Raw genomic sequence first — 144,179 nt, 5'->3', positions numbered from 1 at the left:
TCTTGGATAAGGAGTGAGTAAAGAATGTTGTATAGGGTCCTAAGCCATTTGTCCAAGGATATACAGCAAGCCTGAGTGACAGTTGAGATTTGAACTCTGGCGTTCCTGGGACCATGCCACTCATGCTACCCTGTCATAATAGCTAAACTGTAAAATTCAGTAACATTTGTACTTTCACTGTAAAATATATGATAATTTTCAAAATATTTTTATACTAACTAGGTAATGTATCAAAATATCTTCTTTTAAAAACTTGTTTCTATAGCATATTAAACTTCTGTTTAGATAATGACACAGTTCTCACATATTACACTACAGCTTTTGTAATACAGTAACATTTTCTTTGGCTTCAAAGGGAACATAATCAGAGTTTTAGCCAACCATCAGGGGAGGAGTTCTTTGGTACTAATCATGAAGTTGTAAGAGCTGTATTATGGGCTTGATAAATATGGAGTTACCCCCAGATCCTCACACATATTTAGACAGCTAATTCCCCCATTGAAACGGATGGAAGTTAGATGCCTAGATACTTTTGAAGGTCTGTGCCTTACTTCTTATCCATCTCATTTCAATATACTTAATACTTCAGTCAGTAACAAATTAATTTTTAGATGTCAGTTTGGGGGGAAATAGGAAAACACAGGGAGAGAATAATTGGGTAATGACTGCCGGGTTGGGCGAATGGAAAAAGGAAGCCCAGGGTGCCTTTTGCTAGCAAAAAACTAAAATGGAAATCAAACTTTCTCCAGACTTTTCAGCAAAAAAATAAATCTCTTTTAGGTTTTCCACTACAACTGACATTTTTTTCCCCACCTTTTTGACAGTTCTCTCAGTTGTAGTTATTCCTTCCTGTTACAAACTCATATTTGGGGTGAACTTCTGGTTCCATTGAAGTCAATGGTCAAACTCCCAATGACTTCAATGAGGCCAGAATTTCACCCTCTGTCAGACTGTAGAAATAGCAAGGGTGACTTTCATGTTCTTAGGATGTTGCTTGTAATCTGTCATTAATTAATACATTATAATAGACAACAAGCATAGCTCCTAAATGTAGCTAGTGATTTTGAATAGTGCAACTATAAATCTAAGACAATGATGCTTTACCAGAGCCTCTACAAATATGAGGCTGATTAACACTGGTTATGAGCAGACCTATGAAACATGGTAAATGAATAATTAATGGTATTTGAACTCAATATTTATTATCTATGCACACATATATTCATGTTTAACACAGATGCCACTAAACTTTTTAATCTGCCCCACTCCATCCTACCCTGCATGTGAATGATTTAGACATTGATTTGCTGTAAAATAATTAACACTAAATGATAGAGTTATTATAATTGGATTGAATTTTTTTTCTCCATTTGTGGTTTAGGCAGAATGTGTGCATTGCTGTCATTTGGAGGGGCTATGTAATATGGTTTGGCATGTTAAAGTATGAAGAGCTCTTTGCTACTTAGGTAGGAATTAGTTTATTAGTAGTGAAACTGCAATATTTAAATGAGGAGGGTTTGGGGGGGAGGCAGTGGGGATTGTTTTATTTCTAAATAATTAGATGCATTTGAAAAACATACCCATCACCATTTAAAATGCATTTATGATCTTTTTGCTGTTCAGAATTGTTGCGCAACAGACATTTCACTGTGTGCGTGAGCGAAGTAAACAAATGCATTGCTACTGTAGTTGCAGGGCAAGTAAACACTGATGTCACTGCTGCTATAATCACATTAGTAGGATCTGTTAACGGTAATGTCCAGACAGATCCACTACCCAGATCAGGAGATATTTGAGAAGCAATTTCAATTTGATCACAATTGAAAATGAGAAACAAATCTACTTTAAAATAGGATCTTTGCAACAGATTGCCTTTCAAATAAGAATTCTGTTGTAAGAGTATGGTGTCCCTAGCCTCTGTTTGCCAGAAGCTGGGAATGAGCGACAGGGGATGGATCACTTGATGATTACCTGTTCTGTTCATTCCTTCTGAAGCACTTGGCACTAGCCACTGTCGGAAGACAGGATACTGGGCTAGATGGACCATTGGTCTGACCCAGTAGGGCTATTTTTATGTTGTTATGTTCTTAAGAGTAATCTTGCCATCACAGACATACAGCGTCAAGTCACCTTGAATTGCACAGTTGCATTTAACTACACTTATGTATCTTTTCTTTAAGAACAAATTCAGTTTTCTCTTACTCCCCAGCACACACAGACATAGATACACACAGAGTCTGACTATATCCCAGTCAGAGGGAATACATACTGTAGTTAGCAGTGTATTCACATTCCTCAACGCTATTTGGTCAAGGACAGAAACATCACAGTCTGAACGTTTAGTACCCTTTTCATTTCTAAAGGGCTTCTCATTTTTAAAGATAATGTATCTATGCCTTTAAATATGCTGATACCCCAGTATGATAGCACCCTGTAGCAAAACAAAATACAACAATAATAGCAATAGCAATCACTGGATGAAAATCATTCAGGTGTGGATAATAACAGCGCAGGATATGTTTCCTGGAGTGTTCTCCGTGCACCTCAAATATACACTCACCGATTCTGCAATTACACACTTTATCAACATATGCTGAGACTGCTGGGTTTGCTTGGTTTTTAACCCTTAGCCATTGACCCTCTTGCACAGGGTAACGTGGGGAAACCAAATCAAATGCTTTTGCCATTCAGAATTTACAGTGCACATTTTTTCTTTTAGTAAATCTATTACAAAAGGAAAAAAGAAGGAAAAAATAAAGAAAAAAAGAGAGGAAAAAAACCTTGTTTTCGCCATGAAACGTGTGTACTTTTGCCTTGTGAATAATATATATGTTCTCTCTAATTTTCAATTACTTCCTTGATTTTCTCCTTCAAATTGATGAAGCGTTTGCTTTTCTATCGCATGGACTCACCTTTATGGTTTGTTTAGCACTGCAGCTACCTCCTGCATACCAATGTGGGGCTGCAAAAGGCACCACCACATCAGTCTCACTTTCCTTCCAGCCCTTTCCCTACTACCAACAACCAGACGCATTTTTTAAAGTAGTTCTCGCAGCAAATATAAAGACATGGATCCCATTATAGTTCGGTACTATTGTATTTATCTACAGTGCCCCACGATCAAACAGAAACGGGGGACCTAGCAAGAGCAGGCTGAGCGGAAAGACCCCGCGAAGAAAAAATGTTCTCTGTATAAAAATGACAGAAAACACGGTCCGCACAAGCAGGAAAAACCAAAGGGACAATTTCTTTTTGGTAACTATACCCACCCACGGAACAGCTGTGGAAGGCAGTCCAGGCAATCTGACATTGCAGTACTTTCTGAGATCAGAAGTGCAGCTGGAAGGTTTTGTTGTACAATCATTGCTTAATTAAGCACCAGAAGTTCTCTCTTCTCTCCCTCCCGCCCCCCGCCCGCGTTTGTACACAAGATCTGTGGAGACTCACCGGGTCACCCTGATCTCTGAAGGTCAATCTCAGGTTGTGCCTCGGCTGTGGCTCTCTCCCCTGGGCTCTTTTGGCTGGCTTCGATTTTGGTTTGGCTTGTGTGTCTGTCACTTGCTATGTTAAGCCGCTGCCCAGCATCCCAGCTCAGATTCCGTGATCGCAATCCACGTCTCGGCAGATGTACCAGAGAATCACATAGAGGATCAGGAGGATGGCAAAGATGAACAAAGCTACCAGAATAGCCTTGGTCACAGGAGAAATGAGGGACTGCATGTCACCCAGCAGGAGCCGCAGCCGGAGGAGAGGAGTTAGTAATTGCAACGATCCTGATGGTCTCTGGCAGAAGCCCCCCCACCCCCACCCACCCACCCTGCCAGGCAAGCAGTAGCCCCCACTAAAACCGGTGGTGCATCTGCATTGGTTCGTGCCGAGTTGCCAGCGCTTTAGCAACGGGCTCCTTCTTCTTCTTCTTGTGTGCGTGTGAGTGTGGCGAAGGAGACACTCACTCCACGGGGCACAGTGAGGCGCTCACATGCCCCCGCTGCGGCTCTCCGGCAGGGAAGATCAGCGCTCCGCTGGGAACAAGAGGGGCCAGAGCGGGCGAATGGAGCGACGCTGATCATCCTGCCATGGGCGCCGCCGGGGCTCCAGCTGCGCTCGCCTCTTTCTTCAAGCCCGCGCGGAGGAGGAGGAGGCGGCGGGAGCGCGGCACCCGGGGCGTTCAAACTTAGGCGCGGAGACAGCCCGGAGGCGGGGGCAGGGGTGAAAAGCCCGGCTCCTGGGAAGGTCTCTAACGAAAGCCATCAAAGGGCAGTGGGGAAGGGAGGCAAGGGCGGGGGGGGGGGGAAGAGGCGAGCCTGGGGGTGCAAGTGACGGGAGCCCTGTCTGCCTGCCGGGAGCACGGTGCTTTCCCCCGGCGCGGTGCGTGTGAGAGCCGGAGCTCGCGGTGTGTGTGTGTGTGTGTGTGTCTGCAGCGCCGGCCGCGGAGCTGCTGCAGACTGGGAACCCGGCTGATTAGTATTCCGCCCAGCAGCGCCTTCCCGCCCCTCGCTCCCTCCTCCTGCTCTCGCCTGCGCCCCTGCTCCCCAAGGGAAACCTCGGCCGCGGCTGTGCCTGTAATGAGAGGGTGGCGTGCAGTGGGATTCCCCCCCGCCACACACACACACACCCTCCTCCCTTTAATTGACGTCCCCGCCGCCCTTATGCTTCATTGGCGACCTGCTGCTGTGACTAGCGGAGGGGCTGGCGCAGGGTTGCCCCTGCTGCTCGCCACCGAACAGGGCAGGGCCGGGAAGGGAAGCTGGGTGGCCGGGAGGGGTTGTGGCAAAGACCCCGCACCGCAGCCCCGGCGGTAATAAGGCGGGAAGCTGAACATCAGGTGAGGCGGATGGACCCTCTTCGCCGGCCCGCGTCAAATGACCCCCGACTTGTGGGGAGGGGAGGGCTCGCGCTGGGGTGTGAAGCGAGGGAGGGGTATTAGGTGCTGCTCAGCGGCTGAACGGAGCCAAGGGGCCCCTGTGGATCCCTTTGGCTATGCCGTGGGACCGTGTCTCTTGGGGGATTTGTCAGAGAAAGAAAAACGCCCCCACCAAAACGGGGAGCAGACAAGCGCGCCCTGCCTCAGCCCGTCTGCTGACCAGCCAAGGGTGATGCACACACACACACACACACACAGTGTTTTCCGACTCAACATCCACACAGGAATGCGGTTGCCCTCTGCGGCCATCCAGCGAGGTCAGAACCGGAAGGGATTAGCAGTTGTCCAGTTCTGTCCACCACAGGTTGGTATTAGAAACATCCTGCCAACGGGGAGGCATTCACAGAAGAACACCACAAGTTAGCAAGGGGGGAGAAGGGAAACTTAGAAACCAAATGTGTGTAATTTGGGTAAAGGAAAAACTGGGGAGACATCAGAACACTCTGCAAATATTTGATGGGTGCAAACAGCAAGGCACCAGAGGAATTCCTTAATGTGATGCCTGGGGGAGGGAGGATATAGAAGAGCAATGGGACACAACAAAGGGGAATTTTAGACTGTATATAGGAAAACCTCTCTGATAGTGAAATATCTAATGGCTGTGGAATAATCTCCCAAAGGAAGTGGTGGATACTTGGAATTTTTAAAACTTCCCTGTTTTTATCTAGGAAGGATGGTTTTGTGAGTGAGGCACCTGACCGAGACTCAGGCCATCTGGGAATACCCACAATTCCTGCCTCTGCCATATAGTTCCTGTGTCACCTGGAGCAAGTCACTTAATTTGTCCGTGCCTCAGTTCCCCACCTGCAACATGTGGATGACAATAATACTTCCTTTCTCCCATTCTCAGTCTTGTCTCTTCAGAGTGTAAACTTTTCAGGGTAGAGATTGTATGTTCATAAAGTTCTTTGCAAAATGAACTGCTTGGCACTTCCAGGTCTGACTGGGATACAAATAATAAATGTGTTCATGAAATCCAGCACAGACTCCATGCTCACCATGACTCATTACTTTATCACAGATAAGTCTGGTAGTAGATGCTATTTCAAAAACAGGCATATTCTACAGATTTAGGACATATAGCTATTAATACCAACGAAGCATCTTTAAAACTCATCTTGGCCTTGTAATAGTTTGGTTAGTGGAAGATTCAACTATAAGAAGAAAATTCGTTGTTCCATAGAATGGCTGTTTTTCACAGTCTGGCATTCAGCACTTTTTCTATGTTGTCCTTAGAGAAGCCTTTCTTAACTTGACAGCATTCCAGCAAGTAATACCAAACTTAGCAGCATTTGACATAGTAGTAACAAGAAAGTTTGTTTAATACTACAGAACTTGTCAGAGGGGGAACCAGAGTAGTGCATATAGTTTTAAAAGGGACACCATCACCCTGTTTATCCTCCAAATGTAACTTGAACAGTCTGGGGAGGAATAGCTTTTGAATTCTGATGTTCGTCCATCGTTTTCGAAGAAGACCTTAACATCTATCAGGTTGTGAGCTGTCCACAATGCGTCCGCAAATGGCTGGTAAGGCCAATACGGGCACGGAATGTTCTGCCACATGTCGGGCAGACATGCGTGGGCACCACTGTTACAACATTTGCAGCTCTGGCTTTACGGAGTGCTCGCTTCTCTTGTGCTAGTGTTATCCTTCTAGCTTCAGATGTCTGGCAGCCTTGGTGGATCAGCGTACGCCATGTCGATCGGTCTTGTGCCAGGGTTTCCCAGGAGGTGACGTCGATATCCAGGGACTTAAGAGAGGCTTTCAGCGTATCTTTGTATCGCTTCTTTTGTCCCCCGTGCGATCGCTTTCCTTGAGACAGCTCACCATAGAAGAGCTGTTTGGGGATGCGGTGGTCTGGCATCCTCACAACATGGCCTGCCCAGCGTGTCTGGGCTTTCATAAGCAGAGTGTAAACTGATGGCAGGCCTGCTCTGGAAAGGACTTCTGTGTCAGGCACCTTATCCTGCCACCGAATCCTCAGAAGTCTGCGGAGGCAAGTCGTGTGGAAGTGGTTCAATTGCCTAGCGTGCCTCCTGTATACAGTCCAGGTCTCACTGGCATACATCAAGGTAGTTAGCACTACTGCTCGGTAGACTTTAAGCTTTGTAGCAAGGCTTATTCCACGGCGGTCCCACACGTTGGTCAGCAGTCCGCCAAATGCAGAGCTTGCCTTGGCGATTCTGCAGTTGACCTCGATGTCAATTGTCACTGCACGGGAGAGGGTGCTGCCAAGGTATGTAAATTGGTCCACTGCTTGCAGCTTTTGCCCCTTCACTGTGATGATGGGCTCTTGGTGTTGGGCTTTCGGAGCTGGCTGGTGCATCACTTCGGTTTTCTTTATGTTGATAAGAAGGCCAAAGTTATCGCATGCTGCTGCGAATTTGTCCATGCTGGCTTGCATTTCCTGCTCTGATCCAGCATTCAGGGCACAATCGTCAGCAAAAAGGAGGTCTCGTAGCACAGTCTCCTTTATCTTGGTGACAGCCTGGAGTCTTCGCAGGTTGAACAGTTTCCCATCAGTCCTGTATCTCAGGCTGACTCCCAAGGAACTGTTCTGAAAGGCGTCTGACAGCATGGCTGAAAACATCATGCTGAACAGGGTCGGTGCCAACACACACCCTTGCTTGACGCCATTTGTGACGAGAAAGGCCTCTGAAGCTTCTCCGTCGTCCAGAACACGAGCCGTCATGCCGTCGTGGAACTGACGTACCATCAGGATGAATCTATCAGGGCACCCAAACTTCGACATGATACGCCACAGACCTTCACGACTGACAGTGTCAAAAGCCTTAGTGAGATCCACAAAGATGGTGTACAGTTCACGATTCTGCTCTTGACACTTCTCTTGGAGCTGTCGGACTGCGAAGATCATGTCCACAGTGCCACGCTCTTTACGAAAGCCGCACTGTGTCTCGGGTAATAGACCCTGTTCCAGGTGGTCAATCAGGCGATTCAGCAACACTCGTGCAAGGATCTTGCCTGCGCTGGAAAGCAATGATATTCCTCTATGATTGTCGCAGACTTTTCGATTTCCTTTCCTCTTGTAGAGGTGTACGATGGATGCATCTTTCAATTCCTGAGGAATAGACCCTTGATTCCAGAAGGACTGAAACAGTTGAGTGAGTTTGTCAACAAGCACTGCACCACCATCCTTATAAACTTCTGCTGGGATCGCATCAGATCCTGAGGCCTTGCCACTGGACAGCTGGCTGATGGCCTGTAGGATTTCAGACTCTGATGGTGGAACGTCCAGACTGTGGTTGATATCCGCCTGGGGCATTCTATCAATCGCCTCGTTATTAATGGAAGATGGGCGGTTCAGTACAGATTGAAAATGCTCAGCCCAACGCTGTAGAATCAGAGTCTTCTCAGTAATGAGAGTTACACCATCTAAATCCAGTAAAGGAGAGCTCCCTGAGGGCCGAGGTCCGTACAAGGATCTGAGGGCTTCGTAGAACCGTTTGGCATCGTTTCTATCAGCAAACATCTGGATTTCACCTGCCTTGGCACTCAACCAGGAGTCCTGCATCTTGCGAAGCTTGTTCTGTACGGTCCTGCGAGTGTTGTTAAAGGCATTTTTCTTAGCTGATGACGACGGGTCGTTCTGATGAGCACGGTAAAGGCGGTGCTTTTCAGCAAGTAAGGCCTTGATCTCTTCATCGTTTTCATCAAACCAGTCCTGCTGTTTCCTGTGTGAGGGTCCAAGAACCTTTAGTGCAGAAGAGTGCACAATATTCCGGAAGCGTTCCCAGTCCTTCTCAGCATTTTCCTCTAATTGCAGCTCTAAGAGTTGGTTGTCAAGATCTTCTGCTAGTAAAGCTGCTGTATTGGGGTTCCTCAGTTTACTGACGTTAATCTTTTTCACCACAGCTCTGTTTCCCTGCGGACGTCTCTTTGGCTTGATGTAAAGGCTTAATTTAGAGATGATGAGTCTATGATCAGTCCAACAGTCAGCACTCGGCATGGCCTTAGTCACCCTTACATCCTGTCTATCTTTCCTCCGCACGATGACATAATCAATGAGATGCCAGTGCTTGGAGCGTGGATGCATCCAGGACGTCTTTTTGCGAGTGGGCAGGCGGAAGATAGTATTGGTAATGATCAGATCATGAGCCACACATGTCTTCAGGAGTAGTAGGCCATTGCTGTTACATTTGCCGATTCCATTTTTTCCAATGACGCCATCCCAGGCAGAGTGATCAGAGCCTACTCTCGCGTTAAAATCGCCAAGTAGAATCAGCCTGTCGGTACGCTTCACGGATGAGAGTAGGGCATCAAGATCTTCATAAAACTTGTCCTTTACTTCATCCGGATTCGTCATTGTGGGTGCGTAAGCGCTGATTAGTATAGCTTGCTTTCCTCTCGGTAGTGGAAGATGCAGTGTCATGAGTCGGTCGTTCACACCCTTGGGAAGACTGGCAAATTTGCGGACAAGTTGATTCTTAACCGCAAAGCCAACTCCAGATTCACGACGTTCGTCACTGCTACGTCCACACCAGAAGAATGTGTAACCACCCCCTATTTCTGTGAGCTGACCTTCGTTGGCTAGACGAGTTTCACACAAGGCTGCAATATCGATGTTAAATCTTGCGAGCTCTCTAGCGACCAGGGCTGTTCTTCTTTCTGGTCGATCTGCTGAGGGGTTATCTTGAAGCGTGCGTACGTTCCATGTACCAATAATGAGTGGTGTCACCTTGCGGTTTGTTATTTGAAGTTTTGTTGTTCGACCGCATAAGATGGGATCCCCTCCAGCCGCGGTAAGCTGGCCAGGGTTCTGTGAAGCAAACAATGTTTAGGGCACCTTTTCTAGCCCCTTCCTCTTGCTACGGAGGTGAGCAGTGCGGTCCTAAAAAGGGCTGCTCAGTCACTCAGGTAGACGCCGAATCCAGCTGTTGCTTCGATCAGCAAGAAGACGACCATTAGACCTGAGCCGCCTGTGTGCAGGTCCACGGCTACAGCTCCCAGTGTATTCTACACATATAATGAAACACATCACTGAAAAATTAAAAATATAGCTTGTCTGTGTTTTGTGTGCTGTCATTGGTGGAGAGTGAGCAAATAGAGAAAGCACAAGTTGACTAACAAACCTGTTGCCCAAACTATCCTGATTTATGTTGACAAAGCTGGTTTACAAGTAAAGAAGTAAACAGAAAAGTCATCTCAGATCCCTTATAAGTAAGAGAAAGTGGTGAGGGAAATCAATATTTGCTCATTAGAAAAAGTCAACATTGATAGGAAAAGTTTTAATTTCCATCTTGTAAGATGATATTAAATTAAAGGGGAGTAGTGATGTAAACTATTGATCATTCTTCTTTTAATTTTCTCTTTTGTTATGTTTGAGAATGAGACTGAGCTACAGCAAATAAAAGTTTAGTTTATCCATACAAAAATGTGTGGATAAATCACACATGATGTGGTAGTGTTGGTAGCTTTAGGTGTGCTGAAATTAAATCCAAACACAATGTGCTTACACAAGACGGCCATTTGACATAGGCTTCTTGAAACATCTCTTGATGTCACAGTGAGTCCTAGCCAAAACAACACAATCCAAACTCTATTCCTGCTCTATCTCTACTACACTTCTTATCCAATGTTCTAAGGCGTAAATGGCATCAGTTACAAAAAACAAAACAAAAATATTTCTTGAGTGCGTGATAAAGCCAGTGGATCTAATACAAATCCGGGTTTTGCTGGTCTACATCACTACATTAAAGGATATATTCAGGTGGAAAGTACCTCCAAAGCACACGCAACCCCCTTTCTGCTGGGCGGCCTGAGTAACCCTCAAAATTGGGCTGTGCTGTGTCATGAAAGGTGTGGCCAATGTCTGCAGTCATTGTTTTAAAATAACATTCAAAGAGCCTGATTCCTCTGTTGCTTACAGAGTCTGCACATGTATAACTCCAGTGACATCAATGAAATTACCCGAATGAGAGGAAGATCAGGTCCAGGGAATCAAACACAAACTGATCACGTCCAATTTGCTTTGGTTACGGGTTCTCCATATATATAGTATCCACCTCAGTTATTTTCTGTTTTCCTTGGTTTCAATGAGATTGTGTGGAGAAGAAATATAACAGATATCTATTTTATTAAAATGATTTTGAGACTAACAGAACTCCACATAGGGTGTTATCACTTGTGTATTATAACCATGTCTAAGGTACTCAATGAACATACATGTCAGATGTTCCTATATTTCTTTTCATAACAACAATAAGACTAAGAGTAAAATCCTGGCCTCATTGAAATCAATGGGAGTTTTACCATTGACTTCAGCAGAGCCAGGATTTTACCCTATAACGCAGTAATGCACAGAAAACTCAGGGAAAAGTGAAATATTGTCTTGAAGATAATCCAATAAAAGATATAAATAACTGACTATGAAAAGGAAACAATGACAAAGTACCGGTAGATGGCTTAAAAGATTGGTAATGAGCTCTGGAACCTTTGACCACCACCCCATTGGTTAATATCAATCACAAACCAGTAGTGACCAAAAGATGTTAGTGAAGTTTAAAGAAGTGTAAGATAATACAATTAGGAAAGATTTATCCACAGGGCCTGGAAAACATGAATTAAATTTAGCAAGGTTAGAGGCTAAGGAAAGAGGAAGAGTGATGTTTTGCCAAGTTTATTTTAATGCTTTGGACTTCATACTTTTTGGCACAATGGATCAGAGGAGAGAGCAAAATTGCTTGAGTTAGGATGGAGATAAAGAGCCCTTCAGGTGGATTTCTATGCACCCAACTCTTCATCACCATTAGATTTCAAAAAGGAATTATTGTTAGCCTCTTCTCTCTCCTATTTGGCACAATTTTCAGAATGTGGCAACTCTAAATAAGAGAGAAATTTCTCTTTTGACTTTTAATATGCTAATCGGATTTTCCTCCTTTAGTGTAGGAAAGGGAAATCAAATAATGAGCTAATAAGGGTCCATTATTCATTTTTCGGAGGTATGGGGGATTGTTTGTTCATTTGTTTTAAGACAAAGAGCTTCTCACATTAGAGGAACCAAATAGTAAATTCACCCTAGATACAGACTCCTGAGTATCAGTACTTCCTGCTATTGGTACTTATGTTTATGAATTTTAGATCTACACTGAGTACTAGAGATTATTTGCCTAGACCATTCTTTTGGACAGAAAAATCTCTGTTGGAAGGAAACATCAGGGCTGAGCTGGTTTCTAAACTTTTTGGAGCCTCGTGGAGTACACAGGTGATAAATACAAGACAGGAGTGGAAGGAAAAAATGGTTATGGACCTGAATGCACAAGATAATTCTCCAAGGAAGGCAGATTCTTACAAGATTGTACATTACTGATTAGGATCCTGCATAGCACAGTTCAATTCCTTCTTTTCTACAGAAAGTATAATCTGTGTTTTCCAACTCAATGCTAGAAGGGATGTGAGTGAGAAGTGTTCTCATTTTTGTGTGTTGGGAATGTCCCCAGCACAGCATTTGAGATCAGATTTTGGATATTGTGGACATCAACACAGGCCCCATTCAACTGAAGGTATTTTTTTTCCTTTAGACACCAATCAAGTAATAGGTCTTTAGGGCTAACAGCTCCACTCACACACATATCTAGATAAACAACTGTGCTCTGATGGAAACTGGAATCAACAATCAAGCTGTCATTTAAACAGTTGAAAAAAATTCCTGCTAATGTACAAGGAAACTTTCAAGGTGAAGTGGCCCATTAATACCTCCCCAGTTATGTGGTCACAAGGGGAGAAACACTATTGCTATTGGGGCATTTGATGCACTGGATAAGATACAACACACCACATGTTGTGATAGGCATGTTTAGATCCTGAAAGATGTGTTTTGGGGTAGGGGATTGTTTATCATCATAGCAATGGTAATATGTCTACAGGTTTTGCTGCTGTTGTGCTGCTTTGTGTTGGTGTGTCCTGGTCTGTGGGGAGATTGTTGCTGATGATGGTGAGGTTGGGGGGTTGTCTGAAGGCCAGAAGAAGGGGTTAGGGAAAGATTTATTTCAGAATGTGGTCCCCATCAACTATGGGTTGTAATTGTTTGATGATACCCCATATAGGTTACAGTGTGAGGTGGTAGGTGATCACTGGGAGTGTGCGATTGGAGGGAGTTTTATTTCTGTATTGAAGCAGGTTATCTCAGGGTATTTGCGTGACCTGTTACATGTGTTCTACTTCTCCAGTGGAATGTCCTTGTTTGGTAAAGGCAGTTTTAAGTGTGTTAAGATGTATATCCAGGACTTTCTCCTTGGAGCATATTCTGTGGTATCTGTGGGCTTAGCTGTGAATAAAAGATTTCTTTGCATGTCTGTGGTGGTTACTGGATCTTTGAAGGTAGGTGTGGTGATCCATGGGGTTTTTTGTATGTAGTTGTTTGTAGGGTTCCATTGTTGAAGCTAATTCTGGTGTCCAGGAAGATGCTAGTATAATAGTGTTCTAGAAAGATTTTAATGGTTGGGTGGTGGTTGTTGAAGTTCTGGTGGAAATCGATGATGGAGTTTAAGTCATCTGTCCAGAGGATTAAAATATCATAAATGTATCTCATTTGATGATACCCCATTTGATGATACCCCAAAGGTAATAATTGATTTTGAGGTGCCTTTGTCTAGAAATTCTTCTTCAAGGTGGCCCAAGAAGATGGTGGCATATTGGTGAGGCATCCGAGTACCCATAGCTGTTCCAATGGTTTGGACAAAGTGTTTGTTGTTGAATGTAAGATTTTTATGGGTAAGGATGAAGTGGATGTGTCTGGGGATGTGATGGGTGGATATCTGAGTGTTGATATCTATGAATCATGATATTCCTTCAGTAACAGTGCCATGTCCAGATATGGTGGGTCTGCCTGGGTTCCCTTGTTTGTGTATTTTGGGAAGCATGTAGAAGGTCCCAGGGAGGGGTTCATATGGGATTAAGTTGTAGAGTTTCTCTTGGAGTTGTTTGGGAAAGGATTTGATTATATCCTTAAATTCATGGGTAAATAGTGGATTGGAGTCTTCTTTGTGTTCTTTATAGTTGGTGGTGTTGGAGAGCTGGCCTAATTAACTTAGTCATTACAGTTGAGAACTATAATGGTGCCTTCTTTGTCTGCTGGTTTGACCACTATCTGATGGTTAGATTTCAGGAACTATTTAGTTGTCCTCTTGGTGGTGGAGAGATTGTGATGGATGCAATGTTTGTTAAGGGTTTCATAGTCAATTTTTTTCCTGAACCAATCAATTTAATGATCATAAGTGTGGTTTTGTCCACTGTGGGATTATCCAGTCAGAAGCCTCTTTTTTCTTATGACTGTTGTTGGGGATGTCGTAATTGTTGGTTGTGTTGCCATTGTTGTGAAATGATTTCTTGAGATGGAGTTAGCAGAAGAATTCTTCTCATTCTCCACATGTTAGTATGGTATCAGGTTCTGTGGTGGACCAGAACTTCAGTCCCTAGGAAAGAATAGCTTATTCAGCTCTGGTTAGGAATAGTCCTGATAAATTGATGATGTTGGAGGTGTTGTGTAGTATCCACGTGGCGGATCCCAGTGCCATGGTTTCCCTAAAGGTGGTGTTCTGTGGGTGGTAGAATTGCTATAGTTGGTTACACTTTTTGTTTTTGTGTTGGATGGTTGTCATCAGGTTTTTTTGATAGTTGTTTTGGGTTTCTTGCATGATTTCTAGGTAAGTTTCCTAATATTTTTCTTTCAGTGTGTGGCAGCATGTGGTGATTTCTTGTTTGAGATGGCCCTTCTGGGGTATGTGAAGTGCAGTAAGTGGTTCCTCAGATTTTCTAAAGTCCTTCTGTAGATCTGATGTTTTTATTTATTTATTTTCTCCATTTCATGTTGTGTTTTTCTTGTGGGTCATGAGACCTTGTGTTCACCTTCTTTCCAAGCTCTTCCTGTTAGGAGTCTGCTCACTGCTGGTTTGATGCGAACTAGGAAAATATGGCTAAAAAGTTAGTGTACATACAGCAGTTAGATTTCCAAAACTTTACTATTTCTTTCCACTACACTGTGAAACAAGCAAAAAAACTGACAAGTTTCACCTGTTTTTCTTCACATCAAAGCTTTTCATCCACTTCTCATAAGCCTAGTCATGATAACTTGATGAATTTTAGTGAAAAATGTGGAAACTGAGGTAAAGGCTGGTTTTCTGTCTTTAAACCACCCTGTATTTTACCTAAATATTGCAGCTCATATAAAAGTGAAATTCATCCCATTCAGAAGGCCAACACAAGATGTACACACCACAAAAGCCACAAAATAAGACTTATGTGGAACTTCAAGGTGCATGGGCCCTGTGCTACTACTCTGCTCAGGGGTGAATTTCACACATAAGATAGTATGCAATACAAAGTGAATTCCCCATAAGAGGGTTATAGCAGCTGCAGTAGATAAAGAAGGATGGATTAAGACTGAGACATAACCTTCAGTTAATTTTTTGAGGCTTTCAAAGGACCTGTATTAATTCTGTGATGTTAACATGCATTAGAAAGGAAAGCTGATACAATAGTTAAGGTGAGTAATAGTTGAGATTAACAAAACCCAACTTTAGTTCTGTGCTCTGTCACAGACTTCCTGTGTGACCTTGGGCAAGGCATTTCACCTCTCAGTGCCTCAGCTCTCCATCTGTAAAATGGAGATAATCGCATTTCCCTACCTCACTGGGGTGTTGTGAGGATACATACATCAAAGATTAGTAACAGGGGCCATATAAGTACCTTGGGTATTATAATTGGGAAAGAGAAATGACTCTGGAGAAGGACATTTGAAAGGAAAACTGAGTACACAGCATAGTCACTGATATCATCCTGAGAATAACTCAGGTGGACACTATAGATCAGATTTAATTTGAAAATAGCTCTAGCTCCCATTGGCCTCAGTAGTCTAAACAGTGGGTGGAAGATGAAGTAGCAGTCTGCCATGTGACAAGAGTAAACCTGACTCATGCTCATATGAGCCAGGAAATAGAGCTCAGCCTTTACACTCTTGTCTGTCACACCCGTATTAGAACAGCAGGTAAGGAAGCGGCATTGCTAGGGATGAGCCTTTGGGGAAATTTAAAGCGGCTCTTGACCACAAAAAACTCTGAAGGAGGTTAGTAAAACAGATTGCTTGTTCCTAAGATGGGGGAAGGGAATTCCCCTTGCAGTGTCCCAGCCCCAACTGATGGAAGAAATTGTCATCTTCTCATTTTAATGAGGGCAAATCCAACCCTGTGTATAGATTGAAGTCCCCCTGGTAATAAGGGCAACTGATTTCAACACACACCCAAAATTGCCAGTTCTTGTGTCTCACAACTGCCGGATAAGTCTTCTCTTAACACAAAGCTTAAATAGTGTTTACTTTGGGTGCAAAGCAATGCAAACTAAAACCAAGGCTAAAAATGGAACAGGAATTTTGACTAAGTGTCTACAAAATGTGTTGTTGCAAAAACTGGAACAAGCCAGATTCTATTCATATAAATAACAATAATTCCAAACATCATAGACTTTAATGGTCATGAAATGATCAGATTTTCTTACCCAGGAGAAATTAAATTCTGACTAGTGGCTAAACTCCATTGAAAATGGTCCATTATGAAAGTGTTACATTTGCATAAGGCAAAGATAAAAATAATAGGCTTTCCTCACACTTGAAGTGATTAAATTAAGTTAGTCATTCCCCTTAAATAAGGTATGGAGTCTTCTAGGAACCAATGCAGATTTTTTTCTGCCATACATATCTGTACAATCTGCAAAGCACTCATTGACTCACTAGTCAACTATATATATTTGCCCCCTTAGTAGACTACAGCTATTTAGCTGATAAAAATACTGAAAACTACCTATTTATTGTAGAAAAATGAGTGATCAGTTTAACCACCAATAAGCTTCAAGATACAAAACATACACCGGTATAAAACAATACTTGTATTGTAAGCTCTTTGGGGTAGGGACAGTCTTTTTGGTCTGTGTTAGTACAGCGCTAGTACAATGGAATCCTGATCCATGACTAGAGCTCATAGGTGCTACTGCAGTACAAATAATACATCAAATAATACTTTGACTCAGTGGGTTTTCATGTTCAGTCATGTAGGAAGCTAGAATTTAAAAGCAGGAAATGTTCAGAGTTTTTTTTACTCATTTTCATTTTTGAAACATCTTATTTAAAATTGCTTTTATGGATAACTTGTTTAGGACCATGTTGGCATTACCCCTTTTCAGCCTGATCCTTCACTGTTAATGTCCATGGGACTTTGGCCATTAACTTCAATAGGAGCAAGATCATACCCTTACTGAGATTCTGTTGTTGTTTTTTTTTCTTCTCTTTAATTGTTTGTGTGCACTAGTTCTCTGTTTCTATGTCTATTTCTCTATCTGTCTAGGTACTTATAGCACCCCTATTGCTGGAGTATCTGAACACCTCAGTCTCAATAGTGTGTTAAGCTAATGAAAACTTAGCTGTACGGGAAGGTTAAAGAACAATAATAATTTCAGATGTATGTGATAAGCTTTTACTGGGATAAGAATGGACCATATCATAAGGAGAAAACTCTTAGCAGAGAAAAATATGTAAATAACACAGGACTAATATTTCCAAACAATGCCTGCTGTGCTGACTTTTACTCCATTTCCTCTTGTCTGATGGCTCCACCTAATGGGATTAAAAGGAATACATCTGCCCTTAAGGCTTTTCACCAACAGCCACTATGTACCTGTTTCTTTTTATTTTGGGTGATGTGTGTCATGGGGATGGTGTGGACAGAAGTGAATCCCTAGGCTTTTTTAATATAGAACAGCCACTACAGAGGTTTTCTGTATTATGACTCAGCTTCCTCTTATTTTATTACAGCCCCAAACAACATGAGTGCAATGTTATTTCACTAAGGCCTACTCGTGTTAGCTGCTCCATGAACGCTGAAGTGAACTAAATGTGAGATGTTTTACCCAATTTTACATTTGCATCCTCCTATTCACACTCAGTTTGTTTAAACTTCAAGTCCCTAGTCATCTTGCAAGCAGCTGTGCATGGGCGGACTATAAGGCTCTGCATAGGCACAGGGGTTTGCCCATATGGATCAGTTTACAGGATCAGGGACCACATTTTGGATAGGCTGTTCTTAAAGGAAGTCAAATTCCATGCAGCATCCCTGGACATGCAACTTCTTTATATAAGCAATGTGACTGTAGTGGGGTCAAGTTGCTTAATACTCTAGGCTGTGAGGGCAATGGAAGCAAAACGTTCCCAAAGGAGCAAATAACTCCTGAAATTATGCACTACCATGCATGAGACTGCACTATCATGCATGAGACTGGCTTTAAATTAATAGATCTGGGGTTCTTTTTAATTGCCATTTGGTATTTGAGTTGTTAGGGTGCACTCAGATCATGTTTTCAAGCTTTGCTATGCAACCTTGAAGGCGAGAAATGTACTTATTTTTCTAATGAAAGCTGAGATTCTTCCCTAATCCCAGACCTCCAACAGCTGAGGCTTTAAGAAAAAACATCAAACATCATAAGACTTGAAATAAAATGGCAAGAATTGGCAAAACTACTCTATGGAGTTTCTTTTTTAAATCTAAGAGAAATGTTTTAAACAGCTATGGTGCTCCAGACTGAATAGCATTTGTTTTATTAAAATCTGAGGATTGTTTTCTCTGCTCTCCTCCCCTTCCTCCCCCACCCCCAGTAGGGAAATCTCTTTCCCCTTGTCAGGAGCCATAATTAAGAGAGACTTGGTAGTCTCTGGAGCCTCTTCCATTGACGGGAACAGCTTTTCATAGTGGGAGAAGTTTTAAGTCCCGCGTGTAGTAGCAGCCTTTATGAGAGGAATTTTTTTTTTGTACTTGAGGTGAGTGTGAGTGCCTCTGCGCCCCTTTAGGAGGAGAAGTATTTGGGAAGTGAAAAGCTTCAAGGGCTTATGCAAACTCTGAGTCCTTTTCTGCCACCACCACCCCTAAAGTAGGAGCAGAGTCAGGTGAGAGGAAGAGAAGGATTAGGGACATTGCTTGGTATGGAGACATCCCAGTCACTACTGTGTGTCCCCACTAACTCTCATTTTGAAACCAGAGAAAGAAGGAGCTGCAGCTGATGTCACTTATCACAGTCACCCTCCAGCTTCCATAGTCAGCTCCAGTTTCTCTCTGTCTGTCTCTCTCTCATCCACACATGCACAAACATACCAACCAGTAGTAATGAAGACAGATATCAACTATTCTTAACAATATGGACTATTTCCTGAATAGTCATGCACCTCTGGTGATATAGGGCCAAAGTGTCAGTCTGGCTTTTATCTTGGCCTCTGGTTTCATCTGCAATGATTTGTGTGCAGAATTTCTGCTAATATTTTAGTACCTAATTGTCCCCACAAATAAAGTACACCTCTACCCCAATATAACGCTGTCCTTGGGAGCCAAAAAATCTTACCGTGTTATAGGTGAAACCGTGTTATATCGAACTTGCTTTGATCTGCCAGAGCGCGCAGCCCCGCCCCCCCGCCCCGCCCCGGAGCACTGCTTTACCACGTTATATTCTAATTCGTGTTATATCGGGTGACATTATATCAGGGTAGAGGTGTATTTAGACATCTAAGTGACATATATTGCAGGTATAAAATAAAGTCAGTATTTAAAAATTTGCTTCATAGTCTTAACCAATGGGAACTGTCAGAAAAATAACCATGGTAAAGACAAAATCTGTATTATATATAGTGTACATATTTTGTGTATTGTTTGACTCTTTAGCAGCTCAAGCATAACATTTAGCATCCATAAGTGATGCTTATAGGCCTAAACAGATTGCCATTGTCCCTTTAAATAGCTGATGGTAAAATGTAGTTGAAGTGCAATCTATATTGTCTATCCCATGATCTTATAGAATGTAGTATACTCTGGTCTGTCAAACAAAAAAAGGTGTCTATAAATAAATTTAATGTATGCTAGTATTTAATCCAATACTATTTAATCCACTCTAAAACACTCTTTCTACATAATATTCTATGTTTATTTTCCCAATTGGCTCTTATTCCCCCCACCCCTTCTAAAACTTCGGTTTAATATAGACTGAGGACTAATTCAGCTACACCCACATCTTTTTGGACAAAGAAATACTAATTTCTGGATTAATCTTTCTCTTTGAAGAACAAGGAATCTAAATTTAGACTGGCATATGCATTTAGAGGATTAATATTATTCAACATGATGACTACAGCTGCCGTCCTTACAATGCAGAATAAAAAAGAACTACAATTCTCTCTCTTGGGGAAAACAAATGAAAGCTAGCCTGGTGAAAGAAAAGGGAGCATGATCCTGTGAGATTCACCACAGAGTTTTCCTCAAATCATTCTGTTGGGGGCAGGATTTGACCCACATGGAACAAACAGAAGATCCTGCTTTCAAAGCCCACAGATTCTCCAAGACCCTCTGCAGTCCTAGGTTTGTCTGCATAGATTTCACGTTTCTGCACTTGCACTGGGGATTTCTGCCCCTGGAACTTCCTGTAAATGGGGGCTTTTAAGAAGAGGAGGTCTGTGGAAAAGTCAGCAAAGCTGAGGCTGCATTAAGGGTCTGATTCGATGCTCATTTGAAGGCAGTGGGAATCTTTCAATTGACTGAACCCACACCTCAACTTTTTACTTACTTACTGTCTGTGGCTGAGGAAATACATTTAGCTTTTCCTCTGCCTTGCCTCCATCCTTTCCTCCCCACACCAAATCTTGTACCTTCCTTCCCAGTGGTTTCTCTCAGACATGCTGTGCTCCCTCCCCATAGAGGCAGCACCTTCTCAATGCACTAAAATAGGATTAGATTTGTGCACTGATCTAGAGAGCACAATCTGGAGCTAGGCTGTGTCTGCTGCTTTGAAGCCATGCAGCCACAAAATGGATACATTAGAAAAGGAGGAGAATAATGTTTATTCTGATACTGTCTACTAAATTCCCTAGGAATTGAAATATTTTGTTTCCTGGAAAGAACCAATTAACCTCAGAGAGCTACCTCAAGGGAAGTACAGTACCTTTAAAAAAGAAATAAAAGCAGTAATTTTAGGATGTTTTTGTGTGTGCTGCAACCATCTTCTAATTCTATCTGCTATGTCTGCTGTGGTGCCTACAGCAGCCCCCTTTCCAGCTTTTCTGAATTTTACCATGTATTATGCCTTGCTTTTCATCCATTTTCCCTGCTGGGCTTTTTTCTCCTTATGCTTTGCTTAGTTTAGGTGTGTTGCAGCACCTGGCTGGTCTGTGTGCAGTTTGTGTGGTATCCTTTGGGGGCTGCATTAAAGCAGAGGCATGCAACTTTTGAATTCAGGTCAAATGAGAAGTGTGGGCCATTAAATCACAAATATGTAATTATAAGATTCAGTTTCTTGTACATCTTTGAACAAAGAACAGGCATGTTTTGGTGTACGGATCTTTGTGTGTGTTTGTTTACTATTAAGGCTCTAAAAACCATTTGGGTTGTAATACTGACCTAATGAAGATCAAATTAATTCAAGAGTGAAATAGATAAGACCAAATAAATTGCAGAGTAGTCTTGTTCCTTCATCTTCACACAAACTGTTCTTCTTGCACGATGTCTGTTTTAACTGCACTTTTGCCATTGAGCACCTGGTCCAGTGGCAGTTTTGCCAGAGTAACTGACTGCAGGATTAAGTGCTAAAATAGTAACCATTACTGCTGAGCAAGCACTGTGTGTGTGCGTGTGTGGCGGGAGGGGGGCAGTGTCTGCAAATATTTGTTGAAATTTGAAAGAAGGTTTCGATTCAACTGCATTCTTAATCCTTAAGATCATATTCTGCAAATTTTGGAAGGCTCAAGCTCTACCAGCCAGGTACTCACACTAACCACATTTTAACTTGAATGATCAAATACAAATTTTGAACTGTAGATTCAACTGTAAAATTCACAGTTCATGCTGTGTTGGTTAGTTACATAAATCATCCAGTTATAGAACAGAAACAATGCCACATAGTCTACATGAATTATGAATATTTGCAATGATCTGTTTTCATTTGCAGATTGTTCACAGAATTATTCATGGAAGAGGGTGGTGAATTTTGAATAATAAGAAATTTAAGAATTTTTTAACACTATAAAAAAAGCAGAATTCATTACATAAGTTATTTGTTGTGCATTATTTGTTCCTCTCTTGTAAGTAGTCATTTTCATGTGTGTTCATTGTGGATTAATATTGTACTAGATGATCTCTTTATTTGATGTGATAGCTACTGTGCTGAACTGAAGACAAAAACTTCCAGTGACGTGGAGCCAGATCATCTCATGTGGTTTTGTCCATGGAGGATTCCCTAATCTGGCAGATGTACAGATGAGTTGATGAGTGCTGTGCACCATCCCTCTTTCCTTGCTCCCTCTGAAGTCACTGGTTAGGCTCCATAGGGTTTTGGTAGTTAGTACCAGGGTCAGAAGGGCTGGAGCAGATGGCTAGCTGGTCTCCATGGCGCCATCTCCTGCAGACCAGATGGATTTCAATGGAGCTGTATTAATTAAGTCTGGATCTCCTCTCCAATAGCCACTATGCAGCTGTAAGGTGACTCGGCAGAAGCTATGCTACTAAGGAACAGAAGCAGCAGTGGAGCTGTACATAGGGACAGCCATCTACATGTGTGTCTCCTTACTCCACGGATCAGGTGGTGCTTCTCACTGTGGATCATTAAGACCCAGAGGATTGAAAGACCCTTTGCAAATTCCAGGGGCCCTAAAGCCCCTCCAGTGCTGTGCAGGCTACTCTACAGGGGGAGTTTTCCCTAATTTTCTCATGACCACTCTCATGGATTTCTCTGCCAGAGGCATGATCTATCCCTTGACATGGACCTGAGTGGTTCCTGAAACTGGTGTCCCTTCTCCAGAAGCTGCAACATATTCTGAAATACCATGCAGGGGTCAGATTTTACCATCAGTAAACTCAATGATAAAACTCGAATTGACTTCAGTGAAAGTCTGATCAGACATTGCTGCTCAATCCCATATTTTCTTGCCCAAGCAAGACTCTCATTGATATAAATGGAAAATTTTCCTGCTAATGGCTCATGGGATTGAACCAATTAAGATGATGCAAGAGTGTATTGTATCACCCTAATGAAAGCCACCTTGCAGAAATGATAGAATAGCTTTCCTCAGTTGTCATCTTTGAATATATTTCCTACACTACAATGGTGTAATGATTATAAATTACTTTTGGAAGTGCAGTTTAGCTTTAGTAACTCAGAAAACATGAAATGTAAGCATTTAAATCAGATTAGATTATTTACTCTAAATTAAAGACAATAATTGCCTAAGATTAAGATGCTACCATGACCTAAATACATCAGCAGTTTTGATGCAGATGTTTATTCTTTAAAGTAACAGAAATAAGTCCTATTTATTGTGCTAGGGATTAAATACCAGTTTCTGGATAATTCTAATATAACCTTCATAAGGCCATTTGTCCACCTCTTGGCTCTGGAATAGAAGATCATGGGTTCATATTCCACACCAGAGCATATGTTTTTACCTAATAATGACGCTACTGTGCAGCACTAAGGTGGTGCTGAACTATTAGAGCATTTCTGAAGAAGGTGCTAGATGGAGTTCCTATGTTCCCATCTCTGATCAAAGTTAAATAGTCCAGCACAATGTCATGACCCATAGGTCTTGAACCTGGGCCCACAGGAGCAGCTGTACTCCAATGGCTTACCTGGGACCCATGAAGCCCAGCCCCTCTTTGAGATTCTGTTCCTGAGGGCTAATTAGCAGAGTCCCTTTAGCCAACAGCAGGAACAGGAAATTATCTGAATAACTGGGTTCCACCCTGCTTTTGACTGTGTGCCTTGTGCTTCCTGCTCCTGCTGGATTTCCTGACATTCTGACCTAGCGTGACTCCTGGCATCTGGCTTGTGGTTCTGAGCTCCAGTTTGTCTCCTGCCTCTGACCCCATGGTATCATGCCCCAGCTGACTCCTATCTCATGACTGTGGACTCTGCCTCTAACTACTAGGTCTGACCACCCACAACCTGGCCATGACCGGCGTTTCTGATAGTGGCAGGATCCTAGTTGATATTTACTCTTCAAGTTAAAAAAGCTCTGAGTGTGAGATTCTCACAAGCGCTCAGCATCGGCCTAACTCTGCTTGTATGGAGCCAGTGGGAGTTTTATCACTGAATCCAACAGAAGCGGAATTAGGCCAATGCTGAGTATTTTTTAAAAGCCACCCCATGACCAAAACAGCCATCAGTGAACTGTTCTGCAGTGTAGAATGGCTGCTGCATTTGTTTATCTGCAATCACACCCATACTGGTATGCCACTCATTACTCTGGAATACCTTGACTATGAATTGTACTATTAGGGCCAATGTGGAATAAAGCCAGGACATTATTGATGCATCATGTGATGTCTATGAACACACAGAAATGTTGCTATTTCTAGATCTGCATTCCACTGTCACAGCTGTTCAACTACCAACAGGCTGGGCATTCCAATTTGAATGTAAAAGCACTGTGCATTCAATTAGGCTAAAATATTGAAAATCATTAACAACTTTAAGACCTCTAAATTAGATCTAGCCTAAGGGTGAAACTTACATTTTCACAGAGAAGGAATACCAGTTGCCATGATGTGTGCTTGCTAAGTTACTAATAGTAACTTCCTTTGACAAGAACAAAATTAACAAATTTGAGTGATTATATAAAACCAAAAATGGGGTTAGAATGGAAATTACAGTTACAAAGTGATAATTAAAGCAAAGATACCAGTGATTGCTAAAGTTAATTAGCAGAGGACACAATGAACACATCAGTTTTACACACAGGGTGAAATTCACTCTTGTACAGAGGCCAAGTGTGAGGCCTAATCATCACTTGAGACCCACTCAGATCAGGTATTAAGAGGTGCACAGGCTTTGTGCTAGAGCCCAGCACAGGGACAAATTCACATTCTCAGAGGGCAGCCAGACAGCTATTTTTCAGGGATGACAAATGTTAGGGATAGATATGAATATGAAGTTCTTCCATGTTGATCTTAGATTATCACAAGTAAAAACATGTTTTTGTAGCAATTCAGTGTGAGCTGATAAGGTGATATGATGATCTAGAGCTGCATAAGTGCATATACTATGATTTATAATGAAATTTGAATTCTTCCAATATAGACATGAGGCAAAACATATGTTATTTATCCTATAACTAGTGTTTAATATTGATCTCAGCCAGGAGCAACAGAAGCTTCTAAAAGTGGGGAGGCCACCAGTGCCTGAACTGTGGCCCCACCCCCATGCCAGCCTTTCCCCCCAAAATCCCCCTCTTGCACCACCCCTTCTCCCCAAAGTCCTGCTTTCACACTGCTCCTTCCCCTTGAGGCTCTGCCTTCGCACCGCTGCTTCCTCCCAGGGTCTTCCTCCCAAGACCCTGCTCATTCCTCTCTGCCCCCTCCTCCCCTTGTTGCTCGCCCTTATGGCCAGTAAAAAGTGATGGGGTCATGGCCCCTAATACCTCCTCTCCCGTTCCAGTGCCCCTGATCTCAGCTATGTCTATATCCAAAGATTACATGATAACCCTCCTTATGGTTCTCTCCATACATATGCATATGTAGACTTGTCTGCACTGAAAGGCATTGTTTTCTATATTGATCTTTTAGCTGTTGCTAGATCTGTTTTCTGTAAATAAGTTTTATCTGCTACATTTAAACTTAGAACAAAAATAAATATCTACAAAATAATTTTGTATCCCTGTATAAAAAACTATTCTTTATGCTGTTCATGTTCTTATAATTTAGATACTACGCAAAGGATAATAATTAGGATTACAGATTATTTGTTCATGTTTGTGATGTTCTTTAAGAAAATGGAAAATGTTGAATATCATTATTACTACCATTTTTGATCACTTAGGGTACGTCTACACTACCCGCCGGATTGGCAGGTAGCGATCGATCTATCGGGGATCGATTTATTGCATGTAGTGTAGACGCAATAAATCGATCCCCGATCACTCTCCCATTGACTGCTGAACTCCAGCTTGGCGAGAGGCGGAAGCAAAGTTGATGGGGGAACGGCAGCCGTCGATCCCGCGCCACAAAGATGCAAACTAAATGATTCTAAGTTGATCTAAAATACATCGACTTCAGCTACGCTATTCTCGTAGCTGAAGTTGGGTATCTTAGATCGATTCTCCACCCCCAGTATAGACCAGGCCTTAGATTACTAGTTTTAATAGAAGTTGCAGTGATCAGTGTAGTATGCTGGATGGCAATTATATTTCTTTGAAGTGAATCTGTTAGAGAAGCGGGAAATTAGGCAAAACCTATATATGAATTAGTGCCACTGGCTCCACTGAAGTTGATGGGCATTTTCCCATTGACTTCAATCAGGTCAGAATTTCTCCACTGAGCAAGTGCTTAAAGGATCACGTTCTTAGAAGGGATATTATCACTTTTTCATACAATTGAATTGGAAGACAATGAAAGGATTGAATGGAATGAATATACTAAATATCCACTGATGACAAAATACATTGCTGTTTAGAAACTGACTCTTAATTTCACCAGTCCACTGTTTTTTTCACTACTGCACACCTATCCAGTGTTTTCTTTTTAACATGTTATGCATCATAATCTATTCCCAGCACTCCCTTTATGATTCATTTTTACAAAAATAGGGAATTGACTGTTATCCTCTCTGTTGATGTTAGTGTTTTTTAAAGAGTAGAAAGTGATTTGTAAAGGCCGTGCTGGGAATACATACAAGTCACTGGATGACTGAGGTACTAATTTAAATTTCCAAGGCACTTTGATACATCTGCCAACACAATTTTGATTTCTGAAATGTGTTCCACTAGTACTTGCCATATAAAATATTAAGTGTACTGAAACCTAAAGCAACTATGTAGTACAGGAAAAAGAAAGGGCTTATTTTACTCCATATATAGGCAGCATAACACAGCATTGGTTTGTATTAGTTGTGTTGTCACAGAACATCACTCAGTGGCACATATTGTTCACTTCAAAGTCAGGGAACATGATGGTCTGCAAGTCCAGGAACAAGCAAAAAGCGAAATAAGGATAATAAGGCACTTATATACAAAAACTAATCATTATTTTATTAGTTTTTGTATATGGCAATTGTGTTGCTTATGGGAATAGTGGAACAATTCTATTTTAAAATCACCTTAATAAAATACATATATAATATATATGTGACTATATAATTATGAAGGAAAACATTATTCATTCTTAAAGATGGTAAAAGGATCACCAGTCTGAAACAATCTTACATGCACTTGCACATGTTCTTACCTTTAAACATATGCTTAGTCCCATTGGTCCAGAGGCAGCAGCTGTTAGTGGATTTATGCTATCAGGGGTGGTGTGAGGTGGGGGGTTATATGTGACAGTGCAGGAGCAGGCAGCCTTCATATGAAAGCCCCTTATCTTGAGAGGATCTCTCAAGGTTTGTGTGGCTCCAGGTGGATCGATGGGTTGGTGTCCCAGAATGTTATATCCTTGGGGCAGCCGGTGTAGGAAGCAATCATTTGAGGCCAGAGAGCAGGCAGCTAACCAAAACCTCCATTTTATTTACAGATATACAGAGAGCTCACTCAGCTGGTTGAAACCGGCTGAGCTAACCCATAATAATCTAACTCAGTTGCCATAGCAACAAAAACCATGACAACCAAATACACAACATATTCCTCCCCCCCTAATAAGAACATCCCCTAAATAAAACACACACTAGACTAGAGAAGGAGGGTAGACTGCCTCCATTCCCGGCTAAACCCTGGGGATTATTTTGCCCCATAACCGTGGGTTCGCCCTAGCTAAAGATCCAGCCGATGAGGAGGCCTTCTGTCTCTAGGTGGATTACGGCGAACTTCTGGTGTTATTGCACCTGAAAGCACTAGGGGCTCAGGGTCCGCAGCACGAACAGGTGAGGAGGTGGTATCAGCTCGTGCTGGGCAAAGGGGTATCTCAGCCGCCGGCAGTAATGGAGGAGAACAGTCAGAAACAGGTGACTCGTGATTCGGTCCCTCACCAGAAGAGGTGAAGTCAGACTCCTCAACTGCAGATGGGTCCTGAGGACTGGCATGACCTGGCAACAGCTGATCTACATGTCGCCGCCAGGTAAGATTCTCTGCAGTCCGGACTGTGTAGGAAACAGGTCCTGTTTGAGTGATGACTGTGGCCGGAACCCATTTAGCTCTGGAAGTATAATTCCGAGCCAAAACTGGCTGTCCCGGGCTAAAGGTTCGGTCTTTTGCTCTGGGTGCCCGTCTGATGACTTGATATTGCTGCTGATGTTGCACAATTTGTCGGGGTTCAGAAGGTTTCAGCAGATCAAAGCAAGTGCGCAGCTGTCGTCCCATCATTAGAAAGGCCGGAGATGCGTGGGTCGTAGCATGAGGTGTGTTTCTGTAGGAAAGTAAAAAGGTATCCAGACGCTTTTGAATGGAGTGTTGTCCCCTTGCTGATTTCAAAGCGTTTTTAATTGTCTGCACAAATCTTTCAGCTAATCCGTTGGTGGACGGATGATATGGTGCTGACGTGATATGGTGTAATCCCATTTGCCTTCATAAAATTTTGAAACTCCTGAGAAACGAACTGCGGTCCGTTGTCGCTCACAAGTTGTTCTGGCAGACCAAAACAACTAAAGAGTCCTCGTAGTTTTTGGATAGTACTCTCTGCAGAAGTGGACTGCATTATAGAGACTTCTGGCCATTTAGAATGGGCATCTATTGCCACCAAGAACATGCTTCCTTCAAGGGGGCCAGCAAAGTCAACGTGAATACGTTGCCACGGGTTTTCAGGCCAGTCCCATGGGTGTAGGGGTGCCCACTGGGGTGCATTCCTCACACCCTGACATGACATACAAGCTTTTGCCTTCTCTTCAATAGCGCTGTCCAGTCCAGGCCACCAAAAATAGCTTCGTGCAATTTCCTTCATGCGCACTATTCCACAGTGACCGGAATGTAGCTGTTCTAACATCTGTGATCTCAGTGGTGGTGGAATAATGACACGTCTCCCCCACAACAAACAACCAGATTGGACCGATAACTCCGTCTGCTTGGACATGTAGGGAACAAGGTCAGATGAGACCGGAGAGGTTTGTCGAGATTTTCCATGCATCACCAGGTCCATAACGTGGGAATACTGGGTCAAAGCGAGTTGCCTTCTTTATCTGAGTAGCAGTGATGGGTGTATTCTCTACCTGTTCAAAGTAGAAGATTTCCTTTTGGGCACTATCTTGGTGTTTGACCGGCAAAGGCAACCTTGAGAGGCCATTTGCATTGCCGTGCAGAGTGGATTTCCGATATTTGATTTCATATGTGTGTGCTGAAAGTAACAATGCCCAACGTTGCATGCGACTAGCAGCTAATGGGGGAATGCCTGTGTAGGGTCCAAAAATTGATGTCAGAGGTCGATGGTCGAAGAGTAAATTTTCGCCCAAACAGGTACTGATGAAACTTCCGAATTCCAAAAACAATTCCTAATGCCTCACGTTCGATTTGGGCGTAGTTAGTTTCTGCTTTGCTTAGAGTGCGGGAAGCAAAAGCAATAGGTCTCTCTTCTCCTGAAGGCAAAATATGTGACACGACTGCTCCCACTCCATAAGGGGAGGCATCGCAGGCCAATTGCAGTGGTAAGGATGGATCAAAGTGCGTTAGAACTTCAGAATTTAGCAATGCATCCTTAGCTTTGTTAAACGCAACATCACAGGCTTCAGTCCACTTCCAGGCCTTGTTCTGCCCAAGGAGCTCATGAAGTGGTTTTAGCAGTGTGGCTAACTGTGAGATGAACTTTCCATAATAGTTCAGGAGTCCTAGAAACGAGCGCAGCTGGCTTACATTTCGAGGTGGGGGAGCCTCCACAATAGCTTTAACTTTTGCAGGGGCCTTATGAAGACCTGCAGAATCAATGATGTGTCCCAAATATTCAACAGAGGGCTTGAAGAATTCACACTTGTCTTTGCGAACTCGTAGGCCATACTCTTCCAGTCTTTGTAGGGTAGCCTCTAAATTCTTTAAGTGATCCTCTTCATTTCTTCCAGTGACCAGGATATCATCCAGATAGCACTGAACTCCTGACAAGCCACACAAGATCTGGTCCATAGCCCTCTGGAACAGGGCGGGAGCAGATGTTATTCCGAAGGGTAGGCGACAGTATCGATAAAGCCCCTTATGAGTCACAATAGTCAACAGCTCTTGGGACTTTTCATCGACGTGCATCTGTAAATATGCTTGACTCAGATCAATCTTACTGAACTTTTGTCCCCCAGCCAGGCCTGCGAAGAGGTCATCGATGCGGGGAAGCGGGTATTGCTCTGCACACAACACTGGGTTGACAGTGACTTTAAAATCACCGCAAATCCGGAGAGAGCCATCTTTCTTCACTATTGGAACGATAGGAGTGGCCCATGAGCTATGGGTAACTGGTATTAGGACTCCATTGGTGACCAGGCGCTCCAGGTCTGCTTCAACTTTTGGCCTGATGGCATATGGCACAGTTCGGGCTTTCAGATATTTTGGTGGACTGTCAGGTTTAATGTTCAATGTCACAGTGATTCCCTTCATACTTCCCAAATCATCTCCAAAAACAGCAGCATGTTTCCTTAGAATAGGGGTTAGACTGGTTTCTTCTTTAGTCATCCGGTGCACTTCTGCCCAGTTCAGTTGAATCTTCCCAAGCCAAGACCTACCCATTAAGGCTGGGTAGTCACCTCTCACCACAAACAGTGGCAATTTAGCCGCCTGTCCATTGAGCTCCACCTTAACATCAATAGTGCCCAACATGGGCACAGCTTCACCTGTATACGTCTTCAGAACAGTTTTTGTTGCCTTAAGCGGAAGATGCTGTAGCTTTTCCTTATACACAGTCTCAGGAACCAGCAAGACAGCTGCACCGGTGTCTAGTTCCATGCGTATAGGTTTGCCCTCCAATAAGGGGGTTACCCAGTATTCATGTGAGCCCGCTGCCAAAGACAAAACATGCAGTGGCACTTCCTCTTGTGAGGAGGTGTCACCTTGATCATCCTGGGTCTGCTCTAGGGTATGCAAGGTTCCTCTTTTTGTCGGCCAGACCACAGGCCTCTTTTTCTTTTGTTTACAGGCATACTCAATGTGTCCCTTTTTGCCACAGTGTCGACACACCAGGTCCTTACACCAGCATTCTGATGCCTGGTGACCCAGCTTACCACAGCGGTAACATTCTTGACTCTGCACCGTTTTGTGGGTCAGTTCTTGTGACACTTTTTGCACCCTAGGGGATGCACCGATGTATTGTGCCTCCCTTGTAGCCAGTTCCATGGAGACAGCAATATCAACAGCCTTCTGTAATGTAAGCTGAGCCTCTGTCAGTAGGCGCTTCCGTATAGCTTCACTGCAGAGGCCACACACTAACCTGTCACGCAGGGCATCATTTAACATCTCTTTAAATTCACAGTGTTCTGCTAGCTTTTTTAAAATGGCTACAAATTGTACAACTGTTTCATCTTCCTTTTGGTCTCTTTTGTGGAACCTATATCTTTCAGCAATTACCAGTGGTTTTGGGGAGAAATGAGACCCCAGGATTTCCACAATGTCACTGTAAGATTTAGTCTCAGGCTTAACAGGGTGTAGTAAGCTGCGTAGCAGAGAGTAGGTTTTAGCCCCTACAACAGTTAAGAATATTGGCACCTTCTTCGCTTCTGTAATGTCATTTGCAATACCAAAAAGCTCAAAACGCTCAGTATACACATGCCACTGCTCTGTATTCTCATCAAAAGGCTCCAGGGGCCTGGTCAGAGTAGCCATGATTTTTAGTTTCACTTTCACAGTCAGTGCAAACAAGCAGCTTTTTTTGTTTGTTTGTTCTTTACCTTAACTTCTACTTCCTTCTGTTACTGGAGCAGCACCGAGTCTCACCCTCGTCGCCAGTGTTATATCCTTGGGGCAGCCGGTGTAGGAAGCAATCACTTGAGGCCAGAGAGCAGGCAGCTAACCAAAACCTCCATTTTATTTACAGATATACAGAGAGCTCACTCAGCTGGTTGAAACCGGCTGAGCTAACCCATAATAATCTAACTCAGTTGCCATAGCAACAAAAACCATGACAACCAAATACACAACACAGAATCTTTCATGAAGAGCAACAATTGATCTCACACTTCCACTCTCCCACCCTGCACACCCACACACACTTCCAGCGATGGGAGATTAAAGAGGAAACTCTGCAGTCTGGAGCTCCAGTATCCTCTCTGTGACATAACCCATGAAGCCTATAACAGGATGATTTGGATCTTTAGCAAGTTCGATAAGTGTCTGAAATCCAAACTTTTCAGGGGTCTTTGAGTGACTAAAGATTTTGGGTGACTCAAGTTTTGGGTAGCCCACTTCAGTACCTGGCCTCTGAAAATCAAGCCTGTTCAAGGTGTCTCAAGTAATAAGTGAAAAAAATATCAGATAGAAGTGGAGACCAGACCACCAAGACAAAAACTGGAATGGTGTCAACCAGACTTATACTGTACTCCAAAGGCCTCAGATATTTTTTCCAAGAATATTACATCTATTAGATGAGATCTATTATACCCATCAGAGGGTTAAAAGAAGAAAATTGTCTTAATGGATTTAGTCATCACATTTATGAGTTAGGATTCTGCAAACATGGATCATGTTTAAGTAATGAATCTTTAAAAAGTGTATGGGTTTTGTATGCATGGCCACCATAGATGTCACTTCCCTACACACCAGCATTCCTCACCATGACAGCATCGCTGCCTGCCTTGATTATCAGTGGACAATGCTCAGATATCTACCACAAACACATCGTCAAATGTATCCATTTCATCCTCACCAATAACAGATTTACATTCAACAACAAACACTTTTTCTAAACCATGGGAACAGCTACAGGTACTAGGATGGCTCCCCAATATGCAGCAAAGAGTCCTGTGGCACCTTATAGACTAACAGAAGTCTTGGAGCATGAGCTTTTGTGGGTGAATACCCACTTCGTCAGATGCATGTCAGTCTGCTGCTTTTACAGATCCAGACTAACACGGCTACCCCTCTGATACTTGTCCCCAATATGCCTATCTCTTCATGAGTCACCTTAAGAAAGAAATTCTGGAAAAATGCACCAATGGAACCAATTATTATATCTTAGATACCTCAATGATATTTTCATATTCTGGACAGATGACTAAACTGCCTCTTAGATTTCCACCACAATTTCAACAACTACCACCCTCCATCAACTCTCTCTGGGACACTCCCACTAGCATCAACTTCCTGGACACCATGATCAGCTTCAGCAAAGGAACCCCACACATCCCTAAATACAATAAAGTTCTAGATCATCACACCTACCTTCACAGGTTCAGTAACCACCCCAGATATACCAAGAATTCTGTTCTCTACAGCCAGGCACTCAGATACCACAGAATACGCTCCGAGGAGAAAGTCCTGGATATACACCTTAACACATTTAAAACCACCTTCACCAAACAAGGATACTCCACCAGAGAAGCAGATCTCCTCATAGAATGGGCCACTCAAATAACCCAGGAGAATCTGCTTCAAAACAAGGGGGAAAAAACCCACACCAACTTTATGACCCTAGTTGTCACCTACCACCCCACACTGGAACCCATATACAGTATAATCAAATAATTATAACCCATGCTTGATGGGGACCATATCCTGAAAGAAATCTTTCCTGAAACCCCTCTTCTGGCCCCCATCCTTGCCAAGCTCATTATCAAAAGCCAACTCACCACAGACCAGGACACATTAACTTAAAGCAGCACCAGACCCTTTCATAAGAACAGTGGCAAAACCTGCAGACATATCTCCATTGCTACGATGATCAACAGCCCCCACAATACACTTTTCAAGATCCATGGGTCCTATGTATGCCTATCACAACATGTGGTGTACCTCATCCAGTGCATCAAATGCCTCAACAAAAACTGTGTGGGCGAAGTCAGACAATCACTACATTCTAGCATGAACTCATACAGGAAAATGATAGAAGACAAAACACCCTATTTCTGGTGGGTGAACACTTTTCACAGAATGATCACTACATATCTGACCTCTCACTTCTCATCCTCAAAAGAAACCTGCACAACATCTTTAGAAGACAAGCAGGGGAGCTTAAATTCACAACATTGCTAGACACTAAAAATCACGGACTCAGAGACACTGGCTTTATGTCTTATTACAACATTCTATAACCCACTAACTCTCCTTTGTCTTATGACAGCAGAGGTATTAATTGCCCACTTCATCTTGAATGTGTCCCTTGCAGCATGTGTTAACCCCTGATGCTTAACAATCTGTTCCACCTTGTATTTAGCTGTGGCACTCTGATTACCTTTCCGAGACCTGATGAAGAGCTCTTTGTAGCTCAAAAGCTTGTCTCTTTTTCCAACTGAAGTTGATCCAATACAAGCTATCACCTCACCCACCTTGTCTCTTTTAAAATTCAAAAGTAAACACTAGAAGATTGTGGTTAGAGATTATTACATTTTATTATGGATTCTGGTCAGGAGCAGTGGAAGCTCCCTAAAAGTGAGGGTGCCACCAGTGCCTGAACTGTAGCCCTGTCCCCATGCCATCCTTTAGTCCCGAGGCCCCACCCTCGCACTGCCTATTTCCCTGAGCCTCCTCCATCACACCTCCCCTTCCCCCAAGGCCCTTCCTTGCCGCCTTCCCCCCCCAACCTTATCCCCTGCTCACTCCTCTCCGCCTTTCTTTCCCCCATTCGCCCTTATGGCTATGCCTTCTCACTTTTAAAAGTGATGAGGCCATGGACCCCTGACCCCCGCAGCCCCCATTCTGGCACCCTTGATTCCAGTCAAACTAATACTATGGTAAGATTGAGTTTGGCTGCAAATAGAAAGTGTTTATCTGAAGAAAGTGACCACTGTTTCTAAGAGTCTTCTGAAATCAGGTTACTACTACATTGTAGTGATCTTTTATTGATGGCAATACCAAGGACTGAGAAATTGTTCCTATTCCCACAGTTTTTCATGACACTCCCGTACTTCAAATTTGAATTATACTTGTTTATATAGCTAAGCATCTTGAAAGATCTTGAAGTGAATCCTCCAGTAGAGCTCTGTGTGAACTTAAAATCTTGTCTCTCTCAACAACAGAAGTTGGTCCAATAAAAAATATCACCTCACCCACCCACTTGTCTCTCTAATATCCTGAGCAACACAGCTACTACAACACTGCATAGACTCTTATCATAGTTATTCTAGTATTTAGTTCTTAGATTTAGATGCTTAGATGAACTATTCACTGAAATATGTAGCTTATTCAGTATCTCTTTTAAGATCAGCAGCATTTTATGGTGACATTTTCGGTTTCTAATGTTTTAAAAATAACTACAGCAGTTTCCAGCATTCTAAGCATTTCCCCAATAACCACTAGATGGCACTATACCGGGATGGAACTAAAACAAAATGATGTGTTAACAAATCCCTCTGCCCACAGGTTGTATGCAACCCATTTGTTTAATTCCTCCAGACCGCATGTAAGTTTAAGACTGAACTGCAGGTTGTTTCACTATTGAAAGCAGAAGCAATACTTTAGTCCTTTGCATACCAAGTTGGCTGGAAAGGAAAACTTAATGGAGCACCAAGATTCTGGCCCCTACTCTGGCTGTTCATGGTGCTCCACCAACGTAAAGCAACCGTTAAGCTGGAAAATTCCCTTTGCATAAGGGGAATCTCTAGGTGGTGTAGACCCTGGGTAGCAGTTCTAGGCTAGCCCCAAATATAGGGGATGTTGCTGGGAAAACAACTTCTGTGCTCTGGCTATTTCTGCCTGACAGAATGGAATCTTGTGGCCATGGGTAACAGGTGTAAGTTATAGCAGCCTTCCATGAAGAAATGCAGATGAGACTATGTACAGATGAGACTGGAGCTGTATTAATGCCTTCTGGGTCTCCTCCATGCAGAGGGGGGCCCAGCCAATGGCAGCATGAGGCAAGCTGGAACTTTGTTACCAATAAGGAAGGGTCATCATCAGAACTGCCCAAAAAAAGCCATCTCTTGTGGTTAAGGCACTGGAGTGGGACTCAGGAGATCTGGGTTCTCTCCTGGAGAGTCTCTGTATGACCTTGTACAAGTCACTTAATCTCTGTGTGCTTTAGTTCCCCCCTGTAAAATGATTGTGATGTTTTTATAGGGTTGTTGGGAGGATAAATACATAAATGGGTGAGATGCTTAAATACTACTGTGCTGTGACCCATATCAGTACCTGTGCAGACACGCGGGTTGGCTCCTGTGACGTTGTACCCCATAATGCTTTATGAGAATATGACATAACTGGAATATGTTTTATGCTACTGATGCCATATAACATATCTCTGTAAAGGTCACGGTCTACTGTATCTATTCATCTTATTTGTACATATATATAATTTTTGTACTTGAAGTTAAGAATATTGGCTGTATACTTGCTTGATTTCTAAGTAAGCTTTGTGAGACATTTGGTCAGCTTCTTCAGAAAGGAATTCACAAAGTTAAGTGCTCAATGAAGAAGCACTTAAGGAACAATGGATCTTGGAATGCTCCAATCCACATAAGAAGTCTCTTTGAGGACGTTCAAGGTAGCATGTGAACAATGGCTGCTACCTGTAGTTCTGAGACATGCATGGACATGTGGCTTGCCCATGTGACTCTAAAACTCCATCTTGGAGCTGGACTTTGATAGGAGGAGGGGGTCTCTCTCCACCCACAAGAGAAAGTCTATTTAAGCCCATGGGAGACCCCTCCGTTTTGTCTTGAGCTGGCTAAAGAGAGAGCCTCTCCACCCCCAAAGATACCTGAAAGAAACTGGAACAAAGGACAGTGACTGCAAGGAGTTTGAGTGATTGCTGGACCCAGACTAAAAGGAGACTAGTCTCTAAAAGGAAGCATTCTGGAACTGGTGAGGATTTTATCTGTGTTCAGTTGGTTTAGACAGACTGGTGTGTTTTATTTCACTTTGTTCTGTCTGTCACTACTTGGGACCACTTAAATCCTACTTTCTGTATTTAATAAAATCACTTTTTACTTATTAATTAACCCAGAGTATGTATTAATACCGGGGGGGGACAGCTGTGCATATCTATCAGTGTTATAGAGGGTAAACAATTTATAAGTTTACCCTGTATAAGGTTTATACAGGTGTAGCGCCCCTTTCCACCTGGTTACCTCCTTTAATGCCAATCCGCTTACAGGTTTTGATGTACAGGTCTGGGTTTTTTTGGATTCCGCCACCCACTTAGCAGGGTGTATGTTCCTTCTGATGGGGGACAAATGGTGCTGCTTCAGGGTTAAGTATTTGAGCTAGAGGAGGCCCAGATTCTCCCTCTTTAACAGTTTCTACCTTACATAACAGCTCATGAACCATAGGAGGCATTGGATAATAGCTCCCCACACAGCCAGTCCTGCCCTTGCCCTGGCTGACTCCAGACTGACTCCAAAATGGCTTCTCCCCTTTCCCGAACTCCCTGGGAGGGGCATGTCACTCCCTATTGGTTGCCGGGCAGACTCTGAGTTTGCCTTGGCTCCCCCTCCCTGAGCTGCCAGCAGACAAAGCTCCAGGAATCTAGGTAATCTCCATGGGGGTTACACAGGGTAAAATGGATTTATTTGGGGTTTAGACCCCATTGGGAGTTGGGCATCTGAGTGTTAAAGACAAGAACACTTCTATAAGCTGCTTTCAGTTAAGTCTGCAGCTGTGGGGCAAGTAATTCAGACCCTGGGTCTGCATTGGAGCAGACGGGCGTGTCTGGCTCAGCAAGACGAGGTGCTGGGGTCCCGAGCTGGCAGGGAAAGCAGGGGCAGTAGTCTTGGCACATCAGGTGGCAGCTCCCAAGGGGGTTTCTGTGATTCAACCCATCACAGCTCCTACCTCCAAGATTCTAGAGAGGTCCTGCTCCTGCAGGAGTTCAGAGGCTTCATCAGCGGCGAATCCTCCCTCTTGAGAGGATGCTATGCAGGAAACTCTGAGGTGAACTTCACGGTGCTTTCATTCTGCCCTTATCCCCTTTAAGGGTTTTTCCATGGAAGGGGCAATCTGGGATAAAGTAATGTTACATTCCGCAAAGAATGAATCTGAGAGCCCTGTTCTAATCTCTATATTGAGCAGTTTAAGGTTTGATTTCCAGAATCAGGGTGCAAGTTCAGCAAATGATCTAGTTAATCTCAGAGAATCACAGTTTACATCCCTTTTGTTGTCATCATTTATTTACAGCTGATGCCTTCTGAGTAACATCTTGCCACCAGCATAAATGTGCAATATTTATTGCTCAGTTGACCTTTCATTGCTGCTACTTTAATCAATCTAGCATGGTAAAGGAAAGCAACCTACTACTATTTAATCCTATTTTGTTTCCTTTTACTATTTTTCTGCCTCCCACAAAGTAATAATAATCAAAACCCATGTGTCCAGTCTTGTATTTCTGGTACTTTAGCCAACCCTGGGAAGTCGCTGTCAGATTTCTGAGAATCCTCTCCCTCATTTTTCTTTACCTTAAATATCTGACCTCAAAGTGTCATCATGGTCAACATCTTTCCAGCCGAAGAGGACAGAATGAGATTCTCCTCACAGCTCATTAATACCAGTCTTAATATAGCTGTAGATGCAGAGCTGAACAAAAGAATGTTTCTGTGTATGTATGCATACATATGCAAAATGTGAAAGCTATGCAGGTGCTAGACTCACTAAGCTTATTTTTAGTATCTGGTGCTATGAGTAAGAGACTAAACTGTTTCCTCCCAGCAATTTCCTATTCCATCTGTACACTATGTAGCACCAATATTCAATTAAAAAAAAATCATAGTTTCTAGGGAGCATCTGCCCATACTCTTTCCAGACACACCATTCTGGGGATTTGAAAGAACCAGCTTCTATATAAGTACCTAAGACAGACCTATGTATTGCCCCTGAACTGTGAGGGCCTTCGTTTTAATTTAGTCCTTGGGCTATCAGGTACATTTTTCAAATCTTATTGGGAGAGGGAAGGGGCACAAATGAGTAAATGTATTGACAAGAGAGAAGGTGAAATCCCAGCATCACTGAAGTCAATGGAAGTTCTGCCATTGACTTTAATGGGGCTAGGATGTCACCACAGGGGAAGTGGGGGACAGACAAAATATAAGAGAGGAGGTACAGAATGTAATTAAAATTGGAGAGATATAATGGGCAGAGGGAGAGAGAAGGGAAAGAGGGAAGAACAGACAGAAAATAAGGCAGGAAAAGATATACAATAACCTACAAAAAGAAAGAAAGGACTGAAAGAGTGGAGTGAAGTCAGAAAAGGAAAGAAAGTAAAACAAAAGCAAGATATAATAAATTACATTTTGAACATGCATTCAATAGAAAGCTGACCATGTGACAATATAATATTGCACAATAAGTAGTACTCAACTCTTTGTTCTTTTAAGGACAGGTGGTAGCCTAAACGGTGTGTCATGGGATAAGTCTCTTCTTAACTGGTAGGCTTAGTCCTGGGACCAGTAGGTGTTAGGTATGTCTTTCAAGCCTTGCTCTGGCAGACTCTACTGGTGCTGATTTTTCACTATTAAGTCTTCTCCTTATTTAGCAATGACAAAACTCTTCAATTTAGTAAGTAATTGCCAAGCTTCTGTTAAACACAATTGGCCCTTGCAGCATTCTCAGAATATGGAAGCATCCCATGCAATTCCCCATTAGTAATTCATTGTACCACTCAAATAATTATAAAAGAGCAAAAGATTGTTTTGTTAAAATGGATTGATTGGAGGTGAGGGTCAGCAGGGGACCAGACAAAATGTGTATGAGAAGACGGCTGATTCAAAAGGTTTGCACAATTATACATCCAAATCCAATGAAGTAATACAAGTGGAGATGAGAACTTGAACATTATACAATAATGCTATAAATCTGCCAAGCGTTAATCAAGTAAAAGACTGACCCTAACTCATTAAGAGCATAGCCATTGAAAGCTAAGAATAATTTAGTGACATGTTTTCTATAGATCTTAAATATGCTTAAATTATTGATGTCCCGTTTTGTCTATTACACTCAATAAGCAATTTAACTTTCTCTTTACAAGACACTGTCTGAATGCTGTCTCATTTAATACAGTGTCCCAAATCTAAACTCCTACATATGATAGTGCGATGGATCTGCAAAGCAGGGGACTGTAACTCCCATCAGCCCTCTCTCCAATGTACATCCCCTTCCTCTTGGCTAACCAGGGACTACATTTCCCGCTAGTGCCCTCTCCACAGCACTTCCTCTTGGCAGGTAAAGAGAAAGATCCTGAACCAGAAAGTAGCCAGGTTTTGTTTGGAAGCAGGAACTGCATGGTAGCAGGGAGTTGGAGAGAATCTCCAAGAATGGTGGATGGAGCTGTGTGTGGAACAGGCTGTGACTGCTGGACATCACTGCTGGTGCACGTATGTGTGGGACTTATGGGGAAGCAGCAGCAACTTGGCAGAAAACCAGAATAAAGGAGTCCCAGTAAGAGATACCAACTGAGTCTGGCTTGGTAACCCACAAAAGCTTATATGCTTGAAGAGTGAATGGACTGGAGAGGGCACCCCAACCACTAGGCCTGAAGAGCCCTGGCTTTTGATTGGACTGCCCCAGGGGCCCAAACAGGATTACTATTGCTCAGTTTGAACAGTAACTGTTTAAACCGCTGTATCCAAGGTATTTGCAGTCTTCCCACTTTGCTCCCAGTCCTAGCAAAAATCTTTTCCCTTAGCCATGTGTCTGAGTGGTTACTGGGAGCCACCAGAGCTAGTGCCGACAAGGCCTAGCCGCTGAATTACTTCAATGCTTGCCTCCAAGACATGATACACTGGGCAAAATATGAGCGGCTGTGTCCTCGTGAGAGTTGCCAATGTGACAGTGGAACCCCAAGTCACATACCGGGGTATGGGTGTTGATACCATCCATCCAGAGGTAACTGTGTATCAGAAATGTTGCCCGAAGTACTAGCAGTACAGCAGGGGGTTGGGAAAAAGAGGGAGTCATTGAGACAGACTGAACAAAGCAAAGCAGAAATACTACACAACTAAGAAAGAGCTGTGGGCAATGGTGACCTTCAAACATTTCCAGCACTTCCTCTTATAAAAAAAATAATTGGAGATATACCTATCTCCTAGAACTGGAAGGGACCTTGAAAGGTCATTGAGTCCAGTTCCCTACCAGGACCAAGTACTGATTTTTGCCCCAGATGGCCCCCCTCAAGGATTGAACTCCCAATGCTGGGTTTAACAAGCCAGTGCTCAAACCACTGAGCTATCCCTCCCCTCAGGGAAAGAATTCCTGTTAAGGACAGATCAACATTCACTCATAGCAGCTGCATAATTTCCATGAACCCCAAGGACAATTGGCCCCAAGGACAATTGACTCCAGAAGAAAGGATAAGTGACAATGAGGCAGAGGCTGTGATGCAAGATGAAGGAGTCACACCTTTGAAGGAGCCACAAGCAACAGACCCAATAGTTTTCCAGTAGTGGTGCTGGAAGAAAGAAAGGCTGTTAGATCTGCCAGAAGAGACAGGTATACGCCAATACAGAGAAGCCTGGCCTGACTTATACATAGAGCAAGGGCTATTGGTTAAACACTTAAAGGCAGTGGAGTACATGGGCCATTACACTACTATTACATTACACTAGTGGTCCCAAGGGGACCGGTCCCTGAGATTCTGAAGGTGTTATATAGAAGCAAAACTAGGGGACATCTGGGGGTAGAGAAGCTTACCCAAAGTGTTCAAAGTTGGTATTGCTGGCCTGGATGGGTAAAATCTGTTAAGGAGTGGGTAAAGTCTTGCTATACCTGTGGGGTGCATTAGACAGCTCATATTACACCCAGAGCACCTATGGTTACCACACAGACGAGCAGTCCTCTAGAGAGGTAGCTATGGATATTCTAGGACTCCTACCTGGCACTGAGAAAGGCACTCAGTACATCCTCATGACAGCAGACTACTTCTCTAAGTGGGCAGAGGCTCATCCACTGCCTGATAGAGAGGTGCAGATGATTGCTGAGGTTTGTTGAGCAGTTTATCTGCCAGTATGGCACACCTCATTCCTTGCACATTGACCAAGGGCAAAACTTGAGTCTCAGTTGATGTGTGACCTTGTAGTGGGGCAGACTGCCCCACTCCTGGAGAGAGTGGGCTACAACAGAACACGGCACCTGCGCAGACAGGGAGCCAATTAAAGAAGGGCTTATTGGTAGCCAATCAGGGCCCAGATTGGAGGGAGCCAATCAGGGCCAGGCTCAGCCCTATAAGATGGCTGCCCAGAGACTGGAGCAGTCAGTTGGTTCCAGGCCTTTGAGAGGAGAAGGTCTGTCTCCAAGAGTGGAGACTAGCACCATGGCCAGGCTCAGAGAGGCTAGAGAGCTTGAGCCCATAGCTGCCAGGCTGTAGGCCCTGAAGGGAAGGGCCTAGCGGGTCCAAGGGGCTGTAGGGGAAGCAGCCCAGGGAAGCAGACAGATGAGGGGAGAGAAGGAGGACAGTGAGGCTGCCGCCAGAGGGTCCCTGGGCTGAGACCCGAGTAGAGGGTGGGCCTGGGTCCCCCCCTTGCGGTACACCCAGCCATTGGCCATAGGGAATGGCCATTTTACTATGCCAGATCCCTGACAAGAGGGATTGGACTCAGAGGGTGGTTGGACATGGTGGCTGGGGTGTAGAACTGCTGATCACCGACCCCTGGAAGGGGGTGCAGATGGACTAAGGGGCACTGCCGGAGGGCAGTGGCCTCGAAGAGGCAGCCACCGAACAGGCAGCAATGCGGGTCCAGAGACAGCAACTGAGGGCAGAATGACGGACGGGACACCACCAGGAGGGGGCACTCCACTGGACAGAGCTAATTCCCAGAGTCACCGGCAGGAGGCACCAGTTGGTGAGTCCCACCCCGTTACAGACCTGCTTGAAATAAATAAGATCTGCACTACACCTTACCACATACAATAATATAGGCTGGTGGAATGTCTAAACCATATACTGACAGCTATGTTATCATTATCATAGATGAAAATCAACAGAACTGGGGCAGCTTGCTTCCCTATGTCATGATGGTCTACAGGACCACGGGTACACACCACATACAGTGATGTTTGGGCATAAGACTACCCTCCCGGTAGAATTGCTGGATGCGCAGATGTGATACAAGTGTATGCTAATCCCACAGAGTACCTAACACAGTTGGCAGGCATCCTCAGCACTGTGAGCCAAGCAGTACAGCAGACACCAGAGCAGGGCAACCCAGAGACAGAAGGAACACTATGATGTAAGAGTGTCTGCTCAGAAATACAGGAAGGGTGAGCTGGTTTGGGTCAAGGATCACAGGAGGAAGAGGAGTTTGAGTGCCATGTTACAACGGAAGTACCAGGGGATGTATAGGGTGGTCAGCTGGGTGTTAAAGATGCTTTATGAACTATCCACTGTCCTGGGTGGGACCAATTATGTCCTACACTTTAACAGGCTCAAACCCCACCTGGGTCCTGACCCAACTGAGGGTATGTCCAACATGCCACAGCAATGACAATGAACAATGATTGAGAAAACCCTAGTTGGCTAAGAGGTCAAGTCCCAGGGCAGTGGAGAGGACCAGACCAGGGTGAGCGCTGGTATGTGTCCTGTTGAGCATGGCCACACCTTGGTACAGCATATCCAGGTGTGCCTTTAGAAGAAAGATCTGAGTCAGATGATGAGACAGAACAACTGGGGTTCAACCCCAGCAACAGATCCTACCCCACAGATTGGAGGTGACTCTATCAGAGACTCACAGCTAAGGAGGAACCTGAAGCCACAGAGAGAGAGTGCAGAGTCCCCGCAGCACAAAGATTTCCACATGAACTAGTGCAGGATGTGAGGATACATCCTTTTTCAGAGTGGAGAGCAGTGTGAGGGATCTGCAAAACAGGGGATTACAACTTCCATCAGTCCCCTCCCTGCTGTACGTCACCTTCCCCTGAATAGGCAAGGGGAAAGGTCTTGAACCAGGAAGTGGCCAGGCTCTGTCCAGGAGTGCGAGCAGCATGGCAGCAGGGAATTGGAACTGTACAGAGCCACGTGTGAAACAGTCTGTGACTGCTGGACATCAGAGCTGGTTGCAGGGCTGTGTGGGACTTATGAGGGAGCAGCAGCGGCTGGGCAGGAAACCAGTGCAAAGGAGTCCCAGTGAGAAACACTGACTGAGCCTAAGCTTGGAAACCCGCAAATGCTTATTTGCTTGAACCGAGATTGGACTGGAGAGAGCACCCCAAGCACTAGGCCTGCAGAGCCCTGACTCTTGATTGGACTGCCCCAGGGACCTGAACAAAAGCTGCTATTGATCAGTTTAAACAGTAACTATTTAAACCTCTGTACACAGGATATTTGCAATCTTTCCCATTTCGTGCCAGCCCTAGTAAAAACATTTCCTTTAGCCTGAGTGATTATTGGGAGCCACCAGGGCTAGTGCCTACAAGGCTTAGCTACTGAAGCACCTATGGTGCTTGCCTTTGAGACATGGTACACTGGGCATGCTGCTGGTACCCTAGGTTTGGGGTACAGAGTAACTCTAATCATTACAATAGCTGTGATAATGATAAATGTGAGAGCCAGAGGCAGGATTGTATGGGCAAATGGGGCACAAGAGAGAGACCTCACAGCTTGATTCTCAGTTTTAAGATTGGTTCTCACTGCAACAGAACTAAAGCAAATTTCTATAAAAGTGGTAGGAAGGTTGTAATTTGTTTTTCATACATTATCTATTCTGTGCCATAACAGCTGACTGAGTCACTGAATGCACTGTTGAACAATGCAGTATTTTTACAAAGTATTACCACACTATCATAATCTTTACAAATGTAAGCAAGACATTGTGATTTTTAAATGTATACCAACTTAAAGACAGAATGATACCATCATATTCTCATCCTCAGCACAGGCACCAACTTTCAGCTTTCCCCAGGGGTGCTCCACCCCCACTCAGCCCTGAAGTGCTGCCCCCATTCTGTCCCTTCCCCAAGGCCCAACCTCGCCCCACCTCTTCCTGCTCCTCCCCTCCCCCTGAGGCTCTGCCTTCTCACCACCTCTTCCCACCCCAGCCCCCCAGTGCCTCCCACCCACCACCGAACAGCTGATCGTTAATGGGAAGGAGGCATTGGGGGGTAGGGGGAGGAACTGATCGGTAGAGCCCTCTGAACAGCTGATCGGTGTGTGGCTGCTGGCAGATGCTGAACACCCACTTTCTTTTTCTATGGGTGCTCCAACTTTTAAGTCCTTTACTTTGCAACCTTTAATTTTCTTTTGACAGTTTTTAAAATATATATAACAAGCATCATCAGCATGGAAGCATGTCCTCTGGAATGGTGGCCAAACAATGAAGGGGCACAGGAATGTTTAGTATATCTAGCATGTAAATACCTTGCAATGCTGGCTACAAAGTGCCATGCGAATGCCTGTTCTCACTTTCAGGTGACACTGCTGCCTGTTTCTTAGTTACAATATCTCCCATCAATGTAAACAAACTTGTTTGTCTTAGCAATTGGCTGAACAAGAAGTAGGACTGAGTGATCTTGTAGGCCAGGGGTCGGCAACCTGTGGCACGCGAGCCGATTTTTGATGGCACACGGGGCGAGCTGAGCCGCTCAGCCCACCACCGCTCTGGGGTTCCCGCTGCTGGCCCCTTGCCAGCTGGGGTTCCTCCCCTGCCACAGCCCCACTCAGCACCCGCTGCTGGCCTGGGGGAAGGAACCCCAGGCTGGCAGCGGGCGGAGACCCCAGCTGGCAGGAGCCAGTGGTGGAAACCCCAGAGTGGCGGCGGGCTGAGCGGCTCACCCCGCTGCTGCTCTGGGGTTCCCACTGCTGGCCCCTTGCCAGCCGGGGTCCCCTCTGCAGCCCCACTCACCTTGCTTCCAGTTGGAGTTCCAGTGCAGGCCCCCTGCCAGACAGGGTCCAGGCTTCCAGCCCTGCTCAGCCCTACCAGCCGCCAGCTCCACTCACCTCAGCTGCCGATCTGGGGTTCCAGCCACTGACCTCCTGCCAGCCGGTTATCAACTGATCATTCAGAAGCCTGTGTGCAGCTTAAAGTATCGAAATACATGCCAGACATTGGAAAAGACAGCAAGGAAAAGAAAGGGCAAGGATCACACTAAACTAATAAGATCTGCATTCTAATTTAATTTTAAATAAAACTTCTGAAACATTTTGAAAACCTTGTTTACTTTACATATAACAGTAGTTTGATTATATATTATAGACTTATTAGAGAGACCTTCTAAAAAACGTTCAAATGTATTACCTGCACTCGAAGCCTTAAATAAGAGTGTATACAGAAAGACTCGGCACACCACTGCTGGAAGGTTGCCAACCCCTGTTGTAGGCTCTAAAGTTTTACATCGTTTTGTTTTTTAGCACAGTTATGTAACCAAAAAAAAAATCTACATTTGTAAGTTACAATTTCACAATAAAGAGATTGCACTATAGTACTTGTATGAGGTGAATTGAAAAATACTATTTCTTTTATCATTTTTACAGCGCAAATATTTGTAATAACAAAGATAGTATAAAGTGAGCACTGTTCACTTTGTATTCTGTTTCAATAGAAATCAATATATTTGAAAATATAGAAAAACATCCAAAAATATTTAATAAATTTAAATTGGTATTCTATTGTTTAACAGTGTGATTAATCGTGATTAATTTTTTTAATCATGATTAATTTTAGTTAACCGTGTGAGTTAACTACAATTGACAGTCCTAATTTTATATATATAACACAAAAAGACTGCGCATTTTCCTCTTGAAACATAAATAAGATTAGTTTGATTAAAATAAGCTTTAAAACTTTCAGCTTAGATTATAAAGAGACAACATGGCAGTCTCATAGACTTTAAGTTCAGAAGCACCCACTATTTTTCTCCTGTGGGTGCTCCAGCCCTGTGCCTGCAAGTGATCTGTGCCCCATGCTGGAGAGGAAGGAGAAAACCCCCTAGGTTCTCTGCTAATCTCACTCAACTTCAAATATGGTGATCAGTTAGACCCTGAGCATGTGAGCAAGACCCACAATCCAGACACCTGGGAAAGAATTCTCTGTAGTAACTCAGAACCCTCCTCAACAAATGTCCCATCACCAGCCATTGGAGACGTTTGCTGCTAGCAGTCGTAAATCGGGCACATGCCATTGTAGGCAGTCTCAACATACCACAACCTCCATAACCTTATCAAGCTCAGTCTTGAAGCCAGTTAGGTTTTTTGCCCCCACTGCTCCCTTTGGAAGGCTGTCCACTGATCTAAAAATTCATGTTTTCCCTATCAGGGCTATGCTTCCAGTTATAGTCAGCACAGAGCTATTCAAGGCTTTTTATGTTCTGTCAATAGTCACAATTGCACTTTTGGGTCATTTCCAAAAGGAAATTAAGATCAGATGCACACTGATTAACTGGCTCCTGGCCCCTATCTGTGAGCATTCCCATGCTCAATGACAGAATGTCCTTTTTTGTCCTACATCTAGGACCATTAGGAGAAATTTGCTTATAAACAATTATTTACAGCATTTGGAGAGAAGTACCACCTATCAGGAAGAATAAAAGAAAAATACCTCTTTCATCCAAATATTTTGATTACTAATGAGATTATACTTTAATGTAATTAGTCATTTTATTATCCCATTTTATTATACTGCAGGGCGTATTGCAATTTGTAACTTGTTAATGGTGTAGTTATTGGAAAGTCATTCAGAACTTTGACATTGTGCCGAGTACCATCTTACCTTGAGTTCATACCTGAGCTATCTGAATGCAACAGATTTTGATGCCACTCACATAGTGTTATCATGCCATTTCACTTATAAATAAGGTCCTACCTAATTCGTGATATTGCAGAAAAGGTGGATTCCACAATATTAGGCTTCCGCTGCAATTTTGTCAGCCAGACAGCAGGATCCCTGGCTGCCAGCTGTCAGCCCTTGGCGGCTGGGGCTCCTGCCGTCAGCCCCACGCATTAATAACTGTAATACGGTTGCAGCAAAATGTCTGGTTATCAAAAAAATTAGCAGGCATAACATAATACTTGAGTGTTTATATTGTTCCAGCCAATTTTTCTTAAACAAATAGGTCTTCTCTGACTTTTCCAAATTACTGCAAATGATAAAGGACCATTATTACTTTTTTGCGATTTTGCATGTCTTGTCTGCAACTCAGTCACAATTATTTGACTATCATCCTGTGATTCAAGTATGGCCTCACTTACTAAGTGAATTTTCAAGTCAGGTTCTAAATTCAGTTCTCTATTAATATCAGATATGTTTCTATAGACAAAAATTCAGCCAAGCACAACACTTTTTTTCTAAACGTCCAGTTGTCAGAGGGAAATTACCAATGGAACAGCTGGGATTTTGAAAGGCCTGTAATGTTGTTATAATAATAGGAGATATACCAATCTCCTAGAACTGGAAGGGACCTTAAAAAGTCATTGAGTCCAGCCCCCTGCCTTAACTAGCAGGACCAAGTACTAACTTTTGCCCCAGTTCCTTAAGGATTGAACATACAACCCCCTTGAGGATTGAACTCATAACTCTGGGTTTAGCAAGCCAATGCTCAAACCACTGAGCTATTTCTTCCACCCTCCAAATGTTTACCTAGCCATACCAGATAGGCAGCAATTACCCACTAACTGGTGCCCAATGAAAAGTGAGAATCAGTTGTTTTTTATTCTTGAAACAACTCTTGGCCTCAAAAGTAATCTTTTTTAGATAGACATTGACTACCTCTGGATGATTGACTCTTAATCATTCATATACTCTTTTTCAGTGTGAAAGTGGGGTTTGTTAAGGAAGTAACAGTTAAGAATAGAAGCATTTCCAAAGTATCAACATCCAGACACAGTAGTTCACTAGGAACATCCTTGATTCATACTGTGGCATCTATTGGGTGTTCACATTAGTATATCCGTACAAAAAGGTTGAGATTTTAAAGCCAATTAATGGATTAAGCTACATATACTCCATTGAGTTTAATGTGAGTTTGTAGTTGAGTTTTTCAAAGCCAGTCACACAAGTATACTATTGGTAAAACTAGGGCAAGAAGCAACATACATGGCATATTTCCTTGTTTTTTTCTCTACAGTTTTCCACTGTGGTAAACATATTTCTGCTGGAAAAGGTACCTCTGCAAATGCTCTACTTCTGTTTTTGTCAGCATGAGAAGCATATCTTTCTCCTTTCTGGTCCTGTGGAATAAACTGACACAAACTCAGCTGGTGTTTATGTTAATGTTGACTTATTTGGTGATTTCCTGGATTTTTTTAAGTGATTGCCTTGACAGGAAATTTATTTGAGCAACTTTAATTCTAAAGTCTGGTCTACACTTAAAACTTATACTAGCACAGCTCTGTCTATCGGAGTGTGAAAAAACCTAACCCTCTAGCATCACAGCTATGCAGACAAACCCCCTAGTGTAGTTGCAGCTATGCTGACAGACGGGTGCATCTATCAGTTTAGTTAATGTCATTCTTTCCTGAGCTAGCAGAAAAACTCCTCCTGTTTGTGTGTACACTGTCTACAGGGGGCTACGCTGGCATGGCTCTGTCTGTGCTACAGAGCCTAGATCAATGTTGTTGGGGTTCTTTTTTGGGGAGGGAGGGAAATGAACTAATGTTGCATATATACAATAAACTTCTCTTTCAGCATACATATCTTGATTCATGTTACAGATGAGAGCGTAGGAGGTAATCTGGCAGTTACGATACTGCAGTTCAAAAAGGGGGGGATTTATTTGTTTGGAAGCAGTAAGTGAGAAATTGTCACCCAAGAGCCATTTCCTGAGTGAAAAAGGCTGTTGCTAAAGCTGTAAGGAAAAGGCGTGGGTATAAATTACCAGTCTGTAATTTGAATCATGCCTCTGTTGCTACTCAAGAAGGCTTAAGAGTATACTGCTACTGATGCAGTCTAGGGCCTTGTCTTCACTGAGTTAAGAACACGCCCTTTTTTACAAATTAGCTAACTCAAAATCCTAGTGAAGACAAGTCAATTTGTAGTTTCCCCATGAGTTCATAGGTCGAGTTAAAACCTATCTGAGAGGGAGAAACTTCTTTGTCTTCATTAGGATTTTAGCTTGAGTTAGCTAACTTGTATTAAGAGCACCTTGTTTTGCACTGAAGACAAAGACTAGAAGGTCTGGTAAGAGCCTGATACAATTTCCCTATAAACAATTTCCCTATAAACATAGACAGTTCTACTGAAGCATCTGCCCCATTTGGATAACCATGGGGGCAACTATTTGTCCTATATGGAGCTACAGACTCAAAGATGTATGTTCTATACATTGAGAACAGCTGGTTTCCAGCTGTACTACTGTGGTATGTGGTCTATCCATTGTTCTGTACTGTGGAACAGTAAAAAAAAAAAAAGTGGACTGTTAAATGCTTCTCTTGGCAATATACATTCATCATTGCCTTTCAGCAAGTGTACAAATTCCGAATGTAAGCACTCCTGCTCTTTCTGTACTCTCCAAGGAGTTGGGGTTAGTATTAATATGATGTCTCATTTTGGCAAATCTCTCCATAGTGGCTTTTTGAGGGTTCCACTATAGATGAAGACAGATAGGAGGAATTCTGTTATTAAGAGCTCGTTCTCCTATACTTTCTGGGAAAGACTGTATGTCGTCTATTGGATTCACAATGATTCAGTTCAATATAAAATAATTATACTGTTTTAATGTTCTCTGATTTGGAGGGGTTTGCCTCATACTAAGATTTTGCTGTATGAACTCTAACAGTTATTTCCTCCCTCTGTCACTTTGCTGGTGGTTTAAATCTTTCAGCATGGCATTTTGATCTAGGTCATTAAAACTATTTGTTGCAGATCCTTATAGAGCTGATCCTTGATATAGTTTTCCCCTTCAGCCAGTGGAGCTGGGATGACTCAGTGTAAAACAAAAAAACCCAAGATTATTTATAATTATTCTTTAGTGCATTCTGCAACCAGGTCTGAAAAATAAATACGTACACTACAGTCATTATTGGTGACTCAGAACCCTCATCAAAAACATGGGCCAGCCACTAGAGGGAGAAATATAAGTAGCAGGCTGTTAATCAGAGGGTCAGCCACTAGAAGGAGAAATGATCACATACATTAAGGCACTTAAAACAGGACATACATTTTAGGAGTGCTGCTTAGGGCTTCACCAATCCAGGAGGAAAGAGGAGAATCACACTAATAGATTTGCTCCTCTGCTTCCTTGTTTGGCAAGGGGAGAGTGAAGGCCTAAATCGCCATTAACCTGTACCTGGTACAGTTGTTTAAACTCACTTTGCACAGGTGTAAAGTGCTACTAGATCAGAATAGCAGTATTTTACCAGTACTTTGCATTGGTGTACATGACAACACCAGGTGCAGGGCAATGATGAATCAGGCCACAAGGGTCCAGCAGGGGCTGAGAGAGTTGCCTAATCACAGTCCTTCCTGCAGAAAGCTGCTTCAGCCCAGGAGTTGGAAAGAATCAGTTTTCCAGGCTGACCTCCTATCCATCTATCCACTCCCACAACAGCTGCTGAAGCAGCACACAGCCCTTTTTATTGTCATGGTGACCTTCAATGAAAACATAAACCAGTTCCTGGAGCTGGTTGTTCTCCTTTTTAAAAAAATCAACACAACAGATTCACCCTACCCTTCTCAGTCATGCTCTTGCCAGCAACCAGCAACATCACAGAAGAATTTGGGTGGAGGAAGGGAACAGGTGGTTGGAGTAGACTCACTCGCTGTGTTATCCTTCATTCAGAACTCTGCTGTCAGCTTCAGCAGGCTCTCCCAGCAGCACCATAGGATAAACTATCAGTGTCGTGAGACAGTGTCATGCCCTAGTGTGATGGAGTTACTGAGAAGGGGAAATAAGGGAAGATGTCTCCTGCAGAAACACAAGGGCACTGAAGAGGTTTATTTATTTATTTAGCATTTGCTTATTCGCCAAGCCAAGCAATAGCGTTCTCAGTGGCCAAGTGGAGCTCTCGGAGCCCATGGCTGAATTTAGTTAGCGGGCACTCCTCGACAATGTGTATCGTTTGATATGTGTCAAAGCTGCAGCTTGGATTGTCTCAAAGATCCCAACAGTGCTGATTGTTGCATAGAGGCATTGCCCAGTCTGAAATAGCTTAAGAAGGGTCCATTGATGATGCGGCAGGTCGAAGCTGGGCAGGCAAGCGGTAGGGTGATGAGGAGCTGATTGGTGGTTGGTGTTATGCACCAGTTTCCCGTCACAGGGAATCCACTGTCACATACTGGTATGGCAGCCTCAACCACAATGGTTGTCATGATGAAAGACATGTAGCTGGTGGGCTAAAAAAGACTAGATGAGGCCTCCAGAAAGGCACATTGCCCACTTGAGAGGGAGTGGAGAAGCAGCTGTCTCCAGCTTCTGTGAACCTATGTCCTAGCTTCTCCTTCTTGAAATTACTCCTTCCCAAGTGGGAGGATGAGGGGTTTAGTCCAGGATATAGTCTGCAAACTCCGATGTACTGGAGATGAAGAATAAATGCAATAAATGAAGGATGCCTAATCCTATATCCAACTGAGGAGAGCTGTTAACACCCAGATTTCATTGGAAGACTGATCACCTTTCTCAATCTCCACAACAGAAGTACAATTATTTTCTTCCACCATCCTACCCTTGTGTTGCTTAGTGTCTTGGCAGCCTCAGAAATGCCTAGGGATGAACTTTTAATACAAGCTTGACAGGACAAAGAGCCAAAAAGGTTAAATATCACTGACAGAAAATCTGATGCCTCAGCCATGCTGTTTACAAGAAATGCCAATTATCAGGCACTGATGGTACGATGTGACTTCTGTCTTTGGAGAAAACCCCTCTGTATGATGCATCTCCTCCCTGACATTTACAGACATGCTGGGAGGCCAGTTAAAGGTTATTAGCTCTACAATGTTTTCTGTAAGTGCTAAATGTGTGTGGGAGTGTGTTGTTGTCCTATGTGACCGAAGATGATGCTGATGATGGTATTATGTCTTTTGAGTACAATTGTTGCTAAAAAGACCAATGTGCGACTGGACATCCTTTCTGCATTGAATGCAGGCCCACTGACGGGGGAAAGGGAGCAATTGCCTAGGGGTCCGGTGATTTAAAAGGGCCTGGGGGCCCCTGGCCGCCGCCACTGCTGCGGTAGCAGCAGCAGTGGCTGTGAGCCCCGGGCTCTTTTAAATCACCCGGGAGGGCTGCAGGGCTCCTAGGTGTGTGCAACCGCTCTAGGCCTGATCCTTTGGGGGGCCCCACAGGCTGGTGCGATAGTCCAGCACGGTCGTTCCCAGAAGTGACAGATTCATCACTTCGGCCCCGGGTCCCGCCCCCTCAGGGATGGCCCTGGGGCGTAGAATTGCTATTGGTGGACCTAATTATTGAATGCATATGTAACTCAATAGCAAGGAAGAAATTACAGTCTGTACCCACTAAATCTGCTGCTGTTTATGACTCAGTCTCTGTGCCTTAAGAGCCATATGGCAATTAATCTCGAACTGAGTAACCCCAGTGTTGACTGCTGCTTGCCAGCATGATGTGTACTCCCAGCTGTCAATGTCAGGGTTGCACTGTTATGCTTCAGTGTGTCCTTGAAGCATTTCTTCTGGCCTCCTTGTGTGTGGTTGTCCACTTTCAGTTTGCCAGACAACAATTGCTTTGGCATTCTGGTGGCATCTGTAGTAGAAAGAGACCCTGAGACATAAGGCCTTGTTTTGAGGTGTGAGGCCTAAGGCCTGAACTAAAGTAGTGGGCAAGCTTTGCTGATATAAAGCAAAGTTAGCAAAAGTCAGGCTGTGAGCAGAAGAGAGGTCCTGCTATAAAACATGCCTGCTTGCAAGCTCACAGAACCTGGCAAGAACAGGGCTGGTATTGCAAAACAACACACATTCCTAGGAAGTATTAGGCACAGGACACTCACACAAACCCATTCCAGGAGGGTGGTACCAGAACACTCCAATACTAAGTATGGTACAAACACATTCCCCAAAGATAACAAGAACACACTGACCCCTCTTAAAGATAAGGTCAGAATGACAGTGTGTTGGATGCAGATGTTTTGATCAAACCAACAGGTACAAGGTAATGGGTGGTAACAAACCACGTCAGAGGGGCAATACATAACTTGTTTGTATTGATGTGTAAAATGGAGTCTCAGGGGAAGTGTCTTTGGCCAGCCTAGGGGGGAATGGAAAGTCCCACCATTCACTGAGCTGTGTCCATTGTCACGGGCATACATGTATTGAGTGTACTTGTAGCAAATATAGAACACCAATACCATGCCTTGTTGACATAAACCTGACTGAGTTCCTTTGCTTCTGAAATGGGTCTTGTGGTCTCATTTGGCGGTTCGATTGAAGATTGCTGTGCCAAATGTCCGCGCAGAGCTGGGACAGGACACAGACAGAACACACACACACACACGCTGCCAACATCTGATGATGTCATTCACGCTCAATACATGGCCAGCCCAACATAACTGTGCTGGGATGAGCATGGCTTCAATCCTTGGGGAGTGGCTGTGTTCCATCTGATGTGCACTATGGCACGCAGATGTCATAAAGGGAACTTGTCTAGAAGCTTGGTGCGATGCTGTAACAGGTCCAGGTCTCACATTCATACAACAAATTGGACGACAGAACCGCTTTATAGACGTTTAGCTTTGTTTGAAACTTAGTACTATATTGCTGGCACACTGTCAGATAGTCTGCCAAATGATGAACTGGCTTTGTTGATGCGACCTGTCAGCTCATTGTCTATAGTAGCAACATTCCACAATGTGCTGCCAATATAGCAGAAATCTGTAACAGCATTCAGCTGTGTTGCTGACAGTGATTTTTGGTTTCAGATAGGGTTTCCTTGGTGCAGGTTGATACATGACGTTTGTCTTTTTTAGATTGATTGTTAGCCTGTACCTTTTTGCAGACTCTGAAAATCTGCCCATAATCAATTGTATCTCTTCTTGAGTATGTGTCTCTAGAGCACAGTCATCAGCATACAGCAGCTCATGAACACTTGCCTCAAAGATGTGGAAGATCCCAGCCTGTTCAGGTTGAATAATTTTTCAGAGGATTGGATATTGACATTCAGGACCCTTGTAGAGTCATCAAGCACTGCTGCATAGAAGAAACCGAACAGGACTGGACCAATTACGCAGCCCCACTCAGTACCATTAGTGATAGAAAATGGGTTAGCACTAGGTTACTTGTGCTGAGAATCCTAGTCTGAGACATCTGCTCTTGTTCTGTAGTGTGGGGTTTGTATACCCTGTGACAATACCCCAAATTACAAAAAAAAAAGTAAGAGGACCAAAAAAATGCCACCATGGCTAAACAACAGGGTAAAAGAGGTGGTTAGAGACAAAAAGACATCTTTTAAAAACTGGATGTCAAATCCTGTTGAGGAAAATAAAGGTACAGAAAAAAGGAGTTCTGAAAGGAAATAGGACCCTGTATAGACCTATGAGGAGCCTTCAGTTAAAGCCTACTGATGACTGGCAATAGTACACAGGAAAGGTCATTCTAGAGGTGAGCTAGAGGTCATTTGTGATGGCCCTAGGAACTTCAAAATATTGTCAGCCTCTTCAGAAGGGACAAAGGTATGTCTGCAGAATAGCTCAAGGGACAATTGGCTTCAGTGGCCTCTGCAGAAAGGATTAGTACCATGCAGACCACTTTGGATTTATCATGGGCTCTTCCAAAAGATATCAACCTCTGGTTTTATCTCTAGTGTGGTGCTGATGACAAGGAAGAGATTGACTCTAAAGGTTAATTATAGGAGACTCTATCCTGTTCAAGATCTTTTTGCCTCATATGTCATCCACAGCATCCTGATCATGGAAGGAGGAGTCAGAATCCTTCATGGAGGACCTGGATTGGGGAATCAAGTGGTGAGTGTAGATGTCCTCTTAAAATGAACAGTAGTCTTTGAGGGTCAGTGGAAGAAAACAGTTGCTAATGAAGATACATAAACAGGAGGTGGGTCTGAATCATGAGGGACTAAGAGTGCAGATTATGGAAAAATTGAGGGAAATGAAGATGACCGACGTAAGGATTCCCCCTTTTAGAAGGGGGAAGCAAAGAGTAATTAAGAACAGTAATAATCTGTACTTACATCTTCTTCCATCAGAGGATTTCAAAGCTATTAATTTAACTCCCTAAATTATCTTCAGCTCTTTACGTGACCTTCTCCCTAGATGCCATTATGGCAGATGAGAGCATCTGGAGGCACTTCTTCTAACAGTCCCTAGATTTGAACTCTGGGAGCAAAGCGCAGGTGGGTTAAGACTGAAGTGTACCATGGAGGTTGCAGGAGCAGTCCTTAATTATAAAATTCATTCCCTCTTACAGTCCAGATAGTTTGTTGATCTTCAGGGCAAACATATACAACTCATTTATATATTCAAGCAGCTGACTGATTAGTATTCAGTGTTCCCAACCCTCACGATTTTTTCCCAACCCTCATGAGTTTTGAGCCATTGTTATTCTTAAAACCCTAGCTCCTGATTATGGGAGAACCTCAGTTTACTTTTCTTAAATGAACTTTTCTAGCCTTCTTATTTGCAGAGAAATCTTGAAACATGAACCTTTGTAGGCTCAAAAACTAAAATGCAAATAAAATGAAATCCAACTCTATTGCTGTTATAAGTGTCATGATTCTAAACCAGTTTCATGATTTTGGAGGCTCTGTCTGGTATTGGCAGTCAGATTGTCACAGGCTGGCTAGCGCTTTAAGGCAAGCTGGGCTTAGCCTTGTGGATGATCTATCAAGCCAGTGATAATTAGTGACCCCAGCTGAAGGTGTGGGTAGTTTAATTATAATAACTGACTCCAGTTGTGCAGAGGGAATTTGGAAGGGCTATATAAACAGAGTTGAGCCTTCAGAAGGACAGTTAGGAGTGGTGTTGGTAGATGCAACTAGGATGAACTGGTGTTGAACTCCTGAAAGCACTTGGTATGCCTTCAAGGAGCAGTGTGAAAGTTTGGTGGAAATTCTGTGTTGGGCTGGGGACAGTTGAAGATAGACCTCAGAAAAAAGGAGCTGTCTGGTGGGAAGAGAGAGACTGTGTTTTGAAACTGTAAAGCAGTCAGACTCAGAGGAAGATCTGTGTCCCCAGTGAAAGACGCGGGATGGGGGGGGAGAGAGAGAGACTTTTTAAAGTCACTGTATATTAATAAACTAGTCCCTGAGAAGGGGTGGTATTATGACTCAGGCCTTGGCTATGTGTTGAAGTCTTTTGGGAACGAGGGAAGCTGAAGACAGGTGCTACAATACAGATGTACATATCCATGCAGACGTATTAAGATGGTTTTGATGGAGTTGAGTTTAGTTGACATTATAAGATGTACCTTTCAGAAATATAACAATATGTTGAATGAAACAGTAAAATAAAGATCTAATACAGAAAAAATATCTATCCTGGTTTTTTTTGGTAATACCCACTACATGCTAGGCACCTTCCGAACATGAAAAGAAGCTGGTCCTTGCTCCAATCTAGTCTGTGAATAATGGCTTAGGTATGTTATAAAGAGCAACCTAAATTTTCTGTTAAGTACCTGCCGTAGAAAGATAATGTGAGTCAGTAGATACGTGACATTTCATTAATCTTGCCAAGTCAATGACAAAGGGGAACATTCCTAAGGCATTCTCAGAACTTTCTCAAAACTTCATGAACAGAGAACAAACTTGAAGTGTAGTAAAATATGTGATGTAGGTACAAAAGTGAAGGGAGATGTTTTCTCCAGGTAACTTGTGGGATGCATTCCCTGACACTAATTGACTGTAATAAAATGGAATCTTAGGGCATGTGTGTGTACAGGCACTCAGGAAACTTAACTGAAGGGGTGAATTTAAAGCACATTACTTCTGAGTGAGAGCATCCACACACAGGTTTAAAGTGGCCTTAGTTTGCTTTAGCTGAGGTCACTAGGCCCTGGTTTACACTACCAACTTATGGCAGTATAACTCCGTCGCTCGGGTGTGGAAAATCCAGTGCCATTATACTGACCTAACTCCTGGTGTAGACAAAGCAACGTCAAGGGGAGGACTTCTCCTGTTGACACAGCTACCACCTCTCAGAGAGGTGGAGTACCTATGTCTTCACTAAGGCTATGGCTACATTACAGAGCTTACAGTGGTGCAGCTGCACCACTGTAGTGCTGCTAGTGCAGAAGGTTTAAGCCAGTGGTGCCCAAACTTTTCCTGTTACGGCTCCCCCCCTTACCAGTAATGGAATCTGTCTGTGCCCCCTTGCCCCACATTACTGCACAGCTGGCTTAGCAGAGGAGCTTGGGCTGAAGATGGAGCTGGGGCAGAACTGGTGAGGGGACAGAGTGGAGCTGTGGCTAGGCTGCAGCCAGGGGCAGGGGTGGGTGCAGAACCGGGACCGGGAGCCACGGCTGAGAGCTGAGCCACAGTGAGGGGCAGCAGCTGAGCTGGAGCAGAGTGTGTCTGAGTGGCACTCCCTCCCCACCCCCCCCCGGGGGCTGGCCCAGGCCCCACCACTCCCCCCAAATGTTCTTCTGTGCCCCCCTTGGGGGGGGGCCACCTCACCGTTTGGGGAACACTGCTCTAAGCCAATGGAAGAGAGCTCTCCTGTCAAATTAATTACTCTGGCTCCCACAAGCAGTAGTAGCTATGTTGATGGGAGAAGCTCTCTCCGACATAGCACTGCCCACACTGGTGCTTAGATCACGTCACTCAGTGTAACATACACACCCCTGAATGATGTAACTTATACCAATGTAAGCTGTAAATAGCTTAAGTACTACAGCAGCACAGCTGTACCAGTGCAGTTGCACTGGTGCAGCACTGTAAGTTTAGACAAGCCACTGCTGATTTAAACTAAAGTAAACTAAACTAAGTCCACTTTACTTCTGAATGAGAGATCCACACAGTGGCTTAATACACTTTAAATTCAGATGTTCCTGAGTGTCCTTGTCGATACATGCCCTTAGTTGATCAGCTATAGAAATTCAACTTGAGAGAGCATGACTACATTATAGCATTGGTGATCATTTCACTGCATCTTCTATGGGATGAAAATCAATAAGTTACCAAAACATTTTTTTCATTGTCTAAATACCATCAACCAACCTGCTTATATAATAGCCATTATAGCTCTTTAATAGCTAGACTGCTAGATATTGTGGAAAGGCTAGGTGTATTTTTATATTTATCCTCACAATTGCTATTGTGTTCTGGATGCCACTTACCATGGCAATTTTCTGCCAATGTAAATGACTCTGCAGCCCACATCCTCTTTAAAACAGCTCTCTGCAGTATTTCCTTTATGTGCAGATTGTGATGGAAACAAAAAAAACACCTAGCAACATTCAACAGTTGTGATTGCATAAATTATACTGACACTGGTTCAGATGATTTTTTTTTATTTATTTTTAACAATACTATACTTAACCCTGAGAAGTCTTTAGATGTTAAATAGCTTTTACGGAGCATACCTGAGAATGCACAGTACTTGATGGAGGGTAGCAGAAAACAGGAAATCTCATTCAAATGCAATAAACATGTGAGATATCAAAACGTCTGTTAGTCTATAAGGTGCCACAGGATTCTTTGCTGCTTTTACAGATCCAGACTAACACGGCTACCCCTCTGATACCTGTCTCTTGTAAGTGAGTGGACTCACCCCTGCAGCACCTCCTGCTGGCTGTCTATGGGAATTAGCTCTTCCAGCATCCTGGGGCACCCCCTGCAGGCTGGTGATCTGCCTTACCATTAGCCCCTGTGTCCCTCCCAGGACCCCAGTGCCCCTTTTTCTAGGTTGCTGCCCCCCTGGGACTACTCCTATACTCTGGGTCTCCCCACCCAGGGGAACCCTCACCCACTAACCCCGCCTTGCCTCAGTGCAAGGCAACTGCCAGTCACTATCTAGACCCACTCCCTGGGCCAGACTGCAGTATATGTCACTCATCACAAGCAAGGTTGGGTTGGACCTGCTGCCTCTCTTTATAGCTGGGCTGCCCCTCTGCAACCCTGGTACTGGTCTTAGGCCCACAGCCTGGGGTTTTCCAGGCCAGAGCACCCCAGCTCCTCTAGCCTTCTCCCAGCCCTGCTCCACTCCCAGTGCCCTGCTCAGCTCCCTAGCAGCCAGACCCTTCTCCCTCTACAAACAGAGAGACTCCTGAGCTGCTGGCTGCCCTGGCCTTCTTATAAGGCCCGGTTAGTCTGTTTGGGGCATGGCCCCAGCTGCAGCCACTTCCCCCAATCAGCCAGGGCTTTGCTCCCTTCCCCAGCCCAAGCCCTCTGCAGGGCTTTTCCAACCCCTTCAGGGCTGGAGCAGGTGCCCGCCCACTTCGGTACACCTCTCTTTCATGAAAAAGGCACCGCAATCTGCTCTCTACATTACCCCAGTGGTTCTCAAACTTATGTACTAGTGACTCCTTTCACACAGCAAGCCTCTGAGTGTGATGCCCCCCCCCAAATTAAAAACACGGTTTTAATGTTTAGCACGATTATAAATGCTGGAGGCAAAGCGGGGTTAGAGGTGGAGTCTGACAGCTCGCAACCCCCAATGTAATAACCTTGTGACCCTCTGAGGGGTCACAACCTCCAGTTTGAGAACCCCTGTATTACCTGCTGTCAGGAAGCCTGCAGAAAAAAGAAAACAAATCCTAGTCAACAAAATTAATGCTCAAATCTATCGGACTTATGATAAAATGATAAAGAAAATGTTGATGGGGCAAAACACTTATGTAACAGGATAGCTGGCCCCTTAAATGCAACTGGGCCCAGCGCTACTGTCCCATTTCAGGTGTGCCCTAGTTTTGGTGTAATGAGGAGGGTGGGACAGCCTTTGAGACTTATAAATGAGAGATGGCCCAGTAGCAAGAAAGAGCCTAGAACTGGGGAAAGAGAATGAATGAAAGTATTGGTTGTATGAAACCAAATGAGCATACTTAGAAGAACAAAGCTGCATTGAAAACTTGAGGGAGGGGATGCCCCAGAAGGAGGGAGTGGTGCCTAGTTGAGGTGTGGAGGCAGATCAGGCTGGTGAAAGCAGAAGGCAGTCAGGAAGGTCACTACAAATGTCTGCAAGCCAGAGACAGCTGAAGGTTGAGAGCAAGTGAGGGAGAAGCTTTCTGGCTCTCTGAGTCAGGGAGGGCTGGGGAATGATGGAGGGATAAGCCTGTGTTCTCTGTGTGAAAGTTAGAACCATACCTGGAAGGAAACAAGCATCCTAGATAAAAGGGCTGGGATGAGGTGTGGTGCAGGATACTGAAGAGCTGGAGCTGTGTAAGAGGTGCTGTACCTGATGTGTTGATAGGCTGTTGGGAATTGAAAGTTTGAATGTACTCTCTGGACTATGCTGGGACATTCTGGGGGTGGGACTTTTATAGTCAATTAACAATGCAAAAGTATATTTATCTTTGGAGAGCTTGTGTGAAGTTCCTGGGATATGAGAAATCAAGGCAGGGAGCACCTTCAGGGCCACCCTGAGGGTATGCCCAGGTGGCAGCTGGCCTGAGGTAAGAGTTTTCCCAATTCCCTTATAAAAACACAACCAATCATGTTTGTTTGAAAACTCAAACTAAGCAGGTGTTTCCTTGCCCAAAAAGGCACAGTGTCGAGGACTTATCAGTTAAGGATTGCTCTGGTAGAGCCCTAATACCAAGAGTGAACAGAACTAACAAAGTTAGGAAGGGAGGGCTGATAATTCAAAGCCTGTAGCACATGTGCAGCATCAAGGAATTCTCATGCTCTTCGAACAAGCAACAGTTTGCTTGTTCATTGGTCTTAATTGCTGCAGATTCCCTCCTCCTCTTAAAGACAGGGAAACTAAATTCAGATAATCAAGTCCTACTAGTAATAGTAAAATTCTTATTTTGAAATATGTAAGGGAATTTTTAAAAAAAGAACCTAGCCCAGATCCTTCAGTCTTTTATGCAAAGCTATTATCAATAGTAGTTTTGTTTGTTTAAAGTTGCTATACAAAGTTAGCATAATACCACATGTGCAATGTGGTTTTCTTTCTATGATAACTGTAAACCTTACTACTGGATGCATGCCACAAAGCAAATGGAAGTGCAACATGACCGTCCTTCCTGAGTGCAGGAGACTGGACTAAATGACCTATCAAGGTCCCAGTCAGTCCTACACATCTATGATTCAATGGCTGAGTTCATGTAGTGGGAGCACCATTCACTTTTGGAATGTCCAGAGTTAGGTTGGGATAGTGAGCATGCACATGATCTTATTTTTAATTTCTCTGCAATGCAATACTTAACCATAACCCATATACAACATGAATCCAAATCAGTTGTCACAACAGGCACACATTTACAAGCTTTCTAGCTTTTAAATGCTGCATTTGTAATGTCATCCAATACCCTTTATGTAATTCAGCACCTTGAATTGCAGCAACCTCATCTTGCTCTGTTGGTATGTACAGTTTTACATTACTGCATTCACACTGCTAGAGTTGTCTTTTTAAAAAAATAAATAAATAACTATGATCACTTATCAAGAAAAAACTACAATATGACAAGCCTGTTCTGAGTGCAAAAATAATTATGTGAATTCTTATCACTCTAAATTAATTGCCTTGTTTGGTCTACTGTGTAGTAACTTAGTTAGAGCTTTCACATGTTGGAAAAACAATAGAGTTGCAAGGATAATACTACAGTTTAGTTTTAGTGATCATAACAGTAAATTTCAGTGCTTCCTTCCTCTTGTAGGAAAGCATCAGTAATATCTCTAATATAAATGATCAGGAATCAAAATACTGTATTGAATAGTCAAACTAGCAGTTCTCACATGCCCTTTCATACATCAGCAGATGATACATTAGTAATGCATTTACAATAAAGATTATAACAAATATGGAACACTTACTCTTGTTTTTGGGGAATCTAATGTAATCTTTTCAAGATGCTAACAGCCAAATTCTGATCTTTGATAAACCATCAAAATGCTAATGCATACTTCCACACTTACACCAATATACTAGTGAGATTTGGCCTATAGCAATAAGGTGCGTTAACTCACTGGCAGTTTAAACAAACTATCAAATTACTGAATTAGATCTTCCATGCAGTTCTACTATACTTTGCTTATAGGTCTGATTCTCTGGTCTGCTTGCCCTCTGGGGACACTGGGAATTGTGGTTCATTTTAGACCAGGGATCGGCAACCTTTGGCAGGTGGCCGGTTTATTTACCTGCTGTGTCTGCAGGTTTGGCCAATCGCGGCTCCAACTGGACATGGTTCGCCACTCCAGGCCAATGGGGGCTGTGGGAAGCGGTGGCCAGCACATCCCTCGGCCCATGCCGCTTCCCGCAGCCCACATTGGCCTGGAGCAGTGAACCGTCGCCAGTTGGAGCCATGATTGGCCAAACCTGTGGACGTGGCAGGTAAACAACCCCCGGCCCGCCAGGGGGCTTACCCTAGTGGGCCCCATGCCAAAGGTTGCTGATCCCTGTTTTAGACTATTTAGCTTGAGTGCCACTCTCTGCTTAAAAGCTATATCCTCATCACTGCACGACATAGACCAAATACACAACACCTAGGGTCAATAAATGTATGATGAGGGGAGGGGGGCAGTGTGGGACTAGAGCCTGAAGCCCCATGGGCAGAGCCCAAAGCCCTGCAGCTGGAGGATGGGGCCCAGGGACAGAACCCAAAGCCATGTGGCTGGAGCTTGGGGCAGAAGCCCAAAGCCTGAACGCCACCACCCCGGGAAGGTGAGGAACTCACCGGCTGCTTGCTCCTTCAGCGTTGGGCCCCAGGTGTCTCCAGAGGGGGGCAGGGCCCAACCCCTCTGGCAGCCCGAGCAACTGAAACTGAGGTGGTACATCTAGGAGCGCAGGGGAGAGGCCATTACTTTGCCCTTAGTGGCAGCATTTGAGAAACGCTGGTTTAGCTGGTAGAAGGAGTGGATTTATCACCAAGATGTTAATTAAAAATGAGTTTTCACCTGTTTGCTTTTGCTCATTGGAAGTACCTTCACTTTCCTCCTCACCCCAAAACTTGGGCAGTATCAGAGACAATTAAACATCTTGCATTTTCTTAACCACTTCTGAAATGTCTTTGGTAATAGGCTTACTGATGCACAATAACAAATGCCCAGCATAAAAGAGTAGTTCAATTAAACTTCTATTACCCTGCTTTTTTTATTTTTTGTTGAGCAGACATCTGTGTTGCTTTCTTCAGACCGTCTTGCCTGCCCACTGAGCTGCTGAAATGAAATCCTGAGCAGTCTGCATTGTAACTGGAAAAAGCAAGCTGCTCCTTTAAGATTTCCATCTCCGTGCAAGCAGGAAACATGAGTGATCATATCTGAGTCATTTTATACTAATTAAAGCCAAATGGGTATAACTTCTTTTTTTTTTTTTGCACGCAAGAGTTAGGGCCCATTTCTCTTTTCACAACTGTTGCCTTCAGTGGAGGTTTTCCTGATTTACACTGGTGTAACTGAGAGGAGAGTCAGCCTATTAAAGTCCTTAGGCCAGTGCCAGATTAAGGCACAGACATTTAGGGTGGTTTAGGACAGGACAGGTCGTGCTGGTGGGGGAGTGGCATTATATGTCAAAGAAAACAGAATCAAATCTAGTAAAAATTGTAAATGAATCCAACTGTACCATAGAATCTCTATGGATAGAAATTCTATGTTCTAATAATAAGAATATAGTGATAGAGATATATTACCGACCACCTGACCAGGATGGCAAGAGTCATTGTGAAATGCCTAGGGAGATTAGAGAGGCTATTAAAATAAAAAACTCAATCATAATAATAATGGGGGATTTCAATTATCCCCATATTGACTGGGTACATGTCACCTCAGGACGGGACGCAGAGATAAGTTTCTTGACACCTTAAATGACTGCTTCTTGGAGCAATTGGTCCTGGAACCCACCAGAGGAGAGGCAATTCTTGATTTAGTCCTAAGTGGAGCACAGGATCTGGTCCAAGAGGTTAATATAGCTGGACTGTTTGGTAATAGTGACCATAATATAATTAAATTTAATATCCCCGTAGCAGGGAAAACACCACAGTGGCCCATCACTGTAGCATTTAATTTCAGAAAGGGGAACTACACAAAAATGATGAGGTTAGTTAAACAGAAATTAAAGCATACAGTGCCAAAGTGAAATCTCTGCAAGCTGCATAGGAACTTTTAAAAGACACCATAATAGAGGCTCAACTCAAATGTATAGCCCAAATTAAAAAACATAGTAAGAGAACCAAAAAAGAGCCATCATGGCTAAACAACAAAGTAAAAGAAGCAATGAGAGGCAAAAAGACATCCTTTAAAAAGTGGAAGTTAAATCCCAGTGAGAGAAATAGAAAGGAGCATAAACACTGGCATATGAAGTATAAAAATACAATTAGGAAAGCCAAAAAAGAATTTGAGGAACAGTTAGCTAAAGGCTCAAAAAGTAATAGCAATTTTTTTTTAAGTACATCAAAAGCAGGAAGCCTGCTAAACAACCAGTGGGGCCACTGGACGATCGAGATGCTAAAGGAGCACTCAAGGACAGTAAGACCATTATGGAGAAACTAAATGAATGCTTCACGGCTGAGGATGTGAGGGAGAATCCCAGACCTGAGCCATTCTTTTTAGGTGACAGATCTGAAGAACTGTCCCAGATTGAGGTATCATTAGAGGAGGTTTTGGGACAAACTGATAAATTAAACAGCAATAAGTCACGAGGACCAGATGGAATTCACACAAGAGTTCTGAAGGAACTTAAATGTGAAATTGCAGAACTACTAACTGTAGTCTGTAACCTATCATTTAAATCAGCTTCTGTACCAGATGACTGGAGGATAGGTAATGTGACACCAATTTTTAAAAAGAGCACCAGAGGGGATCCCAGCAATTACAGGCCTGTAAGCCTGGCTTCGATATTGGGCAAACCAATTGAAACTATAATGAAGAACAATATCGTCAAACATATAGATTAACATAATTTGTTGAGGAAGAGTCAACATGGTTTTAGTAAAGGGAAATCATGCCTCACCAATCTACTAGAATTCTTTGAGGGGGGTCAACAAGCAGGTGGACCAAGGAGATCCAGTGGATATAGTGTACTTAGATTTTCAGAAAGCCTTTGACAAGATCCCTCACCAAAGGCTCGTAAGCAAAGTAAGCTGCCACAGGATAAGAGGGAAGATCCTCTCATGGATTGGTTAAAAGATACAAAACACAGGGTAGGTATAAATGGTCAGTTCTCAGAATGGAGAGAGGTAAATAGTGGTTTCCCCCAGGGGTCTGTTCTGGGACCAGTCCTGTTCAACATATTCATAAATGATCTGGAAAGGGGGTAAACAGTGAGGTAGAAAAATTTGCAGATGATACAAAATTACTAGAGATAGTTAAGACCCAGGCAGACTGCGAAGAGCTACAAAAGGATCTCTCAAAACTGGGTGACTGGCAACAAAATGGCAGATGAAATTTAATGTTGATAAATGCAAAGTAATGCACATGGGAAAGAATAATCCCAACTATACATATAAAATGGAGTCTAAATTAGCTGTTACCACTCAAGAAAGAGATCTTGGAGTCATTGTGGATAGTTCTCTGAAAACATCCATTCAATGTGTAGTGGTAGTCAAAAAAGCGAACAGAATGCTGGGAATAATTAAGAAAGGGATAGATAATAGGACAGAAAATCTCATTGCCTCTGTATAAATCCATGGTGTGCCCACATCTTGAATATTGTGTGCAGATATGGTCACCACATCTCAAAAAAGATATTTTGGAATTGGAAAATGTTCAGAAAAGGGCAACAAAAATGATTAGGGGTATGGAACAGTTTCCGTATGAGAGAGATTAATAAGACTGGGACTTTTCAGCTTGGAAAAGAGATAGCTAAGGGGAGATGTGGCACCTTATAGACTAACAGAAGTTTTGCAGCATGAGCTTTCGTGGGTGAATACCCACTTCTTCGGATGCTTGCATCCGAAGAAGTGGGTATTCACCCACGAAAGCTCATGCTGCAAAACTTCTGTTAGTCTATAAGGTGCCACAGGATTCTTTGCTGCTTCTACAGAACCAGACTAACACGGCTACCCCTCTGATACCTAAGGGGAGATATGACTGAGGTCTATAAAATTATGACTGGTGTAGAGAAAGAAGATAAGGAAGTGTTGTTTACTCCTTCTCCTAACACAAGAATAGAGGTCACCAAATGAAATTAATAGACAGCAAGTTTAAAACAAATAAAAGGAAGTATTTTTTCTTACAACACACAGTTAATCTGTGGAACTTCTTGCCAGAGGATGTTGTGAAGGCCAAGACCATAACAGGGATCAAAAAAGAACTAGATAAATTCATGGAGGATAGGGCCATCAATGACTACTAGCCAGGATGGGCGGGAATGGTGTCCCTAGCCTCTGTTTGCCAGAAGCTGGGAATGAGTGGCGGAGGATGACTCACTTGATGATTACCTGTTCTGTTCATTCCCTCTGGAGTACCTGACATTGGCCATTGTCAGAAGACAGGATACTGGACTAGATGGACCTTTGGTCTGACCCAGTATGGCCCTGGCATAATACTATTGAAGCTGGTTGGCCGAATACATACAAAACATATGCAGATAAGGAGTGTTCTCACAGAAAAGCAAGGTATTGGCAAGGCATCATAATAGTGTGCTTAACTACTTAATTGAAATGAATGTATTTTCTGTTCCTACAATTAAATACCCTTCCATACCAGGATGGACTCCTAAAACCCATCTTGCCACTTGCTGGTACTCTTGAATGCCACTGTGCATTATTCTTTTTCTTGCTTCATAATTTAGCTCCCCACGTTATGGTGTGTCCCCACAATTCTTCCTCAGTGTCTATATAGTCCATCATGGCCTAATCAGTGTTATACAGTACCAAGCTCTTAGTCAGGATTCAACAACATTAACTCCCCAGGTAGTAAGACAGACTCACGCAAATGCTGTTTGTGCACATCATGCCACATTGCAGTGAAAACGCTCTGTAGCTTAGTCAGGGGCTGAAGAGTGGAGACCTGTCAGGATTCTTTTCTGTACCCAAAATGGAATAGAGTTCAGGTAATAAACTGCCAAATTCCACTCTTTATTTCAATTTGTGTGTGTCGTATCTACCCATCTATTGTAATGCATACAAATATGTAATGCATAAATGCTTCTAAATGTTGGGCCTACATGTGTAAGACTTCCAAGATGTGGAGCAAAGGGCCAAAATTCAAAACAGTTGTCTTGATGTGGCTGTCTACTTAAATAGCGGAACAGCTGGTTTGAGCTAACTCAGTATTTAGAATATGGTTTGAACTTACAAAAATAGAGAGGAGCAATCACCATCAAAGTTGCTGTCTAAGATGGCTGTTTGTAAAATACACCTTCAAAACAGAAAACAATTAGAGAAGATGTTATAACCCTGAATTCTTTCTAAGACTACAGCAAAATAACACATGGCTCTGGCCCCAAATCTAAAACTGCCATTTCCAATCATGTTTTTGTCTATGGAGTATACATTTTGCAACCAACACAGTCATCTTGGCACCAATTTCATGTCTAGATTTTGTTAATCAAAGAAAGATGCAGAGTGTTCATGAGGCTGGAGGTCCTTCATTTTAAGCTTCTTTTGTCATCTCCCAGCTGTAGCAAAGGATTACAAACCGATGTGGGGTGAGCAGGGATTGGCAAGTTACACTTTGAAGAGAAATGCAGCACAGTGTGTGTGATCTTTTCCATACAATTGCACAAGGCAGATGTGATAAGCAGTAGATATCATTATTAAAAAGCCCGCAGCTTTCTATTCTTTTGTCCACAACCATTGGCTAAAGCTGGAAAAGCATTTTTAAAGAAAAACATAGATACTTGTAAATTCCCAGAACATCATGCCTCCAAGTTTGAAGAAGGGTAAGCATAACCACAATTGAACACAGCATTTGCTCAATGTGCAAGGGGTTATCTGGAGACCTCATTCATGCATTGCTGCATGCTAAAACTTGCCACCCTGGTTAAAGTCCTATTGATAGTTTCATAAACTAATGAGTCATAGATATTTTTGTTTGGTATGTTTTGTGATAGCCTCTTTTACCTAGCGGTGTAAAATATCCTTTGCATAGAGAAATCGTCAGTCTACAAGTGTGCAGGTGCACGGCTGCAGGTATTCTTTACATGAAAGACTGTCTCTGCCCCTGTGACACAGTGCCACAGTTGAGATCAGCTGAGGGACTCACGTTGGAATTCCCTCAGTATAAATGAGACAGAGTTACTGGCAGATTATTCTCTGTAAGAGGTCCTCTGCTTTGCAACTCATTCCCCACCTTGGCCCGCCACAGCCCAGATCTGTTAGCCTTCTGGGCATGATTCAAATCCCATTTTTTCTCTCTTCTCTAAGGCTATCCAGGAGGGTGTAACCTGAGGTGGATGTATTTATGGGCAGGCATTGGTCTGGTTTTGTGATTTTTAAATCTATGGAATAGATGCTGAGTGCACTGGATTGGGCACCTATAGTTTTATTTTAGAAATTTTAAGGAAGAAATAATAACTAAAACTAATACATACAATATCTGTTATGTTTTGCTTACGTGGTGTTACGGATCTTCAATTCAAACTTGAGCTGCAGTTCTCTCTGCTCCTTGTGGAGATTAAGGGCAGGTCTATACTTGAAACACTGCATTGGCACAGCTGCACTGATGCAACTGCGCCGCTGTGATGCTTTAATGAAGACACTCTATGCTGACACGGGAGAGAGCTCTCCCATGGCCGTAATTAATCCACCTCCGTGAGAGGCAGTAGCTATGTCGGCAGGAGAAACCTATCACAGGGGTTTAGGTCCATATAACTATGTCACTCAGGGGTGTAGATTTTTCACATCCTTGAGCAACGGAGTTATACTGATATAGGTCTGTAGTGTATACCAGATCTAAGGTCACTTTACTTCTGAATGAGAGCATCCATGCAGGGGTTTAACATGCTTTGATTTAGCACCTGTAGTTAATTAGGGTTAGTATTCCTGAGGCCTGGTCTTCATTTATGTCTGCATAGTTACGTCAGTCAGGGCTGTGATTAAACCAGACCCCCGAGTGCCATAGCTAAGTTGACAAAAGCCCCAGTGTAGACTCAGCTGTGCCAAAAAAGAGGGCTTCTGCTGATATAGCTAACATCAGTTGGGGAGTTGGTGTGTCTATAATGGCAGAACTCCTTCTGTCAGTGTACACTGCATTTACACTAGGGTGCTGCCAGTGCTAGACTTTGTAGTGTAGGCGTAGCCTGAATTTCCCAATATAGACACGCCCTCCGTTAATTTGGCTTAACTTCCCATGTAGACAAGCACTGAGAAATCAAGACCTGGTATTTCTGGTGTAGAAATACAAGAAATTTTTTAAAACTTGAGACATTCATCAAACTGTACAACAAATAGGCAATACCAACTAATTTTGCTTCAAGATAGATTGTATCTACAATATCAGTATTACTTCAAATAGCAGTTTTCATTATGCAGCTCAAAAGCTTTTCATATATATAGATATTAAGTCTCTTGGTGTGGGGGAGGGGAAGCCCACTGAGGCTTATGAAGGAATATATGGTAACTTTAAGCTCCCTTGGTTTTTGTGGTTAATCATTTCCTCCTCCTCTTCACTCTCCAGCAAGGCAGAGTTTTTTAGGACTGAACATAACTCCACCATAAAGAAATGTTGCCAAGTGAAAGCAGAATAACAATCTCTCAAGGGGCTATGGGCCAGCAGCCAATGGATGACAGTTTGGCAGGTAGTGAACGTGAATTCACTTTAATTTCCAGTGTGGCTCAACTGCTAGAACTCTTGATCACATTTTGTTTGTTTTAAACCATTACATAATTTTAAAATGCTAGCAAGTGGAGTTGCATTCAGTCTTGTGTTACTAACTATATCTATAGCTATCTATTTATATAGATACGAATAAAAGTAGCTTGTATTTATATGCAACATTCCAAACAAATATCACAACACTTTGCAGATGTTGTTACATAATTATATGATGACTCAATGGGGGAATGTTAGGCATTGGAGAGAAGATAATTTGCTAATTATACTGTAAACTAAAGTAATGACCCTTGTCCTTGATCTAACAGGAACAGGGAAGATGATGGATAAGGAGACAATGGATTAAAAGCATTTAAGTGATTCATTAAAACCATTAATTTTCTACACCAAAACACAGACTGAGTGTCTCTCAACAGCTTGATTAATTCTTACATAAAATATAAATTTAAAAATGTAATTGAAGAGTGACAAATATATGTCAAGATCAGGGTATACTGAGATTGAATCTATCCATCATTGAGTGATTCATTATAGCCTGACAAAATGACAGTAGTACTTGTATGCTGACTCAATGCTTCCTTTTAATTCAGTTGTGTAGAGTTTATACAGTGAACTTTTAAACATTTTGCTGGAACAGAGCTTGTCAATTCTGATGCATGTTTATTTGTTATTTTACACTCCTAATGCCCCACCCTCCGTTACTCCTGAAAAGAAGGAAAAAATGATATACAGAAACTTAAGATTCATTACTGCAAAACAAAGAGGCAAACAAAATCCTAAGGGGTCTATTCTCCTCAGGCAGGTGTAAGTTGTTAACATTAATGTTAAGTTATAAAGATGTATAAAGCAGAGAAAAGAACTAGGATAAGTCTTCAGATGTTTTTTAACCAAACTGTAGACAGTAAGGGAGATATTCTCAGTCCTACTCCATCCCATCGCTGCCTCTCTGTAAACATAAAAGGAGCAGGAACGCTTACTTAAAGCAAGCTGGGGGCTTTTGGAAGGTAGGGCTGGCTAAAGAGTTTTTAAATTGACACTTCATAAAATTTCAACAAAATAAAATTTCATGAAAATGTTTTGATTTCTCTAGTGTAGGAAACTGCTCAAGTGATGTAAAACTGGTGGAGCTGGCTCTGTGCCATTCACTCTCTACAGGCCAGTAGCCTATGGATGACACGATTGGCAGTTAAGGAATATAGTGCCCCATGGCACAGGAATGTGATGGAGCATGGCAGAAATTCGTGGCACTCTAGTGATCCTCAGCTAACAGAACAGTCCCTAGGAAGGCCATTGTAGCAGACCAACCTTAAGACTGTTCTAACTTATGCCAAGGTCTGAACCAGCATCTGGCTGCCCCCAGGATCAGGGGGCACCCACCTTTACAGAACATGCACTCCCTCCCCAGGTCCTGCACTGGGTGCAACATGACTGGCCTCAAGGATCTGGTCCTAATAGATTCCAAAGCCACAAGGGACCATTGTGATCATCTAGTCTGACCTCCTGTATAACACGGGCCATAGAACTTCTCCAGAATAATTTCCAGAGCATGTCTTTTAAGTATATCTAAGTATTTTAGTAAATTAAAACACAGTAGCATTGCAGGAAGTTCTCCCATTGTGGTGTCATGAAGGTAGGCCCCTATTAAACCCTTTTTACAATTAGTGAAACAGGCATAGAAGGAAGAGAGTCAGTGACATGCCCAAGAGAATGCCACATCTCACTGTCAGAGCCAGGAATATAACTATGGATTTCTGATTCTGAAGTCCTCTGCTCTAATCACTGTCACGACTTCACCAATACTATGGGAACCCCTCTTTTGAATATTTAACCAAAACAGAAAAAAATATTTTGCATACTCTGTACTCTATTTACCATCCACTATAGAATTAACTAATTATTTTAATAAAATCCATGTCTCTTTGTGTCACTTTTTTAACCTTATTTAGAATACTGCCTAGACTCAAAGCATGTCACATTGACTAAATGCAGCCTTCCCAACGCTTCTGCTAAAGCCCATTTAACCCATTGGCCACAGTCATTCGAATTGTCTGTTTCTATAGTGTTCTCTTATCTGGACTTATAGTAACAGGATGCATCTGGAGGAACAAGGGGAGATGATAAATGCGCATTTGTGTCCCAAATGGCAGAAATTGTCATAATTCTTTGTAATGAACAAAAGGAGAGTGGAAACTGAACCAAAAACAAAACAAAGCCAAAAACAAAACTCGATACTTTCAGAAAAGATTGCCTTATGGTTTATAAATCTACAGGAGTATGAAATAGAATTGTGGCCAGAATATATTGCGAATAGAGGAAAAAATCCTATGAATAGGCTACTCACAACCAACCTTAGCTCTGACTGGTTGACAAATAGTATTCAACGCAGTGTGTTCCTTTTTTTTGTAAAGTTTAAATACATAGTTCAAAGATATCTGATTCTGCTATTGCTCAGAGTAAAAGCTTGCAATTGAGGCAAGATAGCTCATCTTGATCTTCAAAATTTAGCATGGTTCCATACTTGATAGGAGGGTACCTGTCCTTCCAGCTTTTAAATGATTTTATTCACGTTGTTTCTCTTTTTAATTAAGTAACTGAATAGGTAAAAAGGAAAAAAAGATAATGTTGATTACAGTTATAATTTTTACTGATCTTTCCCAATCAGCTATGTTCAGATGTTTAGACCATTTGTGAAGCTCATTAGATGTCCTTTCCAACAGAGGAATATAATTATCTATGTATAAGCAGCAGAGAGTCCTGTGGCACCTTATAGACTAACAGACGTTTTGGAGCATGAGCTTTCGTGGGTGAATATCCACTTCGTCAGATGCATGTAGTGGAAATTTAAGATCTGCGAGGACTGGCCTGCCACCTAAGGTCTGTCTACAGCCAAGCACTGAGGTACAACCACATCTGCTCCAACCCCTCAGACAGAGACCAGCACCTACAAAATCTCCACCAAGCATTCTCAAAGCTACAATACCCGCAGGAGGAAATAAGGAAACAGATCAGCAGAGCCAGACGTGTACCCAGAAGCCTCCTACTGCAAGACAAACCCAAGAAAGAAACCAACAGGACTCCAGTGGCCATCACATACAGTCCCCAGCTAAAACCCTTCCAACGCATCATCAGGGATCTACAACCCATCCTGGACAATGATCCCTCACTTTCACAGACCTTAGGTGGCAGGCCAGTCCTCGCTCACAGACAACCTGACAACCTGAAGCATATTCTCACCAGTAACTGCACACCGCACCGTAGTAACTCTAACTCAGGAACCAATCCACGCAACAAACCTCAATGCCAACTCTGCCCACATATCTACACCAGTGACACCATCACAGGACCTAACCAGATCAGCCACACCATCACCGGTTCATTCACCTGCACATCCACCAATGTAATATATGCCCTCATATGCCAGCAATGCCCTTCTGCTATGTACATCGGCCAAACTGGACAGTCTCTACAGAAAAGGATAATGGACACAAATCAGATATTAGGGATGGCAATATACAAAAACCTGTAGGAGAACACTTCAACCTCCCTGGCCACACAATAGCAGATCTTAAGGTAGCCATCCTGCAGCAAAAAAACTTCAGGACCAGACTTCAAAGAGAAACTGCTGAGCTTCAGTTCATCTGCAAATTTGACACCATGAGCTCAGGATTAAACAAAGACTGTGAATGGCTTGCCAACTACAAAACCAGTTTCTCCTCCCTTGGTTTTCACACCTCAACTGCTAGAAGAGGGCCTCATCCTTCCTGATTGAACTGACCTCGTTATCTCTAGCCTGCTTCTTGCTTGCATATATATACCTGCCCCTGGAAATTTCCACTACATGCATCCGACGAAGTAGGTATTCACCCACGAAAGCTCATGCTCCAAAATGTCTGTTAGTCTATAAGGTGCCACAGGACTCTTTGCTGCTTTTACAGATCCAGACTAAGACGGCTACCCCTCTGATACTATCTATGTATAAGTTCTTAACTTTTGAGGTTAATATAACACCTAAGCATTTGAAACTCTTACCAACCGTCTGAAAAGGGTAGTGTCTCTCTGAGATATTTGTTCTGTTAACTTCCCTCAATTACAATAATTCATTTCCTTCTCTCAGTTATTAGAGTTGGTTTCCTATGTTGACCTTAAATTCAGGACCCAAGACTTTAAGCATTGAAGGAACAGAGTACTTTGGTTCAGACAAAAACACGTGACACTTCATGAACCAAAATTAAGTGGGCCAAATCTCCTATTTACACTCCTTTTCTAAGGGTATGTCTACACTACGGGATTATTCCGATTTTACAGAAATAGATTTTTGGAAACAGATTGTATAAAGTTGAGTGCACATGGCCACACTAAGCACATTAATTCGGCCATGTACCAAGGCTAGCGTCGACTTCCGGAGTGTTGCACTGTGGGTAGCTATCCCATAGCTAATCCATAGTTCCCGCTTCTCCCCCATCCATTGGAATTCTGGGTTGAGATCCCAATGCCTGATGGGGCAAAAAACATTGTCACAGGTGGTTCTGGGTACAGCCTCACCCCTTCATCCGTGAAAGCAACAGCAGACAACCGTTACGCGCCGTTTTTCCTGGGTGAACTGTGCAGACGTCATACCATGGCAAGCATGGAGCCCACTCAGCTCAAGACAGCAGTCATGAACATTGTAAACACTTCGCGCATTCTTGTGTAGTTTATGCTGAACCAGGACCTGCAAAACCAGGCGAGGAGGCGGCGGCTACGGCAGTGTGGCGACAAGAGTGATGAGGACATGGACACAGAATTCTCTCAAACCACAGGCCCTGGCGCTTTGGAGATCATGCTGTTAATGGGGCAGGTTCTAGCTGTGGAAAACCGATATTTGGGCCCAGGAAACAAGCACAGACTGGTGGGACCGCATAGTGTTGCAGGTGTGGGACGATTCCCAGTGGCTGTGAAACTTTTGCATGTGTAAGGGCACTTTCATGGAACTTTGTGACTTGCTTCCCCCTGCCCTGAAGTGCCAGAATACCAAGATGAGAGCAGTCCTCACAGTTGAGCAGTGAGTGGCGATAGCCCTGTGGAAGCTTGCAACGCCAGACAGCTACCAGTCAGTCGGGAATCAATTTGGAGTGGGCAAATCTACTGTGGGGGCTGCTGTGATCCAAGTAGCCAAAGCAATCACTGAGCTGCTGCTACCAAAGGTAGTGACTCTGGGAAATGTGCAGGTCATAGTGGATGGCTTTGCTGCAATGGGATTCCCTAACTGTGGTGGGGCGATAGATGGAACCCATATCCCTATCGTGGCACCGAAGCACCAGGGCAGCCAGTACATAAACCACAAGGGGTACTTTTCAATGGTGCTGCAAGCACTGGTGGATCACAAGGGACATTTCACCAACATCAACGTGGGATGGCCAGGAAGGGTTCATGACGCTCGCATCTTCCGGAACACTAATCTGTTTAAATGGTTGCAGCAAGGGATTTACTTCCCAGACCAGAAAATAGCAGGTGGGGATGTTGAAATGCTTGTAGTTATCCTCGGGGACCCAGCCTACCCCTTAATGCCTGGCTCATGAAGCCATACACAGGCAGCCTGGACAGTGGTCAGAAGCTGTTCAACTACAGGCTGAGCAAGTACAGAATGGTGGTAGAATGTGCATTTGGACGTTTAAAGGGACGCTGGCGCAGGTTACTGACTCGCTCAGACGTCAGCCAAACCAGTATACCCATTGTTATTGCTGCTTGCTGTGTGCTCCACAATCTCTGTGAGGGTAAGGGGGAGACGTTTATGGCGGGGTGGGAGGCTGAGGCAAATCACCTGGCCGCTGATTACGTGCAGCCAGACACCAGGGCGATTAGAAGAGCACACCAGGAAGCGCTGTGCATCAGAGAAGCTTTGAAAACCAGTTTCATGACTGGCCAGGCTACAGTGTGAAAGTTCTGTTTGTTTCTCCTGGATGAAAACCTGTCCCCTTGATTGACTCATTCCCTGTAAGCAACTCACCCTCCCCCTTTGATCACAGTTTGCTTTCTAAGGAAATAAAGTCACTATCATTTAAAAATCATGTATTCTTTATTAACTGATTATAAAAAGAGGGAGAGAACTGACAAGGTAGCCCGAATGATGTTTGGGAGGAGGACAGAGAAGGAAAAGGCCACTTCAGAAGTTCAAAATAATGACAGCCTTTTGCTTGGGCTGTCCACCGGGGTGGAGTGGGCGGGTGCACGGAGCCTCCCCCCCCCCCCACGTTCTTACACGTCTGGATGAGGAGGCTATGGAACTTGGGGAGGTGGGAGGGTGGTTATACAGGGGGTGCAGTGGCACTCTGTGATCCTGCTGCCATTCCTGAAGCTCCACCAGACGCCGGAGCATGTCAGCTTGATCACGCAGCAGCCCCAGCGTTGCATCCCACCAACTCTGATCTTCCTGCTGCCACCTCTCATCTCGAGCGTCCCTCCTCTCTTCACGTTCCTCCCTCCTGTCCTCACGTTGGTCCCTCCTGTCCTCGCGTTCACTGGCATCTTTCCTGTACGTTGATACAGCGTCCTTCCACTCATTCAGATGAGCTCTTTCATTGCAGGTCGATTCCATGATTTCAGAGAACATTTTGTCTCACGTCCACCGCCTTATCTGAGATAGCCTTCGGGACGGAAGAGGGAGGCTTGAAAAACTTGCAGCTGCTGGAGGGAGGGAAAAAAAAGTGAGAGAAGTATTTAAAGAGATACATTTTACAGAACAATGCTTATACTCTTTCACGGTGAACAACACTATTCACATTACATAGCACATGTGATTTCAGTACAAGGTTGCATTTTGCATCTTAATATTGAGTGCCTGCGGCTTTGGTGTTAGAGATCACAGATGCAGGTCCGGGCAACAGAATTCGGCTTGCATGTGGCCATGGTAAGCCATTGTCTTTTGGCTTCTGCAGCCTTCATAAAACCAGTGCCCTCCTTTCCCACATACCAAGCAAAGCCTGTTGAGTGCTGCGGCTTTCCTGTTAACGTGCAGCAGCAGAAACCAAACTAACCCCCCCCAATCCAATTCTCTGGGATGATTGCTTTACCCCTCCCCCCACCGCGTGGGTGGTATCAGGGAAGATCCTTGCTAGCCAAACGTGAAAAGCTCAGCACCAATCCCCCCACCCCCCTCACTTGGCTAACTGCAGGGAAGGATTTCTTTTTAGCCACAGGCAAACAGCCCAGTAGGAACGGCCGCCTCTGTCCCCTTAATTAAATTCCCGTATTTCAACCAGGTTACTATGAACGATATCACTCTCCTGAGGATAACACAGCGAGATAAAGAACGGATGTTGCTTGAATGCCAGCAAACATCATATGCTGCCAGGCTTTGTCATGCAATGATACCAGATCACTTGCTACTAGCATGGCGTGGTCAAGTCTCCTACCATGGAGGATGGAATAAGGCTGCACTGCCCAGAAACCTTCTGGAAAAGCTTTTGGAGTACCTCCAAGCGACCTTCATGGAGATGTCCCTGGAGGATTTCCGCTCATCCTCAGACATGTTAACAGACTTTTCCAGTAGCTGTACTGGCTGCGAATGCATCCCAAGTACTCAGGGCAAATTAATCTTTAAAAAAAGCTTGCTTTTAAACCATGTTTTGTATTTACAAAGGTACACTTACCAGAGGTCCCTTCCATGGCTTCATGGTCTGGGATACTGCCTTGGGAGGGTACTTCAGTCAGGCTGAGAAAAAGATCCTGGCTGTTGGGGAGAACGGAGTGATGTGTGCTCTCCACAAGCTCGTCGTCCTTCTCCTCCTCCTCCTCATCTTCCCTGTCCGCAGAATCCTCAGGCATGGCTGAGATTACCCCCTCCTCAGAATCCACGGTCGGGGTGGGGTAGTGTTGGGGGCCCCCTTAGAATTGCATGCAGCGCTACTCCCCTCATCGGGGAGGAGTACAGATATCGATATTAAGAGCCCTTTATATTGAAGTAAAGGCCTTTGTTGTATGGACGGGTGCAGGATTAATTCGGGTTAACACTGCTAAATTCGAGATAAACTCGTAGTGTAGACCAGGCCTAAGAGTATGTAGTCTCAATATATGCACTAAATTCCTAAAACCTTAAGGAATAGTCAGGATGGTAGGAGAGCAGCCCTGGCTAGTACCTAACTGAAGGTCAAAATAAGGTGAGGGTTTTTTTTTAAACTTCATTTATTCTGAGTGCAGCTTTAGGATATCTATATAGAGTATAAGCAGAAAAGAGTCCTGTGGCACCTTATAGACTAACAGATGTAGTGGAGCATGAGCTTTTGTGCATCCAATGAAGTGGGTATTCACCCATGAAACCTCATGCTCCACTACATCTGTTAGTCTATAAGGTGCCACAGGACTCTTTGCTGCTTTTACAGATCCAGACTAACACGGCTACCTCACTGATACTATATAAAGTATTAATTTATTACAAAAATTACCTTTAAAATCCAGTGCTTCAACATAAATAATCCTAATTTAATTCAAACTTTTTAAAGGCTTTAATGACAGTACATAATTTTAGCTTCTTTTGACTCTTGGCAAACACAAAACTATGCCCCTTAAATCTAAGTTGACCTATATACATCACTGAGACTATTTTTAAATCTGTTGGCCAATTTAAACTATTTTACAGTAAATCTGGCCAGTAACTAGCACATTAGTCATTAGGTCAACCTTTTGTAGAAGTTAAAACTACATCATTTTCATCAAATTACCTTAAAAGAGCACTGCATGTTTCACTTCATAAAATGATTCTGAAAGATTGTTGAACTGAACAGTCTTTTCAAAACAGGATTTAACTTCCCTGCCAATGGTTTATAAAATTCTGTGGGATAGCGCTTGGGTCCTACTGCTTTCTCCAAACACATGGCATTGACTACCAGTCTAATTTTTTCTTCAGTTATTTCCTTTCAATAGGTCACATTGGAAAAAAATAGACATTCCTTTATATGAACAAAGGGTCCAAAGATTAGAACACCCTAGATGAATACAGAGATCCATGAGCCTGATCCAAAGCCCCTTGAAGGCAATTGAAAGACTCTGAGACCCATATGCTCACAGGTATTTAGGTGTCCAACACCCATTGATTTCCATGAGAGTTAGGCGCCTAAATACCTTTGAGGATCTGGGCCTCATTGACTTCAACAGGCTTTGTATCAGGCCCTAAATAATTCTAATATAGTTTTTATTCATTTTAATGCCTTGCTATTTGTAATAATTCTGTCTCTTAAATTTTGTAAATTATCTACATTTCTCTGTACTGAATCTTTTTCTACTTTATTAATTTTGCCATAGGAAAACCTTAATGCACCATTTTAAAGGTTTCCAAAGAGTTTTCAGATCCAGCTTTCTGTAATTCTTTTTATAAACAGACTTCTGGCCCGTTTCCAATTTTTTTTCTAATTCACATTTTTACATCCTGTAGAAAGTCAGTTTTAGGGTATGGCTACACTTACGGTTTGCAGCGCTGGTCATCCAGCTGTGCAGGGCCAGCGCTGGTGTGTGGCCACACTCACAGCTATCAGCGCTGGTGTGTAGCCACATTTGCAGTATTTGCAGCACTGTTGGGAGTGATGCATTATGGGCAGCTATCCCAGCATTCAAGTGGCCGCAACGTGCTTTTCAAAAGAGGGGGGTGGAGTGGGGTCTAGTGTGACAGGGAGCGGGGGGAAAGAGAGAGGGGATTTTTGGAGCCAACACTGTGTGTTTAGCTTCCTGCATTGAAAAATCAGAACATGTTTCCGACCCCTTAGTTTTAACTCTTAATTGCAAACAGCCTGCAGCCAACACGACTCCCCGCTGTTTCACTCCCTCCCTGCCTGCCTCTCATTTGATTGTTTACAGCCAGGTGCAGATGATCACAGCAAACAGGAGCTCTGTTTGTTTTTTAGATAAGCAATGGAGCTCCGATCGGAGCTAGTTCATAACAAAACAAAGAGAGGCTGCATAACAAAACAAAGAGAGTAATTTATAAAAGCATTCTGGGATACATCCTTATACCCTGGAGGCCAATCACAGCGCTGGTGTGTGGCCACACTTGATGACCAGCGCTGCAGCACCAGCGCTGGAATCCTTATTCCCCATGCTGAGTGAGGTGTTCGGCCAGCGCTGCAGCCAGGGAGTTGCAGCGCTGGAAGTGCCCTGCAGGTGTGGCCACTTACTAATTGCAGCGCTGGTGGAGGCTTTCCAGCGCTACAACTCGCCAGTGTAGTCATACCCCAAGTCTCTGATCTTGCAGAGGTCTAAGTACATGCTTAACCTTTTTTGACTACTTATGTGTATAAAGTTAAACAAGCACATAGGTTTCTGCAGGACCTGGGCATTACATATACTTCTTAATGCAATGCACAAAAATCACACCTTAGTCCAAAAGATCAATAGTGGCTAATAAAAGTGTAAAAATAAAAAGCAGATACGCAGGCAAATTAGTGCAAATTCATCAAGTGTAATAGGGTCCTCTGTGAGTGGGCAGCCTAGTTGCTAGATTGCTGTTCTATCAGTCTGTGGGGGAGCTAGGGGGACCCTGACCCTCCATCTCTACTGAGTCCCAGCCCAGGGTCCTATATAGATTGACCCCCCCCCCCCAAACAGGGGAGATGGAGTCTCCCTCGTGGCAGGGAGTCAAGACCCACTTCCCTGGGCTACTTTCTAACCCTAACCCTAATGTTGCTACTGAGCCAGACCAACACAATGGAAAAAAGAAGAGAGGAAGAAAAAAAAGGAGTGGGGAGAAAGGAAAGTAAGAAGAGGACAGATGGGTGATAAGGGAAAGGAAAGGGACAGAGACTAGTAGAGAGAAACAAACAATAAGACATGGCAGTACTAAGAACTATGGGTGAAAATCTGGCCCCATTGTTATCAAAATATCTTATAACTAATGTGATTTCAAAGCAATAAATCATCCCCCCACACCCTCTTAATTAATTTTAACAGGTGTGGGGGGATGACTAACAGTACTGTGGGATACATCACAACAACATATAAAAAGGGAAGGAAAAAGGGTGTGAGGATGAGGCAAGCCCTTCAATTCTGCTAGATTTTTCTTTGTATCATTGCTTCTTGGATGATACTTACTATGCACCCTTTTTATTCCTAGGGGAAATTGTTCAAATTGTGGTCCCCAGGCAGCTAGAAACAGAGCCTAAATAATGATAGTCTGTATTTCTTTACACAAATTCTTTGCCTTACTCATCTTGTTTGCCTTACTCATCTTTTCCACCCCACTCTTTATGAACTTGAAAACAGGAAAAGTATGTGCTATATAACTTGTGTTTCACATCCATAGCTTTCTTTTCTGTCTTATCATAGCATTACTTTTCTGCCTTCAGGAAGCTAGGGGTGGTCTAGTGTGATAGTAACTTCTTAATAAACTGGAATTAAGTTTCTGGGTTTTTGTTTTCGGTTTTTGTGTTTTTTGAGTGGGGGAAGAGAGAAGAATGAAAACACCAGAAGAACACAACATTAAAATAATACAGCATTGTAACTCTTTTGCTGAGCAGATTACTGCAGATTTGTTTTATTCAACCCCAGTATTAGCAACAAGTCCACAAACAAAACAGGTAAAATGTATGTAAGTAAAAAATTATGGATCTAGCTGCGATTATTACAAATGAATGCATTTTCCAAATCAAACTGGGAGGGCACAGGCTATAACACAAAGAAGCCATCATTAGCTGTGAATTGGAGGAAAACTATTTTCCTTTCCTGGTATTAATACACTGAAAAATGTGACAGGAAGCTTAGTCCTTCTTCCTTTCTTTAATTGACTTTTCATCTGTAGGCAGCACTTTTTTCACAAAATAAAACTGGGGCCCAAGGTTTCCCATTAGTCTATGTTCATGTATGTCATTGCTCAGTATACATTTATTATGGGGTAATCTAAAAATTGTATTTGCTTGACTTCTTCTACACTGAATTATGATATCAAGATCAACAGCCACTCAGCTTTTTAATCCATTCTGTCAAATATACCTCAAATATTCTAGATTAAAAATTCCACTACCTCACCTGCTAGCTTCTTCTTGTGTCTACCAGCATTAGAGCAGACTTAGCCAATTAGGAGAGTCTCTTATGTGTAGGGCCCTACCAAATTCACAATCCATATTGGTCAATTTCATGGTTATAGGATTTTAAAAATAATAAATTTCACAGTTTCAGATATTTCAATCTGAAATTTCATGTATTGTAACTGTGGGGGTCCTGACCCAAAATGAGTCATGCGGTGGTGTCGCAAGGCTCTTGTAGGAGGATCATGGTATTGCCACCCTTACTTCTGTGCTGCTGACTTCAGAGCTGGGCAGCCAGAGGGCAGCTGCTGGCCAGGTGCCCAGCTCTGAAGACAGTGCCACTGCCAGCAGCAGCGCAGAACTAAAAGTTGGCAATTCCATGCCATCCTCTGCTTCCGGAAGCAACACTGCCTTCAGAGTTGGGCTCCCAGCTAGCAACCACAGAGCTTCCTGCAGCTGGGGAACTTTCCTGGCTTCTGCACTACCCCAGTGAAGTGGGCTAGCGGAAGGATCTGAGTCCTTGCTCCCACTTCCTTTACCCAGAGGCCTCCCTGCCCTTGAGGACTCCCCTTGCACTCTCCTGTCTGGCAGAGTCCTCGTAACCCCAACGAGGCTGAGCCCAGGATTCCTGGGGGGGCTCAACCCCCAACCCTGCTGTGGTCACCTAGGTCAGGGACTAGGGTGTCCCCACTCCAGGGTGCTCTCTCTGCACTGGATGCTTTCCTGACCCACTGATCATTACATACGATTTAAAGCAATACAGTTTATTTAATTAATGATTAGTTTAAAAAGGAATAAGGAAAAATGGGAAAGATTAAAGGAAACACGTCACTCCGCTCTGTGGCAGGGAACATCACAAACAGTGTCTCTGGAATGTCAGGGCACTTCACAGTCTGTTCCTTGTAAGTCCCAGGCCTCCATCTCAGGCTCTGGCTGTGCTACAGGGATGCTGTGGGTTGGACACTTGCTCTGGCGGTGGCCACACGCTCTCAGGCTCTAGGTGGCAGGACCCTTCTCCCCAGCATCGCCCCTGGCCTGTCAGGGTTACGATCCCCCTCCAAGTCTGGCCTGCAGAGCCTCTTGGCTGAGGTGTCTCCCTGTGCTGGGCCCGCTGCCCAGGGTCCCCCTCGCTCTCCCCAGCTGCTCACCATACCTGGCTCTGGACTGCTCCACTCTGCCTCAGCACAGCTGCTGCTGCTGCTCTGCCTCCAGCTCCCTGGGCTGCTTCTCTGGCCCCTCTAGCTCTGGTTACTGCAGCTCTCCTCTCAGGGCAAGTCTGCTCTCTCTGGGCTGTGCTCTGGCTTTGGGACTGCAGCTCTGCTCCCAACAGCTTAGCTTGGGGCCCTGCTCTCTCCTTAGCTCAGCCCAGGGCCGGCTCTAGACCCCAGCGCGCCAAGCAGGCGCGTGGGGCGGCCCTTTCCCTGGGGGGCGGCATTTGGCTCCGGCTGAGCTCCCGCAGGCGTGCCTGCGGCAGGTCAACCGGAGCCCGGGAGGAGCGGACCTGCCGCAGGCATGACTGCGGCGGGTCCCCTCTTCCCGCGGCTCCGGCTGAGCTCCCGCAGGCACGCCTGCGGCAGGTCCGCTGGTCCCGGGCTCCGGTTGACCTGCCGCAGGCATGCCTGCGGGAGCTCAACAGGTGCCGCGGGAAGAGGGGACCCGCCGCGGGACCGGGGAAGGGGCGGCGCTGCGCACGGCTGCTTGGGGCAGCCTATTTTCTAGAGCCGCCCCTGGCTCAGCCCCACTCTGTCTGACCCAGATAATTCCAGCTCACAGGGAGGATGGGACCCCCCGGCCTCCTTGATTAGCCTGGCCGTCCTGTCAATCAGGCTGACCTGAAGCATTGGCCTCTCCCCATTGCCCCTGGGAACTGTCAGTCTTAGGGTCTTGATTTCCCATTAATCCTTCCCCTTTTGGTACTGGGAGCTAGCCAACCAAAACACCCCCACTGAATGTTAGTAAGGGGATAACAGTCGCCTTACACAAATGCAGGGGAGTGTAAATGTGGGAGATCCCTGAATGCAGAAGACTGTCATTTTTTTCCATTGGTTGTTGCTGCTTATGATTTATGTTACTTGCAGATGACAGGTTTGATATTAGGTAGTATCTATGCATGTCTCTTATGAAGTAATAATCTGATTGTGCATGACTTTGGGGAGAAAGTTTATGAGAGAGTGAAGTAGGCAAGCACACAGCAGAATTTAATATGTCAAAGTTTGGAAGGTTAATGGTATTCTGCCTAATGACATGTTGACAGAGATGAATGGTGAAAACCAAGTTTATTTAATACACAATGTGCAGGCCAACTGCCACATATAATCATATCTGGAGTGACCGAAGCACGGCAATAAAAAAAATCACACACAGATCAAAACATGGCTCGTTACCAGGCTATGCAGTGAACTGTGATTGGGTTACTGTTCTCTTCCTGGTTAGGGCATCAGGGGAATGCTGTGGGCTTGACCAGGAAAGGAGAGGCAATAGTGCAGAAGTCCAGTACACACTGTTACTGTCCTGTGCCAGGGCACCATAGGGAGGAGTTGCTATATGGGGGATTTGAGGGGCAAAGTGCCACTGTTTTTTGTTACAGCAGTGCAGACAAAGAGGAGCAGGGGATTTTGCCCTCATGTGATGCTGCAAATGCCCATCTAACAATAACAGCGCCATTCATGGAAACCTGGAACTTTGTTCCCCCACCTCTAAGTACACAGAGAAAATCAGTAAAAACAATAGTAAAATGACCTATGTTAAAAGCTCCATATCTCCCCAGTCCTTCTCCTCCCCAACTCATTCCTCACCATATCTATGAGAAGAGATCTGGGGACATTTGTCATAATCTCAGCTGCACCCTAGTTCTGTTTCTGGCACTTGGTGGTAGTGCCTTCTGCCTCCTGTCCTCTCTGCTATATGGTACAAATTGCCATAATCAAGACCAGATCCCATGCACTGAAAATCAGCTCTCATTAGACAATATAAAAAGATCAGGCCTTCCTCCCTGCATTGGAGTGCCCGTTTATGGCCTGGGTCTTAGGTAAAGCACCTTGAGACTGCTTATCTTCTCTCAGCACCACCTTCTGGTACTTAGGATGCCTAACTGGATCAACAGTTCAGACCCCTGGTCATAAACCAAGATGTTCTGCATACAGTTCAAATTAGATTGTATCTCCTTGTCACCACACATCTGGAGAAGCATGCTGAAGTGGGCCTCAGATTAGCTTGTTGCATGATCTACTGGAGGCCTCCTCTGTGGTGTGATTCAAAAGCGACTTTGGAAGCTAGTAATTAAATGCAGTGATTGCACAGGAGGAGTGGATGCCAGTGGGAGATTTAAGACTTCTGTAGCCCAGTTTTTACAGGTGAGAAATTTCCAGATAACTTTACCCTAGGACATTAAGATTCAAAAACAAAAACCAATCAATCAAAAAACCCACAAAGAAACAGCTGAGGGGGAAAAATTTTCAATAACACTTAAGTGCCAGTGAAAGTCAAGGGCCTTCAGCACTTCTGAAAAATCTTACCCCATAAGCAGCATGTGTGGCAGGTGAATCACAAAATCAATCAATGTCAACCAGTAAAGAGAGGCAGAGAGAGAGAGAGAGTGACAGAAACTCACTCCCTGAAAAGTTAGGAATGAGTAAAGGCTTCACCATTCTCAGAAATACATGCAGAACTCTTATTTCTGACTCAGTTTTCCCTCAGTAAGTTCTCCACGCACACAAATTATAAAATCAAGCAATTTCTTTTACAGGCTGGCACAGAAGTTAGAGATTGTTATTGTTGCTCGTATTTTTAAGGAGTCAGGAGTTGCTCCGATATTATGGTGATGGGAGCCAGATAAGTACCTAAGCAGATAGAACATATACTCAGATGGTTCTCTTTTACACAGTGTGTTCTCTGCCTCTCTCTCTCTCTCTGGTGATGGTTATTTTTCTTCTTCCTTCCTTTCTACTTAAACACTTGCAACTTTCACATAGACTTTGAGTCTAGGCACCTTACCACAGGCAGGTGCCAAGACTAAAATTCTGTGTGTAAAGGTTTCTTTTTAAGCAACATGTCAGTGTTTAAGTAGGAAGGAAAGAGGAAGAAAAATATAATTTAATAGCAGAGTTGGAGAGAAGAGACACATGCACAGTAAGCTAAGTTAGCAATTTGTTTCATATTAAAATTCTATTATATAGCTATACTATATATTTCTAATTCTGGTGCCCATTACAGATTTGCAAAATGGGGAACATACCCTGTTACTGAAGAAAGAGCACCATGCCAAAAACAAAAGCAATTCCAAATTCTTTCTTGCTCTTATATTAGTCACTCTCAGATATTTAATTACATTCAAATTGAAATGATCTACTACATTAAAAATACTTTGTGGCAGAGTAGGATGTATGGGCTGCAGGTTTCAAAATCCCTACAGTGAATTAATGGAAATTGAATTACAGTAGCTCACAGAAATAGAAAATGCTCAAATGAGACTGGTGATGCACCTTATAGAGTCTATAAGGTGCATCACCAGTCTCTAGAGGTATGCTAGATCTTTCTGCCTCTGTTATTTATTTACTTGTCTTGTGTATTAAAGGAGCCAACAGCAACTGGCAGTTTAATTGGAATGGTAAAGAAATAATTTGAGTGCCTGACTTTAGTAATCCCCAGACGTTTATCATACCCTGAATGTAGGAATAGCAAGTGAATCACTATTTAAATATGTACTGTGGTTTGACAAATAATACTTGAGGTCATGTTATGCACTAAAACAGAGGGCAAAAGAGAGCAGCGTATTATCGTGCTATCATGGCGCTCTTATCTTAGCCAAAGAGGGAACGATTTTCAGCTGGTATAAAACACCATTGCTGTCAATGGAGCTACAGCAATTTGCATCCACTGAGGATCTAGCCCAGTGTATTTTGTTTTCAGAGAGACATATCTCAGAGCAGCTTAAATTACTTACAGCGTGGAAACTACAGTTCAATACAACAGGAAGAAAAGTGAAAAGCAATTCCTATAAGAGCAGACTTCTTCCTTCCGATAAAGTGACATTGTGGTATGGAGATATATTTCTTGTGAGAAAAGTGTTGGCAAGCTCTTTCATTTAATTAACACTGTAATTCATAGTGCAGTATGGTAACTAAGTTCTTAATAACATTCCTATTGTATATAGTGCACCTAGATGTGTACGCCAATACAATGGGATCATAAAAGGACAACATACAGAAGAAAAGATTACACTTTTTTATAGGGAACTCAGGGATCATTTATAAAGCTGTGTAAAAAGCTTGGTCTCAAGAAGGAATCTGAAGACATTTTTGTGGTGTTCAGAATCAGAGAGTACATTTCTGGTGGAAGGGACAGCATGGAAAAAAAGCAGATAGGCTTTAGGTGGAGAAGGACAAAGGGGACAAACACTAAGGCTATGTCTACAGTAGGATGAAAGATGTATTGTAAAGACATTTAGCTTGTTAAAATCCTAGTGGAGAAAACACATTAACTAACACCACTTTCAAATATACCCCTTTTCCCTAGCATAGACACAGCCTTAGGAGCAGATACAGCATCAGCAGGAACACTAATGAAGACAAGGTTTCTGTGGCCACAGATGTTTTTTCTATTGCATTATCTACACTGGTGCCTTGGGTACAATAGTGTTCCTGCTGTTGTTACCCCTGGGGGAGTGGAATAATTGGTAGCAACAGTGGGAAACTTTCTGTAGGCTTGATATTCTGCATCCACATAGGTAGGTTACTCTTTTTCTATAACTCTTGTGCATACATTTTTCCTAATAGAACTTTGACTATGTAGTTACAAAGTCCTGGCTTTTGTAGAGAGATCAGATCTGCTTACTTTGTGAACTACACTTGAACTGTAGTGTCTTAATATGTCTGAGGTCATGAGGCAGAGACCACTATAAGAAATCAGACAACAGAAGACATTAGCAAGCTTGGAACAATCCAGTCCAAAATTTGGCCAGGGGTTCCATTCTGTATGCACCCCTAGAACTGGCAATAGTTTTTCCACAGTACAGTTGTCTGACAAGATAATACAATTATCACAATCTTTCTGTTGCCAAAGTGAGGGAGGGGGATTGTTTACAAGTAAGGCCTTGTCTACACTACAAGACTATTTCGAATCAACTTAGTTCGAATTTGTGGATTCGACCTTATGAAGTCGAATTTGTGTATCCATACTAAATACACTAATTCGAATTTCTGAGTCCACATTCACGGGGCCAGCGTCGACTTTGGAAGCAGTGCACTGTGGGAAGCTATCCCACAGTTCCCGCAGTCCCCGCTGCCCATTTGAATGCTGGGTAGAGCCCCTAATGCCTGCTGGGGGGAGAAATGTGTCGAGGGTGGTTTTGGGTAAGTGTCGTCATTGAACCGTCAATCACAACCTCCCTCCCTCCCTCCCTCCGTGAAAGCGCCTGCGGGCAATCTGTTCGTACACTTTTCTGGTCAGTGACAGCGCGGACGCCACAGCACTGCAAGCACGGAGCCCGCTGCGATCATCGCCGTTTTCTCCTCCTCGCACTTTATCGTCCACGTCTTCCACAGTCAGCTGCTGAGAAATTGGGCTACTTTTCAATGGTGCTGCAAGCACTGGGGGACCATACGGGACGTTTTACCAACATGAACGTCGGATGGCCGGGCAAGGTTCCTGATGCGTGTGTTCTCAGGAACTGTGGGCTGCTCAGACGCCTGCTGGAAGGTAGTTTCTTCCCGTACCACGAAATAACTGTTGTGGATGTGCATTTGCCTATAGTGATCCTCGGTGACCCAGCCTGCCCGCTAATGCACTTGCTCATGAAGCCCTATACAGGCGCCTGGGACAGCGACAAGGAACTCTTCAAATACCAGCGAGCAGCGAGACCTGTGAATGTTCAGTTTCTTTACAGAGAAGCTGAACCTGCCCGTTTCTTTACCCAGTTACTGTTGACTCTCCTCTTCGGTTCAATACCCCGTTCTCCCCGTTTCCCCCACTTCCAAGACACGTGTAAAAATAAAATACATGTCACACTGTTACTGAGGAGAGGTTTCTTTATTCATGACTTTTCGTTAAAGGGTTGAAACTGGAACGCAGACTGTGGTCGGTAGGGTGTGCGCTGATGTAAAGACCGCCCCTAAACTCAAGGAATGACAGGCTCCTGCTCCTACAGTGGTCCGCATTGCCGGACTGCTTGTTTCAACGGAGCCTGCCATCCCTCCTTTTTGGGATTCTGTGTGCGGGGGGCTATGTGGCCTTGTGGCGGAGGAGGACGGATACAGATTCCTCTGCTGCGTGACTCAGCGGTCCAGGACAAGGACCGCTGTATAAGATCTGTAACCGCCCTCCCCCGCTAAAAAGTCACATCCCCACCGCCCACACAGAACCTGGAAACCACCTCCCATACCGACCACGGTGCCTACTGACTGCACTGTGTGTGTGACCCGCTGCTGATCCGGCCCCCGTGTCTGTACCCTGGGAAAGGTGCCTGTCCTATGCAATTAGCAACGCACTTCCCCACGCACCCCATTCAAACACAGTCTTCAGTGAAAAAACATGACGGAAACAGTACTTAACAGCAAAGTATTTTTATTACTTAAGTACACAGTTATGGGATGGGACTGGGATTGGGACTTGTTTGAGTCCGGAAGGGAAGGACTTATGCAAACGTAGGGTATGAGAGCTTTTGGTTACTTGAGCACTCTGCTGGGGTGCAGTGACAGTATTCACGGCCCAGGGCGGGCATCCTCCTGGTTATTTAGGGTAAGGGGGGTATGTGACTTTGTGGCGGGGGAGGGCGGTTGCAGAGATACTGCCGGGGGCTCTGTCCTGCAGCGGTCCTGCAGAACATACACAAGTCGCCGGAGCGTGTCCGTTTGCTCCCTCACTAGTACAAGCATTGCTTGAGTCGCCTGCTTGTGTTCCTCACGCCACCTCTCCTCCCATTCGCTGTGTGAGCGCTGGTACAGAGAGACTTTCTCCCTCCACTGCCTCTGCTGGTCCGCCTCGGCTAGGTAGCAGCCCACACATTCATCGAAAATCGTGTCCCTTGTCTTTTTCTTTCGCCGCCTAATCTTCGCCAGCCTCTGCGAGGGGGATGCTGTGGAAGGTCTGGAGACAGTGGAAGCTGTGAGATGGGAAACAGTTAGTGAATTCCTTGCAAAGATACTTTTTTGCGAACAATTAACTGAGTCTAGGCTGTCTCTGTGAATTTTTTGTTGAGACCCCTGTGCCTGCTGTTGCACAAATCATTTGCGCGGTGGATTCTGGGTAAATGTCGCCAGTCATTCCTTCCTCCGGGAAAGCAACGGCAGACAATCATTTCGAGCACGTTTTCCATGAAATGCCCTGGCACACACCATAGCGTGGCAACAATGGACCCTATTTTGCCTTTTGTGTATGTCACCGTATGTGTACTAGATGCCGCTGACAGAGGCGGACCACCAGCGCTACACAGCAGCATGCTTTTGCTTTTGCATGACAGCAGCGATGGTTACCAGGCATACTGTACCGTCTACCATACCATGAACTGGTAAGAAGACGGTAATAAGATGGTCATGGTTACCTGTCCTTTTGCACTGCGCCATTTGGTGCTGTCATAAGTGCCCCTGGCCGATCAGCCAGGGGCGCAAAAGCAAAATTTGGGAATGACTCCCCGAGTCAATCCCTCCTTTTTGGGTATCTAAAAATAGAATCAGTCCTGCCTAGAATATGGGCAACTGTACTAGAGAACCACTGTATCATAGAACCAGAGAGCACAGCTGCTCTCTGGCCAATCATGCATAAATTTTGAGCTGAATGCTATTCACAGGGTGTGCTCCTGAAACAACCCCAGCTGTTCATTCCGTTCTTCCCCCAGCCTTCCTGGGTTCCAATACCATTGTCCCCCCACTTGTGTGATGAAGTAATATAGAATGCATGAATAAGACACAGGTAGTCGTTTGTGAGAAATGAGTGGAAGGAAGCCTCCAGCTGCAATGATAGTCCAGAGATGACATTAAGGGGTATGGAGGAGAGAGCCAATCATCCCTCTGCTAGTCCAGGGGCAATTGAATCTTTTCTTTACAATGAAGGGTGGGGGCTGATGGAGCTCAGCCCCCTGTTGCAATGATGAGGACGGTTACCAGCCATACTGTACCATCTACCATGAAAAATTAGGACCAGGCGACCTTGATCGACCTGTCCCAAGCAAGTTGGTATGGTTACCAGTCCTTTTGCACTGCCCCATGTGCCAATAGGCTGATGATGAGGACGGGTAGCAGTCCTATTGTACCATCAGCCACCCTTGGCGGGGTGGGAGGAAGGATGTTGTTGTTGAGTGCTGCAGCAGCGCGTCTATCTGCAGCATTCAGTACAGATACGGTGACATGTAAAAGAGTCAACAGAGGATTGTTTTCCCTTTAACTTCTGGGGGTCGGGGGGGGGTGCGTAAATTGCCGAGCTATGCCCCGACCCACCGCGGACACTGTGTTTGACCCTAGAAGCATTTGGAGATCAGCCAAGAATGCAAATGCTTTACGGAGACAGCAGGAACTGTGGGATACCTTGCGTCCTCGTTCCCCCCTCCCTCCATGAGCGTCCATTTGATTCTTTGGCTTTCCGTTACGCTCGTCACGCAGCTGCGTGCTGAGTCTGTGCTATGCCGTCTGTCCGGAGATTTTTTAAAAATACTTTGGACCAGGCGTAACATTACAGTAATTCCCCTACTTAGATGCAGGAGTCTCCGAGCGAGATAACCGTGAGGACGGGCACTGAAGGAGATAGAGAGCGCATGCTGCGTGAAATCTAGCACGAACCACGGACCTATGCAGCCGTGCTCTGGGAGGCAGTGCTCCCTGAATACCGCATGAAAGCCTCGCGCGGAAAAGTGTGCTATCACGGAGCACCCAATAAGGCAGCTCTCCCCAGGAACCTCCTGCTGATGCTTATCGATTAACAGCAGGAGAGCTTCGTGCAGATCTCCCAGGAGGATTTCTGTTCTATCACCATATATAGAGAGACCTCCTTTTCACACACTTCAGATTCCTGTTATATTAAGAATAAAAGTTAACATGGTTAAAGCACTTACCGACTGCTCCTACCCCTGATTCAGGATCCGGGTTCATGGCCGGGGAGGGTTGGTAGGGGATCTCCGTGACGGTGATGAAGAGATCCTGGCTGTCGGGGACACCAGCGTTGTAAGCGCTGTCGCCTGCCTCGTCCTCCACAAACCCTTCCTCATCTTCCCCGTCCGTGAACATCGTCGAGGAACTGTCCGTCGACACTGTCCCATCATCAGAGTCCATGGTCACTGGTGGGGCAGTGGTGGCAGGCTCCGTAGCATCCGTTGGCCGCTTTGATTTTTTGGTAGGCTTGTCTGGGGTCCTTGATTTTCACGCGGCGCTGCGTTGCATCCCGCCTGTATCCTCTGTCTCTCATGGCTTTGGAGACCTTCTCGTAGGTCCTCGCATTCCGTGTTTTGGAGCGCAGCTCCGAAAGCACAGACTCCTCGCCCCACACACCGATCAGATCGAAGAGTTCCCGGTCAGTCTATGCTGGGTCCCTCTTTCTATTCAGAGATTACATGAACTCCTCTGCTGGAGAGCTCTGCATCGCTGCCGGTGCTGCTGAGCTCGCCCCGATGTCCAACCACAAAATGAGATTCTAACTGTCCAGAAAGGAAAAGGAATTCAAATTTTCCCGGGTCGTTTCCTGTGTGGCTGGTCAGAGCATCGAAGCTCGGACTGCTGTCCAGAGCGTCAACAGAGTGGTGCACTGTGGGATAGCTCCCAGAGCTACTAAGTTCGATTTCCATCCACACCTAGCCTAATTCGAACTAGCCATGTCGAATTTAGCGTTACTCCACCTGTCGGGGTGGAGTACCAAATTCGAACTAAAGAGCCCTCTAGTTCGAATTAAATGGCTTCCTGGTGTGGACGGTTGAGCGGTTAGTTCGAATTAACGCTGCTAAATTCGATTTAAAGTCCTAGTGTAGACCAGGCCTAAGTTATGTTGCAATATATGTTTTATGTCCTGCCCTCAAGGACAGGCTGCTGATATGACCTCCAAAATCCTGGGTGCATATATTGACTAAAGTGTCGCAGCTACTCCATGGCTCTAACATTTGGATCCACTGTTGGGGAGTCCTGCTGAAGTCAACAAGATTCTGCACATGCACAGGGGTCTCTGCTAGCAGATCGAAATGCAGAATCAGTGTCTATCCCCTTTCTCTCCACTCCTAAATAAATAAATTAAAAAAAGAGACAATTATTGTTGTCCAGCTTTGTCTTTATTTTAAAATTTACTTGCAGTAAACTATAAACATGGGAGTCCCTACACCCTGGTTGCACAGAGGAATAAATGTAATTAGAGGCCTGAATCTGTGCCAGAAGTAGTTTCAGCAGAGGCCAGGGCTATTCTTATTTGAATGTAATCTTTATACATTTATATTTATCGTAATATAATTATTTTGTCACAAAGACTTTCATATTGTTTGCTTGCTCTACCTGGAGAGAGATGTGGTTCAATCATAGACTATCAGGGTTGGAAGGGACCTCAGAAGGTCATCTTAAAGTAGGACCAATCTCAAGATAGATTTTTACCCAGTTCCCTAAATGACCCCCTCAAGGATTGAGCTCATAATGCTAGGTTTAGCAGGCCAATGCTCAAACCACTGAGCTATCCCTCCCCTCTGCAAATGATGAGTGGGATTACTGATGTATGGCAGTGCACATTACAGGATAGGCTTTTAATATTGTATAATATCTGGGGAAGCAGGCAGAGGTAAAGGACTATATTCTTTGTGGCAAAGATGTAAAAGCTCTAAATTGTAACTTCCATGAAGAAACATGGGTTATTTAGCTGTGTTTAAATAAAAAAAGTCTTATACTTGTAAACAGTCCACCCACATCTGAATAATTCACATAAAACCCAAATATGGCACTTACATACTGTGACATGTTGCACAAGAGAATTTTAATTTAGATTTGTGTCCTTTTAATTTAGTCATAAGAAGTCCAGTCTTGCATTGCTTGTGCATCCCAAATTCTCTGCAACATCAAGGAGAGTCCAAGCAAAGGAGGAGCCAGCCCTCTGCAGGCAAAATTGGCAGGCTTCTTAACATATGTTTAATTTTAGATAACCTTTATCAGAAAATGTGGCTGGATGAAGGTGTGGTCTAACCTAGAAGACCCTGCACTTCAACTATCAAAGCCTGAGAGAGGATTTAATTCACCTAGTTCATCTCCTTTTGGGATTTAGTTTAAATATCTCCCATGTTTGCAGGTAGGCCCGTGAGAGCTAGATACTAGTGAGAGGTTTTAGAACTATAAAACACAAGTCCCAATGTCCACCATCCCCCCTCCATAAAAGTTTGAGCGCTTTTCGTTGTTGGATTCCACCCATCCTCAGAGGCAGCCCCAAGCATGAAATCTGAATCTGGCTTTTGACCCCTCTCCCCTTCCACTTCCTACAACGTCTGTGATTCAAGAGATCCTCTCTTTTTTCAATAGGTATGGAGACAAAAGGAAAGGTGTTTCCCATAGCACACTAACCTGATAGAGGCCAACCCCTGCCAATTCACTTTCTGGAGGCAAGAAACTTATACCTAGCAGAGTCATCTGAATCTGGAAGGATTCGAAAGATAATATATTTTATTGGACAAATAAAAGATATTGCCTCACCCAGGCTGTCTCTTAGTAGTATCCTGGGACCCATATGGCTATAACTACACTGCATACAATTCAGGGAGGAGGTTGGTTTCTTTGCATACCCAGAAAAGCGCTCCCTAGTGCCGCTTTTGCCAGACAGCAAAGTAAAAAACCGGTTTTGGCACCTATTGCGTTGAGTCATTGCTCTCTCTCTGCACCAGTTTCTGGCTCAGATCTGCACTCTGACAACCTTCCTGCCCTCCCACTGCAAACCCTCCCTGTGCCCGTTAGCAGCCTAACGTGCCGGCTGCACTCTCACGCTATTTTCCGCAGCTCGGGGACAGCCTCTCCCTATCTGCAGGGCGGGCCCTGCTGCGCGGCACAGCACCGCACCCCACCCGCTGGTCTCCCGTGACCTAAGGCGTGGCACACCCTGGCAGGGACGCCCTGTCTCTTCTCCCGGCCAGCGGCTGGGAAAGGGGGGAGGGGGGGGGGTGGAGGTTGGCTGCCCCTTCGTCTCATTGGCTGCCCGGGGCCAGCTCTCCCTGCGGATTGGCTGCCTGCCTCCGGTAGGCAGGATTCTCGGAGAGAGGGGACAACGACCCCCCCCCCTTTTTTGGCTGCGGGGCTGGCGCTGGAATTGCTGTTTGTGCAGCAGGCTGCTGGGCGCGGGGAGGGCTGTGGCTGCGGCCCGTGGCGGGAGTGGCTTGTTGGAAAGAAAGTTAGAAGAGTTTGTGGGTGTGGGTGTGGGTTTGGGTGGGAAACCTGCGGGGGAAAGTTTGCACCTTAGTCTCCGGAGCGGCAGCCGCGGATCATGCAGCCGGGGAGACTCGCCCTCCTAGCGTCTCTGGCTTTTCTTCTGCTCCGCGTGAGAGGTAAGAAGGTGGAGCAGACGCTGGGGGAAGAGGGTCGCTGCAGGGCAACTCGCCCCTCTCTCCCCTTGCTCCGACGGGGGGTTTCCTGTGGGGCTGCGCTCCCCTACGCAGCCCTCTTGCCACCTAGGGTTGGGTGCTGGGAGCTGTGGCCCGCTGCCAGCATAGCCCGGACAAAGGAGCGGCTGTATCGGGGGCGGGCAGGAGGATGGTGAGGCGCCCGGGCGAGAGATCTGTGTGGCGCTCAGGGCGGGGTTGTAGCGCAGACGGGACAGTGCCCGGAGCTCCGCTGTGTCCATACAGCGGTGCGCGCCCAGGGGGGCGGCCCGTGCCGGGACCCCTCTCGCTGTTTGCACGGGCTGGCCGCCGCTAGGCGAGAGCGAGCAAAGAGCGGAGCTGCGGGGTGAGCCCCGGGCGTGGGTGTGCGCCCTGGGTCCATAAACGGCTGGGCCACCACCTCCGACCGCAGCGCTGCCTCCCTAGGTGGGATGAGCCTGGTGGTCAGCTTCTGCTCCCCCAGTGACAGCCACCCACCTGAGAAGCCCTCGGAGGAGGCAGCCGGATTGGAAAAACTTCCTTTTCTGCGATCGGGGGCGTGCCACGTTTTAGTTGGCAACTCGTTTTTTGGTTTGTTTGTTTGTTGGTTTTTGCGGTGGAATTTAATCTCTGGGGAAACTGGATTTGCAGTGACGGCGGGGAAATCGCCTTAACTGTGGGCACTGAACGTGTCGCTACTGGAAATGAGGCAGAGGGTGATGGGGGAGGAATTACCACGGGGCTGGCACATGGAAATAAGCCAGGTATATTATGTTGGGCTGGTTGGCCTGCTCATTGTCTGGTTTGGGAGAACTGAAAGGATCTGGGAGTTGTCTCTTTATGTATTGGTAGCCTGGGGAGGAGCAATGCTACATACTTGTAAGGCTGGGGAATCCTTAGCTGCCTTCCTGCCCCACCCCAGCAGCGTGGAGTATCTAGCTGACGTCTTTCAGGGAAGGTGGGATGCCTGAAGTGCACCGCATTCTCCCACTAGATCTGCACAGAGTGATCCTCCTCACGTTTGCCCGTTGAACCATAGCTACAGAAGGGGTAATGTGGTCACTTACAGAAGAGGTGATGTTGTCCTTTTAAAAAAAACGTGTATAGTATAAAAATGTTTATTTTTTTCCACCTCTCACTTCATATATTGTATGTACCAAATTAGTTGATGTGTTTTCATTAATTTGTGCATAGGAGGAGGCAGCTTTTCTTGAATGCCACGGGAAGTTTTGGCACAGTCAAAGCTCTAAAACAGCTTCCATTTTAGGAAAGAAAGAGGAGTTACTTTAAGTCAGAGCAACAGAGTTGCAAGTTAGCTTTCAGTTATCAACACAATTACTATACTATGGGGAAACTTCAAGGTAAACAAAAAAAAGTTGCTGACGATTTCCCTTTGATTTTAATATTCTTATGAGCAGACTTTTTTTAGCCTTGAAACTTTTGGTCACTTTTTTTGCACAGAATATTTATTTAAAAACAATAGGTTGAATGCTGGGATTCTGATGCATTATTTGGAGAAGTGCAGTTACAATAGCTAAAACTACTTTATCCAAGAACTTATGTAAACTCTATGGGCTAAGGTCTGATGTGATACAAATTGTGATACAAATTGTCACTTATTTTGCACAATTTGTCACTTAATTACTTCGTGCAAGGATGGTATTAATTTTGCCACACCAAAGAAGGCTAGTTGATGCTACGTATCATATATTTTTCCTGTCAAATATTTAGTGAAACTGTTAGTTTATAATCACTTGTTGCCTCAGAGCTCCAGAGGACATGCCATGGAGCAGAGGTGGCCAACCTGTGGCTCTGGAGCCACATGCGGCTCTTGAGAAGTTTAATATGCGGCTCCTTGTATAGGCACTGACTTCAGGGCTGGAGCTACAGGCGCCAACTTTCCAGTGTGCCGGGGGGTGCTCACTGCTCAGTCCCTGGCTCTGCCCCCACTCCACCCCCTCCTGCCCCCTCCTCTGAACCTGAAATACCCTTGCTTCTCCTCCCTCCCCCCAGAGCCTCCTGCACCACAAAACAGCTGATTGGCAGGTATGGGGAGGGATGGGGGAGGTGCTGGTTGGCCGGTGCTGCCGGTGGGTGGGAGGCATTGGGAGCAGGGGTGGGGGAGCTAATGGGGGGCTGCTGACCTATTACTGTGGCTCTTTGGCAATGTACACTGGTAAATTCTGGCTCCTTCTCAGGCTCAGGTTGGCCACCTATGTCATAGAGGGAGAGGAGGATGTTAAGTGTTTGAGAAATCTTTGCAAGGAGGTAAACTGTTCTGACATGATCAGTAACCTTAACTCAGTTTGTTGTGCCTGGGGTTACAGTTCATAATGTGAATGCATTATCCCAACCAAATGCATAGAAGACACAAATAGGATCTGTTTGTTTTTTCAAACAATACTTGTATGCATTCATGCATGGTATGAAGAAAGCTTCAGTTTTAACCAGCGCGAAGCTACTTTAAATAAAGCAATTTACATAAGTTATCTAAATCACTTGATTTTAAAATATCATCAGTCTAAATCAGGTGGAGGTTTTGCAAAACTAATTTGAAAACTTGTGCTCTTACAACATTAGGCTAAAATGTATCCTAAATTTTGAAATGGTTTTTAAAATGCCACTGTCTGTAGGGTATCTTATTTGAATTTTCACTACTTTGTCAGTAGCAGTTCTGTAAGTGTAAGGCTCTGATACTGCAAACACTTAAGCAGTTGTGTAACTTTTACTTACATGAACAGTCCCATTAACTTCAGTGGGGACTACTCCTGTTCTTAAAGTTAAGCATGAGAGTTTGCAGCATCGGGGCTAGCACTTATTTTTTTATTAAACGTCGCTCTAAATGGCATAAAATATTTATCATTCCAAAGCAAAATTGCTTCAGTGTTAACGATGTTATAAACACAGGCCAAAATTGTTTTAAAATAAGAGCCTAAAGTGAAGATCGCATTTAGACACATGCAAGTGAGATTTTCAAAGTGTGGAACTTCATAGCAGAAAAAAATCTTTATGTAGTAGCTGAAATTTTGCGAACAATTAAAATATTAAAGAAATAAATACAAAACAACCATCTCATCACTTTAAGACTATAAAATAGGAAGAATGTAAAGAACTAGACATTTATAAATAAAAATTGTGATTTTTAACTGCCCTGGCCTCAACTGTTTACTTCTTTAGTTGGTTTAAATTCAGACTTTGAAAAAAAATGGTCAAAATACAGTTAAATTATGCATTTTAATGTTGATAGCATGTGGATCAAATTCCCCCATGCATCATTCTGAAAATGTAATTCCAAGTTAAATGAGCAGTTAATGATTACATTTCCTTTGGGTACTATTGCTATATGCCAATTTCTGGTGAGGGTATCATTTTATAGAGCCACACATACTGTACTACGAAGCTGAAAATGTGCAGCAGGCTATTCTTTACCTCTGTCACTGAAAAGAGTTCAGTTCTGTGACTCAGACTGAAGGCTTTTACTTTTTAGACTGATAATTTACATAAAAGGACAACTGTGCATGCTAAATCAAAATGACTTCATTGCAGCAGTGCAGAAGTTCTTTGAAGTCATGACAGTGTAGCTTGGCAACAGTTGAACACTCCTCAGCTCTACACTGCACAGTCAGAAACAATTTCTAGATATTAATGTTTGCTGTTACTACTTTGGCATGTCAGATGGGGTTAGGGTGACCACACAGCAAGTGTGAAAAATCAGGACTGTCCCTATAAAATCAGGACATCTGGTCACCCTACATGGGGTGGCAGCTATACTTAAAATGTTTGTCCTTGTTTGACTCTTGTTACTGTGATCCATGTACTGGGGAAGGCATTATTTGTTTGGAGGATACAGTTTGTTTGGGGGGGAGGAATAGCTCAGTGGTTTGAGCATTGGCCTGTGTGAGTTCAATCCTTGAAGGGGCCATGTAGGGATCTGGGGCAAAAATTGGTCCTGCTAGTGAAGGCAGGGGGCTGGACTCAATGACCTTTCAAGGTCCCTTCCAGTTCTAGGAGATTGGTATATCTCCAATTATTTATTTTTAGTACAAAGCTACTGTAATTGCCATGTCCTTTATTCATTTAGTATTGCAAGAAGATGAAAGTGCACCCAGAACTCTACTAGCCAGAGACCAATAGGACAAGAGTGCGTAAAGGGTACGAGGGGAGGGAGGAGGAAGGCAAGCCACTAGGGAGTTCCAGGGGTCAGGGTTCATCTTCAGCTGGTAGAAAAGGGGAGGGTACATGGGTTTGTACCTGGTTGCATTTACTTTTTCTTTAGGGGAACAACACTTCATCTTCCATATGAATCTCTGGCTAGTGTTTGATAAATTTGAAATCCCAGGGCTACTTGTTGGGAAAGGAGCAAGTGGTAGAAGCAGCAGCATTGAAGTGCTCTGTCTGCAGACTCAGACAGCACCGCAACAGTTAACATTTGGAGGGTTCTTTGCAATCATAAGGAGACTGCTAATGAAAGCAGAAATTATGTAGAAGCTGGTACATTGACACTTCTCAAATATCCAGTCTTATTTCCCTTCCCCTAAGTAGGTTTCTGTCATCAATGTACAAAATGTCAAATGGACACTTAAAAAGAAACATCTTTAACTGTACTTTTTAAAAGGCAAAAGTCATTAGTAACTCAACTGGTAATTCACTACACATGTTAGTTGGGCTCTATCCTTCTCACATTTTGAGTCTCTTAATAGTCTTTCTTCTTGGATCTCTGCTAGCAGTTTTATAGATATGCCCCACCCGACCCCAAATGTATGCTTATTGTGTACAGTAGAACCTCAGAGTTATGAACACCAGAGTTATTAACTGATCAGTCAACCACATACCTCATTTGGAACTGGAAGTTTGCAATCAGGCAGCAGCAGAGACTTAAAAAAAAGAAAACAGAGAGAGAGAGAGAAAGGCAAATACAGTCCACTACTGTGTTAAATGTATACTACTACAAAAAATAAAGGGAAAGCAGCATTTTTCGTCTACATAGTAATGTTTCAAAGCTGAATTAAGTCAATTTTCAGTTGTAAACTTCTGAAAGAACCACCATAACATTTTGTTCAAAGTTACGAACATTTCAGAAAAAACGAGGAGTCCTTGTGGCACCTTAGAGACTAACACATTTATTTGGGTATAAGCTTTTGTGGGCTATTTCAGAGTTACAAACAACCTCCATTCCCAAGATGTTTGTATCTCTGAGGTTCTATAACTTTCAGCTTTGTGCAGGATGGACGGTGAGAATACTTCATCCACAAGATCTGTTCACAAGAAATCTTTTAATCCCAGGTCTTTTCTTTTGAGTAAGAGAATTTTGGTCTAGGTAAAAATAAATTTTGGGGTGGGTTTTTGTTGTTGTTATTGCTTTTGCCCCCTCACACAGGCTATCCATTGCCGTTTTTGTTGTCTGCTAAATCTTAGTTGTTTGTCTGAATAAAAGGTTCCAGGTTTTCATTAAACAAAAGCTGTTTGTAAACTCCAGAGCTTATGTTGTCTGGATTTGATCTGTTGGCGTTTTAGTTATAACATTCTCTTCTCACGCTGGTCCTTTTTATTTTAGTTTTAAACTAGACCATAGACATTAATTTCAACTTTTTCTTTATTTAATTTTTGCTCTAAACTACTGAATTGTTTCACAAATAGAAATTAAACTGTGGGGATACAAAAGTTATTTAATACAAAGTTCTCTATCTAAAGCTGGGTCTGCAGTTTTAAAACACAGTGTATCTAATAGGCTTGGTGGTAATGATACAATTGTTAGTAGTACTCTTTCAATCTGTGGTGCCTAGTGCACAAAACAAGTTGAAGGAATGGAAGTGCCAGATATCAACCCTTATTTTGTCTTCCTACTCCCTGCCCCACATTTGGGGTAACCTAAATTTGGGGGCTGGGGAGATAGGATGCTTAAGAGGTGCGTAGCGGAGTAGGGTTTTGGTGAAAGGTTCTGTGTGAAGAGTTCTGGGAATCTTGTGCAAATGGCCTTTGGAAGCTGGTGGAGAAGAGTCTTTGCTCAGACCCACATTCTCAGTTTTACTTTTTTTCCTTTTGTTTATTCCTTTTTTCTGTTACACTCCTTCAGTATTATATATCCTTTCCTCCTAACACTACTCATCTGCATTCTCCCTCTTCCACCAACCCCCAAACCTACGCACCCTCACTGCCAAGACCCAACACAACATTGTCACCCACATCTCCAAATCCTGTGCAGCAGTCCTGCATCCCAGTCCCTCTTCCAGCATCCTCCCTGCTAACTCCCACACATACATAGCCATCACCACTTGAAGCAAACCTCTCCATGATTCCCTCCCCACAGCAACTCTGCACCAAAGTTTCCCTTCTCACATATACTGCAGCCCACTATCACTCTCCCCTGCAGCAGCCTTCTCCCCTCTGCAACCCTCCTTCATTCCATCCATCTCCCTGTGTCATAAACAGATAGTTAAGGGTTAAGGTCTCTTTTACCTGTAAAGGGTTAACATGCAGTACCTGATGACCACCTGACCAGAGGACCAATCAGAGACAAAATAATTTCAAATCTCTGTGGAGGGAAGCCTTTGTCTGTGTTCTTTGTTAGAGCTCTCTTTTTGGATCTAAGAGAGGCCAGACATGTCTCCAAGTTCTCCTGGAGTAGTTCCTACTATTCAATAGTGAGTATTAATTAGAAAGGCGGATTAGTCTTATAATTTGATTTCTACATTTGCAATTGTGTGTTTGCTGAAGGAAATTCTTTATTCCTGTTTGCTGTTACTTTGCTTTTACTGAGAAAGAAAGGAGGGGGGATTCTCTCCAGAGATGGATAAGTTTAGACTCTGTATTTTTACATCCTGGTAATACAGAGACAGTTACTTTCTTTTTATTCTTTAATAAATCTTTTCTGTAAAGGACTTGGTTAATCTTTCTTTGGGTGGATTCTCAGAGAAAGGGGAGGGGGAGGCATCCCTCTGTAGTTAGATCCCGGTATCTCTCCTAGGAAAAGGGAGGGGGGAGGAAGCAGGGGGGAATGGTTTATTTCTCCTGGGTGTAAGAACTCCATGGATTTGGGGCTCTTGGGATCCCCAAGGATTTTGGGGAAGGACTGTGTCCCAATCCACGTACCTGATTGGGTGGTGGCAGCTTTTACCAGATCTAAACTAGGATTTTTAGTTTAGAGGGAAACCAGTGCAGGTCCCCATTTTGGAACCCAACAGCTCTAAGTGGGGGTGAGACCTATGACACCCTGCCTTTCCTACAATGCACCGGGGAACCCCCACTGCTTCCTACAACCACTCCCTACAGCAAATCCCTGGTTTCCTCTTGCTACCATCTCTGTCTTCCACTGCCTTACCATTCATGTGGCTGTGACCAGGAAGGTAAGGGACTGCAGCAAGCCCTTTTGAATGTCCCATGTCTGCAGCCAACAGGGGTGAAATTTGTGGTGGGAGTTGCTTTGCCTTTGGTGACTAATGAGATTATCATGTCAAAGGCTTGAAAGCTCATCATGTTGCCTTGATCAACATGTATGCCATATTTCACAGCTAGGACATTTTCAGGAGCACAATAAATACCCTGGTGGCCCCAGGCTGTATCACAATGTATAGTGTAACCCCTACACTTGCAACCAGATCATGCAAATTGATCTTTGAGAGTGGATGCGTATACCTGTTGGAGTCAGTTTCTGGGTATATGCAAGCATCTGGCCACACTGAACCTATTGATGGAGTCAGAGGAAGAGACTGGGGGATGGATTCTCAATTTATAATGGAGTAGAAATGAGTTAGAATTGTCTAAGTGACTTGTCATGTATTTTAGTAGTTCATTGTAACTTTTGATTGTTTTAGTGGAATAGTATTCAGAGTGTGGGATGGTTGCTCCTGGAGAAATCAGAAGTGGCTTTCAGAGATAAGGATGGAAGATTTAAACACACAATTGCTGTAATGTTTGGGCAAGAGCCAGTACTCAAGGTGCAGTTCCCTAGTAAGTGTTAAAATGTTGCAGTCACTTTCTTTGGGGTGGGATGTGTGTTTACTAATCACAAGACACTTCATAGCTACACAGATAAAATCTTTATGGATATGGAAATTAAACTATCAGGATCTGGGTGCCCATTGTGGGATGTAATAGTTGTATATGCTCTCTTGATTTTACACTATGTAACAGGGTGGATTTGATTTAAATCGTGATTTAAATCTGGAAGACTCGATTTAATCATAATTTTCTACATAAAAGTGCATTCTTGTTGTTTGTTATAACCTTAATACATATTCTTCACAACTCAGAGATAGATGTGGGTTTCATTTTTAGAAGGTACATTCTATACATTTTTAAACAGCTATTTATTTTGAAAACTTTTCAGATTAGTTTTACAGCTATATCAGAAAATGAATTATTGTTTGGTTATTTCATTTACCGAAGGTAATTGAAGCAGATATTTATGACATCATTGGGAGGTGAACTATCTCCAGTTCAACAGGTTAATCATTAATATTTGGAGGATTTTCTTGCCATGCTGTATTAGGAGGAGACCATCACCAGACAGACATTTAAATTGTTTTATTTAACTAAAACAACAACATTAAGTATTCTGGATTTTTTTTCTTCAACAGCAAACATATAATATTTTAACAAAACAAGTGTATGTCCCTCGCTTCTCACATTTATCTCAAGACTTCTTCTCCTTGTCCAGCTCTATTCTGCCCCCAACAATCTTTTATTCATTGAACTTTTTGAAACTTTGCACTTTTAGAGAGAGGTAAGGGATTGACTCTGTACACAAATTGCAGAGGGACAATAGGGTTGAGGTCTGTTATTTCTCACTGCTATATATTATTTATTTATTTATTTAAAACATTTTTGCTGTTAACAAGCATGTTACCTCTGGAGACACACATCCACAGTTTGAGAACTGCAAAACTAAGCATCTCTGATGGTATCTTCTAGACACCAGGGTGTCTTCTTCTAGACCAGGGATTCGCAACGTTTGGCCCGCGGCCCGCCAAGGTAAGCCCCCTGGCGGGCCGGGCCGGTTTGTTAAATTGCCGTGTCCACAGGTTTGGCCGATTGTAGCTCCCACTGGCCTGGGAAGCAACACGGGACGAGGGATGTGCTGACTGCTGCTTCCCACAGCCCCCATTGGCCTGGAGTGGTGAACCGTGACCAGTGGGAGCCGCGATCGGTCGAACCTGCGGACGGGGCAAGTAAACAAACTGGCCCGGCCCACCAGGGGGCTTACCCTGACAAGCTGAGTGCCAAACGTTGTTGATGCCTGTTCTAGACTGAGCACTGAGTCCCATTGGGTAGATAGAAAGATTAACCTAAATAATCTATACAGAAGCCTGTGGAACCCCATGAGATTGGGTCCCTAATCCATGAACTATTGGAACTCATTTACAAAACTTTTCTTAAACATTACATGAATATATTGTCTCATACTATAGAATTAGAATTTATAATCCCTATTCCATGATGAGATACATTATAGCTCAAAGGTATCTTAATTAAAACTATCTTTAGATAGGTTTTTTCCTCAAAAAGCATTTTATCAAAAAAATCCGATTTTAATAAAAAAAATCAATTTTTTTAAATCATTGATTTTTATCCAGCCTGCTATGTAAAGTGTACCCACTCATGTTTGCATCTGCAAAGTGCACTTTTGTGTCTGCAGTTTTGTGTTCACACAAAAGGAAAGTGGGTAGAGGCCATTGTGAAATATACATTCCTTAAGCTTTGAAAGGCATTATTAAAAGTTGTCCATTTCAGTAAGCAAGTGAGATGTTTTGCCCTTGAGAATGTCCTGATTGTGTCAGGTGCTCAGATGCCATGGCAATGAGTACATTATACAGTAGTGTCAACCCCAAGTCTTCACTGAGTATAAGAATTTATGTAGAATAGAATCAAGTGTGGTAAGCTCACCTCTGGGGGGAATAACTTTCCCAGAAACAAACATGGCAAACATTTTTAACCCTATGCTAGCTGACTGTGTGCTCTGAGACCATACTGAGGTCCCTAGGGAAAAATAGTCACCTCAGTTCTGAACCTGTGTCCTTACTGACCCTAACCTTTTGGAACTAAACTGTGGTATAGAATTAGTTCTGGCATTTGGGTAGTGATTTGAAGGTTGGACACTGGATCTTGGGCCTTAATCTACCCAGCCCAACTGAATGGCTTCAGAGGCTCCCAGATTTGTTGTTGCTACGCAGTAGAACTGATTTTGGTTTCTGGATAACAGCTGTCATTAGCCTTACTAAATGCTGAGCTCCTTGTGCCAGATTCTGTAACCACCTGTAACCCCACTCTTGTATATTCTCAGATGTTCATCTGGTGATTCAAAGCACTCTAACTCTATTCCTAAACTAAATGCTTCTGTCAAGCCATCCACATTATCAGCACCAGAGCTTGTTTTGTTTGTGATGCAAGCCCTCAGTGAATCGGTTTCTCTTGTTACAAAATGTGCCATAATTCCTAATTTCTCTATCCAGTCTTGAATGGATATTAACGCAGATCGACATAATTTGTGATGCATCCCCTGAGTTCCAGCATGCACCACAGACACACGTGGAAACATGAAATTGAAACGAAGGTATGTGTGGGAGAAAAGTGGTCTCTTGAATGGATGTTCACGTCTGTCAAAGGATCCTGTGTACATTTTCACTTCTGTTCAGTGGAAGGAATGGTCTGTTTTGAACTTCAGCTTCAGGAGCTGAAAAGTGATAATGGACAACTGCTTATTTGCTCCTTGTTTGGGTACCCCATCATTTAAAAAAATGTCATTGCTACCTTGGAAGAGGTGTCTAGAAACCATTGTTTTTGCATAAAGGCCAGTTGGGAGACTTTTGTATGTGAACAAATAACCTTGGTAAATCAAATACATCTTGAGCAATACGAAAGAAATGTAGGTTTCTCTTTTTTACTGGTCCTAGAGGAAGATTAACTGTCATGGTCACCAATGTTTTCTGACTGTAAACATGCTAAATCCAAATAGCTGCTTTTTTTGTATTTAGAAAATCTTCACTTCATATTCTGTCAGTATCGTTGTCTCATACTTAGAATTTAAGCTCTTTGAGGTAGGGTCAGTCTTCTTTTTGTATAGTACCTAGCACAGTAGGGTCCTGGTTCATGACTGGAGCTCCTAAGTGCTACCACAGTGCAAATAATCAGTAGAAAATAAACTTAAAGATTTGATATATGAGCAAAGTTTTGATAGGTGAAGTCTTGTAAGAGGATTGCAGACTGAAAACTACAGTACAGGATTTCAGTTCTGAAGATTTCATGGTATGCTGCTGCAGAGCTAATTATAAGCTGCTGCTTGGCAATGTCTGTAAACATCTTGTCACAGTTTTTGCCCACAACTCTGCCTAGAATGAGATGACTAATGCAGCTGCAAGTTCTGCTCCTCCCACAGTGAGTCATCATCACATTCAAGTTTCTCTGCTTAAAACTTAAAAAAAGAAGTTTTTGCCGAGGTATAAAGGGAACAGAGATTTAAGAGGAATAAAAAAGTTTTCACTTTCTTCTGCGCTGCTTGTTAGTAAATTGTTTTTCTTTTTTGGTTCTAGATGTTTGTGACATTCACTATTTGGGGAGGGGGGGGAAAGGACTCAGAATGTGGGATATGTAGTAGATGTTTTTAGTCTTGGATCACTCTATGTTGACAGGAGGCATATAACTGAATTGGAAACAAATGCCAGTGAGCTCAGAACAGCAGTTCCTAGGTTTAAACTTTAAAGTATTTTGCACAATTTTATTTTTATTTGAAGTGTTGCTTTTACTAATTGCATATGTGCAGATCTACCTACCATGGCACTAGTCTCTCATGGCTGGGTAGCAGATATTCCCATCCTTCTTATAGGTCCACTGAAGGAAGGGGAAAAATGGAATTATTAGTGGGGTATATAACTTAGCCAATTAGTTTATTTTATCATCCATTTATCATTGTGTTATTTGGCGTTAAGGTTAATTCATACGCTATTTCATAGATAGTCAATGTATGTTAAATAGATTTAAATTGTAGAATAATAGAAGTGTAAGACTGACAATTATTTAGAGTGATGAGTGTGTGTTAGGTATATAAGTAAAGCACAGCTGGAATACAAGGCCTATAAGCTGAGACCTGTACATTTTTAGCTTAGTCATACTAGGCCAGGCTTAAGAATGCTTGACATTAGTGGGTGATCTAGGAATAACCTTATGCCAGGAAGGTCACAAGATCACTATAAAAGATGTGCCCGATGTTACAAAAAAACTAGATTGGAATACACTGCAGGGTATTGTTCAAGATCATGAGACACCGGATTGTTAGATCGTGGATTGTCCTGTCGTGACTGCAGCATACATGTTGTGCATAGATGCTAATAAGAATAAGCGAAAGTAAGGCCTGGTCTACACTAGGACTTTAATTCGAATTTAGCAGCGTTAATTCGAACTAACCGCTCAACCGTCCACACCAGGAAGCCATTTAATTCGAACTAGAGGGCTCTTTAGTTCGAATTTGGTACTCCACCCCGGCAGGTGGAGTAACGCTAAATTCGACATGGCTAGCTCGAATTAGGCTAGGTGTGGATGTAAATCGAACTTAGTAGCTCCGGGAGCTATCCCACAGTGCACCACTCTGTTGACGCTCTGGACAGCAGTCCGAGCTTGGATTCTCTGACCAGCCACACAGGAAATGACCCGGGAAAATTTGAATTCATTTTCCTGTCTGGGCACTTTGAATCTGACGTCCTGGCTGGACATCGGGGCGAGCTCCGCAGCACCTGCAACGATGCAGAGCTCTCCAGCAGAGGAGTCCGGCCAATCCAAGAATAGAAAGAGGTCCCCAGCATGGACAGACCGGGAAGTCCTGGATCTGATCGGTGTGTGGGGCGAGGAGTCTGTGCTGTCGGAGCTGCGCTCCAGCAAGCGGAATGCAAAGACCTTCGAGAAGGTCTCCAAAGCAATGATAGAGAAAGGATACAGCCGGGATGCAATGCAGTGCCGCGTGAAAATCAAGGACCTGAGACAAGGCTACCAAAAAGTCAGAGCGGCAAACGGACACTCCGGAGCCCAGCCCCAGACATGCCGCTTCTACGAGGCACTGCATGCCATTCTAGGTGGGTCTGCCACCACTGCCCCACCAGTGACCGTGGACTCAGTGTTCCTATCAGTGGATGGCATAGTGAACCTGGACAGTTCCTCCTTGATGTTCGCCGATGTGGAAGATGAGGAAGGGTCTGTGGAGGACGGCGTAGGCGACAGCGAACACAATACCGCTTTCCCTGACAGCCAGGATCTCTTCATCACCCTCACAGAGATCCCCTACCAACCCTCCCCGGCCGTTAACCCGGACTCTGAATCAGGGGAAGGATCAGGCGGTAAGTGCTATAAACATATAAACATTTATTTTTTATAAAACAGGTATAAAAAATAGAAATACTATATATAAAATTTTCAATGAAAAACTATATGAAAAGTAGGTCCACACATATAGGGATTGAACAATAATCCTCCAGGGACAATTCAAGAAAGGTCTCATTTAGGTCCTCGAAAAGCCTCCGCAGGAGGTTCCTGGGGAGAGGTGCCTTGTTGGGTGCTCCGTGGAAGCACACTCTTCCGCGCCAGGACATCCTTATGTAGATGGGAATCATCGCCTCTACAAGCATGGCCGCATATGGTCCTGGTCTCTGCAGGGCTTCCCTTAGCATCCGCTCTTTGTGACTCCGAGGGACCCGCATCAGGGTGATCTCGTTCATGAAATGCTGCATCTAATTAGGGCAATTAGTGTATTGTTACTGTTGTGAATGGTTGACTTTTACTTTGCATAACAATGACCCTCGCTTAACAGCCACGTGTTGTAGGCCACATAGGAAAAGCATACATTGATCTTTCCCGTGCACTGGCGGGAGTGGCTGGAAAAGGGTCAGAGTATATGATTTCCAGATTGCCTTTAGCGGGAGGGCACAGCTATCCATTAACTGATAAGCAGAATGTACTGTAAGGCTTACCAGGACTGTCTGCTAGACGGATTCAGCTGTCTCTTCCCACTTGTCCGCTCTCCTGTGCAATGCCGCAGCCAATGAGAGCGTATTCCGAAATCTCGAACTTGTCCTGAGATCTCGTGAGACTTGTTGCCCTGTATGGTCTTGTTCAGAGAAACTGACTAGACTGTGTTCACTGTTCGCAAACATGTATCTGTTCAAGGAAATCAGTTACTTTTCCCATCACACAGCTTCGGCTCTTTCCCGGACTGCCCCGGCATCCCCCTCGCAGAGGCTGGCGCAGATTAGGCGGCGAAAGAAAAAGACTAGGGACGAGATGTTCGCGGAACTGATGGCTTCCTCCAGAGCCGAGGCGGCAGAGCAGACACAGTGGAGGGAGACCCTATGTCAACAGCATCGCACACACATCGAACGGGAGGATAGGTGGCGGCAGGAAGACCAGCAGGCGACTCAAACGCTGCTTGGGCTAATGAGGGAGCAAACGGACACGCTCCGGCGCCTTGTTGATGTTCTGCAGGACCGCAGGCAGGAGGACAGAGCCCCCCTGCAGTGTATCTGCAACCGCCCTCCCCCGCCAAGAAGTCCTGCCCCCCCTCACCCAAAAGTACAAGACGGAGGGGCGGTAGGGGCCGTGAGAACTGTCACTGCACCACTGCATAGCGCTAATGTACCACACACCTCTCACGCTATACATTTGTAGAAGTGCTTCCCTTACAGGCTCACCCAGTCCCAAATCCAAGTTTCATCCCCCCACTGTGTATTAGATTATTAAAAGCTGTTTGCTGTTATTCACTGTTTTGGTCACGTCTTTCGTGTCAGAGGATTTTTTTGTGTATGGGGGGCGGGATTTATAATTGCACGATATAGCCTACATTACCAGGGTACAGACTTGGGGGCATGATCAACTGCAGGGCACACACACACTGCAGTCAGTAGGCACCAGGGTCACTCTGTGTGGTGTATGCTGCCCCGGGTCATTCTGTGATGTGTATGCTTGTCCAGGGTCCTAGCACCTGCCACCCCCTTAATGTTAAGGCACGCTGCCCTTACCATGCACTTCCACCGTAGCAACGAGCCTCTCCGCTGCCCTGAGCCCCAGCAAGAGCCCTCATCCACGGACAGATACTCACCCTTCCCCCACACCCCTCACCCCTTCCTACGCCCAAACCCGCAGCCCACTGCCGTCATCCAAACCCCTATCCAAAGAAGGCACCACTCGCCCCTTCCTGCAAACCCACCCCTTCCTGCAATCCCTCCCCTTGATGCACAACCACTTGCAACCGTCCCCCACCCCAGAGACCTATGTAGGAGCAGGAGGATGTCATTCCTCTATGGAACAAGCGGTCTGTACATCAGTGCACACCGTGCCCAGCACAGTATGCGTCCATGTTTCAACAACTGAACAGAAATGCAAAGTAAAACAAAGATTTATTAATAATGAGTGTAACAATTAATTTTATTTAAAACGTGCTTTGGAAGTGGGGGAAACTTGGAGAACGGGGTATGTAACCGCAGATCGAAATCGACACATACAGACACAGGCCCAGGGTCAGTTTCTATTGAAAGCAAGTGGAGAGTCAAAGGTTACCCTGCTCTCCGAGGAAACTAGCTTTCAAAGCCTCCCGGATACACAGCGCTTCCCGCTGGGATATTCTCTCGGCACGGGTGTCTGGCTGAGCGTAAACTGCAGCCAGGCGATTTGCCTCAACCTCCCATCCGGACAAAAAGGTCTCGCCCTTGCTCTCACAGAGATTGTGGAGCACACAGCAAGCAGCAATAACTACGGGGATATTCTTTTCGCTGATGTCCGAGCGAGTCAGTAAGCTCCGCCATCTCCCCTTGAGACGTCCGAAAGCACACTCCACCACCATTCTGCACTTGCTCAGCCGGTAGTTGAAGAGTTCCTTCTCTCTGTCCAAGGCGCCTGTATAGGGCTTCATGAGCCAGGGCATTAGCGGGTAGGCTGGGTCCCCGAGGATCACTGTAGGCATCTGCACATCCCCAACCGTTACTTTGTGGTCCGGGAAGAAAGTTCCTGCCTGGAGGCGTCTAAACAGACCAGAGTTCCTGAACACACGCGCGTCATGAACCTTGCCCGCCCACCCAACGAAGATGTTGGTAAAACGTCCCCTATGGTCCACCAGTGCTTGCAGCACCATAGAAAAGTAGCCCTTTCGGTTAATGTACTTGCTGGCCTGGTGGGCCGGTGCCAGGATAGGGATGTGAGTCCCATCTATAGCCCCACCGCAGTTTGGGAATCCCATCGCGGCGAAGCCATCTATGATGTCCTGGACGTTTCCGAGAGTCACTGCCTTTGAGAGCAGTTGCTCAACGATTGCGTGGGCTACTTCAATCACAGCAACCCCCACTGTAGATTTGCCCACGCCAAAGTGGTTCGCTACTGACCGGTAGCTGTCTGGCGTTGCAAGTTTCCAGAGGGCTATGGCCACTCGCTTCTGCACACTCAGGGCTGCTCGCATCCGGGTGTCCTGGCGCTTCAGGGCAGGGGACAGCAAGTCACAGAGTTCAAGGAAAGTGCCCTTACGCATCCTGAAGTTTCGCAGCCACTGTGATTCATCCCAGACCTGCAGCACTATGCGGTCCCACCAGTCCGTGCTTGTTTCCCGGGCCCAGAATCGCCGTTCCACACCATGAACTTGACCCATTGCCACCATGATCTCCACGGCGCGGCGTACCCTGCTTTGTGAGAGGTCTGCGCCACTCTGTGAATTCCTGTCCTCACCGCGCTGCCGGAGCCTCCTCGCCCGATTTCTCAGCAGCTGACTGTGGAAGAGGTGGACGATAAGGTGCGAGGAGTTGACAACGGCCATAAGTGCAGCGATGATCGCAGCGGGCTCCATGCTCGCAGTGCTGTGGCGTCCGAGCTGTAACCGACCAGAGAAGGGCGCGAACAGATTTCCCGCCGGAGCTTTCAGGGAGGGAGGGCGTGATTGACGGTTCTATGATGACAGTTACCCAAAACCACCCTCAACACATTTTTCCCCCCAGCAGGCATTGGGGGCTCTACCCAGCATTCCAATGGGCAGCGGGGACTGCGGGAACTGTGGGATAGCTTCCCACAGTGCACTGCTTCCAAAGTCAACGCCAGCCCCGTTAATGTGGACTCAGAAATTCGAATTAGTGTATTTACTGTGGATCCACAAATTCGACTTCATAAGGTCGAATCCACAAATTCGACTTAAGTAGATTCGAAATAGTCTTGTAGTATAGACAAGGCCTAAGAAACAGCCTATGAAAAATGGGGCACTCCAATATTCATGGGGTATAAGGAAAACTCTCATGCATCTGCATAAGGTATTAGGTGTGATCAGAACAACAATATAAAAGAGGTTCCCTGATTCGGTAAAAGTGGGAAGACCCCCACCAGAAACCCCAGCAGGAACATCCCTCTATTGACAATAGTCTGTTGAGAGGTCCATCAGGGACCCTAGGATATCTTTGAGGATGTGAGTATGACTACAGCCTTAGTCATTGCATGGGTTTTTGTAGGATTTATATATGTATGGGTCATTGTAACTTTATTGCTTTAATAAAACTTGTAGTACAGATAAGACTTTGTACTTGTGATTGTGTTTGTGGTCACTATCCTTGGACTTTGTGTGTTCCTGGAGTCTCCAAATTTGAGAAAAACACCAGAGGTAATTTTCACGCCATTGAGCTTGAAACTGTAGCAACAGCAGCTGAACCCATGGTAGCTTAATACAAAATTACTAAATTCAATTTAAATTTAAAAAACGCTACAGGAGAATAGGAGTGGTATTAAATATGACTATAGGGAATTGTGCAACCTGCTTGGGACAAGCTTTTACCCTCTGTGGAGATGCATCATAATAAATCCTCAATCTCAGCCTGTACTCCTGCTCACGACCAAAGCAGGAGCTCCTCTAAATCAGTTGTCTCATGCCAGCTTCTGCAGTGGAATGTAGCTCTAGCTGTCATTTCCTTTCCCACCCTGTTCAGTGAAGAAGCTTCCATGAGTCACAGCAACAGAGTTCCATTTCAGTGTCTGGCCCTCTTCAGTGGCCTTCAATTCATCAGCCCTTCAAAGCTTTATATGTGCTCAGAAATAGCTTTTGCGTACCTAGTGCTTCAGATGTATTTTTAAATTCATTTTCCCAGCTGTCTCCAGCAATTGGCATAGCCTGTGTCAGTCAGGGCATCAAGGCTGGCAGCTTCTGCTCTGTTAGAGGGGCTAGGTTTTTTTTCTCCCTAGCTCTCTGCTCGTATGCCTGAGAACACTTGCAACTCATGGATTTGTATATTGTGTGTATGGAGAGGAGGTAGCACAGCAGTTTCAAAAAGTGCTCTATTGCTGCACTATGCCTCTCATAGACAGACATAATTGATGCATTCTTGATCCCTTACAGTTTCCAATACTAGTTGCGTCAGAGGAAATTGCATGAAATGCTATCCATGGACAATTATAAAATAACCTTTTTTTCCTCCATTTGTGCTGGGAAAGAAGCTTGCAATCTTCTCCTTAGTATCTGAACCTCATCCCAGTCTTCATACCTCTCAGCTCAGAATTGGATTATTGCAGTGCATTCACCACTGGGGCCAGATTTTCATTTTGAAAAAAGTTTAATATCTGGGGATCCTGACCTAAATCTGGCCCTAAACAGGACTATATCTGAAGACCTCTCAGTAACTTCAGTCAGTACAAGACGAGGCTTCCTGCTTTAAGTGGTTACCCAGAGCATATCATACATGCCCAGCAGTCAAAAAGAGGCTTCAGTCTTATTTGTGGGTGATATTTACAAGTGAAAATGATAAAACTTTAGCATTACAGTACTTTTTTGGATCTTGGGTCTCTTAGACTGCTTCTCCCCCTCTTGGGCGAACCACCGCAGGGGCAATGAGCTGCGATGCTCAAACGAACAGTTCCCTTGTGTTAAATGTCAGGTGATGGTGGAGGCAGGGAGCTACCAGTGAATAGTCCTCTTCTCTGCAATTGGTATCTCCCCTCCAAATATACCTTTTACTCCACCAAAGCCTAGATTTAATTTAACTGTTCCTCATGTGATGCTTTTTGTGCTTCACATAAAGATTTTTAAGTTTTTGCCTGTCTAGGTTAGGTCCCATTTTCTGGCTATTTTGACTTTCTGCATGCCCATTGGAAACAGGCCAGTTTATCTGCAGACCCTGAACGGAAGAGATTCTCTGTGCAAGATGGATAAGCTTCGGCCTTTGTGATCCATTTTTATGCTGAATTCCTAAGATGGTATGGATGCATCTTGCATTCCTTTCTAAGGTGGTGTCAGTTCCCGCTGAATCATTCTGGCAATATGTCTCATGGGCACACCCACTCCTATGAAGTAGTTTTTCCATGAGTTGGGTGTTTAAAAGGTCCCACAGCATTTTTCAGCAGTGGAGTAAAGGAAAGTGGCTAGAAGAGCCTCTCCTCTCTCTGCCGCTCACCCCGGTGGAGACTTGGAGTACCTGCCTGGGCCGTGCAAGAGCCCAGCCACAAACCCAGTGCATTCATTATGATGGTTATCTCCAGAGAGCAACTACAATTAAGAGCTTTTTTCTTCCACCCCTTCAGATTGCCTATTTTTATCTGTTTCAAATGTCTTCTGTTCTAAGGCTCCGTCTGCACTAGGAGCTGGGGGTGTGATTTCCAGCTTGCATAGACATACTTGTGCTAGCTCTCATCAAGCTAGCATGCTAAAAATAGTAGCCTAGCTGTGATAGCATGGGCAGCAGGGAGTGGTGGCACAGGCTAGCTGCACCAAGTACATACTCCCAGGGTCCAGGGCAGCTAGCCTATGCCACTCCTTGCTGCTGTCTGTGCTACCATGACTACACTATTACAGTAGAACCTCAGAGTTACAATCTCCCACTCCCCCAGTTCCTGCTCACAGCACTGCTCTGTCCAGGATGCTGGCAGTTCTCTCAGCCCTCCAGAGACACAGTCCTTCCTTCCTAGGCTCCTAGCAGAGAACTGCCCTCCTTTGCCCTGCAGCTCCCTTTAGATATGGACCTGCTTGGCCCTGATGGGCTGCTCCCTTCAGCCCTTCTCTTTTTGGCTGCCTCTGGCACAGCCTCCCTAGGCTGATTTTAAAACCTTTTCTGCCAGCGATGGGGTGTTTGCCCCTCACAGGGAAGAATGCATTTACTCCATGGAAGTCTATCTGACCTTACTGAGATTGTCTGCAGATATGGCCCTCATAATAATCCCATATCCCTTCTCTTCTAAAAGAGTGTTTTGGGGGGAAGTGCTTTTGCTTCCTGCCCATGGTACTGAGAAACTCCCTGTATTCTAGCTACATGTGGGGCTACATTGACCAGGATCAGAATGGTGTATTTCAGAGTGAGAAAAGTCTCTCCTCATTCTGCTGCTAATTTCTGGCTTTTTTTGTGTTTGTGTGTGTGTGTGTGTGTGTTGATAGGTGAAGGTGACTTTGACTTAGGAGATGCATTGGACCCCGGTAAGTAATATGTTCTTGCAAAAATCCCTTCTTGTGAGATTTTTCTTTATATAGTGTTTAGCATTAATGTTAAAACATAATTTAAACACTTAGGGCCAGATTCTGACATCCATAACACCTTTCTCCATGAGTAGCTGTATTAACTTCTCTGGCACAATTTAAGGTATATGGTGCCAGTTAGTATGACTAAGAGTGTACCAGAACCTGGGCCACATAGAAGTAGAGCAACCTGTCTGATGGCAATACTTAGATGTTTAAGGGCAAATCATACAACTATAGAAGACTTGAAAAATTATTGGTCTAATACTTTCACTTATTTTAAAAGGAAGTCTATTTAAACAGTGGTTTGAGCATTGGCCTGCTAAACTCAGGGTTGTGAGTTCAATCCTTGAGGGGGCCATTTGGGGATTGGTCCTGCTTTGAGCAGGGGGTTGGACTAGATGATCTCTTGAGGTCCCTTCCAACTCTAATAGTCTATGATCTAAACTTGTTCTCTAAGTACCTTTGTGCAATGTATTCATCACCAACATTTCAATTTGTATTAACTTCTATGTCCTTGACATACCAGATCCTACAAAGAAGCCTGATTCAGCTACCAAAAAGCCAGAGCTGGGTGAGTAGTGATTAAGTTGGCACATAATGCATCTAACAGTAAATGCTTTATTGTGCTTTTTAGATGTGTAGTTAATGACAAAGAATCATGGTTACACATTGCTGTATATCTGAGATAAATTATCCCAATGTGACTATTTTTTTTTTTTAAGTGCACATCTCAGGCCTCTTTGGGGACAAGCGGAAGATCAAATAATAGAACCAAGCTGTCTTTAATAATACAGTAACTCCTCATTCAGGGGCGGCTCCAGGCCCCAGCACGCCAAGTGCGTGCTTGGGGCAGCATGCCGCGGGGGGCGCTCTGCCGGTCGGGTGGCAAGCGGCTTCGGTGGACCTCCCGCAGGAGTCCCTGCAGAGGGTCCGCTGGTCTCGCGGCTTCGGTGGAGCATTTGCAGGCACGCCTGCGGGAGGTCCACCGGAGCCGCGGGACCAGCGGACCCTCCGCAGGCACGTCTGCGGGAGGTCCACCGGAGCCGCGGGACCGGTGACCGGCAGAACACCCCCCCGCGGCGTGCCGCCGTGCTTGGGGCGGCGAAATGGCTAGAGCCGCCCCTGTCCTCATTTAACGTCGTCCCGGTTAACATTGTTTGGTTGTTACGTCACTGATCTATTAAAGAACATGCTCGTTTAAAGTTGCCCCGTGCTCCCTTATAACGTTTGGCAGCTGCCTGCTTTGTCCACTGCTTTCAGGAAGAGCAGCCCGTTGGAGGTAGCTGGTGGGGGCTTGGAACCAGGATGGACCGGAAACCCCCCTATCAGCTTCCCTAAGTTCCCAGCAGGCTATCAATTGCGGGCAGTTCAGGTGTCCCTCCCCCACTTCCATGTGCTGCTCCCGCCCTCTGTCTTGGAGCTGCTCCCAGGAGCCTCCTGCTTGCTGTGCAGGGAGTGGGGGGAAAAGAGGGGGCCTAATGTCAGGGAGTCCCCCTCCCCCTGCTCCTGTACCCCATCTCCACAAAGCAGGGGCTCAGGACAGAGGGAACTGCTGTCTCAACTTGCTGATCTGCTTAAAAAGGCAGTGTACTTAGAGTGGGGTAAACATACTTAAAGGGGCAATGCGGGTCTCTCTCTCTCACACACACACACGGTGTGTGTCTCTGTCTGTCTCTCTCTCTCACACACACACACACACACACACACCACACCCCCCGCCCCCTATCACTTTGGAAAGTGGAGAGAGTGGTGCGCTCCAGTGGGATAGAATGGGTTCATCATCATGTTCAGTTTCAGCATTGCTATTGTGTCTCCTCCCTCTATTCGTGCTGCCTTGTAGAGTGTGAGGCTACATTAACAACAATGTGTTAACCCTTGAGGGCTCAGCCAAGTGCTAGTTCATCATTTAGCATAATTTTTTTCATTTACAAGAAACAGTAAAAGAAAAAAGGAGATAAATAAGTATGGTAATTTACTTTGCCACTCCAATACCCTAAAATGTCATGAAATTTGAACAGTAAGGTTGAGCATTTTGATTTAGTGATAATTAAAGATTTAACTTCACAAGTGTATCCAATATCCTAGAAAACCATGATGTATAACCTTTTCATATAAAGAGCCTGCATCCTAACCAGGCATCATTTAGCAGTAAGGCATTCCCTGGGAAATATCTCGACCTCTTCCACCCTCTGACTCCACCACCTCAACCAAGCGTCACAATCATCATTGCTGTGTACAGTATTAAATTGTTTGTTTAAAACTTACACTGTGCGTGTGTGTGTGTGTGTGTATAAATATATATATGAATTTTTTTTTCCTGAAACCTAACCCCCCCATTTACATTAATTCTTATGGGGAAATTGGTTTAGCTTAACATGGTTTCACTTAAAAGTAGCATTTTTCAGGAACATGATTACATGTTAAGTGAGGAGTTACTGTAATAATGACTCTCTTAGGCTTTAGGCAGTGTCATGGCAAAACTGAGTTATTGGCTGACAAATCTTTTGGTGATGTCATACATACCTCAGTCTGCAGGAACACATTTGTCTCTGACATCTGCTGAACCACCACATTGAAATTATATTTTACTATATCTACGGGTTAAATTGTGGCTTAACTAGCATGGTGGAATGAGAGCATAAGGACACCCTAACACCCTTTTGCTGGCTACATGCATTGCAGATAGTAGGGAAAGCAGGCTACCCAGAGCTACTACTTCTCCCCCTCACACAGGTGGGTGAGAGGGGCAGAATATAGGCTTCACCCTCAATGTGCTTGTTGGCATAGCTGTGCTGGGGATATATGCTGCAACAAATATAGTGCAGTTACTGTCTCCCTGGAGTCAAGGGGGAAACCAGGAGGGACACTGAGACTGAGTCACAATCTCCCTCTTTTGCTTCTTTGGGGGCAGTGCAACAGCACGCTGTCCTTTGCTCAAGACTAGCTGTTAATCATGATCTAGTCCATAATCAGGAAAACAATAATTAGAGCCTTCAGAATGTGCATTTAGATTTGTCAGTGAATTAAAAAAACTCAATTCAAAGCAGTCTCTTAAAAACAAATGCACATGCAGCCGCATTGGGGTTTTGTACTAGCTAGCAAAATGGGACGAGCAGGATGGTCATAGCCCTAGGACTTGCTCGCAACCCATGAATTAGACTATAACAATGCATAATAAATACGTAAGTCTTGTATATCGCTTGTCATCAGTAGACCTTAAAAGTGCCTTGCCAAGGACATCTGTGTCATTATCCCCATTCTACAGATGAGGAATCTGAGAGCTTGCTCCTTTGTAAAGCACTTTGAGGTCTGCTCATGAAAAATGCTATATAAGAGCTGGGTATTATTATTCTGAGTTGTTAGAGCCTAGTACATGGGTTGCGGGCAAACCTTGTGGCTGTGACCACCCTGCTCATCCCATTTTGCTAAATGGAAGGGGGATCCTCAGAGGTAAGTAGGGAATCCTAGTAAGTAGAACCATGGAATGTTAACCTGCATATTTTGTATACTGAAGCCTTCATAATTAGAGTGGTCTGCAGTGGGCCCTGGGGGTTGCCTGGGCAGAGCTCGTTGCAAGATCAGGTCTAAAAGATATCCAAGGAACAATTTCATGGCTTTTTAAAATAGAGGTGATGATGGCATTATATTGAGGTGAGTTAGAGCTTGTAGGACTACTGGAAGAAGTGAATATCAAGAGGGATTTGATTAAAGTGAGGTCAGTGCGACGCACAGAAATTGATGTAGTAGAATTTGGTATTGAGGATCCATGAGTTTCTGCTGTTGAGTTAGAGGCCACGTTTGAGTGCATTAATGGCTTTGGGTTTTTTGTTTTTCCAAATGGCTTTTGATTAGTTGACTTTGGGGATGTTTCATCACCTTATTTTCACTAGATAACACTAATTGACTAATATACCATTCCTAGAAGTGGTTGTAATTTGAAAATATTACCTTTCTAATCACTCCCTAGAAAGAAGGGGAAAAAAAGATGCTCTTTATGCCAGGAAGTGGGAGTCTGTTGTCAGAAAGGAAGCCTTTCCCTTTCCTCAGGGATAATCTCTTTGCAAAGTCTTTAATGTATTTCAGCTAAGTCACATGATCAAACTGTTAGCAAACTGCAGTATCCTTGCCACACTCTCACTAGTGAAGTGGAACATAGTTTGGCAGGTAGTGTATGTTAACTTTTTAAATTGCTGAACAACACCCGTAAAAGCTGGTATCACACTAGCATTGCTGTGCTTCAGCATTACTGGCAATTGTTGGGAAGGGGGACGCTTGTCTGTGGGAACTAACAAAGGGCACAGAATTCCAGAACTGTAACAATGTTTGTTCTTTTAGTTTATTTAGTCATAGAAGCGGCATGGCATTATACAAGGCCATAATGCCTGTTTGAAGGATCTTGGCCAATTATATGCAAGTTTGGAAATCTGTAAAGTTTATTGCCTGGTTAGGATGCAGGCTCTTTATGTGAAAAGCTGCTCAGGTTATATACATCATGGTTTTCTAGGATATTGGATACACTTGTGACGTTAAATCTTTAATTATCGCTACATCAAAATGCTCAACCTTACTGTTCAAATTTCATGACATTTTAATGCATTGGAGTGGCAAAGTAAATCACCATATTTATTTGTTTCCTTTTTTCTTTTACTGTTTCTTCTAAATGAAAAAAAAAAAGTCTTCATTTTTATAGAATTGCCAGTCAGAACAGATGAACTGGTGGTCTTTGTTAGTTAATTGCATGTTTGTATACTCAACTGTGTATGTAAGTTGTATGCAAAGTACACGCTTCCATATGCATTTATTGCTGTGTGTATATATAAATAAAATGAGATGGGGTTGTCTTGGGGTCTTGCTAATTTTAAGTGTTCATAACTAGAGTGAACTCAAAATGAACCGATTTTCTTCTTCATGTGGATTGATACTTTTTTTTTAGACTGAGATCTATAAAGCTGCCAGACTGAAATAAATTCAGTTCCATAGTCTTAAAGTTGACGCATACTTGATGCTAGCTACCTAGTTTTAAAAATTCCACTTTAGTGCCCAGGCCTGCTTCCCATTCTATTCAATGGGAGTTTTGCTATTGACTTCAGTGGAAGCGGGAGCAAGCCCTAAACTTCAGACAAACAATCGAAATGAGGTGGTATAGTTGGAAATAGAAGGGTTCTCAAGAGATTCTTATTTACAATCTTGAACACAGTGGATGAAGTCAGCTGCCATAATATTAGTAAACATAACTTATGGAGGGGCTTTGTAGTGGTGAGGGGAGGAAGACAGAGAAACATGGGAAAGGTGGGTATAGATTATTCAGCTTGTTTCTGCACTTTACTCATTTGCAATTTTAACTCTTTTTCCCCTAACAATATTTGTCGGTAGATGACCGCCCAAAACCTCAGCCTGGAAGCAAGGACAATACTGGTGGTAAGAATTTTTAAATGTTTTAAATAGCATTTGTCAGCCATCATACTCAGATCATTTTATTGACTTCTTTTTAAACGAACCATTCATCTTTAAATGATTTGGTACATCAAGGCATTTACTTCTGATTATGCAAATAATGAACTTGATGAACTTAGACATGATGAAAGAAAAGTTGAGAACTAAGAGAAAATGCTTGATTTTGCAAACAAATCATGCAAGGTAATAAATGGCAGAGAGTCAGTTTCCTTTGTTTTCATTTTTTAAAAAGAAAAAGGGTGAGCATAGGTCAATATTTGCATTTGAGTGCCTAAAGCAAGGCACCTAAATAAGTGATCTGATTTATCCTCTCCCGACCTTGACAGGATGAGCTCCCACAGATTTCATTCAAGTCAATGGGAACTGCAAGGTCCTAGTGCTGTTCTGACCAAACTTGCTAATTGGTAGAAAGGTTGTTTTTAGTATGTCATATGCACATTTTGAAACTACTTTGTGTTAACCTGGAGTCTGCTCTATTTTGTGTTAATATGGAATCTGCTCTATGGAAATCACAAATAAACTCCTAAAGTTGTTTGTATTTTGAAACTCTGATAATATATCTGAATTTTTAATAGACCTTTGTGGGTGAGAGACAAACCAGTGGAGGAGAGTAGTTGTGGCATTGCACTAAGTTTGTTTTTGAGAGTCTGCCTTAAACCTTGGATTTTGTCATGTATGAAGTAAAACATAGTTTTCAGCATGTCCTGGATAAATGTATGACACATGTATTCCAATAGTTATTTTTCAGGTGGCTCAAGTTTCCTATCAGCTTATAGAAGCTAAAAAGGGGTTAAGAGAACAAGGATGAACATGTCATGATAGTTTAAAGGAACAGTCAATATCAGGTATAAACACTTAAAAAGGAAGGATAACCATTTTATTTACTCTTACAGGCAACTTTAAGGATGAAGACTTAGTTGATGGTAAACTTCCACCAGAAAAAAGGGGTAAGATAACGTCCAACACTTCACAGTGAAACCCGTTGCTATCTCGTTTTTGCCTAAGACTTGTGTGTCACAAGCTGGTTAAAATGAGTTAGGAATGCTAGATTTTGTCCTGGTCTCTCTGAGGCATTGAAATTGATATCTTCCAATTTAACCATTATGTACTTTGTTCCTGCCACCTTTGTTCCTGGTACTTGTTTCAGCATTCACAGTGGGTAAAATTTCCAAATGCACCTCAGCACCATGTCTAGTGACTTAGGAGCTTACGTCCTATTGACTTTCAGTGAGATTTAGGTTACTAAAAGCCTAAGTCCCTTCTGAAAATAGGACTTGGGTGCTTTTGGGAAAAAAATCCCCCAGCCATTCTGTTGAGAAGCTCTAGTGCCTTGCTTTGGGACAGAGACTTGAAATTTGGCATAGGACTATCCCTGGTGCCAGGAATGTGCATCTTGCTGTTCCCATGGGGAAAAAGCCCACTGGTATTTGGCCAAGTTTGATAAGCCTTTGAAAAATCTGTTTGCAAACGCTCAGTTAAATTTTCTTGAGAATCCCATCTGCACAGAACATGCCCAGCCAAGGTCTTCAGTGGGTGAGCAGGACTTTCCCTGTGATTACTGCTCCCAATTGCTACATGCTGCTGTGGTGCCAGGTATCAGAACGGAGAACAGGGAGACTCTCTCTTATCCTCTCTGTGCTGGCACCAGGCAGCAAGGATGATGAAGCCACCTGACTTGAACAGAGGGGACAAGAGCTGGAGTGGGGGTGGGAAAGAATAGATTGGGACAACAAGCTATGGAGACTAGGAACTTGAGGGTAGAGGAGAAGTCAGGTGTGGGGAAGAGACAGGACTGGGACATGTTAGAGAGGGTGGGGCAGAAGGGTCTGTGCCCACTAGAGCGCACACCTTCAGCACCTGAGATTCCTCAGTGTCAGCATTCCCAGTTGTCAGAAGATATCTGTGAAATGCACTGGCAAAGAGTGTCTCCTCACCATCTGATGATTCATCCAGAGAGAGGATGGCAACTTACTACTGCTACCAATACTCCATTAGCTCAAATGGCAGAGATCTGTGTGGTGGATTTAAAGGTTCCAGCCTCTGTGGTGTCACCTGATGGAATTTACGTTTCAGCTTGCTTTTCAAATGCCTAGGAAATTATACATACAACCATGTTAAAAGAATATTAAGGTTGCAAAGTCAACCATTCAAAAGTTAAGAAATACCAGAACTAAGGTTACCTGTGCACTGTGATAGACTTCAATTGCACGATCACATAGGATCCCTGCATCATTCAGTGCAGAGGATGGGTGGCACTCTGGTAGAATGAATCAGAGTTCCTAATGAGTAAAGCTGTTACTTATAGCACCCCTCCCTCACTTGTTGCAGAAGTTGGAAGGTGTGTAGTGAATGAGGCAGGGGACTGCAAGAATGGAAAGAAAAGTCTCTGATGGGTAAGGCAGTTGAATGCTGCAAAGGAGAACTGGATTCTATTGCTGCCTCTGCCACAGAGTTAAACCACACTTTTCACGGGTGGCCACTAATTGTATTCACTTTCTAGATTCCCAGCTTGGGACCCCAGGGCCTGATTTGGAGAGATGCTGAGCACTTAACAGCTGCAACTGAAGCAGTGGGAGCTGTGGAGCTTGGAGCACAGAAAGTGCTATATAATGTTAAATACTCTGGCACTCAAAATTAGTATCCTTAATCTCTGAGCCCCAGTTTCCCATCTGTACAATGAAGATGCTAATGCTACCTTACCACACAGAGCTGTTGTGAAACTAAGTTAATGTTTGTGGAACACTTAGATAATTTGGTGATAATCACCATAGAAAACCCCATGAGGAAATCTAATAATTTTGTATTTAAAGCAGAGTTTTAGTGGTGTGCAGTAAATTAGGCCTGGGGACTCTATATTGAACCATGAGAATAAGATAAAATATTGAATTAGCTACTCATTGCCTGGGAACCATCTATCCTAAGCATTTGGAACAGGGTCCTGTAGAAAAAAATGGTCTGTGATCACGTAATTAAAGAGTGTATCACAATAAATACACCCAATGGGGCTGAATTAAGTTTGCACAGGCAACCCTAGGTCTGGCATTTCCTACTTTTGAGTGCTTGACTTTGCAACCTGAGTATTCTTTTAACATAGTTTGTGTAATTTCTTTATTATTTAAACTTGAAGTCTGTTTCCATTGTATTGACTTTGTTAATGTAGCATCCGGAGATAGTGATGCATTGCCATAGAGCGCAGATTCTCATTGTGATAAGGCTGTTCTCTAAAAAGATCCTTCTAGCAATGAAATTATTTGTTCTTACAGGAGAAGATACCAATCCCAAGAGTGGAGAAGATGCGGCAGGTAAATGCATGGATTTTCATATATCTATTGTATCTGTACATCATCTTTTAAAAAGTTAAATATCTAACATTAGGCATTCCTTTTATTGCCTGCAGGTTTAGAATTTTAATAGTGCCAATAAGCACCGATGGTGCTTTTCAGCTTCAAAATATTATACAAAATCTAGCATTTTTATTTCAAGCAGCTTTGTTCCTGCCACCTTTTTTTAAGTACTTCACTTCTGATGGGTCAAAAACTGTGAGTTATTAGAGTATAAAATGTGAACCTTGCACACAGCATTTCACAAGGTTTAGATCCAGACTTCATAGTGCCCACTCATTTTTGTATGAATGTACTTCATACCATGCCAGTCACCATAATGGAATGTGCTCATGCTGCTTAATAATATGTACTACTTGAAAAATTAACTATTCTAAATCTATGCTTGACTCTTCAGAATCGATGAAAAGAAGGCAGAATCAATGTCTAAGGTTACTTCAAATGTTAGTGCTGTTTGGAAACATTTGAAGTTTGTATATCTTTTGTTTATAGCCTCTCAAGGAGTGATACCTGGAATTATAAGTGCTGTGGTTGTAGCAGTTGTTGGAGCAGTATCTAGCTTCATTGCTTACCAGAAGAAGAAACTCTGTTTCAAAGCAAGCGGTAAGTTTTTAACTAATTTTTTTTTCCTTTGTGATCTGTTGTAGCTCTTAATTAGAAAGTTTATATGGAATTTAGTAATGAATATAAAACATAGGCCACAGTCTTAGTGGCCCAATGCATTAGCACTCATCATGAAGGAATAATGTATTTTAAGTGAGGCTTAAAACTAAGCTGTTTGAGAGCTGCTTTGGCAAAAAAAAAAAAAAAAAAAAAGATATAGGAGGGTACCTTCCCCTCCTCCCCCCAAATCCCATAGCTCAGAAAAAGCTGGGCTGAGGATTCTCAGTGCTTCCAAAAATTCTCTACTTGCCAAAGAGCGAATATGGGAGAGTTTAAGCAACACTTTTTGGGGGGGAAATAAAAAATTAGAGGAAATGGGGAGTGGGAAGCGGAATGTTTATAGTGGAAACTGCCTTGCAACTTGAACAATAGAGTGACTGTCTTGGCTCTGTAATGTCACTAGTGGGCCCAGGCTAACCCACAGTTTGTGAATTATGAAGACTAAGTACACAGCTGTTTCCCACACATTAGGCTTCTAATAACAGCACAGGAGAGTTTATTCCTTTTTGAGATGTTCATCTTCCCACCATTAGTTTCTGTTGTCAGAGTGTTACCGGTGTGGTGCTCTGCTTTCTCCAATGTTGATATCACTCTGCTGCGTGCGTGTGTTCCCTCTGTGTGTTGCCCCAGCTCTGCGCAGATAGCTGACACAGCAGACCCGACGAGAACCCCCAATAACCACAGAGTCTAGTAAGATGCAAAGTCACGTCGACTAGGTTTATTGCGATCTCGGACACATTGGCAGTTCCCTGTAGGTTTCTTAGCCTAACTCAGGGCATACTATGAGAAAGTGCCTCTTGGCAATGGACTCAGCTCAGTCAGTGGCGGGACTTTCCACTGCCCCCTTGGCTGGACAAAGACACCACCCCAGGGATGCATTCTTATACACAGGTACAAACAAGTTACACATCACTCCTGACATATTGAGGTGCAACCCCTCTATGTGGTAAGGTGCCACCTCTCACGTTGTATATGTTGGTTCGATCAAAACAACTCTATCCATCATATTACCCTTTTGGCCCTGTCATTGGGATGGGTCAGCCTGTTCCTTGTTTTTGTGTGGAATGTGCAAGTATGTGAATGTTCTGATATCTAGTGTTCAGTACCTTTTAGGTACGTATCTTCTTGCAGCATCAGCCCTTTCCTTGCCAGCTTCTGTGAGCAGGGCCTGCCTCTGGCTCACAGCTTAACTTTGCTTTATGTTAGCAAAGTCTTGACCATTACTTTAGCTCAGGCCTTAAGCCTCATACAGGGCCTTGATACCAAGGTTTATATCTCAGGGCCTCCTTTTACTACAGTTTCTATCCCTCTCTCCTCCCTCACTGTCTTCCTAAACCAAAGATATGAAGGCCAGGACACTACGTGAAATGTCACATAGCATAAAACTTCCCCCAAATAACTTGCAAGGGCAATAATATGATTACTGGATGCAACTTAATGCTTCATTTGCTCTTGGTGGCATTCTTCTTTCTTTTAGTTGTCTAGGCCAAGGATCGGCAATCTTTGGCATGCAGCCCATCAGGGAAATCTGCTGGCAGTCCCGGGCAGTTTGTTTACCTGCAGCATCCCCAGGTTCAGCTAACCTCAGCTCCCACTGGCTGTGGTTCACCGTTCCAGGCCAATGGGGGCTGTGAGGAGGGGTGGCCTGCACATCCCTCGGCCTGCACCGCTTCCCACAGCCCCCATTAGCCTGGAACGGTGAACCACGGCCAGTGGGAGCTGCGATCGGCCAAACCTGGGAACGCTGCAGATAAACAAACCGTCCTGGCCCGCCAGCAGCTTTCCCTGACGGGCTGCGTGCCAAAAGTTGCCGATCCCTGGTCTAGGCTATTGTAGAAGCTCTGAATTACGCACCCTATGCTTTCAGTGGCCACCGTCTAGAGAAGCCTCTGCAGAGGATGATCACTTTGCCACCTAGTCAGTGTAAGGAGGCTATACCCATCCATCAGTGGTTTCACAGGCCTTACCTTTTTAAGTTGCTTTGCTACAGAGCATTCCCAGCCTCTCTCATTATGTAGGGATATTAAAGAAGGTTTACATTACACATGGTTTATATGACAAATGATTTATGGATTCAGTGTTAAGTAATACTTTATAACTTAAGGTTTATGTTAGAAGTACATTTGTAATGATTTATTGATAACTGTATAAGGTTGATGTTAGAAGTAAGTTTGTGTGGATTTATTGTTAAAAATAGCTGTATAAGGTTTATGTTAAAAGTAAATTTGTAAGGATTTATTGTTAGAAATAGCTGTGTCTGAGCGAAGCCTGCTCAAGGAGATACTTTGTACAAAACTTTTTAAACGTCAATTAACTCTAAGTGCCTGTTTGCTAAGTGAAACTTTGAAGTCACTACTTTGCTTTGTAAATGGCGGCTGTTAACTGATTAATTGACTCAGCACCTTGTTAACTCATTGCGCAAGCTGTCAATTAACTCTGTAAGCTGCTAACTGGCCAATTGACTTTGTTAACTCAGCTTGCAAGCCGTCAATTAACCCTATGCCTCAGGCAAAACTATGTAACTACATTGTAACCACCGCGGCAAGCCAAAACAGTGGCTATTATAGTATACAAATAGAGACCCCCACCTCTGTTAATTCATTTTTATCCCATTTTATGTTTCTTGATTGTTAAAAGACAAGGAGTCTCACACCCCCAAAAGATGAAGACAGTAAAATAAATGTGGTTAAGATAAAAAGTATATGTGAATGAGTGTCTAGTTTAAATACTGAATGAATGGTTAGGGAGTTACCAAGCCTGAAAAATTCAGTGTCAGATGAAGAAGGTGTCAAGTGGAATCAACCAGATGACCCCGGAGGGCGAACTGGAATCCACCCCGGCACCTCAAAGGAAACAAAGGACAGAATGGAACCAGCTATCTGCTGATTGATCGAGCAACAGCAGAATGAAGAACTAACATAGGGAAAAATCCCTATAAAACTGAACTCTGGAGAATAAGGACTTTGAGTCAATAGTTCTGCTGCCAGCCTCTAGGAGCATCAGGTGCACCTGACCTGGACTCGGCTCCACTCTTGTGTACAGGATACCTGGCCAGTATTCTGTCACAAGCAACTTTAGGCTGGTAACTATAATATCTACACAGAACTTGTATGAATGATTGTGTGAATGGATATATATATAAGTAATCATAGGAATAAGTAGCCAAACAACGTTGTTTGCTGTTATCTTCTCTTTTATTATGATATTTACAATAAATGTGACAAATGTCTTTTCCCCTTTAATAAGATCCTGCTAGTTTTTATTGGTATAACAATGTTTGCTCTTGTATCTGCCATTGCCGGTCTTAGGGAAATGCAAATAATACAAATGTCTGATGTCTTACAGTGTTTATGTTTGTATCTCAGGAGATCAAGAGAATGTTAATATGGAAAGTCAGCAAGGAGCACATGCAGAGCCACCTGGTAAGAAAAGGATCTGGAGGGAAGAGCAGAATTTTTGGCAGGAATCTCTGTGGACTTGCATCACAGAAATTAATCTCTTAGAGAGACTTATCACTTGCACTATACATTCTTGTAGCCAAGTGTTTATAACTGCTAGAGAAACTAATTTTGGACTGAAACAAGTTTCAAATTGAGTTTAATTTATATTAGATGGTAAAAATGTAGAACTAAAGCAAATTACTAACCCCCTTTTTTTTTTTTTTGCATTTTTTCTTTATGGTGAAATATTAAAATGTGTAAGGAAGTAGTGGGAATGTAAATGGGTATCATAATTGTGAACCAAAAGAACACAAAGCTGCTACTTTAAATCAATTATTTGAAAAATGATATGGAATGGTAGCTGTCTGGTGTGTTTAGTGGGATGTGTTGGGAGTCTGACTGGAGCCATAGCTGTGCTGTGTGACACTAGACCAATAAAGCTCTCCCAGAGTTGGCATTAATAAAAGGTTAATGGTATTTGAACAAAGATGCAGTTACATAAAAGCAAGCTGGAGGCAGGGAAAATTAAACTGACTAGTATACTGTTGTGCACCACAAAGAATCTTTTATAAAAGAGAAGCATAAAAGAGCAAACTTTTTTTTTTTTTTGGGTCTGATCATGACTGCTAGGAGTTTTTTTCAAGTAGCTCCAACTCCATAGTGCAATGCAGACATGGCTGTTTAAAATGATTGGCTAGGGAAATTGATTTGTTGCCAGAGTAGGAAACCTGGCTCCAGGAAACCCTAGATAAATTTGGATATAGGAATTGTTGAAGTGGTATAGGTGACAGCCAGAAAACAAACTGGGCTTGTGTCAGTTTCACCCCTTCTGACTGACTAATGAAGGGATGAATGGGAGTACTCAGCCAGGCACTGAAGTTTTGGAGAGGATTCTGCATGTACGATATGTTTAAAAAAATAAAGTTGAGCCTCTCACAAGAGTGTAGGTTACTATGTCCTCCTGTGTGCTTAGTTTAAAACCAGTGTCCGAGCAGAACTAGGCCTTTTCTACCTTTTAAATCTGGGCAACGAGTTACCTGCCTTATTACTCCAATGCAGTCAGTTTGTCCCCACAGACTTGTTAGATGGTTCAAGATCTCTTGTATAAACTTTTCTGTAATACATTATCAATTATTTTATAAAACTATAAAGCAAGTGCTTTTTTCTCCAACTGCTTCCTGAAGTCGAGAGCGCAGTTAGTTCTGAATATCCACCTCAAACCTGCGATATTCAGACAAATAGTTTAAATACAGATATTAATTCTAGTCCTTTTAAAATTAATCTGGTTATATTAGCTGAAGAGAAGAGCAGATTTAAAATGTCTAGATATTCATTAGATTTTAGTTTAACACTGTATCCTATCCCTTTGCCCATAGTGAAATATACTTTATATGGTCCTGGATTAGGTTATCATTGTAATCTAGATAAATATAATACTGTAAGAGCTCTGCAAAATTCAGCTTCATATATGAGTTATAGACAGAGTAGGTTGAAAGTTTAAACTTAGTTTAGGATTCCTGAACTTGGTCGTGATTTGTCACAATTGTTATAAAATTAGTGATTTTTTTTTTAGGGGTTTAATTAAACCCCACAAAACCAAAACATTTTGTATACATTGAAATCTGACCATTTTCTCCTAGATGCATATGCAAGCATGTTACATTCCAGTCTGAGTTTACTATAACTGCATATTATATATACTATAACTGCATATTGCATAGATAAGGCTAAACTTCCCATGACCCAAAATCACTCTTGTAGACACAATTTGTGCCTGCAAAAGTATCCTCTTTTTTTTTTTTTTTTTTTTTTGCATCCACAGTGAATTGTAGGGGCAGTTCTTAGAAGTTGTATTTCTGAATACTTGACTGCAGATGTAAATGAGGTAGCCATATATGTCACTAAAATTTATGTCTTTGCGTTACTTGTGGGTGCAAAAACATGCAGCCACCTCGTTTTTTGCAAGCAGAATTCTGCTTACAGACAGATCAGGCCTCAGCCCACTCCACAATATCAAATGCCCATTTATTTACTAAGACTAGAGTGTTCACACTTTTAACAGAAACACTGTTCTACAAGTTGGATTCTGCTATATTGATAGAGAATTGTACTAAGCTTGATTTGGTTATTTCGTTTGTATATTTGTTTCTTTTTCTTTTTTTCAGTTCAACGAACACTTCTGCAGAAGTAATCCAGGGAAACTCAAGGTGAAGAAAAGATGAGCAAAACTGGATAGAAAACCTGCATATCTGCCTGAAAAAACCACAATGTAAACAGCAGGGGCTTGAGTTTCAAAATTGTATGAAAAAAATGTAGTCCTGTTGAAATATCCTTGGAAAGGATGGGAGAGATGTTTTCAAATACCTGAGCATTTTTTCTGTGGTTAGCCCAGTGTTGCCCACTGACAATTGGCCTTAAAATAGTGATGTTCTGAAACAACTTGTGCCTTTTAATTCTCAACTCTGCTTTTGTGGCAAGAACTGTCGCTGGTGTATATCTGAACTGACTACTATTCTGGCTAGCCCCTCTTCCTTACCCCTTCAAAAAAAATCAGTAGATCTGTTAATGTATCATTACTTTGACACAGCTCTAACCTTGTAGCATTGTATGGGTATATCTACACAACCCACATCAGGGAGCCTCCCACTCTGGGCTGACAGACTGCGGCTAGCAAGGCTCATGCTAGTGCTCTTAAAAATAGCAGTGGAGGCAGTGCTTTGACGTTGCAGCTCGGGCTCTGAAGCTTAGAGAGGTGGGTGGGCTCCAAAGCCGGAGCTCCCGCCCACGCTGCGACGTCTACCCAGCTATTTTTAGTGCGGTAGCGCGAGTCCCAAGAGCCCAACTCTGTTGACCTGAATTGAGAGGCTCACTGCTTTGTGCTGCAGATTACTCAATTTAGTTCACTTGAAAGTGAAGTTTAAAAAAAAAAAGTTCTAGTAAATGTTACATTTTGTGGGCACCTGAATACAACTGTTACATAGCTTAAAAAATTAGCCATGTCATCTGAAATATTTGACCAAATGAGTGTGTGTGTGTGTGTATTTGACAATAGTGTTGCCTGTGTAGCTGCATGGGTCAGCTTAGCAGGAAGGAGGTACTTACATCTGTCCTTTAAGGAAAAAAAAAGTTTCTTTTTTTTTCATTTTTCTTCACTATGTCTGTCTGGTACAGATCCAGAAAGCCCCGATGTGCTTCAGTGCATCCCCCAGAGTCTCAAAGTTGCTTTTCATACCGATTAACTAAAATAGAATTGATCAAAAAAGGAAAAGCCTGACTTACAAATCAGAACCCTACATTGGCTGCTTTTCATTTGGCTGGGTGTGTCTTTCTGGTGTTCGTGAGAATTCAAACAGGAATTAATTTGTATGCAATTTGGGACTGACAGACATTTCCATGACTGCTCACCTGAAAGTTTTAACAGAAGGTCATTATTTATAGTTTCAGTTTTGAAAGGTTTATGATCCAGTCAGAAAGCAGAAACAATACAACTAACTTATGTGGTAACTCTGCACTGTGGATAATCAAGAGCACTCTAAACTAGGGTGACCAGATAGCAACTGTGAAAAAATGGGACCGGGGTGGGGGGTAATAGGCGCCTATATAAGAAAAAGTCCCAAAAAAACGTGACTGTCCTTTTAAAAACGGGACATCTGCTCACCCTCCTCTAAAGGGAGTTCCTAAAAATTACTCTGCACACGATTCAGCAAATGCTTGTGAATAACAAATGCATTTGAGGACCTCTGTTAGGTTCATGAAGGACTGACAGCAGAAAAGAGCCTCAGTCCTGCAGCTAATAGCATACAGGGGCTGCTGCACTTGTATGGATACCCAGTAAAGTCAGTGGTGCCCCATTCAAGCACTGCAGTCTGCTTACATGCTGTCAATTGAAGGACTGGGGCTTAGATTTGTAACTAATACTGGTTACAATGAATAGTTTGACCAGCTGTACCAAGGAGATTTTGTTTGTAATATAACTTCAGTTTTTGTGCAATTTTACAAAACACTGTGTGACAATTTTACTTAAAAGTGCATCTGGTAAGTGTATAGGTGAGAATCTGGAGAATTACAGTAATTCAGATAGTAAACAAATGAAGCTTTTTACATAAAGTTATAATTTGGACTAGCGCAGACTTTTTTTTCCTGCCAAAACCTGCAAATCTGTTCATTCAAATATTAATGCATATAAAGAGAACTCATTTTAAAGAGAACATGTACATGTTTATTTTAGGAAGTTGATGACAAAGAGCTTTAAATGGATTTTTTTTTTAAATTATGAAAATCAGTAAACCAGTTTGCCCCATTACTCTGTTTTTTTCCTGGATGAAAATGTTAAAACATGCAAGTGTGTTATTGATGGAAAAGTTACTATATTGTAGGTGAGATTCTTTGACTGTAATCATTAAACTAATGAAATGCCTTGCTGACCTTCACCAACAAATGTATTACATATGTATCATTGTCAAGTGTCAAGCACATTGAAACATGCCAATAGCTGGGATTCTTTAAACAAGCTTTCAATTCATTACGATTGTGGATCCTTCTTTAGATTTCTCAGACCTTTTAAGAATTAGTCATTAAAATCTTAGACTATTAACATTGTGCCTTTTTTAAATAAACATTTGTAAAGTTACTTTGGTTAAGTATCTTAAAATGGACTCCCATTTATTTCTTTGAGCTGAAAACAATGTTAACTCTACATCTGTGTTTGGATGTTCTAGAAAAAAAGAAGTTGGAAGCAAGATGGGAGTGGTCTACAAACTTGTTAGTTTACCTTTTGTCCTAAAGAGTTCAGATTTATTTTGAAAACATCTAAGCGTACTAGAATACGTGTGTAATTTTAAGTAAACAGTGAAAAAAAGTACTAGCCTGTTTTTACTGTCTAGTGTGCAACATATTGGAGAAGAGACTGCAGGATGTGATTTGTGGTTTTCTTTTTTGTACAACGGCTGATTCATATGCACTCAAATTTTGGTAGGTTTGCGTAGAATGACATTGTTTCTGTGTTTCCAGTTAGGTAAACAAAGATGAGTGGATTATATCAGTTTTGCCTATCCAAGTTGAAGATGTTCTCCATCCTAATGCCATTGTAGCTCCTCCTAGCAGTAGTTACTGCAATGATACCTGTACCACTTTTAATCCCAGCCTCTGAGTGAGGAGTTCATTGAAACTGAAATGAGTGAAAACAATATGGGAGGGGTTCCAAGTAATATTGTTTTAACAACAGTAAACTTACCGAATACCTCAGCTTTGGAGGCTGCAAACTGATATGTGAAATTCAAGCACAGAGAAGACTATTCTATCACAATTTCAGCTGCATTATATAGCACTATTTGAATGGAAAATCTGTGACTGTCTTAAAGCTGATTTTTTATTTTTTTGCACCCTGCTCCATCCCACACACTGCCATGTGCTTGTTTGGTTTGTGGCTTTACGGACTAGAAGTATGGGATAGGGAAGAAATGTGGCACATTGCATATTTGTGATACTACTGGAATGTCTCAGTGTCACTATTGACAGCCAGAGAGGCAAGGCAAAAAAACAAAAAACAAAAACCCCAAACCCTTGAAGGCTTGAAAACTCCCTGATGCCATTCTGTAATGTATGAGCAAGGAGCTGATGTCATGATAGAGGTCCCTGTCAGCCACAAGGTGACTGTGGGAACAAGTGTTCCTACATGGCCCCCATAAAGCTGTTAGGTCAAAATTTTCAAACTTGAGTGGCTGAAAGAAAGCACCTAAATATAGTCACTTAGTTTTGCAAATTTTAGCCATAGTGCTTAAGTTTCCCACTATCAAAGTAATTCTGCAGGCTAAGCTTTTAACATCAAAAAGAGTAAAACTAGCATTAAACACCACCCACCTGTCCTTCAGAATGCTTCGCACTTGACCATTTGTTTCCCTGCTTAATGGCTTGTCTCATACCCTACTTTAAATCCCCATCTAATTTCTATATTGGGTTTTAATCAGTCTGGTACCTGAGGATGGAGTACCAGTCTTCAGCTCCCTCAAGCATCTCCTCTCCTAGCCAAAGCAATTGCCAGTTCAACCTTGCAAGAGATCTTCAATACTGCAACAAAAGTTTAATTATCATTAAACTATCCAGAGATGAAAAAAATGTTGGGATGCAAGAAACTATATGATCTATCTCTCTGACCTCCCCCAAGTCTTCACCCTCTTACTGTTTCACTCTGGCTAACCACCTGGCTGCATTATATCCATGTTATCTTAATATGCCCAATCCTTCTCTTACATGAAGATATTATCCCATAATCTCTCTTGCTTTACTAGCATGAGTTTGTGATCAGTTAGCACCAGGCTATTGTAATATCAAACAGGAAAGCCCAGTTGGCCCATCTAGTCAAAGAAACACTTTAGGATAATAATTTAACAGGGTTTTCACACACTGGCATTGATGCCTAGTGCTTTTATCCCATTAGCATCCACAAGAACTGAACAGCATGACAATTTGAAGGGCACAGACACTTTTGGAAAATAGTATTTTTGACCCATGACTACTCTTTTTTTTTTTTAACCCCATAACTCCCCTTATTTTAAAAACTGCCTCGTTTAAATGTTTCTGAACATCACTTTTAATGTAAAACTTTCAGCTATAACATGGGTCGGTGCAACCACTGTGAACTGAATTACATTTTATTTTTTAAAGTCAGTTTTCATCCCTGCTGTCAAATCCCTTAGGCAGCTGCCTAGGTGCTAACTAAACTCTATGCCATGGGAGAGACATCAAGATGGAAAAAAAGGAGAGCAACAATAGGAAGGAGGTAAGTATCAGGGAATTAAATTTAGAGGAAAGGAAAGACAGCTGTGGAGGAAGGAGAAAATAATGCTGGTGACAATATTACAGAAGGAAGTTGATGAAAAGACAAATGGGAAAAGGAGGAAAAGAGAATTTGAGTTTGAAAATGCATGCCAAGTTCAAGCCTTAGCATTTGAAAAAATACTTTGAGATCTACGAATGGAAAATGTTTATAAGCTGTGTATTGTTGCACTATTGTAAAAAGGCTAATAGGGCCAAGCAACATTACTTATTAAGCACAACTTCTTAAAGATGTTATTTTTTTAATGCATTACAGACAATGTAGAAAGAAAAACTATTATGGGGGACTTCAGTTTGGGAAGCATGCTGGAGGACTCATGTAGCCAGTAGTAAAATATCAGACTCTGTTTCTTGTTTAGTTTTTTGCTTTATTTCTTTAAAAAAATATATAATTGTCTAACACAAAAGGTATTTCATCATGATGATGTATCTCTGTTGCACCTATTTATGATGGAGAAACATTAGTGACAGAAATGGAAATTGGTAGGTTGCCTAGGGACCAATTATCATGACCTGATTACATTCAATATGGGCAAAAGAGCACAGTCCAACCAGTAATGTATATACTTGGTGCTTCAAAAGGGATAACTTCCCAAAGCTGAGGGATTCAGTTGATAAAGAATAGGAATATAATTAATGCCAGTGCACACAGTTTTATGGAAAATAGGTCTTGTTATGCAAACCTAACTTCATTCTTTTAAGACTGTTTGGTTGATAAAGGTAATTGCGTGGATGTAATATACTTAAACCTTTATAAGGTATTTGACTTAATATCCAAAGACATTCTGATTTAAAAAATAAGAAATACATATCAATAGAGCACATGCTAAATGGATTAAGAACTGGTTAACTAATCTCAAAAGTAGTCAATGGAGAAACAACAGTGAATGAGGATATTTATAGAGGGATTCCACAGGAAGTCATACTAGGTCTGATGCTATTCAAAATTTTCATCAATGATCTGGAAGTAAATATAAAATCTCTGCTGATAAATTTTGTGGAGGACACAAAGACTGGCAGAGTGGTAAATAATGATGAGAGGGCAGTCATACAGAACAATTAGCATTTCTTGGTAAATTGGGCCCATTCAAACACATTGTGTTTTTAATACAGCCAAATATTTATACATCTAGAACAAGGAAGGCAGGCCATGCTTACAGAATGGGGGCACTGTATACCAGAATGCAGACTGTTGAAAAATTGGAGAGGGTGCAGAAAAGAGCAACACAAATGATTCGAGGGCTGCAAAAAATGGTTTACAGTGAGGTTCAAAGAGCTCAATCTGTTTAGTTTACCAAGAAGAATACTGAGAGGTGATATGATTAAGGTGCATAAGTATCTTCATGGGTAGAGAACCTAGTGGATAAAGCCCCTAACAAGAACCGATGGCTGGAAGTTGAAGCCAGCAAAACTCAAAGTAAGGCACAATTTTTTAATAGGGAAGGTGAAACAAACTACCAAAGTAAGCGATGGATATTCCATCTGTTGTCTTCAGCTCAAGACTGGATGCTTTACCTAAAGACAGGCTCAATCTCAGGGTAACTGGGTGAGAGTTAATGGCCTGCAATATACAGAAGAACAGATTAGATGATCTAATGCCCCCTTTTGGCCTTAAACTCTGGAACTATATACGGTCCAGGTATGGTAGCTCCTATTCTAGTCTGTGTGTGTGAACATGCATACACCAGTGGGCCAAATTCAGAGATCATTGCAATACTCTCATACCTTCCAATCCCTTCAGTTTGTAAATTGGATCTGTTAATCTCCCTTTGTGCTGATTTATACCACTGAATCATCTCTGAAGAGGATTAACCTACCAACTGAATGGCCACATGAGAGAGGGAGAGAGAGAAAGCAAGAAAAACAGGAGGATGTATCAAGGTATTAGTGAAAATACTTCTGTTTTTATGACCAAAAATGTTCATTGTATCATAGGAAGCAATTGGCAGAATGGCCCAATTGCTCTCCCCAGAATTCTGATAGGGGTCCATTGAGCAATGCAGATAGAGCAATAAAATAGGAATCTGGCTCTAGTTGGGTAAGGCCTAACTTGCCCTCAGGAGGAAGATATGACACTCTCCCCACTTCAAGCGTCTCAGCTCTAACACGCTTATTTGCAAAATAACTGGTATGATATGGAGAACACAAAGAGATTTAAATGAAATGTGGGAACCATTTTTAAATTATATCGAGAAAAGAGGGTACATACAAAAGTGCGGTGGGCAACAATGTACACCACATGTACATGCACATCAGTTATTCATAGAATCGTAGGACTGGAAGGGATCTCGACAGGTCATCTAGTCCAGTCCCGTGCACTCATGGCAGGACTAAGTATTATCTAGACCAGGGATCGGCAACCTTTGGCACACGGCCTGTCAGGGAAATCCGCTGGCGGGATGGGATGGTTTGTTTACCTGCAGCATCCACAGGTTCGGCCAATCGCAGCTCCCATTGGCCGCAGTTTGCTGTTCCAGGGCAATGGGGGCTGCGGAAAGCGGCGGCCAGCACATTCCTCGGCCCATGCCACTTTCCGCAGCTGCCATTCGCCTGGAACGGCGAACTGCGGCCAGTGGGAGCTGCGATTGGCCGAACCTGCGGATGCTGCAGGTAAACAAACCATCCCATCCCGCCAGCGGATTTCCCTGATGGGCTGTGTGCCAAAAGTTGCCGATCCCTGATCTAGATCATCCCTGACAGGTGTTTGTCTAACTTTCTCTTAAAAATCTCCAATGACAGAGATTCCACAACCTCCCTAAGCAATTTATTCTAGTATTTAACTACCGTGATAGGAAATTTTTCCTAATATCCAACCAAAACCGCCCTTGCTGAAATTTAAGCCCATTGCTTCTTGTCCTATTCTCAGAGGTTAAAGAGAACAATTTTTCTCCTGCCTTCTTGTAACAACTTTTTATGTACTTGAAAACTGTTATAATTGGAGATATACCAATCTCCTAGAACTGGAAGGGATCTTGAAAGGTCATTGAGTCCAGCCCCCTGCCTTCACTAGCAGGACCAATTTTTGCCCCAGATCCCTAAGTGGCCCCCTCAAGGATTGAACTCAGAATCCTGGGTTTAGCAGGCCAATGCTCAAACCACTGAGCTATCCCTCCCCCCCCCATCATGTCCTTTTGCAGACTTTTCTTCTCCAGACTAAACAAACCCAAATTTTTCAATCTTCTCTCATAGGTCATGTTTTCTAGATCTTTAATAATTTTTGTTGCTCTTCTCTGGATTTTTTCCAATCTGTTTGAGTTAGAAAACAAGGTTTACAGGGAATCTACTTTATTCTCCCATTTATTCATTGTCTGCTCTTGGGCTAAGGTTTGGAAAAGAAAAATGGTTACATGTTTTTATTAATTTTTTTTTAAAGAAAATACTTAGATTTTTGTGGTGCTTTATATGTTCAAAGCACTGTGCAGCTGTTAGTCCCCCTGGTAGATAGTCACACACTTTTATCGCCAATTTACAGAGGGGTAACTGAAGCCAAAAAGACAAAGGCCCAGATCCTCAAAGGAATTTAGGTCCCTACCTCCCATTGATTTCAATGGGACTTAGGTGCCTAAAAACTTCGGAAGATCTTGGGGATTTACCCCCGGGTGCCCAGTACATTAGTAGCAGAGGTGAAATTAGTACTCGGGACATCCTGACTCCCAACACCGTTCATTGCTTCAGCCTACATTTTGTAAAATGCTTTGCCATACCAAATGCTGTATTTGTTAGTGTTTTGTGTTCTGTAGAGATGTGGATCTAGAATAGTTTTCTCACATAAGAAATCTTGCCCCTACACGACAAGAGGGAAGATATGGTACGTACAGAAAAGACACCCACCAAGAAAATAGCTATTGTAAAGTAAAGCCATTAAACCTCAATGAGCTGTCCTGCCTTTGCCTAAGATTCTCTATTATTCAACTGCACTAAATTCTCTGTTACCTTCAGGGTGTTGACAGTTTCATCATTGAAATCAGGCTTAGCACACATACATATATGCATACGTTAGTTTGAAGAGAGGCATTCAAAGGTCTTATGATGACTCCCTGTTGACTCATATAACCTACCCCTTTTGTTGAAATAAGAAATGATTTCCTCAGCCACTTAAACTTAAATGCCAGTAACTTTCTCAGCTTCAATGATTGGGACTGACAAGAATGAATATATTTAGCTGCCTTAGCCAAAGTAGTGATGACAACAATTTTTGTGTCTTCCATCATAGCAAAAACAGTTTCAATATCAATTTACATTATTTAAATTCAATTTGCTATTCGTTACTTGATCAGTTTCCAAAGCTTTCGTTCTTCTTCCCATTTTCAGATCACAGCAATGTACTAAATGTCTTACTATTTACAGATTCCTCTTTTCATTCTAATGGAATCTTCATTTACTATTTCAGTTCAACCCTCTCATGAGTGGAACGTGATCACAGCAACTGCTGTAACCTGATTTTTCAAAGGTTCAGGCTTCCTCTGTGCATGTACCCTAGCCGCCCCTCGCCCCTTGATTTCAATGGGTTGAGTGCTCAAGCAGTTCTGAAATTGAGCCATTTGTGCACCACAACTCCACTACAGGATACGTGAGGACAGGAAGTAAATATCGAATTGAAACTGGAGCAGGAAGCATTAACTCTCTGTACTTTTGCAAAACATTCCAGGAGATTTATTATGACTGCTAATGCTGCCCTGACTCTCATATTTTTAGGAACCCTGTACTCCTGTGAGTAACTGAAGTGGCATAATAATAAAAAAGACTGACAAACTCATTGAAACTCACCCTAAAGTCCTTCCAGACATAGCTGCAGTTCTGGATGTCCCTCTGAGTATATTAACTATTAAAATCACCAAACTTGGCTGCAAGTATTAATAGAACAAATATACAATAATATTGGAAAGGTGTTTGAACAACAACAAAGGCTAAATGGATCAAGTGTCTCCATGAATCTGAAAGGTGAATGTGAATTTAATGGAAATCCCTGTCTAGTGAATTTCTGCTCTTCTAAATGTAACCTCATCCCTCTCTCTCCCTCTTTTTTAAAGTTAGAGCAGAGAGGTCTGAAATAATTGAAATTTGTGGTATTGGAGTGCAAGTTCTGACTGATCTGTAGCCCTTTCCATGATTAAATCTTTTTGGCGACAGTCATGAAGGTTCAGGATTAAATCTTTGGAGTGAAAACTTGGCCCTGTTGAAGTCAATGACAAAACTACTGTTGACTTCAAAGGGATCAGGATTTCACCTGTGAACTTGTTTGTAACCGGTGTGGTCCTACCTGTTTTCCCCTCTTCCACAGACCTCAGTCTTAACAAATCGCCAAGCAAGGTTTGCGTGCACCAAACTGTCTCCTCTTTTCAGTATTTTCAGACACCTCTGGGTTATGATGTTGCTTCTTTTCTGTCATTTTCCATTTTTTCTCTTTCTTAATCTCTAAGGTGCCACAAGTACTCCTGTTCTTTTTGTGGATACAGACTAACACGGCTGCTATTCTGAATCCTGCAGCACTGCTACTGTCCCTTCTGCCTCTGGTTCCTCCTACTGCAGTTTCCAGCACAGTGACTCTGTCCTCCAAATCAGCAACTTATTTCTCCTCAGCCAGAACTTTGAGATATAGACCAGTCCTTAGTGCCCAGTTTCCACAAAGTCATTCCCAGCCTCAAGAGACAATTGGGTTTTTTTGTTTCTGTTTTTAATTTTGACTTAATTTGCAGTTCTTCGAGTGATTGCTCATGTGCATTCCACAATAGGTGTGCGTGCTTGCCACATTCACCAATGCCGGAAGTTTTTCCCCTAGCAGTACCCATAGGGGAGCGCTCCTAGCAACTCCTGGAGTGGCACCACCATGGCGCAGTATAAGGGGTGCTGCACGCTCCCCCCACCCTCAGTTCCTTCTTGCTGCCAGTGAAGGTGCTTTGGAACTGCTGTGCTCTAGCTCTCTGCTGTAGCTTTCCCTGTTTTGACTGTTGTTTAGTTCATAGATAGTTAGTACCTGTAGTTTAAAAAAAAAAAGTTAAAGTTATATAGATAGAGTAGAAGACCCACGCCTGGGTCGAGACATGCCCCGCGCCTCAGGCTTTAAGTTTCAACACTTGTAAATGGCCTATGCTTATAACCCACACACTGGCCTATAAACCGCACCTATAAGCTTATAATGGCTTATCCCTATGACCTGCATGCTAGCTGCTTACTCTGTCTTGGGGAAACCCACATCAGTGACCGCTGCAAAATTTGCAGATCATTTACGCCTTGGACTAAGAAGGAGCAGGACATATGGCTCCAAGCCATATTGATGGAGTCGGCCCTACCCCTGACACCGCTCTGCTGCTCCGAGTCAGCACCGAGCACTGTAGTATTGGTGCACGGCAACCCAGTGGTGCCTTCCACCAGCTCCCCATCCACGGGACACTCTAAGAAGATGAAGAAGCGGTCTTCTCTATCAAGGGCAAGGCTGGGGGCAAGACTAGACCCACACTGTGCAGCTCTTGATCCACCTTGGTCTCATGGCCTCCGACTCACGTAGAGCGGAGTAGCCCAGCCCACTCTGAGCTGACCTCCCCGGATGCCAATGGCCACATACGGGTGCCTTCCACACGGAGGCCCTGCAGATGGCTCAAGACATCATGTCTCTCCCAGTACCGGCTGCACTGACCTCAGCAGCTCCCCGGTCCAGAGGCAAGCCAGTGCTCGGACCACCACGGTTGCCACCCAGACACTGTTCTCCGCAGAGTGACCATGCCTCTCGCAGCCCGCACTGGTCCCTGTAGACCCCCCACCTGATTGTCTAGCTGGGTGCCAAGCACCAGGGAATCGAGACACCACTCCACATCGAGGGAGCTCAGGCCTCAAGGTCAGAGCATGCCCCACTGGGACTGGGGCTGACAGTACCGGAGATCGACGACTCCAAGAAGCCACCGTAGCCCCTCACGGTACCGATGTCAACACTGCTCATGCTCTTCATCCTGGTCAAGGTGCTGGCATGGCACTGCTCCTGCAGCCCCAGGCATAGATCACCAGCAACCAGCCATCGCTGATCTGCCCGACGGAGCCATTCATGGAGCAGCCATTACAGGTGGTACTCCTGCTCCTCTACACCGGACTCAAGGTCTCGAGCCCAGCACCACTCATGACGACGCTACTCGTTGGTCGCTCATACGCCAGCCCAGCCTCCCCTCGGATCCGACAGGCACTGGACCAGGCGAGTCTGGTGTGGCAGCCCGCCCAGACAGTTCCTCAGCAAGTGCAGTGGCACCAGGCTCCTTGACCAGCGCCCTGGTACCAAGAGACCCAGGGGCCCCTACGCAGCCCCCGGTGGTGGCTCGCTCAGTGGCCGGGGCCTTGGACAGACCGTTCGTCTCCCTCTCTCAACCCCCCAGAAAGGGGTCATTGGAACGCTCTTCCCCAGCCCCACACTCAGAAGGGGACCAAGCACTGAGATCTGCGGCACCAGTGGGAACCTCCCCTGATGAGGCCATCATGGCGCCTCCTCCTCCTGTTCCCCAGGAGGACACAAATGCCCAGCAAGAGCTCTTGAAAAGGGTGGCTTCAAGCCTCAGTCTATAGGCTGAAGAGGTGGAGGAGCCTTCGGACTCCCTCTTTGGTGTCCTCTCAACCACAGCGCCATCCAGGGTGGCCCTCCCTCTCCATGAAGGAGTGGCAAAAATGTCCACTCCTCTGTGGCAGACCCCATCTTCCTTGCCCCCCATATCTAAGAGAGCAGAGTGGAAATATTTCATGCCTGCCAAGGGGCATGAATATCTGTACACCCACCCCACCCCTAACTCCCTAGTGGTCGAGTCGGTTAACCACAAGAAGCGTCGAAGCCAACCCACTCCCACCCCTAAGAATAAGGACTTGAAGAGGCTGGACTTGTTTGGTAGAAAGCTTTATTCTTCCTCAAGCTTCCAGCTGACGGTGGCAAACCAC

At 43.6% G+C, this 144,179-nt stretch overlaps 1 protein-coding gene and 1 long non-coding RNA gene across 2 annotated transcripts in view; one reads left to right on the top strand and one right to left on the bottom strand.

Annotated features, from left to right (window-relative positions):
- The window catches only part of LOC123363430, a 14,759-nt gene extending 10,968 nt beyond the window's left edge, over nt 1-3,791 (bottom strand). The window contains exon 1 of the long non-coding RNA XR_006576753.1: nt 3,448-3,791. This is a non-coding gene — a long non-coding RNA (uncharacterized LOC123363430). The remainder of the gene's footprint in view (nt 1-3,447) is intronic.
- A 92,071-nt stretch (nt 3,792-95,862) lies between these two features.
- Nucleotides 95,863-134,067, top strand: LOC123363271 (CD99 antigen-like). The gene is made up of 9 exons (XM_045004142.1): nt 95,863-96,069; nt 116,459-116,497; nt 117,066-117,110; nt 121,913-121,957; nt 122,887-122,940; nt 125,257-125,295; nt 125,827-125,937; nt 129,363-129,419; nt 131,603-134,067. Exons 1-9 carry the CDS (start codon nt 96,009-96,011, stop codon nt 131,626-131,628), a joined length of 477 nt encoding a protein of 158 aa, XP_044860077.1. The 5' UTR covers nt 95,863-96,008; the 3' UTR covers nt 131,629-134,067.
- Nucleotides 134,068-144,179: the final 10,112 nt, after the last annotated feature.

Source organism: Mauremys mutica, chromosome 1 (assembly GCF_020497125.1).
Source record: "Mauremys mutica isolate MM-2020 ecotype Southern chromosome 1, ASM2049712v1, whole genome shotgun sequence".
In the NCBI taxonomy this organism is placed as follows: domain Eukaryota; kingdom Metazoa; phylum Chordata; order Testudines; family Geoemydidae; genus Mauremys; species Mauremys mutica.
Note: the sequence above shows the minus strand (reverse complement) of the source record. Positions and strands in the feature narration are given on the sequence as shown.

Bases quoted from the DNA above. Each gene is read 5' to 3' on its own strand.
- LOC123363271 (XM_045004142.1), top strand. From the start codon at position 96,009: ATGCAGCCGGGGAGACTCGCCCTCCTAGCGTCTCTGGCTTTTCTTCTG. The intron at 116,498-117,065 runs GTAAGTAATATG...TTGACATACCAG, and splicing joins AGGAGATGCATTGGACCCCG to ATCCTACAAAGAAGCCTGAT. The intron at 117,111-121,912 runs GTGAGTAGTGAT...ATTTGTCGGTAG, and splicing joins TACCAAAAAGCCAGAGCTGG to ATGACCGCCCAAAACCTCAG.